This window comes from Amblyraja radiata, chromosome 4 (assembly GCF_010909765.2).
Source record: "Amblyraja radiata isolate CabotCenter1 chromosome 4, sAmbRad1.1.pri, whole genome shotgun sequence".
NCBI lineage: Eukaryota > Metazoa > Chordata > Chondrichthyes > Rajiformes > Rajidae > Amblyraja > Amblyraja radiata.
Window position 1 is genome coordinate 64,147,636 of NC_045959.1, and position 144,179 is coordinate 64,291,814.

Consider the following 144,179-nt stretch of genomic DNA (forward strand, 5'->3'; position numbering starts at 1 on the left):
TTGTGAAGAAACAATCTGGTTTATAATATTCACATTACAGGAAAAAATAGGCCTCAGGAATATATGGAAGGAATATAGGAATATAGAAATGCTATAGAGATCTTGTTAAGCTGGAAAGGTTGCAGAGATGATTTACGAGGATGTTGTCAGGACTTCAGGGCCTGAGTTATTGGGAGAGGTTGGCCAAGCCAGGACTGTATTCCTAGTAGCATTGGAGGATGAGAGGTGACCTTATCAAGTTGTATGAATCGGTAGATGCACAGAGTAGGGGAATCAAGAACCAGAAGGCATAGGTTTACGGTGAGAGAGAAATGATTTAATAGGAATCTGAAGAGCAACTTTTCACACAGAGGTTGATGGGGATATGGAATAAGCTACCAGATGTGGTTGAGGCGGGTACATGGAGAGGAAAGGTTTAGAGGATATGGGCCAAATGCAGGCAGGTGCGACAAAGTGTTGATGGGGCATCTTGATAGGCATGGACAAACTGGGCCGAATGGCCTGTTTCACTGCTGAATTACTCTATGACTAATGTGTTTGGGTTTCATTATCCAGTGCCGATGGAAAGGCATATTGTCAGAAGCTGATCAATTAAAACCATTAGATGAGAACTTCAGCTCTCCCAACAAACAGATCTACTATATTGGAAGTCAGCTGAGTGTCAAGGACTGTTTCGTTATATGTGGCATTTCCTAGCAGCAATGTGGGTAGCTCATTTGAATTGTCTTGGGAGGAAAGGAATCCCTCACAGCCACCCAACCCAAAATTAAGCAGACACATATTTATTTGATCAATCCTTCAATTGCAGGTAGAGAGTGGCCTGTTCAGATCTCATGTTTTTTTTAAGATAATCCTCTGAACATACAATTAATATAATTGATACACATTGATTCAGGTTTGCAGATGATACAAAAGTGGGTGGTATTGCAGATAGTGAAAATGGTTGTCAAAATTTGCAGCAAGGTCGTGATCAGTTGGCCATGTGGGCTGAGGAGGGGTGATGAATATAATACAGAGAAATATGAGGTGTTGCATTTTGGAAAGTCTAACATGGGCAGGACTTACACAGTGAATGGTAGGGCTCTGGGATGTATTGTCGAGCAGAGGAGTGCTGGTACATAATTTTTGGGGTGGTGTCACAGGTCAAAGAGGCTTTGGCGCATTGGCCTTCGTCAGTCAGAATATTGAGTATAGAAGTTAGGAGGTCATGTGGCAGTTATGAAAGACATTGGTGAGGCCGCATTTAGAGTATTGTATTCAGTTCTTGGCACCATGTTATAGTAAAGATGTTAAGTTGGAAAATGTGACCCACAGTCTCTTGCCCCGAGTGGGGGAATCATGAACCAGAGGGCATAGATATAAGGTGAAGGGGGAAAGATTTTATAGGAATCTGAGGGGCAACTTTTTCACACAAAGGATGATGGGTGTATAGAACAAACTGCCAGAGGAGGTAGTTGAGGCAGAGACAATCGCAACGTTTAAGAAACAATTAGACAGGTTCATGGACAGGACAGGTTTAGAGGGATGTGGGCCAAACGCAGGCAAGTGGGATTAGTGTAGATGGGACATGATGGTCGGTGAGGGAAAGTTGGTCCGAAAGGCCTGTTTCCACACTGTATGATTCTATAACTCTATTTAGTGATAAGATACAACAACTTATCAATGTACAGTACATTAGTTCATTTATCATTTTGGAGCCAGCCTGAAGACAAGGTGCATGACCAGCCACTGCTGACATTATTCACCATGAATGATCATCATGCATCATAGAGACCTCCCTGCATCCAGTCAGAGTATGGTGTCCTCATAACGAAACCATCCCTTTGATTCAATCATGGTCCTGGTTGCTATGGTGATAGGAAGGTTGCTGCCTGTCTCGCTGAGTTACTCCAGCATTTTGTGTCTATCTTCGATTCCCCACTCTATATTGGAATGGAATGGAATAAAATACTTTATGACAAAGCACAGTGAAATTATGTGCTGGGTAATAGTCACCACATAAATGGCATTGACAAAGTTACAGAGTTTTCCTCCCCCCCCCCCCCCCCCGGATCCTCCTTTGTTCTCCCACTTGCCCATGCTGACCAAGATTCTCCCAAAAAACAGTCCCAAATGCCCACATTTGGAAATATCCCTCGAAACCTTTCCTATCGATGTACCCGTCCAAATGTCTTTTACATGTTGTTGTAGTACTTGCTTCAATTACCTCCTCCGGCAGCATGTTCCATATACCCACCAGCCTCGATGTGAAAAAGTTGCCCCTCAGGTCCCTGTTAAATTTTTCCCCGCTCATCTTAAACCTATGGTCCTCTGGCTTTTGATTCCCCTACTCTGGGTAAAAGACTGTATGCATCTACCCTATCTATTCCCCTCATGATCTTATCCTCCTCGTTAAAATTACCTCATCCTGCTACACTCCTGGGAATATAGTCCTAGCCTGCCCAACCTTTCCCAGTATCTTAGGCCCTCAAGTCCTGCCAACATCCTCGTATATCTTCTCTGCACTCTTTTCAGCTTAAAAACGCCTTTGACCAAAACAGAACATAATACCCCAAATGTGACCTCACCAACGTCTTGTACAACTGTAAAACAGTAATTTCATTGAAATATTCTTTTCACTTGAAGTGAGGTCCTATCTAAGTGTGACCTAATTGTAACTGTTAAAATTATGCTTGCTCAAAGGAATATAATTCAAAGTTGTAACTTTGTAAAATATCAAAATTGTATCGAACAACTGACAGGAGATATGAAGAGATCTAAAGGCTTGTTTGCTCAGGCCAATGGTTGGAGGTGGTGGTGAGTGCAAGACCTATTGTAGTTTCAAAGAGAAAGGTCCAATTACAGTTGTTTATGGCTATAGGGGTGTTAAAGGTAACATCTCCCAGCCACAAGAATACTGCAGCTGGGAAGTCTCATCAGTAGATTGGGTCTTTTCTGGATAATCAGTGGACTGACACATGGAGTCTTGAGATTGCTTTGATCAGCTTGTAAAACAGAGGGGTGAACAGAAATCAACGACTAATATGTGACAACTGTCATAGCAAGGTTGCTCTTATTTCTCAAATAATGTTGCAGAATAAGGAACTCTGATATTTTGTGATTTATGAAATCACTGCTCGGGACTTTGCATGACTCATGGTAATTCAATAACAGGGTGGCGCAGCAGTAGAGTTGCAAACTTACAGCGCCAGAGACTCGGATTTGATCCTGACTACGGGTTCTGTCTGTGCGGAGTTTGACATTCTCCCCATAAACCGCATGGATTTTCACAGGGTGCTCCGGTACCTCTCGCACTCCAAAGCCATACAGGTTAATTGCCTTTGGTGTGTAGGACAGTGCTAGTGTACGGGGATTGCTGGTCGGCGCGGACTCGGTGGGATGAAGGGCCTGTTTCTGCGCTGTTTCTCTAAACTAAACTAAACCAACCCACTGTAAACATAGGCAGGCAATTACGGCTTAATATGAAGTTTTAAAAACAGCTAACTTATGTAAGCTGAAGTTGCTTGTCTTTACATAAGTACGTATGCATAGTCAAAGAGCTAATTTTTTTAACCCAGCCTCAATATCTGTAAAACTTGGGTGGGACTTCCCTTTTGTTATATGTACACTCTATGGCATGGCAGTTTATGTAAATCTACACAATTTATTTGCCATATGGCAGTCAAAATATACTTGTTCAGCTGGATTCCTTTGTTGAATTTAAATCTGAAGTTATACTCTATGCAGCACTGTACACCATCAAGGCCAACATGCCATTCGCTTTCTTCACTGCCTGCTGTACCTGCAGGCAGTGAAGAAAGTGAATGGCATACTGGCCTTCATAACAGGAGGAGTTGAATATAGGAGCAAAGAGGTCCTTCTGTCGTTGTACAGGGCCCTAGTGAGACCACACCTGGAGTATTGTGTGCAGTTTTGGTCTCCAAATTTGAGGAAGGACATTCTTGCTATTGAGAGAGTGCAGCATTGGTTTACGAGGTTAATTCCCGGGATGGCGGGACTGTCATATGTTGATAGAATGGAGCGGCTGGGCTTGTATACTCTGCAATTTAGAAGGATGAGGGGATATCTTATTGAAACATAAAAGATCAGTAAGGTACACAAAAAAGCTGGAGAAACTCAGCGGGTGCAGCAGCATCTATGGAGCGAAGGAAATAGGCAACGTTTCGGGCCGAAACCCTTCTTCAGACCTAAGATCATTAAGGGTTTGGACACGATAGAGGCAGAAATCATGTTCCTGATGTTGGGAGAGTCCAGAACCAGGAGACGAATAAGAATAAGGGGTAAGCCATTTATAACGGAGACGAGGAAAATCTTTTTCACACAGAGCGTTGAGAATATGTGGAATTCTCTGCCTCAGAAGGCAGTGGAGGCCAATTATCTGGAGGCTTTCAAGAGAGAGTTAGATAGAGCTCTTAAAGATAGCAGAGTCAAGGGATATGGGGAGAAGGCAGGAACTGGGTACTGATTGTGGATGATCAGCCATGATCACAGTGATGGCTGTGCTGGCTCGATGAGCCGAATGGCCTACTCTTGCACCTATTATCTATTGTCTCTCTTCAAGGCAAGGCAAGGCAAGGCAACTTTATTTATATAGCACATTTCATACACGAGGCAGACTCAAAGTGCTTCACATAAAAACATGTCATACAATAAAATGAAATAATAAAATGAAATAAAATAGAAGAATTAAAAGAAAAGAAAAGCAAAATTGAAAATGCATTATAAAAAGTGCAAAAGTTAAAAGTGCAATGTAGTTAAGATTTAGCTGAAAGCTAAAGTAAACATAAAAGTTTTCAGACTTATTTTAAAAGTGGTCAAAGTTGAGGCAAGTCTTAAATCTTCAGGAAGTTTATTCCAGCTATTTGTTGCATAGTAACTAAATCCTGCTTTCCCATGTTTTGTATTTACTCTGGGAATCACTAACAGATTGGTTTCAGAAGATCTTAGCGGTCTAGAAGACTTATATAGTGGAAGCATGTCAGTGATATACTTTGGTCCTAAACCATGTAGTGATTTATAGGTGAGCAGCAGGATTTTGAAATCAATTCTCTGACATACAGGGAGCCAATGTAAGGATTTAAGAATTGGTGTAATGTGTTCAAATATTTTGGTCTTTGTTAGAACTCTAGCAACAGCGTTCTGAACAAGCTGTAGCTGCCTGACAGTTTTTTTCGGAAGACCTGCAAGGAGACCGTTACAATAATCTAGCCTACTAGCATGTACAAGTTTTTCTAAGTCTTGAGCTGACATGAGTCCTCTTAATCTTGCTACGTTTTTGAGGTGATAGTAGGCCGATTTTGTTACTGATTTGATGTGACTGTCGAAATGTAAATCTGAATCCATAATAACCCCAAGATTTCTGGCTTTGTTATAAGTTTTCAGGGACAGAGAGTGAAGGTGTTGGGTTACTTTAAGCCTTTCTTTTTTAGCACCAAAAACAATTATCTCCGTTTTGTCCTCATTTAGTTGGAGGAAATTTTGGCACATCCAGTCTTTGACTTGCTCAATGCACTGGCACAGCAGATCTATGGGGCGATAGTCATTTGGTGATAGCGCTACATAGATTTGAGTGTCATCGGCATAGCAGTGGTGGTCAATATTATTATTCCGCATGATTTACCCTAGTGGGAGCATGTAGATGTTGAATAAAGAGGGCCCTAAGATCGAACCTTGCGGGACTCCACACGTCACGTTGGTTGGTTCTGATACAAAGTCGCCAATGGTAACAAAATAGTTCCTATCTTGTAGATATGACCTGAACCAACTTAAGACTGTGCCTGAAAGCCCCATCCATTTTTCCAACCTGTCCAAAATTATTGAGTGATCAACAGTGTCGAATGCAGCACTGAGGTCTAATAGCATTAATATTGAAACTTTGCCAGAGTCTGTGTTAAGACGGATGTCGTTTACAACTTTAATAAGGGCGGTCTCGGTGCTATGAAGAGGTCGAAATCCTGACTGGAAGTTGTCGTAGCAGCCAGTTGAAGCCAGGAAGTGATTAATTTGCTGGAGGACAACTTTCTCAATGATTTTACTTATGAAAGATAGGTTTGATATTGGTCTATAGTTGTTAATAATAGAGGCATCTAGGCTCCGCTTTTTTAAAAGGGGTGTAATAACTGCAGTTTTCAAGGCTTTTGGGAAATTGCCTGATTGAAGAGAGCTGTTAACTAATGCAGTATGTCTATTGCTAGGCAGTCAAAAACATTCTTAAAGAAGTTGGTAGGTAAAGCATCAAGGCAGCAGGTGGATGGCCTTAGTTGTGTCACCGTTTCCACAAGAGTTTTAGAGTCTATGACATTAAAGCATGTCATCATTGCCACGTTACTTTTGCCTAAACAGGGTGGTGATCCAACATTTTTGTTTGAAGCGGAGATATTGATGGCACTTCTGATGCCTTCAATTTTATCAGTATAAAAGAATGCAAACTCATTGCATTTCTGCGTGGAATGGAATTCAGGTGGTATTTGTGTTGGGGGGTTGGTCAGTCTGTCAACAGTATTGCTGCAGTGTGGTATGATGCATTCCCATCATTTGCACTTTATATCAAGGCAACCCACACTTGGATTGACCTTTGTTGTTGGCTGTGCCAAATTGAGAATGTGGCGAGCTGTTCTTTGTGGGCTAATTAACATTTTGAAAAATGCTGCATATACATTTGTAATGAATTGAGATCAGTACAGATTTTTCTTGATTGGACATTAGATTTTCATGATGTATGGGGAATGGGTTCTGTGTAATAGCATGAGGACATGTGATACTGCCACGCCATGTCCTTGTGCTATGTGGGCTATTGATTCCTTAATAGACAAAAATATATTGTGCTCAGATCAGAGTGTACAAAATCATTAGAGGAATAGATTGGGTTGGTGCGCAGAGTCTCTTGGCCTGAGCAGGGGAATGGAGAACCAGAGGACATAGGTTCAATGTGAGGGGTGAAAGATTTAATAGGAATCTGAGGGGTAACTTTTTCACTAAAGGATGGTAGGTGTATGGAACGAGCTGTCAGAGGAGGTAGTTGAGGCAGGGGCTATCACAACGTTTAGGAAGCAATTAGGTACATGGATAGGACAAGTTTAGAGGGATATGGGCCAAATGCAGGCAGGTGGGACTAGTGTAGATGGGACATGTTGGCCGGTGTGGGCAAGTTGGGCTGAAGGGCCTGTTTCCACGCTGTATGACTCTATGGCTATGATTTTTTGAATGGTCCCTTGAAGGTATCCTTTGATTCCCTAATGCAACATTTGTTAAACTACTGCAGATGCAGACACTTAATCTGTGACTGGAAATTGTTTTTTCTATGGCTGTGAGGATAGAAAAAGTACATATGCTGGTGTTGACATTTGTCTGAGAAACAGGGTGATTGCGGTGACTTTTGCACATTGACCTTTCTTCTAGTTCAAGCCTAATGGAGCCATTAATCTCTACAGATGTTTGCACTGTTCCTTTTAGGCAACTTCCTGCATGTTTACTTCAGACACCAAACATTGTTCCTACTATATATCTGTATCTTCCATCCAGTTGGCAAGTAAAAATTAGGAAGGGCATTATTAAACAGAAGACACATTATTTTTTTGTTGTGTATCTACACAGAGACAAACAGTTTTTATAGTGACATTCTGCAAATTTCTCCCTGAACATACTTCCAATACATATGTGAAGTGGAATTTGTCACAAATTTCTAGCTGCACATCCATGTGCTATGTGAAATTTCAAGCAAGGAGCCTATACTTCACAGTTTCATTAGCTAGCATTTCTAAGAACACACATCAGTATTTCTCTCTAAGATACTGGATTCTAATTGGGAAATTAAGTGAAAGAGTGATTTATTAAATGAAAGAACTTACAAAGCAATATACATCCATTCTCTGCACAAAGGCAAGCAGGCAACTACTTTTGAAACAGGTATTGTTGCAATTAATAGAGAGCTGGACACCTGTTACAACCCTGAAGCGGGCACACATTGAACATTATGAGCCAGATAGATTGGGAATTCCAGTATGTAATCGCCATTAATGGAAGCACTCCTGAAACATGCTTTCACTAATATTGAAATTATTAGATTTAATGTTTTCTTACAGATGCCATAAACATTGTTGTGTTCAGCATAAGTATGTATATAGTCTCCATTGAAACCGATGCTAGTCATCCATAATCACCAGAAACATAATGTGATAAGTTCATAAGTTTGTAAGTGATACGAGCAGAATTAGGCCACTTGGTCCATCAAGTCTACTCCGCTTAAACCTAACCCCATTCAAACAAAAATTATTTTGGGGCACTAAGTCCTGCCTTCTCCTCATAACCCGACACCCGTACAAATCAAGGATCTATCTATCTCTGCCTTAAAAGTCAAGAGAGTTTTATTGTCATGTTTCCCAGTACAATGAAATTCTTGCTTGCTGCAGCACAAAATATAGACTATAGACACACTGAAATATCCATTAACTTGGAATCTTGAATTCCACAGATTCACCACCTGACCATCTGACTAAAGAAATTCGGCCTCATTTCCTTCCAAAAGGAACATCCTTTAATTTTGAGGCTATGACTCTCCCATTAGTGGAAACATCCTCTCTATATCCACTCTATCCAGGCTTTGTGACCAACAGCATATTTACTTTCTTATGCCTTTGTGAAAATTTGGCATGTCCACAAGGATTCTCTCAAACCCCTACAGATGCACTACAGAAAGTATTCTAATGAAATACTGTACATCTCAGCCAATTAATCTACTCCTGATTGTCTGAATCTGCAGAGTGAGGTGAACACAGCCCAGTCCATCATTGACTCCTCCTTTCCTCCCATCCAGTCCACTTTCATGATTTGTTGCATTAGAAAGGTTGGATTTATTGCCAAAGATGCTTGGAACGCTGGCCATTCTCCTTTCTCTCTTCAACCTTCTGAGAGAAGATACAGGAGCTTGGACACTTATCCATCCAGACCAAAGTACAACTTCTTTCCCACTGCTATCCAATTCCTGAACCAATTGCCTCTTTCGTACTCCCTTCCCAGAGATACTGCCACAAACTCTTACTCTTCACTCTACTTCATTTGCTTATTCTGATATTATATTTTAATATTCTTTTGCACCACTTGGTGTTGCATTATAATCTAATGCCAGGCTGTTTACTGCATTTATTGTTGTTTATTATTCACTATATGCATATTGTTTAGTCATGAGCTTCATGTGAATAAGGGATTTCATTGCACTCTGGTGTAAATGACAATAACTAAATCTGCAATCTGGATTCCCAGTCCTTTGGACCTTCTGGCTAGTGGTTTATGCTGGCTTCTCATAATGAGAGGAGCAAAGTTCAGCTACTATATACAATCTAGCACACACTGAGATCTACTTTCAATTTCCAAAGTTAAAAGCAATAGATCGCACACAAAAAATATTTTGGGGCACTAAGTCCTTATTTCAACCGCCACATGAGCACAGATAAAGCCCTCAAATGAGACTAGACTTTAGAGATACAGTGTGGAAACAGGCCATTTGGCCGACAGAATCTGCGCCAGCCAGGATCACCCCGCACGTTAGCACTATCCGCAAAATTAGGGACAATTTACAATTTTACTGAAGCCAATTAACCTACACACCTGTACGTGTTTGGAGTGTGGGAGGAAACAGGAGCTCCCAGAGATAACCCATTTGGTTGCAGGAAGAACGTTCAAACTCCATATAGACAGCACCCGTAGTCAGGATTGAACCCTGGTGCCTGGTGCTGTAAGGCAGCAGCTCTTCCGCTGCACCACTGTGCAGCTTCAAAAGACCCTGGAAGAAGTTTGGATGCATTACAAGCACACTCTAATCAACTCAAAAATTATATTAATGAATGCTATGAGCATTGATATTAATGAAAATGACATTTTGCAGCATACCACTTCACAAGACCTTAGCCCTTAAGAGCTCTCTCTGTCACATGTCGAGAGCCCCAACAGACATTGCCATGCCAAGGATGAGAAGGAGACTACAAGGGAGAAGGGTAGAGAGTAGAGATTCACTCGATAGGACATTGAGCTTAAAATAAGTGCAATACAATACAGATAGGATCTACTGCATCTTAGAAAGCCAGCACATCTGCTGGGCCATTATTTACAGAGCTTGTAAAGGGTGGTAAGGGTTGACTAATGTCCTGCTGTAGTGGGACTGCCCCAAAACAGAACAAAGTGGGAGGAACCTTCATGAATTGGTCTGATACATCATACAGTCATACATATAAAAGTATTCCCTACCCTCTACCCATCAGTGACGTTCCACCCAACCACCCCCCCCCCCCGATCAAGCATTCAGAGGTCATCTTCTCACTGAGCACTATATGATTCCACTCTGAATAATGTGCAAAGGAGTCTTGAGTCTCAGACCCCAGGAACTGCAGAATCCCCATGAACACTGCCAGCCTTTTCCCATCCCGATCATTACCTTTGCTCTAGTTTAGTTTAGTTTAGTTTAGTTTAGTTTAGTTTATTGTCACATGTATCGAGGTGCAGTGAAAAAGCTTATGTTGCATGCTAACCAAACATGATAAAGAGAATAATGTTTAGTGCAAGATCAAAGAAAGTCTGAGGGTCTCCAATGAGGTAGATTCTAGATCTACTTAGAGTAGGTCATTTGGCTGTTCTTGCCGACTGTGATATTGCATCACCATAAACTCCTAACTGCTGCAGATTACATGAAACTATCCTCTGGTTTTCTTTGCAGAGCATTGCAGGAATCAGACTGTGATACAAGAGTGGAGAGCCACATGCTGTGCAGGGACAGTTTGATATTGTTCTGCAGTGGAGGGATTTCACGCACCAGCAATTTGTTCTTCTTGCACAGCAATGAAACGGCACCAGTAAGCAGATTTCTGCACACAGAGGACACAGATAGGCCACCCATGTGGTGCAGCAGATTGTCTACTGCATGAGCAGAGGGATGCCACTTGCCAGCAGATGGCTCTTGTACAATAGCAAAGTAAATGTATTTGGATTATCCTTCACATCCAGGAGTTAGACATGGAACCTCGACTCTCAAGCACTTTAATCACAAGCAGAGTATTGCTTTACTCGCTGTGTCTGTTTCTGTGAGAACTGGCCAGTAGTGAAGTAGGTCATCCATTTGTGTTATTAACTCAACTCTTCTGCCTCTATTAACACAGCCTAACCTGTTAAAAATTTCCTGCAGCCCTGCATTTCACAGCTTTTACATTTCCTTTGTGTTCTCTACCTAACTCCCCTCATTAACCTGTAAACCAAATGGCAAACGTATTACACATGTCCCTCAGGGGCACTGCTCCCCTAGCCACCCTTCCCTCCTCTGAAACAAAATAATAACAATTTTTCTCACATTTCCAGTTTTGGCGATGACTTGAAAGATGGACTTGAAAGATTAACTTTTTCTCTTTCCATGGGTGCTGACTGAGAAGCTGAACAATGACAGTATTTTCTGTTCATATTTCACATTCCCTGCATCTGCAGTTCTTGTCTTTTCATGTCCACCAGTCTGGATGGTCGTACAATAGCATCATCCCATTGTTGCACTATGGTCTATTGAGCCTTTGGGAAGTGGCTTGGTGTGTAGGTTCGACATATCAATACTACCCATCCTCAAAACAGACACAAAATGCTGGAGTAACTCAATGGGTTAGGCGGGATCTCCATTGAAATGGAATTTGTGATGTTTCGGGACTGGTTCTTCAGAGACGGAGGAAGGATTCTGACTCAAAATGTCACCTTTCTCCAGATATGCTGCCTGACCCGCAGAGTTCCTCCAGCATTTTATGTCTATATTCAGTATGAACCTGCATCTGCGTTTCCTTTCAACACATTTTGTCTACCCACCCTCAACTGAGCACCAAGTTACCTGCCTCCATGGCCCCCAGTCCGAACTGTTACCCCTGCCCCATTGCCAGCAATCACTGACTGACCCTTTAATTATCCTTGAGCAGTCGTCTGAAGCTGGTCGTTGAGGGCAAGAGCTTTTCATGGGCTACTTATAACATTGATGTCAACTCTAAGTGATGGACAACGGCCACACAGGGAACACTGTGACAGGGTTCTAACACTTTTAGACTTAAGTATTAGAAGGTGAAACCCAAGAAGCTCTGGTGTTTAATTTCAAGACAAAATATTTTATAATAATAACCAGTGCCGTTTACCCAGGGTAGTGGATTCAAGAACCAGAGAACACAGATTTTGAGGGTGGGTTAGGCGGAGTAGACTTGATGGACCAAGGTGAGAGGGAAAAGATTTATTAGGAAACTAAGGGCCAACTTTTGCACTCAGAGGCTAGTCATCAAGGCAATGAGCTACCAGAGGAGGTAGGTGAGGCAGATATTACAACAGCATTTAAAAGAAACTAGAACAGGTACATGGATAGGAAAGATTTAGAGGGATAAGGCCCAAAGGAGGGCACATGGGACTAGCTTAGATAGGACATCTTGGTTGGCATGGATGTTGAGCCCGAAGAGCCTGTTCCATTTATGTGGCTCTATGACTCTAAAACAGCGAGTAGCAAAGGTACAGCAGTTATCAAGGGTGACTTTAATGTACATATAGATTGGGCCAACCAAATTGGTAGCAGCGCTGATGAGGAGGATTTCCTGGAATGTATACAGGATAGTTTTTTAAACCAATATGTAGAGGAACCGACTACAGGGCAGGCCATCCTAGACTGGGTATTGTGTAATGAGGAAGGATTAATTAGTGATCTTGTTGTGCATGGCCCCTTGGGCGAGAGTAACCATAATATGGTGGATTCCTGCATTAGGATGGAGAGTGACATGGTTAATTCAGAGACTAGGGTCTTGAACTAAGGAGATGTTGAAGGTATCAGATGGGAATTGGCTAGGATAAACTGGCAAATTATACTTAAAGGGTTGACGGTGGGGATACAGATTCTTAGCTCTGTTGTGTTAATTAAAGGGGTTAATTAAGAGAGGGGAAAAAAGAGCACGAAAGATAGCTTGCAGGGAATATAAACTGACTGTGAAAGCTTCTTTAGATATGTTAAAAGGAAAAGATTAGTGAGGACAAATGTCCCTTACAATCAGAGACAGCTGAATTTATAATGGGAAACAAGGAAATGTCAGTTAAACGAGTACTTTAGTTCTGTCTTCACTAAGGAAGACACAAACAATCTCCCAGAAATACTAGGGGTCCAAGGATCTAGTGGGAGGGGGGAGCTGAAGGAAATCCATATTAGTCAGGAAAGGGTGTTAGGTAAACTGTTGGGACTGAAGGCAGTTAAATTCCCCAGAGCCTGATGGTCTGCATCCCAGGGTACTCAAGGAGGTGGCCCTAGAAATCGTGGATCCATTGGTGATCATTTTCCAATGTTCTCTCGACTCTGGATCATTTCCTGTGGACTGGAGTGTAGCCAATGTAACTTCACTTTTTAAGAAAAGAGGGAGAGAGAAAAAGGGGAATTATAGACCAGTTAGCCTTACATCGGTAGTGGGGAAAATGCTGGGGTCGATTATTAAAGATGTGACAAGTAAAATGGATGAAAGAGAGCCGGTGGATATAGTGTATCTGGACTTTCAGAAAGCCTTTGATAAGGTCCCACGCAGGAGATTAGTGGGCAAAATTAGAGCACATGGTATTGGGGTTGGGTATTGACATGGATAGAGGATTGGTTGGCAGACAGGAAACACAGAGTAGGAATAAGCGGTCCCCTGTCAGAATGGCAGGCGGTGGCGAGTCGAGAGCCGCAAGGCTTGGTGCTGGGGCCGCAACTATTTCCAATATATATTAATGATTTCGATGATGGGATTAAAAATAACACTAGCAAATTTGCAGATGACACAAAGCTGAGTTACGGTATGAACTGTGAAGAGGATGCTAGGAGGTTGCAGGGTGACTTAGACAGATTGAGTGAGTGGGCAGATGCATGGCAGATGCAGCATAATGTAGATAAATGAGAGGTTATCCACTTTGGCGGCAAGAACAAGGAGACAGATTATCATCTCAATGGTGTCAGATTAGGAGAAAGGGAAGTGCAATGAGACCTTGGTGTCCTTGTACACTAGTCACTGAAAGTAAACATGCAGGCCCAACAAGCAGTAAAGAAAGCTAATGGCATGTCGGCCTTCATAACAAGAGGATTTGAGTATAGGAGTAAAGAGATCCTTCTGCAGTTTGTACAGGGCCATGGTGAGACCAGATCTGGAGTATTGTGTTCAGTTTTGGTTTCCTAATTTGAGGAATGCAGCGTAGGTTCACGAGGTTAATCCCCAGGATGAAGGGACCGTCATATGAGGAAAGATTGGAAAGACTGGTCTTGTATTCACTGGAATTTAGAAGGTTGAGAGGGGATCTTATAGAAATGTATACAATTATAAAAGGACTTTACAAGCTAGATGCAGGAAAAAAAATCCCAATGTTGGGAGAGCCACAAGTCTAAGAATAAAGGGAGGCCATTTAAAACTGAGGTGAGAAAAAACGTTCTCACCCAAAGATTTGTGAATTTGTGGAATTCTCTGCCACAGAAGGCAGTAGAGGCCAATTCATTGGATGAATGTAAAAGAGAGTTAGATAGAGCTCTAGGGGCTAGCCGAATCAAGGGATATGGGGAGAATGCAGGCACGGGTTACTGATTGTGGATGATCAGCCATGATTACAATGAATGGCGGTGCAAGCTCGAAGGGCCAAATGGCCTTCTCCTGCACCTATTTTCTATGTTTCTATGTTAGAGCAGTGCATTGGGAAAGCAGTGACAGGATCGGTCAAAGTCAGCATGTATTTATGAAGGGGAAATCATGTTTGATTAATCTTGTGGAATTTTTTAAGGATGTAACAAGTTGAATGGATAAGGGAGAAATGGTGGATGTGGTGTATCTGGACTTTCAAAAAGCCTTTGACAAGGTCCCACTCAAGTGATTAGTGTGCAAAATTAGAGCGTATGGTATTGGGAGTAGGGTATTGACATGGATAGAGAACTGGTTGGCAGACAGGAAGCAAAGAATAGGAATTAACGGGTCCTTTTCAGAATGGCAGGCAGTGACTAGTGGGGTGCCACAAGGCACAGTGCTGGAACCCCAGTTATTTACAATATATATTAATGATTTAGATGATGGAATTAAAGGTGACATCTCCAAATTTGCCGATGACACAAAGCTGGGTGGCAGTGTGAGCCGCAATGATGATGCTATGAGGCTGCAGGGTGACTTGGATAGGTTGGGTGAGTGAGTAGGTGCATGGCATATGCAGTATAATGTGGATTAATGTGAGGCTATCCACTTTGGAGGCAAGAACAGGAAGGCAGATTATTATCTGAATGGTGTCAGATTAGGAAAAGGGGAGATGCAATGAGACCTGGGTGTGCTTGTACATCAGTCACTGAAAGTAAGCATGTAGGTACAGCAGGCAGTGAAGAAAGCTAATGGCATGTTGGCCTTCATTGCAAGAGGATTTGAGTTTAGGAGCAAGGAGGTTCTACCACAGTTGTACATGGCCCTGGTGAGACCGCACCTGAAGTATTGTGAGCAATTTAGAAGGATGAGAGGGTTTCTTATAGAAATATATAAAATTCTTACAGGATTGGCAGACTAGATGCAGGAAACATATTCCCGATGTTGGGGGAGTCCAGAACCAGGAGTCACAGTTTAAGAATAAGGGGTAGGCCATTTAGGACTGAGATGAGGAAAAACATCTTCACCCAGAGAGTTGTGAATCTGTGGAATTCCCTGCCACAGAAGGCAGTGGAGGCCAAGTCACTGGATGATTTCAAGAGAGAGTTAGATGTAGCTCTTGGGGCTAAAGGAATCAAGGGATATGGGGAAATAGCAGGAACGGGATACTGATTTTAGATGATCAGCAATGATCATATTGAATGGCGGTGCTGGCTCGAAGGGCTGAATGGCCTACTCCTGCACCTATTTTTATGTTTCTTTGTTTCTACGATAAATGTAAAGTTTTGTGAATACACCAGAGCAGTTGAGATGCACTGTTCTAATGCATCGACAGCACTTAGTATTGGCAGGGATGGTTAAAAATATCGCAGTATCAGCTGGCAAGGATTGCTAGCCACATCAACTATGCTTTCTAATGTGTAAGAAGGAAATGCAGATGCTGGTTTAACCCGAAGATAGACACTGTAGATTGGTTATTTCCTACTAACCAATTGTAGTGCTTGTTAGTAGTTGCTCCGCCTAATATGCGATTTATATTACCAAGAGCTTGCTTACCTAATGCAGTCTGAGCAGCTGTTAGGTACTGTAACATCCTGCAGACCAATGCTGTAAGTGAACTTTAATAAACAAGTCCTTTTATAATTTTATATGTTTCTATAAGATCCCCCTCATCCTTCTAAACTCCAGTGAATACAAGTCTAGTCTTTTCAATCTTTCCTCATATGACAGTCCCGCCATCCCAGGGATCAATCTCGTGAACCTACGCTGCACTGCCTCAATCACAAGGATGTCCTTCCTCAAATTAGGAGACCAAAACTGTACACAATACTCCAGATGTGGTCTCACCAGAGCCCTATACAACTGCAGAAAACCTCTTTACTCCTATACTGAAATCCTCTTGTTATGAAGGCCAACATTCCATTCGCTTTCTTCTCCACCTGCTGTACCTGCACTCCAACTTTCAGTGACCGGTGTACAAGGACGCCCAGGTCTCACTGCACCTCCCCCTTACCTAACCTAACCCCATTGAGATAATAATCTGCCCCCTTGTTTTTGCCGCCAAAGTGGATAACCTCACATTTATCTATATTATACTGCATCTGCCATGCATCTGCCCACTCACTCAACCTGTCCAGGTCACCCTGCAACCTCCTAACATCCTCTTCACAGTTCACACTGCCACCCAGCTTTGTGTCATCCGCAAACCTGCTAGTGTTGCTCCTAATTCCCTCTTCCAAATCATTAATATATATGGTAAACAGTTGCGGTCCCAACACCGAGCCTTGCGGCACTCCACTCGCCACTGCCTGCCATTCTGAAGACCCGTTCACTCCGACTCTTTGCTTCCGGTCTGCCAAACAATTTTCTATCCATGTCAACACATCAGGGGCTGGATTGTTTTTAGTGTTATTACGTGTGAAATGTTTTAAATTTCATGTGCGATGCTCCGGTATTCCCTGTGAAACGTCTTTTCATTTTGCACTGTACAACTGTTGCTTGCAAGATGACAATAAAGGTTGATTGATTGATTGATTGATTGATTGATACCATGTGCTCTAATTTTAGTCACCAGTCTCCCGTGCGGGACCTTATCAAAGGCTTTCTGAAAGTCTAGATACACTACATCCACTGGCACCCCTTCATCCATTTTACTTGTCACATCCTCAAAAAATTCCAGAAGATTAGTCAAGCATGATTTCCCTTTCATAAATCCATGTTGACTTGGACTAATCATTTTACTGCTATCCAAATGCCCCATTATTATCTCTTTAATAATTGACTCCAGCATCTTTCCCACCACCGAAGTCAGGCTAACTGGTCTGTAATTCACCGTTTTCTCTCTCGCTCCTTTCTTGAAAAGTGGGATAACATTAGCTATCCTCCAATCCACAGGAACTGATCCTGAATCTATTGAACATTGGAAAATGATCACCAATACATCCACTATTTCTAGAGCCACCTCCCTGAGGACTCTGGGATGCAGACCATCAGGCCCAGGGGATTTATCATCCTTCAGTCCCATTAGCCTACCCAATACTATTTCTCGCCTAATGAAAATGTCTTTCATTTCCTCTACCCCCTTAGATCCTCTGTCCTCCAGTGCATCCAGGAGATTGTTTGTGTCTTCCTTAGTGAAGACAGATCTGAAGTACCTATTCAACTCTTCTGTCATTTCCTTGGTGCCCATAATAATTTCACCCGTGTCTGATTTCAAGGGACCCACATTTGACTTTGCTACTCTTTTTCCCTTAACATATCGAAAGAAGCTTTTACTGTCCTTCTTTATATTCCTGGCCAGCTTCCCTTCGTACTTCATCTTTTAAGTGTTGTATTTTGATGTGTGTATGACTCCACTCACTACAGACACCAAAAGCTGGAGTAACTCAGCGGGACAGGCAGCACCTCTGGAGAGAAGGAATGGGTGACGTTTCGGGTCAGGACCCTTCTTCAGACTTCTTCTGAAGAAGAGGGTCTCGATCCGAAACATCACCCATTCCTTCTCTCCAGAGATGTTGGCTGTCCCGCTGAGTTACTCCAGCTTTCTAATGTACTGTGTGCCATGGAAGAAAGACCCTGGCAATTCTAGATTTTAATGGTGCCTTCCTGCAGAAGATTGGAGCAGTATAGCTACTGCTGTTTATATTTGAGATTAGTGGACTCGTACTGTTTTTGCAATGTTAGTGCCCAAACCAACGTTCCTCGTGTCTTTTCTTCCCAGTTCCTCCAGGACTCTTTTTGGTTTGCTGTCATAGATATCACACTGAAGATAGAAACAAAAATCTGGAGTAACTCAGCGGGATAGGCAGCATCTCTGGAGAGAACGTATGGGTGATTATATGGGTCGAGACCCTTCTTCAGACCCGACCCGAAATATCACCCATTCCTTCTCTCCAGAGATGCTGCCTGTCCCGCTGAGTTATTCCAGCTTTTTGTGCCTATCTTTGGTTTAAACTAACATCTGCAGTTACTTCTTACACAGAGATAGCACACTAGTTATTTAGTTCTTTTTCTTGCGTATGGCGTGCACAGCCTAAAGTTATAGGGCAACTAGTTCTATTTGATCTTATTTGATTGTGCATGCCGGGTTGATTGCATTCGTCGAAACAGGGCGGACCACTTGAAGGTTGCAATCTTCCACCCCAGTTATTTAGTTTAGCTTAGTTTAGAGATACAGCACAGAAACAAGCCCTTCGGCCAACCGAGTCCGCATTGACCAGTGATCCCTGCACACTCCCACTATCCTACACACTAGGTTCAATTTACCAAAGCTAATTAACCCACAAACCTGTACGTCTTTGGAGTGTAGGAGGAAACCCGAGCACCCGGAGATAACCCATGCGATCACAGGGAGATCGTACAAACTCTCGACATACAGCACCCGTAGTCAGGATGGAGACAATGAAAATGAACTTTGAAGGATCTCCAACATGATTCTGGTACCTGCGTTTCTTTCATTGTGGCCTATACACTCACGACTGTATGTCCAAATTCGGCCCCAATTCCAACTACACGTTTACAGATGACACTACTCTGGTGGGCTGAATCATGAATAGTAATAATACGGAGTACAGGAAAGAGATAAAGCACTTAGTGCCATGGCGTCAGAACAATAACTTCTTCCTCAATGTCCGCAAGGTGAAGAAGCTAGTTACTGACTTTAGGAAGCATGGTGGTATCCATGCCCCAATCAACATCAATGATGTGGAAGTGGAAATGGTCAAGAGCCTCAAGTTCCCGCTGAGTAATTCCAGCATTTTGTGTCTATCTTTGGTGTAAACCGGCATCTACAGTTCCTTCCTGCACAAGAAGGTAGTCCTTAACTTCCAGGACCTATTCCTCTAGGCAGTAACAGCTGTTCCAGGCCCTCGCGATCTCTAAGGATGAAAGAGTTATCTCGCTCTTAGGGTGAAAGTCTCCCGTGTGCTGGCAATAAACCTTGCATTGACCACAAGGAACAATGTCTGATGATCTGACACTACCTGGATGTCGAGTGAATGGAAACCTTTTCTTTAAGGATGAACTCCAGGTTAGAGAGTGGAGCTAATATGGACAAGTGAGTGCAGTTAGTGGCCAGTCAGCCACATTCTAGAAAACCAATAATGCTGGAAAATCCCACAGATTCTGATGACAATTATCTATTACCAAAAGTCTCATCTTGACCACTTCCTATCTACGTTGTAAATAAATTTTAGGATAAACGCTATCCTATATCGCTATGATTTTTTGGGCCATCTTACTCACCGTCCTCCTCACCTCCAACCGCCCCAAGTTTTTTTTTCCGATCGGAGAAATAATAAAAAGGTTATGAATGTTAAAAAAATCGAAAGATCAGCAGATTGGTCTTCTCGCCTGTCAATCAACATGATGAAGGTAACGCCCCTTCTGGGGGGGCAGGAGAATAGAACCCCGGAGGCCGGACGTGAGTCAGTCACACCGGTAGACCGTGAGTGAGAGTTGAGTCCAGAACTGTGAGTCTACGCCGTGAGTGAACTGAATGAAAGGGTTGGTCTGCACTGTGCTGCTTGAAATGAATGTCGCGCTCATTCTGGAAGTCCCGCTCCCTGTGGAAGTCCCGCTCAGGGGAGAGTCCGCGCTCAACCGCGTGAGTAGATTCAAGAGAGTTCTACTATCATATATATGTTGTGTGTGAGTGTGTGAGAGTATGTGATGGATGGTGTGTGTGTGTGTGAGAGATGGTGTGTGTGTGAGATGGAGAGTGTTTGTGAGATGGAAGATGTGCGTGTAAGATGGAGTGTGTGTGTGTGTGTGTGTGTGTGTGTGTGTGTGTGTGCACGTGAGTGTGTGTGAGTGTGTGAGATGGGGTGTGTGTGCCTGTGTGTGTGTGAGAGATGGGATGTGTGTGTCTGTGTGTGTGTGAGATGGAGGGTGTGTGTGATGGAGGGTGTGTGTGTGTGTGTGTGAGGGTGTGTGTGTGTGAGGCCACCAGCCGTGAGTGAGTCAACTGCTAGCCCACCAGCTGTGAGTGAGTCAACTGCCAGCCCACTAGCCATGAGTGGGTTGGCTGCCAGTCCACAAGCCAAGAGTGAGTCGACTGCCTGCCCACGAGCCGTGAGTTAATGAGCTGCCAGCCCACCAGGCCTGAGCTGCCAGCCCACCAGGCCTGAGCTGCCAGCCCACCAGGCCTGAGCTGCCAGCTCACCAGGCCTGACTGAGCTGCCAGCCCACCAGGCCTGACTGAGCTGCTAGCCCACCAGGCCTGAGTGACTGAGCTGCCAGCCCACAAGGCCTGAGCTGCCGACCCACCAGGCCTGCATGACTGAGCTGCCAGCCTACAGTGACTGAGCTGCCAGCCCACCAGGCCTGAGTGACTGAGCACCCAGCCCACCAGCCCTGAGTGACTGAGCTGCCAGCCCACCATGCCTGAGCTGCCAGCCCACCAGGCCTGACTGACTGAGCTGCCAGCCCACCAAGCCTGAGCCGCCAGCGCACCAGGCCTGAGTGACTGAGTTGCCAGCCCACCAGGCCTGAGCTACCAGCCCACCAGGGCCGAGTGACTGAGCTGCCAGCCCACCTGGCCCGAGTGACTGATCTGCCAGCCCACCAGGCCCAAGTGACTGAGCTGCCAGCCCACGAATTCATTCGGCCCATAATGTTCATACCAGCCCTCTGGAAACGTCCCTTCGGCCCACAACACCCATACTAGCGCTCCAGAAAGCCCCCCCCCCCCCCCTCCCCCACTGTCCACCAATTTTGGAATTGGTGGGGAGGTGGAATATTGTGTTGGGGGACCATGCCTCCCATGTGAGAATGGGACACAACAGGTCCCACTTAGTCTAGTTACTCATTAAAATCAAGAGAGATGAAGACATTTCTATGTGAGCAAATGCCTGCATAACCTCTCTGATGTTGCATTGAGGACTAAATTCCATCTGTGATAATTTCTAAGTATTTGTGTCTTTCGCCCAGCTGCTTTATTAATTTTTGTAAAGGTGATCCAAGGAATGTACTGACAAGCGTTTGTTTAGTTTAGTTTAGTTTAGTTTAGAGATACAGCACGGATACAGGTCCTTCGGCCCACCAAGTCCGCACCGACCAACGATCCCCGCACATTAACACTATCCTACACACACTAGGATCAATTTACAATTATACCAAACCAATTAATCTATAAACCTGTACGTCTTTGAAGTGCTGTAGGAAACCGTAGCATCCGGAGAAAGCCCACGCGGTCACGGGAAGAACATAGAAACTCTGTACAGACAAGCACCCATAGTGAGGATTGAACCTGAGTCCATGGCACTGTAAGGCAGCAACTCTACCGCTGCGCCACCGTGCCACCTTAAGTTGAGATTGTTGCATTCAGTTGCATTGAGATTTCCAGAAGCCATTAGATAAATTGAGGCATCAAAAGTTATTATGGAATATAAAAAAGATCATGCTGTAGCAAATAACAATGGCGTGGATAGAAGACTGGATAGCTAACCTGAAAGGCAAAAAAAGGCCTAACAAGTGCAGTTCCACAGGGATTCTTGCTGAGATCTCAATCATTTATAATGTATATAAACAACTTGGATGAAGATGTGTTGTAATACTTCCTGAAGTCATAAGGAAAAGTAGAAAAGTAACTTGCGATGAGGACACACAGATGCTAAAAAGAGATACAGATGAGTAAGCAGGTGATGATCTGGCAAATGGAGTATAATGTGGGAAAATTGTTTATTTTGGCATGAAAGTAAAAATGAAGCACTTAATTTAAGATTGCAGATCTCTGAGGTGCAGAGGGATCTAGGCCATGAGTGGGTGATTCACAAAATAGTATTCAGGCAAAACAAAAAATAAAGCTTGCAAAATGTTACCGTTTGTTGCTAAAGGAAATGAATACAAAAATAAAGAAGTTATGCTTGAGTTCTATAGGGCGTTGGTGAGACCACATCTAGAGTACTGCACGTAATATTGGTCTCTTTATTTAGAGAAGGTTGCTAATACATTGGAAGAAGTTCAGAGGTCTACATGATTTATACCTGGAATAGATGGATTGTCTTAGAAAAGGAGAGACAGACTGGGCTTGTATCCACTGGTGATTAGAAGACTAAAAGGGTACTTGATTGAAATATGTGAGATCATGGGGGACCTTGGATGTTTAGGTTCGTTTAGAGGTACAGCGTGGAACCAGGCCCTTCGGCCCACTGTGTCTAGGCCAACCACTTGTACGCTAGTTCTATGTTATCCTACATTAGCATCCTACACACTGAGGGCAATTTACAGAAGCCAATTAACCTACAAACCTACATGTCTTTGGAATGTGGGAGGAATCCGGAGCACCTGGAGTAAACCCATGTGGTCACAGGGAGCACGTGCAAACTCCACTCAGACAGCATCCACAGTCACCTGCAGCTCTGCTGCTGTGCCACTATGCAGATCTGGAGAGAATAGTTCCCAGTGAGGAAGTATCTAGAATTAGGGGGTCACTTTTCAAAATACAAGATTGCCCATCAAAGAAATTAGGCACATTTTAATTTTGGACACTGCAAACAGTGGTGGAATCAATTTTAAGAGAGTAGTAGGTTGTTCGAATCATAGAGTCAAAACCATACAGCACAGAAACAGGCCCATTCTGCCCACCTTATCCATGTCGACCATCAATTACCATTTTTTCTTGTCCAATTTACCAACACTTGGTGGCTAGCCTTCTCTGCTTTGGTAATCCCTGTGTTTATACAGATACTTCTTAATATTGATCAGAAAGGGGGTGAAAGGTTATTATGGTTCAATGGGAATGTGAAGTGTTTATAATCATATCAACTCCAATCTTATTAAATTTCAGAGCAGGCTTGAGAGGCCAATTGGCCTACTCGTGTACCTGGATTACATGTGTGTATGAAGATGGATTACTTACAGCATGAAGCCTGGAGTGAATCAATTTGTTTTGGTGTTTGTGTTTGACTGTTCCTCGAGCAATACAGACCTTTGTGCTCATGCTGCCTGCCATGTAACCATCTGAGCACCTAACATGGGATCTTGTAGCAAAGCACTTCTCTATGTTTATGTCTCCTCAATAGTAGCTAACAAATAATGATCAAAGACTTCTGAGAGACAGAATTGAATGACATGTTTTTGAACTGCCAAGACTAAGATGTGCTTATTTACAGTTTGTAAGGAAACAACATCAAAGCCAATTCATTAGGATATGAAATGCCTACCACTTCAGCCTGTTCCTCAATAAAGTGAATACATCATAATTTCAGTCTACCATTAAAAAAAATCACAATGCTTTTTTTTGTGAAAACTTGCCTGACAAATTTCTGCACATGTGAGTGTCTATCAGATACTGACTCCATTATAGTAGAGGACAGTGATACCTCATTCTCTTAACATAATCTTAATAGATACCCATTTGTCCAAAAGGATGCAGGGAAAATGCCGAAGGGATGGAATCCTACTGGATATGATAGCCCCAGGGAGAAATATATATATATTTTAAAGTACAACACGTCCTTAGGATGATTTTGAAATTGAGTTTCTTTCCACATAGTCGGCAGAGTGTTTGCAACAAAATAGCTTAAGGTAAGAGCATAACCTTTGTATGAAAGTGGCAAGCTGCAACCACATAGAGTCATCGAGTGATAGTGTGGAAACATGCCCTTTGGCCCAATTTCTCCACACCGGCCAACATGTCCTAGCTACACGAGTCCCACCTGCCTGCGCTTGGTCCATATCCCTCCAAATCTGTCCTATCCATGTACCTGTCTAACTGTTTCTTAAATGTTGGGATAGTCCCAGCCTCAACCACCTCCTCTGGCAACTTGTTCCATACAGCTTGTGTGAAAAAGCTACCCCTCAGATCCCTATTAGATCCCCGTCACCTTGAACCTATGTCCTCTGGACTTCGATTCCCCTACTCTGGGCAAGAGACTCTGCATCTACCTGATCTATTCCTCTCATGATTTTATACACCTCTATAAGATCACCCCTCATCCTCCTGCAAACCAATGAATAGAGACTCAGCCTACTCAACCTCTCCCTATAGCTCAAACTCTCTAGTCCTGGCAACATCCTCTTAAATCTTCCCTGAACTCTTACAAGCTTGACAATATATTTCCTATAACATGGTGCCCCGAACTGAACACAATATTGTAAATCCGGTCTCACCAACGTCTTATACAACTGCAACATGACCTCCAAACTTCTATACTATATAGTCTTAATACTCTGGAGGGTGTGGAGCCAATTGTTGTTGAAAAAAACCTCAGTAAACCAATTTTAAGGTTTGGCAGTATTATTTGTATTGATCCCTTCCAGCAACTCCAGCAGTGACCATTTTCTAATTAAGCCAGTCATAGACTGCAGGGAAGAAGTGTACTCTTTTAAAGGGAAGCAGCCACATTTTAAATGTACAAACTTCTTTTAGGATTTCATCAGTCACGGTATTGAATATAGAAGTTGGGATGTTATGCTACAGATGTTCAAGACATTGGTGAGGCCGAATTTGGAGTATGGTGTTCAGTTTTTGTCACCCTATTTTGGAAGGATGTTGTTAAGTTGGAAAGAGGCAGAGAAGATTTACGAGGATGCTCACAGGACTTGAGTGCCTGAGCTAGAAGGAGAGGTTGGCCAGGCTAGGATTTTATTCCTTAGAGCGCAGGAGGCTGAGGGGTGATCTAATAGAAGTGTAGAGGAAAATCGTGAGAGGAATAGATAGGGTGAATGCACAGTCTTTTGCCCAGGCTCAAAGACTTGAGGACATAGGTTTGAAGGTGAGATGGGAAAGATTTAATATGAATGTGAAGGGTAACCTTTTCGCACAGAGGGTAGTGGGTGTATGGAACGTGCTGCCAGTGAGGTAGTTGAGGCAGGTACTGTAACAACATTCAAAAGATGTTTGTACAGGTACATGCATAGAAGAGGTTGAGAGGGATATGGGTCAAATGCGGGCAGTTGGGACTAGTGTAGATGGGGCATGTTAGTCGGTGTGGGCAAGTTGGGCTGAAGGGTCTGTTTCTGTGCTGTATGGCTTTGTGACTATGCTGAGAGAGTTTAGTCAAACAAGAAATCGGATTTATTTTGCAAAGTTCAACAGGACCTATCAAGGGCAGGATTACCTTCTAGGTTAATGCGATATTTAGCAAATGACTGCAACCAAAGACAACACCCAGAAACTTAAATAAATATTGGACCGACAGTAAAACCTCCCATTATGCAAAAAAAAACATGCAATTTCTATTAGCTTATACATTTTATTTTATTATTTAACGGTGTACAAACATTCCCCAAGATAATTTAGGCCTTTATTTCATTCTGCTGTTGAGTCTCAATGGACTTGGTGGGGACAAGAGAGAAGATGCTTTGGTGATGAAGAGAGGACTTAGTTTTCAGGATGCTCAGTAAGTCAAGAATTAATTTCCATGCTAGATTTTCCCCAACTTCAAATCTCAGAGTACAGGCATTTCTGCACCATGAAATTGACACGTTAGAATTATTTTTTTAGCTTCATAACAATATTTCCATTGGATATAGACACTATGCCGAATTTCCTCTTTCATTACTAATTAGGACCTGTAAATAAATGTACATATTCGTAGTTATGTCTCTACCAAGAGGTCACATAAAGGTGATTATTCTACAACTCCTAACGAGAATGATTCATGGGTTAGTATTAGATATATGACTGGATCTTTTTCCCTTGAATGGTAGCAGCAAGAAGACAAAATGGAAACTGATGCTACTTTATCTTTGCTACTTTTAGAATACACCTCCCATCTTTTCCTATGGGTGAGGTAGAAGAACAGATAATCTCTCATTGATACTCACTAGTACCAAGGTAAACCCTGGAGAAATGAAACATCGCTCAACGAATAACCGTCAGAGACCAGCTTCATTTCCTTTCCTGAAGATGAATTTGAATTCCCATCTTCCAGGGTGAAAAAGCTGCCACAAGCAACATGCACACATCTCTGATCGCTTTAAACTTGCTGTCGACCAGATTTTATTCTGGGCTTGTGTGAATGCACATTGTTGTCTGTGCTCAATCCTCCGCTGACTTCACTGAAATGCTCGAGGAAACAAAGTTATCATCAAAAAGAATCAGCTATACTTCTGCAGTTATTGTTCAGTCAGTATTCAATCCATTATTAACGCAATATTCACTTCTGCTTTCTGATGAAGGTTGCCTTGCCAAAGCTAAACTGATAACTTATATCCATTGATTTTTCTGATTGACATTGGATTATATCTATTCTGCCTGCAATGTTGGGTTAAAATTAAATAATAGACACTGAATTGAAATTGACAGTTTAAGGTCACATTTATTCATTTCATAACAGCATTTATATTTATTGGTAGATCTGACAGCAAGGGGTAGTTTCAGCTTGGGTGAACATCCCATGGGAAATAGAGCCTTGCGCCATTCAAGCTTGCCTGAAGTCAAGTCAACCAGCTGTATTTTGTGAGGTTAGCCTAATTTTAATAATTATGCCAAGCTTCCATTCATTGTGTCACATCTGTTTGCAAACTTGCCATTCAATGGGCAGGATTCTGCATACTGCAACAATTTAAATGGGACAGAGATGAGAAAATGCAAAGGAACTAAACGGTAGATAGACACAAAATGCTAGGGTAACTCAGCGGGTCAGGCAGCATCTCTGGCGAAAAACAATGGGTGACATTTCGAGTTGAGACCCTTCTTCGGGCTGAGATTGAGGGGAGAGGAAACTAGGGTTATGAAAGGGTACAGAGAACAAATGAATGAAAGGTATGCAAAGAACAAATTAAAGGCAGTCAATTAAACGTTAAAAGCATTAGGCCACAGATGAGGTCATTCACCCTACTGACCCTAAAATGACTCTTTATAGTGCAATCACTGAGGGTCTCATCCTCTCCCGAGAGACTTGCAAATTGTTTTTGATCAAATGCCTATCCAATTTCCTTTTGAATGCCTTTGTTTCTGCTATCAATACAGACAGTGAGTTCCTGATCATAAATGTTTCCTTTCTGAAAAGGATTTTCAGAATTCCCCCTGCACCTTTTGATCCGTACTTTAAATGAAGTTTTCCTGGCCCCTAAACCATTCACTGATGGGATTAACTCTGCAGAATCGATCATGATCTTGGATACCTTTATTGAATCTCCTCTCAAGGAGTAAAACCCCATCTAATCCCTCTCAAAGGCCCCAGTCTGATCTTGTAGCTGAAATTCCTCAACACAGGAGCCTTTCCAGTAAATATTTTTTCTGTACCCTTTCTTGGATTTTCACTTAAAGAAAGTGCACACGGAATTGGGCACAACGGCACATTTCTTGCTGAATCTGTGTTTTACAAAAGTTTTTGCAATGCAACTCTGCTGTTGAATTTTAAGGTGAGATAACCTTGCAGAAAAGAGACAATTAATAAATCTCTGTTGCAGAAACTATAATCAGAAATCAATAATAGCTGAGATGTGGCACGGTGGCGCAGCGTTAGAGTTGCTGCCATATAATGTAAGAGACCCGGGTTTGGTCCTGACTGTGGGTGCTGTCTGTACGGAGTGTGTACGTTCTCCCCATTAAGTGCGTGGGTGTTCTCTGAGATCTTTGGTTTCCTCCCACACTCCAAAGATGGACAGATTTGTAGGTTAATTGGGTTGGTATGAATGTGAAAATTGGCCCTAGTGTAAAATAGTGTTAATGTGCAGGGATCGCTGGTCGGTTGGACTTGTGAGCCGAAAGGCCTGTTTCCACACTGTATCTCTAAACTAAACTAAATGTAGACTCCAATATATTCAAGTTGTATTGTGTTAAAATACCATGTTGCATAAAGGCTAACCTGCACTATTGTCCAAGATTTACAGAGGGCATATACTTAAACATAATAATTAGAATAGTTTGATTGTTATTAAGAAAGTACAAATATACACCATATATGGGGAAAATGGGGTAAGTTGGGTTTCTTTGATTTCAGTGGAGATAGGAACATAAGAGACAGGAGCAGGAGTAGACACAAAGGTCTTTAGACTTGACTTTAAACTTTAGACATACAGCATGGAAACAGGCACTTTGGCCCATCAAGTCCGTGCTGACCAGCACCGATCCCATACACTATTACTATCCTACACACTAGGGACAATTTACAATTTTATAAAGTCAATTAACCTACAAACTGTACATCTTTGGAGTGTGGGAGGAAACCGGAGCATCATCATGCGGTGGCAGGAAGAATGTACAAACTCCGTACAGGCAGCACCCACAGTCAGGATTGAACCCAGGTCTCTACCGCTATAAAGCAGCAGTTCCTCCACTATGCCACTGTGGCACCCTTTCGAATTGTGCTTCACAATTCAGTAAAATCATGGGTGATTGTAATTTTTCTTCATCTTCACTTTCTTGCCTTTTCCAGATAACCCTTGATTTCTCCTATACTCCAAAAATATGATTATCTTTGCCTTGCATATATTCAGTGAGTCAGCTCTCATAGATCTCTACGGGCAAAAAAAATCAAAAATTCTCAATCTTCTGAAAAAAGTCTTTAACTATTTATATAAGTAGTTAATGACTAATGAGGGGCAACATCACAGTACCTACCCTTTCAATGCTCTTCTGAATTTCTCAATAAGTTCATTACATAATCTTCTAAACCCCAATGAATGTAGACATAACCTGCTCACTTGAAACTCATAAACCTTTGATAGAATATTCACTGACAAAAAAACATCCAGGACATCTATCTTCATGCGGTCACAGTGGCACAGTGGTAGAGTTGCTGCCTTACAGCAAATGCACCGCCAGGAACCGGGTTCAATCCCGACTATGGGCACTGTCTGTACGGAGTTTGTATGTTCTACCCGTGACCTGCGTGGGTTTTCCTCGAGACCTTCGGTTTCATCCCACACTCCAAAGACGTACAGATTTGTAGGTTAATTGGCTTGGGTGTAGGATAGTGTTAATGTGCGGGTATCGATGGTTGGTGCGGACCCGGTGGGCCGAAGGGCCTGTTTCTGCACTGTATCTCTAAAAAAGTATTTACACTTTAGAGAAACAGTCCCTTGGCCCACCAAATCCGTGCCAACCAGCGATCACCCGTGTACTAACACCATCTTACACACTAGGGACAATTTACAATTGCACTGAAGCCAATCAACCTACAAACTGTACATCTTTGGAGTATGGGAGGAAACCGGAGAACCCGGTGAAAACCCACGTGGTCACAGGGAGAACGTTCAAACTCCGCACAGACAGCACCCGTAGTCAGAATCGATCCTGGGTCTCTGGTGCAGTAAGACAGCAACTCTACTGCTGCGCCACTGTGTCGTCCTGTTGGTAACAGTTATTTATAGAACCAGCTTAATCAATCCAGAAACAGATGATTGACAGCAGTTGGTTTTTCAGACGTATGAATTAAAAGGCTTTGAAGAAGATCTGATTTTGAACCGAGGTCGCTACAATTTTTTTAAAAAAAGCAATAGGTAAGTTAATAATTGCTACCTACATGCAAGGTTCTAACTTTAAGATTAAAAGTATGTTTTTTGTTACCTAGTTTAGTACAGTGACTGACTGGTTTGCATTGGACACTGGTCATGCAGATTAATGAGCTAGTTGGTGATTCATTTGAAGTCTAACCCTACTTTTGTACTCTATGTCTCTACTTGTGAAGGCCAAAATCCCATGCGCATTATTAGCATTCGCTGTACTTTTCCTGAAGCTTTCGCAAGTATATGCACATACTGTATGTATCATAGCTCTCTGCTCCTGCATACTAGTTAGAACTGTACCATATAGACTGATTGTATTGCTACCAAAATATATCTCTTCGCATTTTTCTGCATTACATTTCACCCGTCACTCATCTACTCTTTCTGTCAATCTCTCCATGTCCTCATGCAACCTGTTTCTGTCTTTCTTGTTGTCGTGCATTGCCTCCAAATGCTAGTCATTTAAATCCCACTGTGCATACCCATTTCCAAATGTTTTATATGCATATCTACGACCCCAACGTTGACTGCAATCCTCAAGCCTGAAAAACATTTACCATAATTTGATGTACTAAGGCTAATTTTATACATTTGCCGTGCATAATTCCTAGGTTCATGTTTATTATGGTCATGTGTCTCCCATCTATCCCATCATATCAGAGAATACTATACAAAACTGCAATCGTCAAATTGAAGTAGAATAGGTAGAGCAAAGGGGAAAAGACAGAGTGCATTGTAGTGCACCAGTTCCATAGGCAAAGTCCAAAGTCCTCAATGGGGTAGAGGTGAATTGAACAGAACCCCAGCTTATGGAAGGACTGTTCAGAAGCCTGATAACAGAGAAGAAGAAGCTGTTTTTGAGTCTGGTGGTGCACACTAACAAGCTTCTATTTCTTTGGCCTGATGGGAACAAGGAAAAGAAAGAATGATTGGGGTGGGACAAGTCTTGCACATACACCGGCCACTTCAGTTTAAATGCTCCCCCTGACGCCATCAATCCAAGACATTAACTCATCCTTCCTTAGCAAGTCCTTCTCACTGCTCCCAATGCAACAAGAATCCAAAGTCTTTCATCCTGCACCATGCATTTAGCAGGGCAGTGTTTGTATTTGGTTATAGCGCCCAATCAGTAATAATGGACACTATCCCCCTTGGGTGCGGTCCGTCATAGTGAGGGTTTACTGTATTGGTTCTGATATCTAGCATGTTTTCTGGGTCTTTTACCCCCTGTCCATTTCCCCCACTGCATCCAGAATGTCTAGGCCCTCGCTCTGCAACGTGGAGCTGTAACATGGAGCTTGGCTCTAGAGAGGGTCCAGAGGAGGTTTACAAGAATGATTCCAGGAATGAATGGGTTAACATATGATGAGCATTTGACAGCACTGGGCCTGTACTCGCTAGAGTTTAGAAGAATGACGGGGGACCTCATTGAAATGTACAGAATAGTAAATGGATTGGATGTGGAGAGGATGATTCCACTAGTGGGAGAGTCTAAGACTTAGAGGACATAGGACTAAATGATATTCCTTTAGGAAGGAGATGAGGGGGAATTTCTTTAGTCAGAGGGTGGTGAATCTGTAGAATTCTTGCCACAGAAGGTTGTGGAGGCCAAGTCAATGAATATTTTTAAGGCAGAGATAGATAGATTCTTGATTAGTACGGGGTTCATGGATTATGAGGAGGAGGCAGGAGAATGGGGTTAGGAGGGAGAAATAAATCAGCCATAATTGAATGGCAGAGTGGACTTAATGGGCCAAATGGCCTAATTCAAGTTCAAGTTCAAGTGAGTTTATTGTCATGTGTCCCTGTATAGGACAATGAAATTCTTGCTTTGCTTAAGCACACAGAAAATAGTAGGCATTTACTACAAAACAGATAAATGTGTCCATATACCATGATATAAATATATACACACATGAATAAATAAACTGGTAGTGCAAATAACAGAAAGTGGTTGCTAATAATCAGAGTTTTGTCCGAGCCAGGTTTAATAGCCTGATGGCTGAGGGGAAGTAGCTATTCCTGAAGCTGGTTGTTGCAGTCTTCAGGCTCCTGTACCTTCTACCTGAAGGTAGCAGGGAGATGAGTGTGTGGCCAGGATGGTGTGGGTCTTTGATGATACTGCCAGCCTTTTTGAGGCAGCGACTGCGATAAATCCCCTCGATGGAAGGAAGGTCAGAGCTGATGATGGACTGGGCAGTGTTTACTACTTTTTGTAGTCTTTTCCTCTCCAGGGCGCTCAAATTGCCGAACCAAGCCACGATGCAACCGGTCAGCTTGCTCTCGAATGTGCACCTGTAGAAGTTAGAGAGAGTCTTCCTTGACAATCCGACTCTCCGTAATCTTCTCAGGAAGTAGAGGCGCTGATGAGCTTTTTTGATAATTGCGTTAGTGTTCTCGGACCAGGAAAGATCTTCAGAGATGTGCACGCCCAGGAATTTGAAGTTCTTGACCCTTTCAACCATCGACCCGTTGATATAAATGGGGCTGTGGGTCCCCCTCCTACTCCTTCCAAAGTCCACAATCAGTTCCTTGGTTTTGCTGGTGTTGAGGGCCAGGTTATTGCGCTGGCACCATATGGACAGTTGCTCGATCTCTCTTCTGTACTCTGACTCATCCCCATCAGTGATACGCCCCACAATAGTTGTGTCGTCAGCGAACTTGATGATGGAGTTCGCACTGTGGTTCGCTACGCAGTCATGGGTATAGAGTGAGTACAGCAGGGGGCTGAGCACGCAGCCTTGAGGTGCTCCCGTGCTGATTGTTATTGAGGCTGACACATTTCCACCAATACGAACAGACTGTGGTCTGTGGATGAGGAAGTCGAGGATCCAGTTGCAGAGGGATGCGCAGAGACCCAGTTCTGCGAGTTTGGTAACCAGTTTGGAGGGGATGATTGTGTTAAATGCCAAGCTGTAATCAATGAATAACAGCCTGACATATGAGTTTTTGTTGTCCAAGTGGTCCAGTGCGGAGTGGAGGGCCAGCGAGATCGCATCCACCGTTGATCTGTTGTGGCGGTACGCGAACTGCAGCGGGTCCAGGTTTTTGTCGATGTAGGAGTTGATTTGCTCCATGATCAACCTCTCAAAGCACTTCATCACCACCGGCGTTAGTGCCACTGGTCGATAGTCATTGAGGCATGTCACCTTACTCTTCTTGGGCATCGGTATAATTGATGCCCTTTTAAAGCAGGTGGGGACCTCAGACCTCAGAAGTGAGAGGTTGAAAATGTCCGTAAAAACTCCCGCCAGTTGGTCCGCACAGGTTTTTAGAACACGACCGGGTATACCATCAGGACCAGGTGCTTTTCGGGGGTTCACCCCTCTGTATGATTTCCTGACATTGGCCTCTGTGACTGAGACTGAAATGCCATCGCAGCGAATGGGGGATCGGGAAGGCACATCAGTATTCTCCCTGTCAAAGCGTGCGTAAAACGCATTGAGCTCGTCAGGGAGTGATGTTACACCGGCATTCGAGCTGCCTCCTGGTTTTGCCTTGTAGGAGGTGATTGCATTCAGACCCTGCCACAGCTGCCGAACATCTGTCCCGTCCTCCAGTTTGGAGCAGAAGTCCCTTTTGGCCTTTTTGATGGCCTTACCAAGGTCGTATCTGGTCTTCATGTAGGCCACTGTATCATTGGAGGTGAATGCCCTGTGTCTGGACTTCAGGAGAGTGCGGATCTCAAAGTTCATCCAAGGTTTCTGATTGGGAAACACTCGGAAGGTTTTTGTAAGGATGCAATCCTCCACACATTTCTTTATGAAGTCTGTAACGACTGTGGCATATTCGTTCAAGTCCGTTGCCGAGTCCTTGAACATTGCCCAGTCTACAGACTCCAAACAGTCCTGGAGTTGTTCTTCTGCCCCCCCCCCCCGACCAGCTCTGTGCTGTCCTCACTTCTGGGGGTGCGCTCTTTAATTGCTGCTTGTAGGCAGGAAGAAGCAGCACCGTGGTCTGGTCGGACTTACCGAAGTGAGGGCGAGGGATAGAACGATAGGCATTCTTGATGGTGGTGTAGCAGTGGTCGAGGGTGTTAGGTCCTCTGGTGCAGCAGGAGACATGTTGGTGGAAGTTGGGGAGTGATTTCTTGAGGTTCGCCTTATTGAAGTCCCCAGCAATGGTGGTAAATGCCTCGGGGTAAGACGTCTGGTGTTTGTTGACCACGGCCTGCAGCTCCTCCAGTGCCAGACGGATGTCTGCCTGGGGTGGGATGTAGACCGCGGTCAGGATAACGGAGGTGAATTCTCTCGGGATGTAGAAGGGACGGCACTTCACCGCCAGGTGTTCGAGGTGTGGAGAGCAGGAGTTGGACAGGACTGCCACGTGGGAATACCACGCAGAGTTGACCATGAGGCCGACGCCCCCTCCTCTCCCTTTCCCAGATGCCAAGGTACGGTCCATGCGGTGGATGGAGAACCCTTCAGGCTGGACCACTGAGTCTGGGGAGCTGGGGGTGAGCCATGTCTCTGTGAAACAGAACACAGAGCATTCCCTCAGCTCCCTTTGATAAAGCAATCTTGCCCTTAAGTCCTCCACTTTGTTTTCAAGGGACTGTACATTAGCCAGTAGGATAGTTGGGAGAGGGGGCCGAAGTCCCCTGCGCTTCATTCTGACCTGAAGTCCTGCCCGACGGCCACGTTTCCGGACACAATGGAGGCTTCCCCTTTGTTTCCAGGTACTGTACTGTACTTAATTCTGCTCCTATCACTTAATACCTTATGAACATCCTTCAATTTGGCCTCACTGAGAGTCACTTTAATGACTGAAGAAACACCTGTCTAGCCAGCAATCCACCTCTGCCACAGGAATTTCCTGTGCATATGATATTTCCACCTTTCATTTCCCTAGTGTAGATCTTTATCACTCAATGCCACGGTCTGGACTTGAAAACCTTCAAGGTCCCATCACCCCCACCAGAAAGAAAAGCATGCATGAGCTTCTGGATAACACAGTCTCCAAAGGATGGAGTAATCAGAAAAGGGGTCCTGGAGCTCAAACATTAACTGTTACTTTTTTGTGGAGGTTGCCTGACCTGCTGAGCTTTTCCGGATTTTTAATTTTCATCAAAGGGTTGGTGACTGCGCTGCAGAGCAGCTCTGTTCAAAGGTCAGAAAGCTGAAACATTAACACAAATTTTCTCTCTGCACCAAAGCTGCCTGAACTGCTGTACATTTTCAACATTTTCTGCTCTTATTTCAACTGTCCAGGGTCTGCAGTGTTTTACCTAGTTTTTACTTTTCTTTGTTTTGTCCGTAGCTCTTGCCATGGATGCACCCTGGTCTGCAGACTATATCCTGCATTCTCTGCCGTTATTTCAGATTTCAATCATCTGCAGTTTTCATTTTGGTTTTTGATTGTGATCAGCATCTCACAGAGAACTCTTCTGCTAAATTGCCCTTTCACTTAAATGACTCTCATAGTGTGATTGTTTTCTAAGAAGTCTATCTTCCTGAAATTTGAAAAAAGACTTAACTCAACGGACACATTTTCACATGTAGGCAATGGGTATCTCAGTTAGCTTTTGTCCAGGGTTGTTCTAACAATTGCTGAGAGTGAGAGCAAGTATCTAGCTTAGAGATTATCGTTCACACTCTGAACATGACCTAGTTAACCCTGGCTAATGGAAACTACTTTCTCCTGTTCTGTGAATGCAACCACTCACACTGTCTTTTGTGAGAAGTGAACACGTTTTATTACATCGTTCCTTTATAACTAGGGAACTATTATTCTTTTGCCTGTGAAGATGAAGTTACTTCTACTTGGAAGTATGCTCCAAGCATGTTTGGCTTTCCTCTTTATTGTAGAGCGAGCTTAACATCAATGATCTCTTGTGTAGGAAAGAACTGCAGATGCTGGCTTGCACCAAAGATAGACACAAAATGCTGGAGTAACTCAACAGATCAGGCAGCATCTCTGGAGAAAAGGAATAAGTGATGTTTCGGGTCAAGACCCTTCTTCAGACTGAGAGCCAGAGGAGAGGGAAACTAGAGGTATGAAAAGGTACAAAGAACCAATGAATGAATGGTATGAAAAGAATACATCAATGCCAGCAACAATGATCATGGAAAGTGGAGCCTACAATGGTCTATTTTTTGCTGTGGAAAAAGTGATAACGAATGGATACAAACAATGAAAATGCAGGACGGCAGTGAAACTAGTCGGACGACTAGGGTGCGGGAGGGATGGGGAGAGGGAATGCAAGGGTCAAGGGCCTGTCCCACAGCGGGGACCTAATTTGCGAGTTTAGAAGAGTTTGCTCTCGACTCAAACTCGCAGCATGGTCGACACGTGGTCCTAGGAGGTCCATGTAACTCTCCTTCATGCTCAAGAGTAGTTCCCTCATACTCGAGGCCTCAGTTTGGTCGAGGAGTATTTTTTAGCATGCTGAAAATTGTCCGCGAGTAAAAATTGATCTGCAAGGAAAAAATCAATATTTTTTTACTCGTAGGTTTAGTCAAAGTAGGCCAGAGTGGGTCGGCATGTTATTCGTAGGTAATTGAAGGAAATCAAAGGTAATCGAAGGTAGTCGAAGGTAATCAAAGGTAGTCAAAGGTATTCATACATAGTGTTAGTATAATCGAAGGTAGTCGAAGGTGGTCGTCTTCATTCTCCACTATTCGGTGTCCAATTCTCCTGAAGCTAGTCTTCAACATAGTCGAAGGAGGTTGAAGGAGATCGAAGGAGGTCTTCTACATAGTCGAAGGAGGTCTTCTACTTATTCGTAGGAGGTTCTCTACATAGTTGAAGGAGGTCGTAGGAGGTGTTCTACTTTGGCGATACAACACGACCATGACACTTTTTTAAACTCTCCTAAACTCTTCTAAACTCGCAAATGAGGTCCCCGCAGTCAGGGCCGGCCTTAGGAGGTGCGGGGCCCAATTGAGAAAAAATTTCATAGAAATATAAATAAATAATTATAAATGAGTCACGTGTCGTGAGTAAAATGACAATTCGGGGGAGAGTTCCTTTCACAGCATGTGGGGAGTCTAGCCAGGGGTAACGTTGCGGGAGCATTGAGAAGGAGGGGGTCGGGTTCATGCCAGTAACACTCACTCACCGCTGCCGCGGCGCTCCGGGCGCAGAGCCACCGCATTGTGGCCGGGGACGGAAGCAGCTCGTGTGGCTACGAGCGGCCTCCATCACTGGACAGCGGAACCGACTGCCATGTCAGCGCCTTCTGCCGGCCCGCTCACATCTGGCAGTGCTCTCCGTCTGAACAGTGAGGGGACCAGCTCAAGAGCAAAGATCATAGAGCGGAGTGGGTCAGCGGGTGATTGATAACATCACAGCGGGCGATGGAGCTTAATCCTGTGTCAGCGCGAACAAGGGATCAATTGAGGATACTCGCCCTGACATATGGAGTAAGCTCCACCGCCCACTGACCCGCTCTTGAGCTGAATGATCCCCGGCCGACCCCCTCCATCTCAACCGTCCTGCCCTCCCCGCTACTTTACCCCTGGACAGACTACCCACACGCTCTGAAAGGAAATCCCCCCCTAGCAGCTTCCCACTTTACAGTCGTTTCCCATCAGCTGCTAGCAATGAGGGATAGACTTGGCTATATCTCAGTACAGCAGCATCGTTCTTGATGTTGCTGTACTGAGGGATAACAAAGCCTATCTTTCTTGGCTAACAACCTAACCTTCGGCCTCCAAGATGCAGGTACATTTTCTAGCAATGTTACAAAATTTTGAGATTTAAAAAATCAAGTCTTCAATTTATCCCATCAGATAAAACATAAAAAGAAGTTTAATTTGACACCCAATTCACTTTCATATCACATACATTCAATGTGATCATGGCTGATCATCCCCAATCAGTACCCCGTTCCTGCCTTCTCCCCATATCCCCTGACTTCGCTATTTTTAAGAGCCCTATCTAGCTCTCTCATGAAAGCTTCCAGAGAACCTGCCTCCACCGCCCTATGAGGCAGAGCATTCCACAGACTCACCACTCTCTGAGAAAAAGTGTTTCCTCGTCTCCGTCCTAAATGGCTTCCTTATCCTTAAACTGTGGTCCCTGGTTCTGGACTCACCCAACATCGGGAACATGTTTCCTGCCTCTAGCGTGTCCAAGCCCTTAACAATCTTATACGTTTCAATGAGATCCCCTCTCATCGTTCTAAACTCCAGAGTGTACAAGCCCAGTTGCTCCATTCTCTCAGCATATGACAGTCCCGCCATCCCAGAATTAACCTTGTAAACCTACGCTGCACTCCCTCAATAGAAAGAATGTCCTTCCTCAAATTAGGGGACCAAAACTGCACACAATACTCCAGGTGCGGTCTCACTAGAACTCTACAACTGCAGAAGGACCTCTTTGCTCCTATATTCGAATCCTCTTGTTATAAAGGCCAACATGCCATTTCTTAGCGCTAATGGCAAGTACTTGGGAAACGTGGTAACTCGTGAAGATTTTTCAACATGTTGAAAAATGTCCACGAGTAAAATATACTCAGGATGTAAAAATTTGATACTTTTTAACACGTAGTCATACCGTAGTAGCTCGTGAGTTTACCGTAGTAGGACCTGGTGTCCTATATCACTATTGTATGTTCATGATGGAAATAAGAATACTCAGTATATTCATTACCTTTGAATTGTAGTTTTATGTAATCCTCCCATAATTTCTGAGTTCCATTTCACAATATCTATCAGACATACAGAATGTTGCAAGGTTCTTGCCCAAACTCAGTTGTATCTTTCTATCGCAATAAATATCACAAAATATGCCATTGTTTCAGCCGCATTATGACAAAATACAGAATGTGGGTTATTTGTTATCAGTCACCCCCATCCCAGAAACAACAGAACTTAAAGAAGAACATTTGTTTAACTAATTTACGAGCATGTACCATACAGAGTCCGTTGATCCATATCCAACAAACTATTGTGATAATTGCATAAAAGGTATTATTGTATAAGAAATTTGGTGTGGAATGATAATCCCTCAGTACTCATTTAGGCAAGTCCCAAGCTATAGATACTTTTCCCCCACCCCCAATCCCCCTCGCCCGATCATCATTTGACCGATCTTTTACTCAGCTGCTGTAATGTTTCCTTCCTATCAAAATCTCTGTGTAACATCTCTGTCCCTATCTTCCAATTCCCACTTTGAAATAAAATACAACTTACGACTTAAAAACCACCTTAATGTTCGTGCATTTAGTACCGGGTATGCTTGAAACTATTTATTGTAATGTACTGTATATTTAAAAAAAACTACATCAACCAGGTGTGAAAATTACACTGAATCGAACGACGATTGAAAATGCGTGGGAATCGACTAATCGCGATCCTGCTGCGAAATATTTAAGTCGAAAATTGTGATTTATTTCAAAGTGGGAATTTGAAGATAGAGACAGATGCTACACAGAGATGTTAAACTCGGGAGAGCTCTTGGGTGAACTCGCACAGTGGGACAGGGCTTGAGGCAGCATCTATGGAGTGAAGGAAATAGCCAACGTTTCGGGCTGGGTCTGAAGAAGGGTTTCGACCCGAAACGTTGCATATTTCCCTGCGCAATGACAGGGGGGGATCCCAGTGTGAGAGTGAGTCACCACCTGCGTACAGCGTTCCCACATTCCTCTTCTCCACCAAGCAAGGCACACTAGTCTCTCCCCTCCGCCCTCTTCCCCCTTCCTTCCCTCATCATCCCCCCCCCTCTAAAGAAGGAGGGAGAGGGAGGTAGTGAGAGGTAGGGTGAGGGAGATCTAAAGGGTAACTGGTTTTGGTCTCCAATCATCTCACAAAGGGCAGCCAACAGTGGTGAGGCAGAAGGGAGAACTCTCTCTCTCTCCCCCCCTTTCTCTCTCTCTCTCTCTCTCTATCTCCCCCCATCTCTCTCTCTCTCCCCCCCTCCTCTCTCTCCTCTCCAATTTTTCTCAAATTCTCTCTCCCTCTCCCCCCCCACTCCTCTACCCCCAGCCACGTTTATATGTTCAGTTCACTCCACGAGTGTGTGTGTGAGAGCCGAGCAGTGTTTCGCATTCTGACTGCTCCGTGAGCTGCTCGTATTGACAGTAATCGTGTCCAACTCTTTCCTGAACACGTGTGGTTTGCATCTGAAAATCCCCCCTCTGTCTCTCCACGGCTCCCCCCCCCACACACACACAGACAGAGACACACACGCAGTTAGAGACACACAAACACAGCCACAGAGACACAGAAACACAGACACACAGAGACACAGAGACATACACAGACGCAGAGTCACAGACACATACAGACAGACACACGCACAGACAGACAGAGTTAAATCCCACCCATACCCCGGCCCAGACATTAACCCCGACACCAATGTTAACACAGACTCAAACCTCCAACCCGGTCTGCTGTTGTACAGGCACGAACGAATTAACACAACCCCCAGATCTGTTTATCCACAGATTGTCTCCCTCCCGCAATTATCCGGCCAGTTGTCTTTTGTTTCTGCTTCAGGTCTTTTTACTCTATCCTCCCCCCCCCCCACCCCCGACCAAGAGCGGGCCGGTACGCCGCCGATTTAATACAAATCTGACCCTTTCTCGCCCCCCCTCTCACGCACACACCGCCCGCCTGCCCGCTCCCGGCGTTTAACGTTGAATACTCACGGCTGAGTTCGCTGCGGTGCTGGGGCTTGCTGCGCTGTGGACTCCCACCCCCGTAACGCATTTACTGAGAAATGGGTATCGATATGCATTGATGACCCATTGTTGTTAACTACTGGTTGTTAACTGCTACAGTAGCAGTTAACACATCGTTTATTATTCACAGCGGTTGTTATCCATGTTCGTTTTGTAAAAAAATCCATATGGCAAATGTTTTTGTTTTAAGCATTATTTAACAAAGCGAATTTGTATTTCCATATGAAATACGGAAAATTAACGCGGGGCCCCCCTTGGGCGCGGGCCCAATTTGGAAAAATCGGTCCAATCGGCCTAGGACCGGCCCTGCCCGCAGTGGGACAGGCCCTTTATTTGAAATTAGAAAAATCAGTATTCATATTGCTGGGTTATAAGCTGCCCAAGTTTGATATATACAGTGGCTTGCAAAAGTATTCATACCCCTTGAACTTTTCCACATTTTGTCACGTTACAACCACAAACGTAAATGTATTTTATTGGGATTTTATGTGATAGACCAACACAAAGTGGCGCATAATTGTGAAGTGGAAGGAAAATGATACATGGTTTTCAAATTATTTTACAAATAAAGAACTGAAAAGTGTGGCGTGCAAAAGTATTCAGCCCCCTTTACTCTGATACCCCTAAATAAAATCCAGTGCAACCAATTGCCTTCAGAAGTCATCTAATTAGTAAATAGAGTCCACTTGTGTGTAATCTAATCTCAGTATAAATACAGCTGTTCTGTGAAGGCCTCAGAGGTTTGTTAGAAAACATTAGTGAACAAACAGCATCATGAAGCCCAAGGAACACACCAGACAGGTCAGGGATAAAGTTGTGGAGAAGTTTAAAACAGGGTTAGGTTATAAAAAAATATCCCAAGCTTTGAACATCTCACGGAGCACTGTTCAACCCATCATCCGAAAATGGAAAGAGTATGGCACAACTGCAAACCTACCAAGACATGGCCGTCCACCTAAACTGACAGGCCGGGCAAGGAGAGCATTGATCAGAGAAGCAGCCAAGAGGCCCATGGTAACTCTGGAGGAGCTGCAGAGATCCACAGGTCAGGTGGGAGAATCTTTCCACAGGACAACTATTAGTCGTGCACTCCACAAATCGGGCCTTTATGGAAGAGTGGCAAGAAGAAAGCTATTGTTGAAAAAATGCCATAAGAAGTCCCGTTTGCAATTTGCCACAAGCCATGTGGGGGACACAGCAAACATGTGGAGGAAGGTGCTCTGGTTAGATGAGACCAAAATCGAAGTTTTTGGCCTAAATGCAAAACGCTATGTGTGGCGGAAAACTAACACTGCACATCACCCTGAACACACCATCCCCACTGTGAAACATGGTGGTGGCAGCATCATGCTGTGGGGATGCTTTTCTTCAGCAGGGACAGGGAAGCTGGTCAGAGTTGATGGGAAGATGGATGGAGCCAAATACAGGGCAATCTTGGAAGAAAACCTGTTAGAGTCTGCAAAAGACTTGAGACTGGGGCGGAGGTTCACCTTCCAGCAGGACAACGACCCTAAACATACAGCCAGAGGTATAATGGAATGGTTTAGATCAAAGCATATTCATGTGTTAGAATGGCCCAGTCAAAGTCCAGACCTAAATCCAATTGAGAATCTCTGGCAAGACTTGAAAATTGCTGTTCACAGACGCTCTCCATCCAATCTGACTGAGCTTGAGCTATTTTGCAAAGAAGAATGGGCAAAAATGTCAGTCTCTAGATGTGCAAAGCTGGTAGAGACATACCCCAAAAGACTTGCAGCTGTAATTGCAGCGAAAGGTGGTTCTACAAATTATTGACTCAGGGGGGCTGAATACTTTTGCACACCTCACTTTTCAGTTTTTATTTGTAAAAAAATTTGAAAACCATGTATCATTTTCCTTCCACTTCACAATTATGCACCACTTTGTGTTGGTCTATCACATAAAATCCCAATAAAATACATTTACGTTTGTGGTTGTAACGTGACAAAATGTGGAAAAGTTCAAGGGGTATGAATACTTTTGCAAGCCACTGTAAGATGCTGTTCCTCCAATCTCTTGTGGTTTGTAATCACTGGTCTGAAGAAGGGTCTCGACCCGAAACGTCACCCATTCCTTCTCTCCAGAGATGCTGCCTGTCCTGCTGAGTCACTCCAGCTTTTTGTGTCTATCAGTTTAAACCAGCATCTGCAGTTCCTTCCTACGCACTGGTTCTTTCATGTGTATATATTAGTGACCATTTTCACGTCAGTCAGGCCTTTGCTTACATGGACATTGGCTGGCCCTGCCGTACAATCATTGTTCTAAGATCCTTTTCAATGGCAGCTACAATACAATACAATACAATACAATTCAATTTATTGTCATTTGGACCCCTTGAGGTCCAAACGAAATGTCGTTTCTGCAGCCATACATTACAAAACAAAAAGACCCGAGACACAACACAGTTTACACAAACATCCATCACATCGTTGTGATGGAAGGCAAAAAAAACTTATCTCTCCACTGCACTCTCCCCCCCCGATGTCAGAGTCAGAGTCAAAGTCAAAGCCCCCGGCTGGCGATGGCTAATTGTCCCGTGGCCATTAAAGCCACGCCGGGTGATGCAAGGTCGCGCACCGGGTCTTGGTGTTAGAGCCCCCGGCGTGCGCTCGCAAAGTCCCGCGGCCACTCCAAGCCGCGCGGGGCGATGATGTAAAGCCCCGCTCAGGTGCTCTTCAACCCCGCAACTCGGGCGGGAGAAGTCGCCGTTGCGGAAGCCCCGAAAAGCGGTCTCCCAGCAGGGACCCGCGGGCTCCCGGTGCCGCCGTCCGCCAAACCCGCAGTTGCAGCCTCCGAATCTCCGGGGGTCAGGTGGCAGCAGCGTCCACCACCGCTCCACCCGCTCCGGACTCGGCCAGCCCCGTGACGGTGAGTAGTCGGCAGCTCCGCAGCTGGAACCCCAGGTCGTTCCTGTTGGAGGCCGCTCCACGTTGCAGCCCCAACGACAACGGAGACCCGACAAAGAAAAAGTCGGGTCTCCCGTGCAGGGGAAAGATTTTAAAGTTACCCCCTCCCCCTCACACCCCCACACACATACCCCGACAAAAAAAATAACAAAAACTACATAAAAACGAGACAGAAAATAATAAAACACAGACGGACTGCAGAGGCCGCTGCTGACGACAGTCAGCTTCTGTGCTTCTTTTCACCAATGTTTCACAATGTAGGCTTGGTCTGATTGAATGATTGATTGAAACATAGAAACTAGCCCTTTGGCTCTGAGTCCAAACCAACCATCTATTTTATTTCGGAGTCACGTGAGTGACTACGTGAAGAACCCCGCCAGGACGCATGCGTGTCATTATCGCCTCACGCTATGCAACGAGTCAGCACGGGAGAGGACGTCTCCCTCAAGCGGCAGTTTTTCAAAAGCCGACAACAGCAGGTAAGGGACTGCGTTTTTCGACTTATTTTTAGGTGAAAGATGGACAGAGTAACGAGGAGAAAGGCTGCGAAGAAGCTGGAGGGGGAGAACCGCGGAGTTGCGGCCAGCCAGCAGAAACAGCAGCAGCCGACGGCACGGGAATCTTCTGAATTGGAGTCAGCTGTGCCCGACTTCGCTCCCGCTACGGCGAAATCCACTTTTCGGCCGGGCGGGAAAGGGAAGAGAAAGACCCCACGAATGCCGGACTCAGATGAGTCGGACTTTGAGGAGCCGCGAGCGGCCAGTGCCCGTGAGCACCGGGGCCGGTTCGAGCGGACGGGGCAGTACGAGCAGCTGGGAGCGGCTAGTGCCCGAGAGCACTGGAGCCGGTTTGACCGGCTGCATGACGAGGAGCAGCCGCGAGCGGCCAGTGCCCGTGAGCACGGGGGCCGGTTAGAGCGGTTGCTCCAGGAGATCCTCCAAAGTGGCAGACGCCGAGAGAGGGAGGCTAGCCACAGTGGGCACCCAATAAGCCCCACAGTGGTACCCCTTGCGGGGCTGCATAGTGTCTCCTCCTCGTCAGAGGAGAACACGGAGGATCTGTTCTGGGTAGACTCTGAACGGGTCACAGAACCACATACCCCCAGTAGCCCTGGGGTGAAAGAAGGCATGCTGGATATGGTGAACCAATTCTTCCAGCCAGACCTAACCGGGTAAGACCTGGAGCCCAAAATTGCAGCCAGTGTGGAGAACTGAAGGCACAAGCCCCGTAAGGGATCAGCTGTGCCGACTTTTGGTCCCGCGCCGGCCAGAACACCACGGTCGGGCGGGAGACTATTTAAATGGGGCCGTTGACTTTTGGACAAGTCAATAACGGCAGCAGACGTTCACCCGTAGCGACAATTTTAACCTGGGCCTGCAGGTAAGAGCTGCGGTCTTTTTTTGTGTTTTTACCATGCTGATTGCAGGTGGAGAAATCAACGGGCTGCGACAAAGCTGGTGGGCTAGATGGGATCAGCTGTACCCGATGTCGCCTCCACACCGGCCATATCCACTCCACGGAAGGGCAGTAAGGACAAAGCTGGAGAAGGAGGACCGCGGAGCAGCGGGCAGCCAGCAGCAGCCAGCGGCACTCAGATCACCGATAGTGGGATCAGCTGTGCCCGATGTCGCCTCCGCACCGGCCAGATCCACGCGGCCGGGCGGTAAGGCTAGACACAAAATAAACAAGGTCGTGGACTCAGAGGAGTCCGACTTTGAACAACCGCGGGCGGCCAGCGCCCGAGAGCGCTGGAGCCGGATGGAGCGGTGTATAGAGCTTTGCTCCAACATGACAGACTCCGGGAGATGGAGTCGGGTCACTGTGGGCCCTATGATAAACCCACAGCAGTACCTCTTGAAGGGCTGCACAGTGCTTCTACCTCATCAGAGGGGAGCACTGCGGGTCAGTTCTGGGCTGACCTGGAAGAGGGGTCCGCAGAAGGAAAGACAAGTGTGCAGGGGGTGCAGGAACAAGAGAACCTACTGGAACCCACTACGGCCAAAGACAGTACCCCCACGCACCCACCAGCAGAACTGGTGAAAGCTCGAAGGTCCGGTACCCAAAACATGAGTCTTTTTAGGCCATGGCCCAGGCCGGCCTTCTTTGAAGATGTGGGGACCTCCAACGCCAACCAAACCGAAAATCCAGACCCAGCGCGACAACAGCAGCGAAGAACCTACAAAAAGTAAACCTGCCATTGGTAACTATGGAGGTAGGTGGGTCTGGTTCCCTACAATATACAGGGAGCACGGAGATTGGGTGGAGATTACACTCTTTTCTGAATGCATGGAGCATGATAACAACCGATACTTACATCTAAAGCAGTATCCAGGGATGTACAATAGAGTTTATACACAAGTACAGCCCAGTTCAACATATACTGAACCGAATGTTCGTGCCTTCTGATAAAGGAAAATCAAAAGCGCAAGCTGAACTGAAGCGGCTTTACATAAAAGGTGTAATTGAGAAAACTCAACACGAACCATTAGAATTCTTGTCCAATATATTTATCAAAAACAAAAAAGATGTTGGTTATCACATCATCACAGATCTGACAAAATAGATACCTTTGTTACTGCTTAACAATTAATTTCCAAAGGTTACTTCAATGGCCAGCATCGATTTAAAAGATGCTTACTATTCAATGCCTATACGAGGTGACCACAGATGTTACTTAAAATTCAACTGGACGGGACAACTCTGACAGTATAAAGCACTGCCAAATGGGTTATCATCAGCCCCAGGCTGTTTCACAAAAAATTTGAAACCAGCCCTAGCGTTTCTACGGAAACGTACACACATGGTCATGGCATATTTAGATGACATACTCATTGTGGGCAAAACTTTGGAATTGGCTAAACAAACTGTAACAGCCACAAAAAAGTTATTTGGGAAACTGGGATTCATTTTTCATCCAGTTAAATCTAAACTAACGCCTTCCACTACTATGGACTATCTGGGGTTTCACCATTGACTCAGTTCACATGTCGGTGACTCTGCCTAAGGGAAAGGCTAGAGATTTAATAGAGGCTTGCAATAACCTCACTGACATCAGCAAACCATCCATCAGATTGGTAGCAAAAGTAATTGGCATAATGATGGCTGCCTTTCCAGCCACACAATTTGGACCTCTACATTACCAAAACTTACAGAGAGCAAAATACAAGCACTCTAAATTATGCAGGTCAATTTGACAGATCTGTGAAACTACCAATCAAGCTAAAATGGAACTAAAATGGTGGATAGATAACATCTGGCTTTGTTCCAATCCAATCATTGTCAGTAACCCTTCCATGGTACTACAAACTGATGCCAGTGCACATGGGTGGGGAGCCACCAATACCAATACTACCGTGGTAGCATACATTGACCACAGGGTGGAAACAAATCGACATCATGTGACAATCTGGCTATACAATTTGGCAATGGTGTATCCAGAGACATATTTGCATATCAGCCACTTACCTACCAGGAAGACTAAATTCAGTGGCAGACACCAGGTCACGCAATTTTAATGAAAACACCAAATGGATGTTGAATAAAATAGTATTTGCTGATATCACAGCAAATATGGAACACCAGATATCGATTTATTCGCATCCAGACTTAACCACCAGTTATCAAATTATGTTTCATGGGAACCAGACCCTGGGGCAGCGGCGACAGATGCATTTTTGCTGCATGGGGGGGGGGGGGGGGGGGGGGGGGGGGGGAATTGTTTATTTACGCATTCCCTCCTTTTCCTGCCTCATCAGTCGGGTATTAAGGAAATACAACAAGACTCTGCATCTGGTATTGGTAGTACCCGATTGGCCTACACAACCATGGTTCCCAGTGGTATCAAACATGGTATCAGAGACATGAACATCCCGTCTGTTCTGGAATATCTGGCAGGCCTCCACTATGATGAGGGGCTCAGTTACAGTGCCATCAACTGCGCCAGAAGTGCCCTATCGACTTACCTATGGCAGGGGACAGAGCATTACACTGTTGGGACTCACCCACTGGTACAAAACATATGAGGGGAATTTTTAATACTATCCCCAAGAACCAGATACTCCCAAATATGGGATGTAAGAATAATCCTGAAGATGCTCAGGAATTGGTCTCCAGCAACAGTTCTGTCCCTATACAGACTGACATTAAAACAGTCATGCTAATGGTATTGGTCACAGCACAGAGGATACAGTCACTGCAAAAACTAGACTGGACAACATGACTTCCTCAACAGAAAATATTACGTTTCATATTTATGAGTTAGTAAGCAGAACAGAAAGGGATCAGCAGGCCTCAATATACAATTAGGTCATACCCAACAGATGACCGTCTGTGTATAGTAAGACATCTGTCGTTATACATGGAGTAAACGAATATCCTAAGAGGCAATGAAAAGGCACATTTTGGTCAGCCACAAGCAACCACACCAAGAGTGACGGTCCAGACCATCTCAAGATGGCTGAAACAGGTGCTAACACAGGCTGGGGTGGATACTAATATTTTAAAATCTCTTTCCACCAGGGCTGCAGCTACATCGGCAGCAATACAGTTGGATGTACCAATGGACCAAATCCTCAAGGCAGCAGGATGGTCTGGACGGGAAAACATTCCAATTATTTTATAATAAACCAGTAATGAAACTGGAACGTTTGCAGAAACAATTTTAAGTTCTGTAAATTAATTTAAACCCATAAAAAGGGGTTATAAATTTGTGTTAACAAATTTTATGATGTCAATGTCGAATTCATGTCCAAATTATGTTAACACAATTCCTCCCACAGTCAAGGATGCAAGGATGCATGGACTCGTTTCCACGGCATGAAATCACAGAGCTTTAAAATCTTCACGTAGTCACTCACGTGACTCCGAAATAAAATAGTAAGATTAAACGAGAACTTACCAGTTTGAAGTTTGATCTGTATTTTATGAGGAGTTACGATGAGGGATTACGTGCCCTCCGCTCCCACCCTGATCATATACTTAACTGGTATCTCTTCTCTAATCTTACTATGTTTAGTCATTACAGTTATCTGTGATTTCACACCGCTGCTTTGAAGAATGACACGCATGCGTCCTGGCGGGGTTCTTCACGTAATCCCTCATCGTAACTCCTCATAAAATACAGATCAAACTTCAAACTGGTAAGTTCTCGTTTAATCTTACTATTATCCATTTGTATACTAGTTCTATGTTATCCCTCTTTTGGATCCATTCCACCCAAATAATTGGGATAATTAATGGAGTTGATGGAGGTTAAGGGAAACTTTACACTTACAGCACCCACGATCACAATTGAAGTAAACTACATTATACTAAACTCAGGTATCTGGCCCTGTGAGACAGCAGCCTTTCCAGCTACACCACCGTGCCACCCTATCTGTTTTGCTGAGACTTCAGACTTAATTTGTTTGACCATTTGTTCATGCATATAAAATCAACACCATTCCATATCCTTCTTGATAAGTTGGTTGAGTGACTCATATATCTCACCTAGGTGGGACAGGAACTTGATTAGGAAACATTTGAGTTAACATTTTCATTTTCGTTATCACATTTCTTTACATTTTCTCCCTATCTCTGAAATGTTCTCTAATGTGTATACCCCATGGAGGTACTTCAATTCTTTCAATTCTGGTCTCTTGAGCATTTTGAAAATTAATATCTTCCCCATCAGCAACCATTTAATTAGCTACTATAGTTCTATGCACTGGTTCTTTAGTCATAGAGTGATACAGGGTGGAAACAGGCCCTTCGGCCCAACTTGCCCACACCGTCCAACATGCCCCAGCTATGCAAGTCCCACCTGCCTGCGCTTGGTCCATATCCCTCCAAACCTGTCCTATCCATGTACCCGTCTAATAGTTTCTTAAATGTTGGGATAGTCCCAGCCTCAACTACCTTCTCTGGCAGCTTGTTCCATACACCACTGTGTGAAAAAGGTACCCCTCAGATTCCAATTAAATCTTTTCCCCTTCACGTTAAACCTATGTCCTCTGTCCAAATCATCCACATTGAGAGACATATCAAAGGTTCATTTATGAAGCAGTTTGTTCAGTGAATGTACTGGTGCAGTTTAGTTTAGTTTAGTTTAGTTTTAGTTTCCAAATACAGCCCACAAACAGTTCCTTTGATCAACCGAGTTCGCATCGACCACTAATACTATCCTACACACCAGAGACAATTTACAATTTTTACCAAAGCCAATTGACCTTCAAACCTGTATGTCTTTAGAGTGTGCGAGGAAACCAGTGCTCCTGGAGAAACCCCATGCAGGCCACGTGGAGAATGGTCAAACCCCGTACAGATAGCAGCCATAGTCAGTTTCGAACCTGGGTATCTGGCACTGTAAGGCAGCAACTCTATCACTGTGTCACTGTGCCACCATGCAGTTGAAAGCTGTTACAGGAAAACAAAACAAAAAGATTGAACATTCCACAAAAGTCTTCTGTATTGCAGTTGACCCAATGAAAAGATACAAGCCAAACATTAATTATTGAATTATAAAGCAGAATTAACCATCCTCATGAGAAAAAAATCAAATTCTCATTCACAAGTTAGGAAGTTCATGTGTCGAAATACAAACAAAAGACTACACCTGATGGCAAGGTGTAAGGTAAAGACCAAATTACCACTGCTGAGGCTGATTTTTAATTGATGTATGATTGCATGATTTATTATTTAATTTGAACAAAATGAAATAGTTGTGTATTACTGTGTGCATTTTATCCTTCGTGTTCAAAATAGTTAGAAGCTGTAAATCACAAAGTGCTGGAGGCAGCGTCTGGGGAGGGAATGGGCAAGCGTTGTTTTGGATCACGACCTTTCTTCTGGAAGAAGAGTCCCGACCTGAAACATTGGTTGTCCATTCCCTCCACAGGTGCTGCCTTACCTGCTGAGTTCCTTCTGCACATTGTGTTTTGTTCAAGATCCCAGATCAGCAGTCTCGTACCTTTAAAAGCTGTAAATGTTACGGTATTGATTTTATGAAAAATATCCCATACTTCAGCCCATTATTAATGATCTTGACACAGCTGTCTATTACTCTGGTGATTTCCCGAACTTCAAAGGCTCAGCTTCAATAACCTTTTAAACCTTCTTCCCTACTATAGTGTAGTGCTGGAGTCGGCAACCTTGTTCTGCATAGGGGCCAGGACCCATGTCTGTGAGCCGATGGCGGGCCACATCTATCGCCTTAGTGTTTTTCGCATTCGTTTTCATGTGCTTTTCAATTCGTTTTCTGCAGTTCCCAGGTCCCTCGCATGCCCCAGGACTGGCTGAAGCACCCAGTGTTTCATTATGTTCTGTCTCTATCTGGACTATACATAATGGACGATTAAAGCAGTCTTGCTTACTTGAACTTTATTGTCTTTGTGCAGTCATCATCCGAACTGTGCCGCGCCCCCGGTGTCACCTCTAAGCCAGTCCCCCGTACAACAGTACTTAAATAAACAATCCTATTGTTACATCTTTCTTTTTCTTTTTTCAAGTTAGTCTCTTTCCCTTAGGTATTATGTGCAACACTTGTACCATATGCTCTGCTCATTTACAACAGATCTAACAACATAAGCAATAATAAATCAACAGTTCAAAACATCCGTTTTCCAACAAGTGCATAAACAACACATTTTCATTTCTTTTTTTTTTCATAGTCCATACTCTAATCACTGAGTATAGTCTGTCAGGTAGCGGGGTCTGACAACTTGTCGACCTGACCTGGTGACCGTGGTGACAACTTGTCGACCTGACCTGGTGACCGTGTCTTGGTTCTCTGCTGGGCCATCTGGCGGTATGGCCACCTCAGTCACTGTTGGTGTGGGTGTGTTTTGTGTTGGTGTGAGCGTGGTGAGATTGTGTCTGAGGTGGCGACGATTTTGTCTCAGAACACCTCCTGACTCTAACTCCACCTCATACGATCTCTGGCTCACCTGTTGGACCACTCTCGCTGGTCTCCAGCCCTTGTGTGTGTCACAGGGCTGTACTCTCACACTGTCCTCTCTTTTCAGAGTGTCCATGTCTTTTGCTGTGCGGTTGTAGTACTTTTCCTGTCTCTGTCTGTTGTATTTCAGTCCCTGTTCGTCGTGTGTCACCTCTGGCTTCAGCAGAGTGTCCTTTGTGGGAAGCAGGGTCCTGGTCCTCCTGCTTAGGAGTCTCTGTGCCGGGCTTGTGTTGAGGCCCTGGCTCGGTGTGTTGCGATGATCCAACATTGCCAAGTACGGATCCTGTCTCGCTGCTGCAGCCTTCAGCATCAGGCGCTTGGCTGTCTTTACCGCTGACTCCGCCTTCCCATTACTCTGCGGGTATCCCGGCGACGATGTCCTGTGTTCAAAGCCCCACTTCTGGCTGAAGTGCTGAAACTCTTGTGATGCATACTGGGGTCCGTTATCCGAGATAACAATGTCAGGAATCCCCTGTCGGGCAAAGTGGGCCTTGAGTTCTTTGATCACTGTGTTGCTCTTAGTGTCAGGTAGATAATCGACCTCCCAAAAGTTTGAATAATAATCTACTGTTATCAGATAGTCTTTATTGTGAAAGGAGAAAAGGTCCGTTCGTACCTTGGCCCAGGGTCTGCTGGCCATGTCATGTGGATGTAGTGTCTCTCTTTGTTGCTTTGGGTCCACTGACCTACATATGTCACTATTGGCGATGAAGGTCTTGATCTCCTCGTTCATTCCAAGCCAGTATACACACTCCCTCGCTCGCCTCAGACATCCTTCTACTCCCAGGTGAGAGGAGTGGAGCCTGTGAGTGATGTCCACCCTGAGTGCGTCAGGTATCACGGCTCTGTCTCCTCGGAACACTATGCCGTCCTGGAAACTCAGTTCATCTTGGAAAGTGTGGTAGTGCCTGATGTCACTTGGTAAGTCCTTTTTTCTCTTGGGCCACCCTGACAGTATTCTGTTTGCCACACTCTGTAACTTTGTGTCATCTTTTGTTGCAGCCCTGATGGCACTCAGCCTCTCTGCTGAAATGGGTAGGTAGCCAGGGCCGGCGTTAAGCCGATTTGACCGATTGCTCCAAATTGGGCCCCACGCCTAAGCGGGGCCCCGCACTAATATTCAGTATTTCGTACGGAAATACGAATTCTCTTTGTTAAATAAAGATTTTTTTAAATTCGCCATCCGGATTTTTTTTAAACGAACATGTATAACAACCGCTGCACGGCCATCATACACAAACGATTTGTTAACTAGTGCTGTTAGCACTTCTTAACGGTAAGTACTTAACACCTTGTTATGCAATGTCATGAATCTGCATCTATCCGCATTCCTCAGTAAATGTTATAGTGTTTTGAACAAGTATTAATGACGCCGTGTTCCTTTGAATAAAATTCACGCGGCGTCATTAATACTTGTTTAAAACACAATTACATTTACTGAGGAATGTAGATCGATGACACGTTGAGAATTTCATTTAACTCACCATCATGAGTGAGGGCCCCGGACCGCGAGAAGGGGCTTCTTCCTGGTGTGCAGGTTAGTCATTCACCTACCGACCCACGTTGTGTCCAAAGATCTTATAGCGGATCTTTGGTTGTGTCTCTCTGTCTTTTGCTCACTCCCTCCCTCCCTCTCTCCCTCCCTCTTTCTCTCGCGCTCTCTCTCCCGCTCCCCATATTGTCTCTCTCTAGCTCTCCCACTCCCTCTCTATCACCCTGTCCCCTCAGCATTCCCGGAATCGTTGACGTTTTGCAGTAGACAAAAATGCTGGAGAAACCCTGCGGGTGAAGCATTCGCCTGGCCCGCTGAGTTCCTCCAGCACTCTGTGTTTTTTTGTTTGGCTCTGAAGTTGAAGGTGGCTCAGCGGGACGGGCAGTGGCTCTGGGGAGGGTTGTGTTTCTGGTCGAGACCCTTCTTCAGACAATCACAAGTACTCTCATCGACGCGAGTTCAGTGCTGTCTGAAGAAGGGTCTTCTCTCCAGAGTCGCTGCGCTGCCTGTCCTGCTGAGTTACTCCAGCTTTATGTCTATCTTCAATTTCAGAGAATTACAATTTCTCACGGGGCGCTTATAACGTCTCTAAACCCCTCTGGGACCCCCTGAACACGTCTAAACCCCCTCTAGCCCCCCCTATTTCCCTCTATTCCCCTCTAAACAATTGTAAACACACCTGAACCCATCTGAAGCCCTCTAAACATCTCTAAACCGTTTAAACCCCTCTAAACTAGGAGGCTGCAAGGTGACTTGGATAGGCTGGGTGAGTGGGCAAATGCATGGGAGATGCAGTATAATGTGGATAAATGTGAGGTTATCCACTTTGGTGGCAAAAACAGGAAAGTAGACTATTATCTGAATTGTGGCCGATTAGGAAAAGGGGAGATGCAACGAGATGCAACGAAAAATGCTCACGGCAGACCAAACGTGTTAAACAGAAATTGGTCAGATATTGAGCTTTACACAGTGAGAAATCTTGTGAAATAATCACTGAATTTAATTTTAAATGAATGTACCTGCATGTTATACTGTTTAGTTTGGAGATACCACCAGATAGTCTGGTTGATACAACCAGATCAGTTTGGAGATACAACCAGATTAGTTTGGAGATACAACCAGATTAGTTTGGAGATACAACCAGATAGTCCACTGAGTTCGCACCGACCAGCGATTTTTGTTACAGATTTGACAAATTTATTTGGCGGCCAATCAAACGCTGTCTCTAGGGGGGTTGCATCCAATCACCAACCAGCTTACCTTAAAATTCCCGAAACTACACGAAATATAAACATACATAAATTTTTACTTTTCTAGAGTAGGGGCCCCGCCATCAGTTTTCTAATTGGGCCCCGCAATTCCTAGCACCGGCCCTGTAGGTAGCTGATCATGTTCACAGTCTCTATATCTGTCTCACTCTTTCACTTAGTGCTCTCTGGTAAGTATGCTCTACTCAGCGTGTCTGCAAGTAGCATGTCCCTGCCTGGAACATAGGTCACACTGATATCATACTGCTGCAGCCTGAGTAGCATTCCCTGCAGTCTCTTAGGTGCACTAAGTAATGGCTTTCTGTGTATATTTTCTAGAGGCTTGAGGTCGCTTTGTACTGTGAACTCTCTACCATAAGTATACTGATGGAACTTTTCCATCCCAAACACTATGGCTAAGCATTCTTTCTCTATTTGGGCATAGCCCCTTTCAGTTGGTGTGAGTGCCCTACTACCAAATGCTACCGGTTTACCTTTCTGTGTCAGGGCGGCCCCCAGTCCCGTGTCAGATGCATCACACTGAAGTGTCAACTCCTTTTCCTTGTTGTAGTACTGTAGAACTGGTGCTTTAGCGATTTTGTCTTTCAGTCTTTGAAACGCCCCTTCTTGGATGTCCGTCCATTCCCACATGTTCTCCTTGCGCCTGAGTTGTCACAGAATATCAGAGTCATCTGAAAGGTGGTCATAGAACTTAGAAAGATAGTTGACCATCCCAACTAATCTCTGTACCCCTTTCACGTCCGTTGGCCTTGGCATCTCTCTGATTGCCCGTACTTTCTCCGGGTCAACCCTCAGTCCCTCGGCCATGAGCAGATGACCTATGTAGGGTACCTCTTTTAGTCTGAGCTTGAATTTGTCCGCGTTCAGCTTGATGTTGCGCTCTCTGCACCTGGTTAGAAAGCGTCTGACTTTCTCGTCGTGGTCCTTTCCTGCCTCCTCTTGTGTTGCTCCTTCCCCCGTGATTAACACATCATCTGCTATGACGCAGACTCCTGGGAGGCCCTCCAGGGCCTGCATGAGCTTTCTTTGGAACACTTCAGGTGCTGGGCTTATTCCCATCGGCATCCTTAGCCAACGGAAGCGACCAAATGGGGTGGCGAATGTGGTAAGGAAGCTCGACTCTTCCCCTAGTTTGACGTGCCAGAAGCCTTGCTTCACGTCGCAGACTGTGAATACTTTTGCCTTTGACATCTCCGGCAGGATGTCATCTATAGTTGGGAGTGGATAGTGACTTCTTTTTAGTGCCCGATTCAGGGGTTTTGGGTTTATACAGATCCTCAGCTTCCCATTAGGTTTTCTCACTGCGACCATGCTACTGATCCAGTCAGTGCTGCGTTCCACTGGTGTGATTATCCCTCTTCTCTCTAGATCTTTGAGTTCCTCTTGTAGAGGTGTCATCATAGCTACAGGCGCTCTGCGCTTTGGCAGTTTCACTGGCGGTACTCTGTCATCTATCTCTATTCTATATTCACCCTCCATGCAGCCATCTCCGGTGAACACATCCTCAAACTCTTCATTTATTTTGTCCATGGTCACGTGTTTGCCACTTTCTCCCTTTGTCACTGGGCTCGGCTCTTTCTTCACTATGTTGTCTATAGCCAGAATATTCTCGTACTGTACCTTTATCAACTTCATTGCCTCGCTGGCTTTTCTGCCCAGTAAAGGGATTCTGCTATTCTGGTCAACCACTTGAAACTCTAGTCGGTACAGCTTGTTGTTTCTGGGGTTTCTGACCTTAACCTTACATGTACCCAGAGGAGTCAACTTGGTCTTGTTATACATCACTAGCACTTTCTCAGTGTGCTCTAACTGTGTGTCTGGGTTTAGTAGATTGATGGGGATGATATTACAGGTGGCCCCACAGTCTATCTGGAAGTCAACTAACTTTTCCCCTATCTTCATTCCTGCAAAGAGCTGCTGGCCCTGACTGTGGCTGTTTTTAACCTGGTTTACAGTTTCATCCTCTCTATTTGCTTCAGTTATACAGTTGACATCCTCATAAGAGTCACTGTCACTAGTATGCTCTGTAACTGCATGCACTTTCTTAGTTTTACTACTGCTCTCTTGTCTCGATCTGCACTGAGCTGCAAAATTATTTTCCTTTCCACACTTCTTACACTTTTTCCCAAAAGCTGGGCATTTTTTCTTATTCCTCTCGTGTGTTCTACCACAAAACTTGCACAGTATCTCATTGTCTTTTTGTCTCTCTTCTGCCTGTTTCAGTGCATGTACCTCCTCCACTGTCTGTCCTTGCAGTGTTCTGCTATTCTCCCTTGACAGCTCTGTAGCTCTACAAATGTGCAGGCATGTCTCAAGAGTCAGCTTCTCTTCCCTGAGTAATCTCTCCCTCAGTGCTGAGCTATTTGTACCACACACAAGTCGATCTCTAATCAATGAATCTCTAATGTCCCCAAAATTGCAACTACTAGCAAGTATTTTCAAGTCTGTTATATAGCTGTCCACATTTTCATCCAATCCTTGGTTCCTCATGAAGAATCGGTACCTTTCCACAGTCTCGTTTACCTTTGGGTTGCAGTAGTCGTCAAACTGTATGATCATTGAACTCACTGTGGTCCTCGCTGAAGGGCTAGCACTCGACAAAGTTGCCCAAAGTTCTCTGCCTTTTTCTCCGATGAGATAGTTGAATAGCTTGACTTTTGTGGTCTCTTCGGCGTCTGGCATGGTAAGGTCTATGTACAGTGTGAACTCCTCCTTCCAACTTTTCCATTACTTCGCCAAGTTATTGGAGTCCAAAACCAAAGTTCCAGGGGGTTTTAGCCCTTCCATCGCTGTCAGCTAGCTGTTGTTTTTTTTCTTTGCCGATGCTGAAGGTTAACTGCTTATCTTTTGTGCTTTGTTATGTCTTTGGTGTGCTGTTGGCTACGGGCCCACTGAAAACAAGCTACTGGCTTCAATTGTTCAACTGCATTTTTTCTTCTTTGCCGGCTTCTGTAAGGCTAACTAAAGCTAGCTAAACTTTCACTTTTCTAGTTAATTCTGACATATGCTGAATCATCATGTCCCGCCCCCATTGCCTGCTGACCGACGTCTCTCTCGCCCTCGATCAGCAGTCCCACCCACACTGTCTCGCGGAAAGCGGAGATTTTAAAATCCGGATTACAAAAACTTGGGAGGGATGTCCCCCACCTCTCAAAACATGGGGGGGACATGTCCCCTCTGGCCCCCCTGGGTCTTCCGCCCCTGAGCCGAAGGGCCCTTTCCGCTCTGCATCTCTAAACTAAACTAAATTAACCTAAATGAGCAATTGCATTGCAGTTGCAATAGTGAATATGACAATCTGTGAATACCCTGGAAGATAGAGAAATAGCTGGTTTTGTTTAGAGATACCTGCGGAAACAGGTCCTTCGGCCCACCGAGTCCACGCCGACCAGCGATCCATGCATATTAACACTACCCTACACACACACCAGGGACAATTTACATTTTTATACATAGCCAGTTAACCTACAAACCTGTACGTCTTTGGAATGTGGGAGGAAACCAAAGATCTTGGAGAAAACCCATGCGGTCATGGGGAGAACGTACAAACTCCGTACAGAGAGCACCCGGAATCGGGATCGAACCTGGGTCTCTGGCGCTGCAATCGCTGTGACAGCAAATGTACCGCTGCATCACCATGCCGCCCCGATGCATTCCGTTGCATTCTGCAAGAATCAATCTCTTTTTAACAGGTGGAAGAGGGGGGGAAACAATGAGTGGAGAAACAGGGAACAAAAAATACACAAAATGCCAATGTACGGAAAGAGATGTGTTGCAAGAAGCATATGTAGATTGAGCCCAAACTGGGAGACCTGGAAACAGAGAAGCTGTGAGTATTATTTATGCATTTCCCACAACCTGTAACAAAATGATATTAATCACAGCAGAGAATAAGTCAGGAATAGGGGGTGTCCATTATTTGTATTGACAGAGATAAAAATGCAAGAAATAATAAAAATGGCTCAGGAGCAAATTTGCTCTGTTATTTACAAGAAAATAAGTTAGGACTTTATTAGATGATTTATTATCTAATTAGAAATTTGTTTTCTAAGTTAAAATTATTTTAAATTTAATTTTCTATAATAGTTCAGCAAAATATGTTAACAATGCATTTAAGAGTACTTGGAGAAATACAATTTCCTTTTATGAGATCAACCTTGCTTTCTCTGTACAGCCAAAATGTTTACACTGAAGGGAGAACAGTTTTATTTTCTAAATACCCTGCTTTCCTCTCCATTCACATATACAATAAAGGATGTGCCAGCTCTGAAGAGGATCTAGAGGAGGTTTACAAGAATGATCCCAGGAATGAGTAGGTTAACCTATGATGAGCGTTTGTCGGCACTGGGCCTGTACTTGCTGGAGTTTAGAAGAATGAGGGGCGCCCTCATTGAAACGTACAGAATAGTGAAAGGCTTGGATAGAGTGGATGTGGAGAGGATGTTTCCACCAGTGGGAGAGTCTAGGACTAGAGGTCATAGCCTCAGAATTAAAGGACGTTCTTTTAGGAAGGAGATGAGGAGAAATTTATTTAGTCAGAGGGTGGCGAATCAGTGGAATTCTTTGCCACAGAAGGCTGTAGAGGCCTTGCCAGTGGATATTTTGAAGGCAGTAATAGGTACATTTTTAGTACAGAGGATCTGGCAGGAGAATGGGATTAGGAGGGAGAAATAGATCAGCCATGATTGAATGGCAGAGTAGACTTGATGGGCCGAATGGTCTAATTCTACTCCTATCACTTATGATCTTATGACCTTATGACAATTACGTTTATTATTTTAAAGGCTGCTCCCTCAATTGGTTTCGCAAAAGTAGGCTTCATGGTTCAAGCCTGATTGTGCAGGCTCTCTCGAAGATATAATTCAGCCTCACAAACATTTTTGAGGGCCTTCCGTGCAAAGTAGGACCACAGTCTGCTGAAATGACAAATCTGTCCATGAATATCCCCAAAATGATGTGCACCATGTCAATGCCTTCGCTGTTCATTCACGTGCTTCTGTTTGCATAGGAGTTTACGTTAGTTTAGACATACACTGACCTTCAGCCCACCGAGTCCGCACCGACCAGTGATCACACACCTGGGGAGATCCTGGAAGATCTTGCATAACTTGCACTGTCACTTTTTTCTTTCTGAGTGATATTTCAGTGAATTTGAAACTGCATAAAAAATGATGGCTTCATGCAATCCAGTTATATATGTTAGATATAGCTCTTAGGGCTAACAGAATCCTGGAATATAGGAGAGAAAGTAAGAACAGGGAACTGATTCTGGGCGATCAGCCATGGTCATATTGAATGGTGGTGCTGGCTCATAGGGCCAAATGGCCTACTCCTGCATCTATTTTCTAAGTTTTCTATTTTTTCTAAATGACTATGGGGAGCTGGCTGTGTACTGTACCATCCCCAGCCAGTAGGTAGGGCATCATTGTGCTTAGAAATAAAGAATTAAAAGCCTTGGGGGAATTGATAATACTCACAGCTCATTGTCCTGTTGATAACACAGCAAATCCTCCTAAACCTTTCTTCAAAGCAAATGAGATAACAGGTGTTATTGAACCATACGTTATTCTCTGATTACTGTGAGGATGTACATTCCATGTTCTGCAAATGTTTCCCTTTATTATTCTTGGTTGCTGCACTATTTACATAGTATCATATAAAGGGATGAAGGTATGAATTCCTTTGGGAATTTCTGTAGCAATGCATGATTTAAATGAGAAAGGCAAGTTCTCAAGTCAAAAACAAATGCAGATGCTAAACCGCCGGAGGTATCTTGTCAGCAGCTTCCATTGTGCTGGAACTTGAATTTGTAAACTCCTTGCATGTCACTATGCCAAAGCAAACCTGTCTTCACTGCTTGTCTTTCCCAATGCAACAGGAACATATAGACACTCGAACAGTACAGCACAAGCACAGGCCATTTGGCCCACAATGCCTGTGCTGTACACAACGTTAAACTAATCTGTAGGAAGGAACTGCAGATGCTGATTTAAACCAAAAATAGACACAAAATGCTGGAGTAACTCAGCGGGACAGGCAGCATCACTGGAGAGAAGGAAAGGGTAACATTTCAGGGTCTGAAGAAGGGTCTCGACCCAAAACACCACCCATTCCTTCTCTCCAGAGATACTGCCTGTCCTGCTGAGTCACTCCAGCATTTTGTGTTAAACTAATATCCTCTGCCGACACAAATACTGGGTCTTTATTCCTTGGAGCGCAGGAAGATGATCTTATAGAGGTGTATAAAATCATGAAAGGAATAGATCAGGTAGAATCAAGGACACATGACAAGATGTTAAGAAGTCCCTTGTGCCAATAGGTGGGGAGCATTTCACGACATTCGTTGATTGTTGAGAGTGGTAGACGCTCAACATCGGTGGGGGGGCGGGAGGGGGGGTACGTATATCTTGGCCTGGGTAACCTTCAGGACAGTTGGGCACAGGACACATCATCAGTAGTGTACCCTTGCATCACTGGGTGTTTCGGCCGTTTAACACTATACACCCTCCACAAGGGCGGCCCGCTGCAGGATGATCAGCCCTCAGCGCGTGTCCCGTGTCAAACCGTCCCAAAGATTCACCCTGACGTACTTAGGGCCCAGCATGGGTCTTTCCGCTTGAGCCAAATCCACCAGCTGCTTCTTTCAGCCGCCTCTGAGCGTGATCTTATGATATACACTCTTGCCCAGAGTGGGTGAATTGAGGACCAGAGGACATAGGGAAAAGATTTAATAGGAATCTGAGGGGTAACCTTTTCACACAAAGGGTGGTGGGTGTATGGAACAAGCTGCCAGAGGAGGTAGTTGATGCTGGGACTATCCCAACGTTTAAGAAACTGTTAGATAGGTATATGGATGGGACAGGTTTGTAGGGATATGGACCAAGCGCAGGTAGGTGGGACTCATGTAGCTGGGACATGTTGGCCGGTGTGGACAAGTTGGACCGAAGGTATCTGTTTCCTCACTGTATCACTCTATGACTCTAATGCAGATGGTGACTTTTCCTTTTCCAAGGTGTTCAATAAAGTATGTCTCTGTAGCTTCATGCAACGTGGAGACAGCTCTCAGATCCCTATTTGAGTCTTGAGCCCTCATCTGATGAACGATCGTCAATCTGAAACGCTAGCTGTTTCAATTCGCACAAATGCTGCCTGACCTGCTGAGTATTTCCGACATATTCTGTTTTTATTTAGAACAACTTTTTACTCTCTTAGAGATACTACAGAAGAGGAAGTTGTAGTTTTTATTGCTGACCTGCAATGTGTGTGGTTTCATAGATTCGTAGTTCATTGCGTGCGCTGGAAATCGATAAATCTACACCCATTGCAGGTTAATTATAAAAACTACAACTTCCTCTTCCGCAGCTTCTTTAACAATTGTTCCAAAGGGTGGCAAGGTGGCGCAGCAGTAGAGTTGCTGCCTTACAGCGAATGGGTTTGATCCCGACTACAGGAGCTGTCTGTATGGAGTTTGTACATTCTCCCCATGACCTGCGTGGGTTTTCTCCGAGATCTTCAGTTTCCTCCCACACTCCAAAGACGTAGTTTTGTAAGTTAATTGGTTTGGTAAATGTAAAAACTGTCCCTAGTGGGTGTAGGATAGTGTTACTATGTGGGGATTGCTGGTCGGCGCAGACCCTGTGGGCCGAAGGGCCTGTTTCCGCACCGTATCTGTAAACTAAACTAAAGAAAATGTTGGGCCCTCATTACAAGTTCTCTGGTGAATCCCATCACCACAAAGGTGCGGTCTTGGCAACTCATCCGTCCGAAGGTCCTGGGAACTTCTCCTTGTTGGAGATCTGGATTTGGATTGCAGAGGGGACATGTGGGGTAAGTGAGATGATTGTAAGGAGATGCAGCAGATTGCATTGACGCCTCACACTCCAGTGGCCCAGGTTCTCTCCGGATCTATGGTGCTGTCTATGTACCGTTTGACCATTCTCCTTGTGGCAGAATGAGTTTTCCACAGATCTGAAAGAGATGTAAATAAGTGATAGGAGAATCAGGAGGAGGGGGTGTGCAGTGTGAGAGAATATAAGTTGCATGACACCAGTTTTATATGTCAATAAGGGGGAGGGAGGGAATGGGTTACATGGAATTTCTTCATGCTGCCCAAAATAGTCTTAAGAAAATATAAAGCGTATGGGCTCCACATGTGAAACATGAAAAAAATCATTATTATTTTTTTTAAATCCATAATTTCCCAAGTCATGGCCTTCATGTTCATCTCCTATCGACCAGTGAACTGCCCTCTAAGGTTTTGGTTCCTCAGAAGCATTAAGTTCAGTACTACAAAACATAATAGTAAGATTAAACGAGAACTTACCAGTTTGAAGTTTGATCTTGATTTTATGAGGAGTTACGATGAGCGATTACGTGAAGAAGGGCCGTCCGTCTGCGTGCGCGTCAATCTTCAAAGCAGCGGTGTTAAATCACAGATAAAAAAGAAGACCTGAGAATAGTAAGATTGTGAAAAACTTGAACTTCCATATGACCTTGATAATATGAGGGTGGGAGCGGTGGGCACGTAATCGCTCATCGTAACTCCTCATAAAATCAAGATCAAACTTCAAACTGGTAAGTACTCGTTTAATCTTACTATTTTACTTCGGAGTCACGTGAGTGACTACGTGAAGATTTCAAAGCTCTGTGATTTTACGCCGGTTACGAATCCAGGCGTCACACACTGAATGGATTGACCATGGATGCGTGTAATCATTAAAGCATTCAGACATTACGTAGTTAAGTAAAGAAACTGATGCTTTAAATGAAAGAAAAGGTTTTTTTTTAAAGTTACCCCTCCCAACCTTGGGGGGGAAACTAAGGGACAGAACTTAAAATGGTACGTGCAAACACCCCCAGTCCGGTTATAGGTTTGTTATAAAATCGGTGGACCGTTATTTCATTCGTCCATCCTGCAGCCACTAGGATGTCGTCAAGGGGCACGTCCATAGCTCTTGCTGCCGACGTAGATGCAGCCCTGGTGGAGTGAGATTTAACCATATAAATGTTTACTCCTGCTACCGCCATTACTTCTTTTGACCATCTGGAGATGGTTTGAGTTGACACCTTTTGGTGTGGTTTTTTATTTTTATGGCTGATGAGGACCAATTGTTCTGTGCCTCTGAGATTCTCCGTAACTCTCAGATAGTGGTGTTAGTATGTTACCACCCACACAACCGTTGGTCCTCTGGATATGCCAAGAACTGGATCTCCATCCCTGGCATTCCTGGCCTGATCTGTTTATCAGGTTCCTGATTAGGAATGTTATGTTGTTCATATTGGTGGTCATGTAGTCCAGCCGTAGCTTTTGCAGTGTCTGGACTCTTTGTCAGCATACCACCTTCAGGGTTAGTTATAGGCGGTCCCCACTGTCAAAGTAGGGCTTGTACCACGCTCACATCCCATGTGTCAGTGTACCTTGGCCTTGGAGGTCTTAAATTGTAAATTCCCTTCATGAATTTTGTTGTAAAGGGGTGCGTTCCTATCGAACTGTGCCCTGCTTCCGGCATCAGATTGGAGGAGAGTGCGCCTCTGGCACTATAGATGCACTATAACTTAGTTTATAGTTATAGTACAGTTGATAGGAACTCCAAGACATCCGTTATCCGAACTGTGTTGTATTTGTTCGGACAGTCCTATGCCTTGAAATGGCCTCCTCAGAATCTGCAGACCAACAAGTTATACGTTCATGTAGTGGATGATTGCTCCCTGTAACTGGGTTCACTAGGAGGTCCCTGCTCTTGGGTACAGCCATTACTGGCTGGACTATAATACCCAACATTTTTGGGAACCAGGCTTGAGTAGGCCAATCTGGCACTACCAATATGCCTGTGGCTTAGTGTTGCTTGATTTTGTCAAGCATCGGTTTGTGAGACAAATTGGCGTAAAGCATACATAAACTTTCCTCCCCAATTGAGGGAGAAAGCATCCACTGCCTTGCTCCTGGATCCAGCTCGCAGGACACATATCTGGGTAACTAATGGTTAGTCTAGATGCAAACGGATCAACATCTGGTATGCCAAATCGTGTAGTTATTTTGTTAAATACTGTCTGATTCAACATCCATTTTGTGTTGTTATTAAACATTCATGATCCAGCATCTGTCACCGTGTTATATCTACCACGTAGATTTCCCAAATATTCCTCTCGATACACCAGTGCCAAATGAGGTTCGACAATCTGTCGTAAGATACAGGTTTTACACCATCCTTGTTAATGGATATATGCCACCGCAGTGGTGTTATCAATCTGAATTTGAACAAGCACCAGTTGCATATCGCTACAGAGAACCTTGAGTCCATATGTGCCCCCAACAATTCTGGGTAATTGATTCCATGTGTTGGGGAATTACAGACTCTTGCTCATTCCATCTGCCCCCACAGCTTTAGACTGTGTTGGTGTCTCCCCATCCTTTGCCGCTTGCATAGGTCTGAAGAACCCTCGATGGCTTTCGAGCAAAATTTCCCTGAGCTGTCTCCCATTCGTTATCCACCATAGTTATTCAACAATGGCCTCTGCTGGCACTTCATAGTTTGCCAATTTGGCCTGTATGTAATCTGAGTGTTCATTCCTTTGCTTGCTGTAAGTTCTGGTAATGCAAAGGCCCGTACTGCTGGGAAAGCAGCTACTATTTGCCAATTACACTCGCTGTTTGCCTGATAGATGGCTGGAATTTGACTATCAGGTCATTGCAGGTTTAATTAATATTGTCGTTTGCCCCTAGGCAAAGTCACCAACATATTTACTGTTTTTGATAGTAAATTCTAGGTAATCAATTACCCTAGTAGGTGTCAATTTTGATTTAACTGGATGGATGAGGTAACCAATTCTTTCAAACAGAGTTTTGGTTTGCTTGACTGATGCTTCTGCCAATTCTTGGTGACTCCAAAATGAAAATGTCCCCCAAATATGCCATTACTATGTGGTTTTGAGACCTTTGTAGGCCCAGAATTGGTTTCCGTAGCTTTGTCAATCCATTTGGCAGATCCATACCATCCAGTTAAACTTCAAATATCTCCTGTTCTTAGTGAATAGACACCGAATAGTATGCATCTTTGAGGTCGATGCATGCCATGTGACCATTTTATAGGAAGCTCCTATACAACAGTAGTTAAACCGTAACAAAATAATTGTTTCTAAAAGTCTCTACTGCACAAATGAGTTACACCTGGATGAAGTGACATCCTCCATCTGTCACATGTCCTGAATGGCAATCCTGCCCAAAAATACTGGGCCTGCCTCGAAGACAATTCCAGTTCGAGTTCCAAGTCTGCTTGGAACCTGTGTATGTTGTGCAGTAAAATTATCACGTTTTTATCTGTTTTTAAACCCCAGTTCTGAAATTTGTTGTTATTGTCATTTTGAACAAGAACACAAGAGTAAATTACCAACATGTAACTGCTCCACAATCCCTTGTTTCAGTAAACCCAGACCCACCTACCTCCATGGCTACCGGTGGTCTTGTGGTAAGCCCAAAGGCCCCTGATGCGGACTCCTTTTCTCTCCTTGATTGGGAGTAGGACTGGTAAGGTGTGTGGATTCCATGTTTCTCCCGACCTCTGCTTGGGTCTGGTCTGAAACCTCATTATACTGAGCCTGCCTTGTAGGACAATTCTGGCCATTATTTTGAGTCTGCCTTGAAAGACGACTGATCATATTTCCGTGCCCAGCTTTCAAGCTACCACCGGATTCAGTGAACCGCTTACCCCCTGTTGGTGTGGGGTGTGTTGTCACCCACTGAGAGTGAGGTTCGTAGGCAGCCCTGAAAACAGGTGCTGCCGCAGGCCCCTGAGGATACCTGTGCTGACATGGCCCTTCCAGTGGACTTAAATGAAATTCTAGCTTTGGTCAGACTGAAAAGGACCATGAATGCTCCTCTCCTTAGGGCAGGCGACATTAGTGCAGCCCTGAAAACAGGTGCTGCTGCCTGCGGGTTCTCCATAATACCCGGGCTGTCAAGAGCTAGATTCCATCCAGGGGTGCACCCAGTGGAACCTGGATGATTGCAGAAGCACTTATTTTCTGTTTGTTTGTATGGAAGCTTTTTATTCTTTTTTGCATTTTGGGTTGACTTAAACAGTGCAATATAAGTAAAACTTACTTACTTACTTCCTTTCTTCTGCTTGTCCCTGGGAATGTCCCCCCCCCCCCCCCTTCTTTGTACTCTGATTCAGAGTGGTTTCTTCCACATGTAGTTCCCCCTCCAATGGGGAAGACATTGGGCTGCCGCATGTGCGAGGCTCCCGGCACCGGCACTTGCTGTAGGCTCCGGGCTTATACTGCTCCTCCTTCTGAGCAGATTATTGTTGGAGCAACTTCTCCATAAATTGCTCCCTGTGGGAGAAGTCGTCCTCAGACGCTCTCCGTTGAGGGAGGGTATCCCTCTTCCCCGGACTCATCTGAGTCAACGGGTTTGTTTAGACTTGCGGGTGGCAATTACGTCCCGCAGGGCAACCATGGAGCTCCTGCTCCCGCGCAAAGTCTCCTGCCGATTCTGCTGTCGGCGCTAATGTCGGGAAGCGAGGCTCCTGCTGGTGCTGCTCCCTTCTTTGGAGCAGATCATCGTTGGAGCAACTTCTCCCTAAGTGGCTCCATGTGGGAGAAGTCGTCCTCAGACGCTCTACATTGAGGGAGGGTATCCCTCTTCCCCGGACTCTTAGTCAACGGGTTTTTAGACTTGCGGGTGGCAATTACGTCCCGCAGGACAACCATGGAGCTTCTGCTCCCGCGCAAAGTCTGCTAATGTCGGGAACAAGACCGTCGCCCGCTATTTGGAAGGCTACGGTCTTCGGCAGCCGACATCCCCGCGGGCCGTCTACTCGACATCTGGGCACTGAAAAAACTTCAAGCCCGAAAGAACGCAGGTAAGTGATTTCAACTTCCCTTACCTGCTCATCCCGACGGCCTGGGAGGCTCAATGCCTGCCAGTCCGTCGTGCGTGTTGCGTTCAGACGTAATGACGCGCATGCAGACGGACGGCCCTTCTTCAAGTAGGTCACTCACGTGACTCCGAAGTAAAATCAATCCCCATCCCTTGGCGTCATTGCCCTTACAGAGCCTCACCAACATTCATAAAGCCTCAGTCCACAATGTTTCTGTACTGAACACTCTTCCTACCTTCTCCTGGCTTTCCCATGGATTTATAGGGAATGTGGAACCTCAGTCTGTTTGAACGTTTTCTGTAATTGCAATGACTTGGTGTTTGTACCATCAATAATGAAAGGCTTTATGAGCATATCAATCTATTTTATTTATATAAGCAGTGTAATCGTTGTAAAATTGATCCGTGAAAATAACACAAAGGTAAGACGTATATTTGACTACACGTTGTAGAATTATTTTGTATTTAGTTAACACCATCTACAGAATTTGCTGATTTTAGCCTTCTATTCTCAGGCTTGGATCTCAGGGTTCTTGGCCAGGTATTAAGGCATCTTTTCAGTTGCCCTTGTTTCCTGCAGGTCAACCCTTTTAAAAAAAAAAACCTTCAGCTGCTCTCTGTTTGATCCAATCTGTTGTTCAATTTCTCCATCTGTGTAAACCAAATCTACGCATATTTAATAATGGCAACATTATCAAAGGTGCATCTCCACCACTGTGGCTCTCTCCAACTATCCGAGGTAGAGCTATTGGGTCAACGGAAAAATCACCATGTTACTGTTAAAACTGATCATCATTCTTTTCAATGAACTCCACCACATGCACCTGAATCACTCAGTGTGTATTTGCAATTGTGATTTAATACAAACCCTTCCTCTACTCACTCATCATGCATGTCCAAAAGCATGCATGTCCAAAATAAAAACTATTGCTGTCACAAGATAAGTGAATTGTGCAGAGAAGATTTATGAGAATGTCACCAGGACTCGTGGACCTGAGATACATGGAGAGGATTGGCAGGCTAGGACTTTATTCCTTGAAGTGTAGGAGGCTGATGGGTGCTATTGTAGAGTTGTATATAATCACAACGGTAATTCACAGGGTGCATGCACAGAGTCTCTTTCCCAGGGTAAGGGCTTGTCCCGCTTGGCATCATTTGCACGTCATTTACGCAACATCCTAAAAATTGGTTGGGCCGTCGTGGCACGCGCGTGGTGAGGCGTGGTGGCGTGTGCAGTGACGCGCAGTAACACGCAGTGCTTCCCTATCGCCCCAGGATTTTGGAATGTTCAAAATCCTCCCGAGCCACCTGTGTGACATATCCCTTGCGCTCGATGACATACTGATGGCGTATGCTGACGTACTGATGGCGTACGTGCAGCGCGTGGTGACATATGGTTATGCACGGTGACGCATGAACATTGCCTATGCTAATTGATTATGCATCATCGTGTGTCAACGTCCGTAACCATGCATCGCTGCGTACGCCATCGGCGCGCCATTTTCGCGTAATTTGAGCGTCGGACCATGTGATCACCCGGGTATAAAGTGCGCCGAGTTTTGAAAATCTTTCACTGGGAAAATCCTTGCCAAGGAGATCGGACTAAAATAACAGTACAGTACAAACGACACCGCAATGGCTCCCAAAAGAAGCAGGGCCCTCAAGAGCAAAGTGCGTAACTGTCGTACTGCTAGATGATTTTCGCGCAACAGTCACTGCCGGCCTGTCGCGTAAATGACGCGCAAATGATGCCCAAGTGGGACAGGCCCTGTAAGGGGACCAAGAACTAAAAGGCCTAGATTTAAGGTGAAAGGGGATAAGATCAAATATGAACTGGAGGGGCAACTTTTTTGTGCAGAGGATAGTGGGTGTGTAAAATACATGGCCAGAAGTAGTAGTTAAAGCAGGTACAATAACAACTTTTAAAAGACATTTGGACAGGTACATGGATAGGGAAGGTTTAGAGGGATATGGATCAGGTGTTAGCAAGTGGAACTAGCTTGGAAGGGGCATCTTGGTTGGCATGCTTGAGTTGGGACGAAGGACCTGTGTCCATTCTGTATGACTTCATGAGTCTATGACTCAATATTCACAGATGTAGGAAGAGACTGGATCTAGAAAAAAAAGGATAGTCAAGGAGGGAATAAATAAGTTTGGTAAGACAAAATCAGTTGAAAGTTCTATCAGTTGCCTATCAGTTGACAAATCAGTTGACAGTCCTGCTTAAGAAACCAGATAATAAAGATGTTTTCGTAAAGGTAATCTGTTCCATTCTACATTTACAGTTTTAATTTCTGTCCTGATTTGCTTTGGCTTATTGCTTCTCTTCATCTCGCTAACGAGTAAATCTATCAAACATTTAAAGCACTAATTACAGAATCTGGTGCTCTTCATCTTTTGAAGAGGATAGGTGGACACCTACATGACTTTCTGAGGTCAATATAGCCTGAGCACACCTTCATCATATCACATAGAGGGACGCAGTGCGAGAAAAATATGTTTGAAGACTGTTCTGTAGAATAGGCTTTCAGATACACAGTTGTCACATTAATATTTCTTAGACAGTGTTTGATGTGAGAACATGATAAGTCACTGGACTGGATCATGCTTGTCTGGTCCCCATGCTACGAAGCACCATCTGCACAGAGTACGTGAAAGTTTCATGTTGCGAATCTGAATGGATCAAGTGAATACAAAGTAATGCAAGCTCACCTCAGAACCTTGTATATGTGACCTTGATATTTTAATAAGTACATTCCATTTATCAGTCTAATAATAGCGCACACTTTGGAGAATGGATCCCTCTTGCATCTAAATATTGAAGATTGAAGATCTGGTTCTGTTCACGCAGTGTTGATGTCCTGTTTTATCCCAAGCTGAAGTGAAGCAAATATCTTGTCAATTACTGAGATAAATATTTGACGTCTCCAACACTATCTTCTTCTAAAAATAAAAAATACCGCATGAGCTGGAAATTTGAGACAGAACTTTATCTTCTTCTTCCCTTGTCTGATCTTCATCCTCAGCATTGTCATCTTCCGCCTTGACCTCTTCACCATTCCAATCAATCCCAAGTAATTTTTGAATTTGAAGTGATCAAAATCTCTTCTGCCAACATTCTCCTCCCAACGCATCCTATTATTACCACTTTCTTTTCTACTCCATTGGATCCTATTCTCCCAAAGTGTTTATTTTATGTCTGTGTATTCAAAATCCTTATGCTCCCTCCCTATCTCTACAACTACCTCCAATGCTAGGTGCCAGGCCAAAGCTTCAGCTGTCCCATTTCTGGCTTCCATTCTTTCCCTTCATCCATTTAATTTTCCATGATAGTGGCATAATTACAGAATCTGGTGCTCATCATCTTTTGAAGAGGATAGGTGGACACCTACATGACTTTCTGAGGTCAATATTAGAGTAGATTGGATTGATTGGATTGGATAAGAGATTTGACTCCAGCTTTTTATCCTCAGTAAAAAAGCTTTTTGGTTTAGTTTAGTTTTGAGATACGGTATGAAAACAGGTTCTAAGGTCCACCGAGTCTACACTGAACACCGATCAGCTGTTCACACTACTCTATGTTATCCCACTAACTCATCCACTCCTTGCACACTAGGGACAATTTAGAGGGGCCAAGTAACCCACACACCTGCACGTCTTTGGGATTGATTTTTTCTTTCCTTCAAATGTAAACACTTTCCGTCATCCACTCAATCAAAAGCTCTCATAATTACACATCTTGGGTTAGGTCATTACCCCTCTCCTTTCAAGGGAGACCAAGGCTCTTCATCCTTTCTGAAATCCCTCCATAATTTCCATATCATTCTCACAAAATGGCACCCACAACTGTACCCAACCAACATAAGTGAGATCTAACAGACACTTAGCACAAAGATAGCTTTATGCATCTACCTTGCAATTATATCTTGGTAAAAACAAACGTAATAGCATCCTTGGTACACAAAATTGCTGGGGAAACTCAGCGGGTGCAGCAGCATCTATGGAGCGAAGGAAATAGGCGACGTTTCGGGCCGAAACCCTTCTTCAGACAGCATCCTTGCCGCTTTCTGGGTTTATTAATCACAGTTGGTGCTTTTAATAATTTGTACACTTGTGCTCTTGACCCGTAACATCACCTGTCCATGTTCTCCAGAGATGGTGCTTGACCCAATGAATTACTCCAGCGCTTTGCGTCATTTTTTTGTAAACCAGCATCTGCAGTTCCTTGTTCCAACATTTCACTGTTCCACTGCAAAATCTCCTCAAGGTTGCAGATGTTTCTCATCCGAGTCTGAAGTAGAGTCCTGACCCCCGAAATGTCACCAATCCACATTCTCCAGATATAATAACTGACCAGCTGAGTTATGCCAGCACTTTGTGTCTTTTTTGTGCTCTTGAATCCCTTTGCTCACTTAAATCAAGTAACTCATTGATACAAATACATCGATAGATGCTCCTGAACACATCATCAGTGATGTAACCTGGGGTCATTGGGTGTTTCGGGTCTTTCAACATCAGACACCCTCCCCCAGGCGACCCAGCCATGGTTGATCAGACCATGACTTGTGTTCAGGTGGCATTCGCTCCTCCCCATGGACCTCCTCTCCTGATCCAGAGCCATCTTGATGCCTTCTCCGCTGCCTCTGTGGTGTTCTTCATGGCCCTTCTCCTTGCCACTCCGTTGATGCCCAGTGCATTCAAGGCTTTGTAGAGCGATTGCCCTGCAAAACCTCTGCAGCCAACCTCGATGGGCATACACCTTGCCTTCCAGCCCTGCTTACGGCAGTCTATGACCAGCTCTTCATTCTTGGAAGATTATTTGCTGAGTAAAACGTAACTACATAACTTTTTTAAGAATATGCAACTTCTTACATTTATTTATTAGAAATGTACTTGCCAAAGACCTGCCCATACTACAATATTATTAATGCATGCATTTAATTTGTCAGCAATCCTCCTTAGTCCCAATCAAATCTGATGCCATGCACAAATACAGAGATTGTGCATTTGATTCCACATAACTACTTTATATTCCTATTCTCTGCTTTTGGTCTGGTATCCAGCTGGCTATCCATTCTGCTTCTTCCACCTGCCAATGAGACAAAAATTGACTGCAATGCCGACCATGATGAGGAAAATGCTAGACTGCTGGAAGATTTAGATGGTCGGCTAGGCAGGGAAAGGTAAATAACATTTAGTGCAGAATAGTACAAATTAATGCTTTGGAGAGGTGTAACAAGAAAATTAAATGTACAATATATGGCAAGATAGAAAGTAATATAGAACAAAAATGCGCCAAATATGTGGAGTCGCGGATGTCTCCCACTTAGTGGGGTTAAGAGAGAGAGATTGATCAACCATGATTGAATGGCGGAGTGGACTTGATGGGCAGAGTGGCCTAATTCTGCTCCTATTGCATATGACCTTATAACCTTGGAATGTATTTAACAGTGCAGGACAGGTCAATAAGATGGTTAAAAATGGCATATGGGATGCTTTTCTTATTTGTCACGGCATAGAATGTAGGAACAGTACATGACATTAATATGGCTGCAGCTTGAACACTGCCACATGACAAGAGAACAAAACTGAAGACTTAACAAGGATATTGCCAGTACTGGACACATTTAGCTGCAAGGAAAGATTAGATAAGCTAGAATTGTTTTCTTTGTAACAACGACAGTTGAAGCTTAATGAGGTGTGCAAAATTTTGAACAGTCAAGATAGAATAAATAGGAAATATTTATTTCCCTTAGAAGATGGGTCGATAACAAACAGGCATGGAACTGAAGTAATTGATAGAAGGATTAGCAGAAAGATATGGAAAATATTAAGAGGTTGTTAATATCTCTGAAAGGGTAGCAAAGGCAGAATGCTTAATTAAAAAATATTTGGACATGACATTGAAAAGCCATGACCTGCAGGGCTTGAAAGCATGCACCGTCAGACAGCTTCTCCTCCATTATCAGGCTTCTGAATGGTCCTTCCATAAGCTAGGGTACTGTTCGAATCATCTCCACCCCATTGAGGACACGGGACTTTGTCTAAGAAACTGATATGCTGTAATTAGCTGCAATGCTCCATATCTTTCCTTTGCTCTATCTATTGTACTTGAGTTTGAACTGATTGCATCAATACTATCTGTTCGGATAGCACGCAAAACAAAGCTTTTTACTGTACTTCTGTAAAAGTGAAAATAATAAACCTAAATTTATAGATGGGGTGCAGGAAGATGTGTTGAAGTTAGATAGTTTTTTGTCAAGTGACAACCTCCTACTGCATCATAAAACATCTATGATTCTATGATGCTGAATTTACTTATAAATCTATTATGTGATGCTATATCAAAGATACTGTGTTTTAGATCTTGCATCTACTACATTAACCTTGTCCATTACATTTTAAAATCCATAGAAAAAATCTATGGGATTGATTAAGTGTAACTTTTCCTATGGAACTCTGCATTATATTTTTATACTACATTTAATTCCAAGATTTTTTGTTCTATTTTTGTAGAAAATCCATTACCTTTCATCTCACCAACATCAAAGTTCAATGGTTTATAAGCTTCCAGATACATTCTATCTTTCTTCTTAAATACAAGCATTAGGGATCCATTTGACCTGAAGCACTGAAATATTTTCTAATACCTTGTCAATACATGTGTAATAATGTCTTCACTATTTATTCCCTGCTTACAACCAATCTGTTCCAGTACAATAGCGACACTGGAATCTGCCCAACAACATGGAAAAATGCCCTGGTATGTTCTATTCACAGAATGGTGGCCGATTAGGAAAAGGGGAGATGCAACGAGACCTGGGTGTCATGGTACACCAGTCATTGAAAGTAGGAATGCAGGTGCAGCAGGCAGTGAAGAAAGCAAATGGTATGTTTGCATTCATAGCAAAAGGATTTGAGTATAAGAGCAGGGAGGTTCTACTGCAGTTGTACAGGGTCTTGGTGAGACCACACCTGGAGTATTGCGTACAGTTTTGGTCTCCTAATCTGAGGAAAGACATTCTTGCCATAGAGGGAGTACATAGAAGGTTCACCAGACTGATGCGGCTTTTTCACGGGGTGACTTGACGCAAGATGTAACCAGAGTGAAGTGGTCGTGGTCTAGCACGATATCACACGATATAACGGGGGTAGATAAAGAGTTCCCACGGTACTCGCCATTTCTGTTATTTGTGCGAGTGACGTCCGTCTCCCGAGTTTTCCCGTTAAATCTTGAATGAACATTGTGAAGTGTTGTTAAATCATCACGTGGCACAAATGATGTCACTTTTTTTTCACACACTATAAATATCCTCCCTTGGTTGAATTGGCTCATTTGGAGACATGTTTTACTGTGTATGTGGGAGACACAGATGGACTGAGCACAGTACCTCGGTCTTACTGTGTGTGGGAGAGGGGGAGAAAGAGACGTACACTCACAGAGGCAGAGTCTCTCAGCCTGTGTAAGAGGGAGGGAGGGAGAGAGAGAGAGAGAGGCACACACAAGGTGGATGTGAAATCTCACCTGCCTGTTTCAGTGACAGACACCCGCCGCCAGTAAATGAAGACACCCCCATCTGTCTCCCCCTCCTCTCCCTCGACTCCCCCACCTTTCCCTCCCAACTCCAGTCCCGTCCCGACCCCCTGGGAAATGAATAGAGCAACAATCAACTGCTGCCTGTGCGCTGATATGACAATAAAGGCTACTTTACTTTACTGAGTTAAAGAGTTCCCATGGTAGACTGTAAAACTGCGACCCTGGTTCTGGACTCCCCCAACATCGGGAACATTCTTCCTGCATCTAGCCTGTCCAATCCCGTAGATACTGATTAGACCGGTATCTATTTATTTACTTTATTAATGATTTCAATTAAATATTGGGAACATCAGGCCGCAAACGTTATTTCTTGAATGTTAGTGCTGGACTTTGACTCGACCTTCCTAGTTAGCCGGCGCCTGAGACTGAGCCAAGCAATGTCCAGACCTGACTTCAACACAAAGTGATGGAGGAACTCAAAGGGTCAGGCTCGTCCAACGCTCTGTGTTTTGCTCGTGATTCCTGCATCTGCAGTTCCTCGTGTCTACAGACCAGAGTTGCCACTTGACTCCGAGATGACCATCACAGAGCATATGGAAGATAGACACGAAATGCTGGAGTAACACTGCGGGACGGGCAGCATCTCTGGAGAGAAGGAATGTGTGACGTTTCAGTTCGAGACCCTTCTTCAGAGTCTCGTCCCGAAACGTCACCCATTCCTTTTATCCAGATGCTGCCCGTCCAGTATTTTATGTCTGTCTCCAGTATTACTGTGTCTATCATCGGCGCAAACCAACATCTACAGTTCTGTCCGACACATTAGAGGATACCGTCTCGCCATCACTCGGATTACCCGCTTCATTTCCATAACGTTGCCACCTCTCTTTACTTTGCTTACTGAAGCCTGATCCTTGTCACACCCAGTGCTCTATCGCCCAGCCTCTCATCTTTCAATTGGGTTCGGCCAGGTAGGAACTGCAGATGCTGGATTAAAACGAAGATAGACACAACATGTAGCTCAGCGGGACAGGCAGCATATCAGAAGGGTCTCGACCCGAAATGTCACCCATTCCTTCTCCCCAGAGATGCTGCCTGTTGCGCTGAGTTCCTCCATTTTGTGTCTACCTTGGGTTTATCCAGGATCTCCCCGTTGATGTCCTAACTCGCTTTGGTTTGTTATTATTGTCTCATATCGAGAACCAGCAGATACAGGTTTAGGTTCGGGGGGAATGATTTAATGAGAGCCTAAGGAGTAACTATTTTACGCAAAGGGTGGTGGGTGTATGGAATGAGCTATCCGTTAAGGTAGTTGAGGCAGGTATTGTCGCAATGTTTAAGACGCATTAGACTGAAGCATGGATAGGATAGGTTTAGATGGTTATGGGCCAAACGCGGGCAAGTGGGACTAGTGTAGATGGGACATATTGGTCGGTGTGGGCAAGTTGGGTCGAAGGGCCTGTTTCTACGCTGTATGATTCTATGCAGGGAATAAACTTTTGTTTGCGTGCTATACAATCATATCAGATAATGCTATACATGAATATAACCAAGCCACGTACAGTCTGAAGAAGGGCCTCGACCCGAAACGTCACCCGTTCCTTCTCTTTAGAGATGCTGCATGTCCCGTTGAGTTACTCCAGCATTTTGAACCGTCGAGTTACTCCAGCATTCTCTTTAAACCGGCATCTGCTGTTCCTTCCGACACATGCACAAGAACACCAGGTAGAGCGAAGAGGAAAATACCAGAGTTCAGAATATATGTTTTCAGGACAGTTCCAGGGGGAAAAAGTCCAATGTCCGCATTGAGGTAGGTTGGTAGGTCGGGTCAGTGCCCAAACGAATGGAAGGAAGAACCGTTCTGAAGCCGGATAAGAATAGGTGGTCGGCGCGGACTTGGTGGGCCGAAGGGCCTGTTTCCGCGCTATATCTCTAAAATCTGAAGTCAGGTAATGTCTAAAGGAACTGCAGATGCTGGTTAATACGCACAAAAGGACACAAAATGTTGGTGTAACTCAGCAGGTAAGTCAGATCTGGGAAGAAAAACATAAAAAGCTGGAGTAAGTCAGCGGGTCAGGCAGCATCTCTGGAGAAAAAGAATAGGTGGCGATTCGAATCGGAACCCTTCTTCAGACATCCTAATCGGAATTGAGTCTGAAGATGTGTCTCGTCCCGAAACATCAGCTATTTTTCTCCAGAGATGCTGCTTGACTCGCTGAGTTACTCCAGCTTTTTGTGTCTGTCTTCGGTTTAAACCAGCATGTGCAGTTCACTCCTTACACGGGTCTCTGGAGAACATTGATTGGTAGCGTTCCGGACCCTGCTTCGGAAAGGCATCGATCGCTAGTCGGCGAGGACTCCGAGCTGTATCTCTCAAAGAAGTACATGTGAAAAATTTCTCACGGACCATAAAAATGCGGGACCTTTCAGTAAAGTCCCTTTTAAAGTCCCTTTTAAAGATTATAGTTATTTTCTTGAATCTCATTAACATAACTCATGAATAAGTTGATGTCCATATGCGGATGCAAATCTTTATTTTTTAAATTCAATCCCACAGAAGACAATTTTTACTCACCTTCTGTCCCCTCTGTCCAGCTTCTGGGTTCACCGTTTGCAGGAGTTCCCACGGTAACCGCAAGAGTTATTACGGATATCGCACGGATATCGCACTGGCCACTACGTTCATATAATGTTGCAATGCTCAACCACAAGTGTACAAATCTCTCTTGGAGAAATTCAAACTTGCTTGAATTTTCTCCCGAGTCACCAAGTTACACGATTACCTGCCGTTAGCGCCACGGTGGTCCACGGTGGTCCACGAATGCCGTACTGTTATCGCACGAGGTTCCCACGATGTTAAACTCTGGTTAACTCTTGCGTCAAGTCGACCCGTGAAAAAGCCGCATGATTCCTGGGATGGCAGGACTTTCATATGAAGAAAGACTGGATAGACTCGGCTTGTACACGTTGGAATTCAGAAGACTGAGGGGGGATCTTATAGAAACATACAAAATTCTTAAGGTGTTGGACAGGCTAGATGCAGGAAGATTATTCCCGATGTTGGGGAAGTCCAGAACTAGGGGTCACAGTTTAAGGATAAGAGGGAAGACTTTTAGGACCGAGATGAGGAAATCATTTTTTACACAGAGAGTGGTGAATCTGTGGAATTCTCTGCCACAGAAGGTAGTTGAGGCCAGTTCATTGGCTATATTTAAGAAGGAGTTAGATGTGGCTAAAGGGATCAGGGGGTATGGAGAGAAGGCAGGGATGGGATACTGAGTTGGATGATCAGCCATGATCATATCAAATGGCGGTGCTCGAAGGGCCGAATGGCCTACTCCTGCACCTATTTTCTATGTTTCTATGTTTCTATGAAAGCAGAGCAAATCCAACCTGGCCTCCTCCGCTGTCAGAGTGAATTGGAGAAACGACATTTAAATTTTGCTTTTGGTCAGCAGTATGAATGTTAATTTCTCTCATTTCAAATAACTCTTGCTTTCGCTCCCCTCCTCTCCCCTCCTCTCCCCTCCTCTCCCCTCCTCTCCCCTCCTTGCCCCTCCTCTCCCCCCCTCTCCCCTCCTCTTCCCGCTCTCCACCCCTCCCCCCCCTTCCCTCCGCCCCGGCCGTCGTACAGGTTCCACCGTTCGGCTCCAACCTTCCTGAGATTATCTATTGCCAGCCCTGATTTGTTCTGCCTATTTCTCACCCAGTTTATTTCCCCCTTTCTACTTTCAGCCAGAAGAAGGGTTTCCGACCCAAAAGGTCACCTATTCTTATGCTCCAGAGAAAATGCCTCAAGAGAAACTGAATCGATCTTCAGTATAAACCCGCATCTGCAGTTCCATCCTACACTAATGCCCAGTTTGGGTTTCACTAGGGGAGCTCAGCTCCTCGCCTCATCGGAGCATTGTACCAAAGAGATGAAGTTGAGATATCAGTTAAGAGCGAGCAATAGTGCAGTGAACATTGTAAGTAAATTTGCTGATGACACCAAAATTGGAGGTATAGTGGACAGTGAGGAAGGATATCTAAGTTCTAGCAGGATCTAGTTCAGTTGCCAAAGAATGACAAAAGGACTGAACTCTGAATGTACTAGATAGCGCACCTTTATGTTTCAAACCAGGGCAGGACTTACACAGTAAATGGTAGAGCCTGGAGGGTGCGGAGGAAAGGAGAGACCTGGGAGTAGAGGTGCATGGTTCGCTGAAAGTGACAGGTCAGGTAAACAGCATGGTGAAGAAGGTGTTTGGCACATTTACCTTCTTTGGGTTGTGGATTAAGTACAAAAGTTGGAACATCATGAGTCAGGTGTACAAGCCTCAACAACTTCTTCTTTGACTCCTCCCATTTCCTCCAAATCCCAGGCGTAGCTATGGGCACTCGCATGTGCCCCAGCTATGCCTGCCTCTTTGTACGGTACGTAGAACAATCCCTGTTCCAGGTGTACAGTGGCCCTATGCCTGAACTCTACCTCCACTACATTGATGACTGCATTGGTGCTACCTCCTGTGCCCATGCAGAACTCACTGACTTCATCCATTTCACCACTAATTTCCATCCGGCACTCAAATTCACCTGGACCATTTCCGACATCTTCCTACCATTTCTAGATCTCACCATCTCCATCACAGGCAACAGACTACTGACCGACATCTACTACAAACCCACTGACTCCCTTAGTTATCTTGACTACACTTCTTCCCACCCTGTTTCCTGTAAAGACTCTATGCTCTACTCCCAATTCCTCCGTGAACGCCACATCTGCGCCCAGGATGAGGTGTTACATACTAGGTCCTCATTCTTTAGGGAACGGGGATCCCCTCTTCCATTATAAATGAGGCTCTCACCAGGGTCTCCTCTATATCCCGCAGCTCCACTTTTACTCTTCTTCCCCCATTCCTAACAAGGACAGAGTTCCCCTTGTCCTCACCTTCCACCCCATCAGCTGTCGCATATAAGATATTTTCCCTCCTCCAACGGTATTCCACTACTTTCCACATCTTTCCATTTCATCCCCTTTCTGCTTTCTGCAGAGACCATTCCCTCCATAATTCCCTGGTCAATTGTTCCCTTACCATCCAAACCACCCCCTCCCTGGGTACTTTCCCCTGCAACCGTAGGAAATGCCACATTTGTCCCTTTACTTCCTCCCTCGACTCCATCCAAGGACCAAATCAGTCTTCCCAGGTGAGGCAGAGGTTCACCTGCACCAACTACTCCAACCTCAACTACTGCATCCACTGTTCCAGGTGTCAACTTCTCTACATCAGCGAGACCAAGCTCAGGCTCGACGATCGCTTCACTGAACACTTCCGCTCAGTCCGTCTTAACCAACCTGATTGCCGGTTGCTCAGCACTTCAACTCCCCCTGCCATTCCCACTCTGACCTTTCTGTCCTGGGCCTCTTCCATTGCCAGAGTGAGGCCCAGCGCAAATTGGAGGAACAGCACCTCATATTTTGCTTGGTTAGTTTACACCCCAGTGGTATGAACATTGACTTCTCTAATTTTAGATAGCCCTTGCTTTCTCCCTGCTTCCCCTCCCCATTCCCAGCTCTCCTACAAGTCCTACTCTCCACCTACTTCCTTTCTTCCCCCCCCCCCCCCCACATCAGCCTGAAGAAGGGTCTCGACCCGAAACGTCGCCAAATCCTTCTCTCCATAGATGCTGCCTCACCCACTGGGTTTCTGCAACATTTTATGTCTACCATCGATTTTTCCAGCATCTGCAGTTCTTTCTTAAACATTAATGAGACCACACTTGGAGTACTGTGTCACCCATTATATAGGAAGGATATCATTAATTTGAAATGGGTATGAATGAGATTCACCCGAATTTCACCCGACCTGGATTTGCAGACTTGAGTTACAAAGAGAGGCTGGGCAGGCTTTTTTCTTCAGAGCACAGGAGACTGAAGGATGAACTTATTAAAGTGTATAAGATCATAAGGGTCATAGATAAAATATCCCAAAGTGGAGGATTCTAAAACTAAAGGACATAGGACAAGTTGAGAGGGGAGAGATTGAAGAGGCACCATGGGGGCAACATTTTCAGTCAGGAGGTAGTTCGTATCTGGAACAAAGATATATAAGCTGATATAATTACAACTTTCAAAAGACATAACGGGCAGCCATATAGATAGGAAGGGTTGAGAGTGATATGGGCCAAATACAGGAAAATGGGACTAGCCCAGAATGCAAACTTAATTGGCATGGACAAGTTGGGCCAAAGAGCCTGTTTGCATCCTAAATAGCTCTATCACTCTATGACTGCTCTTGATGTCGTGCATCTATAGCTCTATCACTCTATGAATCTCAGTCACGTGCAACTATAAAGATCCCTGGTAAAACTGATATCAACTGAAGGGAAAATATTCCAATGTTTCGCGTCATATTTTGCACAATGGAAGAGTTTCCTGGGCTATCATTATAGATCCAGCCATTCTCAGTTGTTCCATCAATAACTTCTTTCCATCATAAAGTCTGACAAACTAAATCAAAACACAATGTGCTGAAGTAACACAACGGGTCAGGCAGCCTTTGCGGAGGGAGTGGATAGATGACATTTTGGGTTGGGATCCTGCTTCAGCCTTTTCTCTGGAAGATCCCAGCATCTTCAGTTCCTTTTGTCTATCAGAAAATGAAATGTTTGCTATTAATCGTGCAATGTCCAATTACATTTGCAATGCCTTGGCATTCGAACCAATGCACACCCGAATATAGGAAAACCCAGATAACATTTAGGCATCAGCTGATACATGGTAGAAAACATCTGCGTTTTCACTGAAACCCCCCTCCCATTGACAAGAAACGCAACTAGATCAGCCACGTAAACACTGTGGTTACAAGAGCTAGTCATATTCTGTGTATCCCACACCAAGTGACCTTGACACCACAAAGCCTTACCCTCACCTAATTGATACAAGACAAGTAGTATGATGGATTGCTCTTCATATACTTGGATGAGTATAGGTCCACCAGTACCTAAAGTGTCTTGACACCATCCTGACAAAGTAGGTAATTTGATTAGTAGGAAAGAACTACAGATGCTGGTTTATGCAAACACAGTCTGAAGAAGGGTCTTGACCCGAAACATCACCCATTCCATCTCCACAGAGGTGCTGCCTGTCCCGCTGAGTTACTCCAGCATTTTGTGTCTATCTTCGGTTTAAACCAGCACCTGCAGTTTCTTCCTACACATAATATCTTACTATTTTGTTTTACTTTCTCTGATCTTAACCTTCCATATCTCTTGTTATGCATAGGACACAGAGCACAGAAAAGAACAGGCCATTTGGCCCACAAACTCTGTGCCAAACATGATGCCAATATAATCTCATCTCATCTGCCTGCCCCTCCATTCTCTGAACATCTATTGCCCATTGAAGTGCCTCTTAAACGGCATTATACTAACTGCCTCAACCACAACTCCCGGCAGTACATACATGGCATCCACCACCCTCTGTGTAAAAAAATTTGCCCTGCATATCTCCTTTAACGTTTTGTCTTTTTCACCTTAAGGTTATGGCCTCTGGCCTTTGACATTTCTACTCTGGGAAAAAGGTTCTGACTGTCCACCCTATCTATGCTTCTTGTAATTTTATATACTTCTATCATGTCTCCCCTCTGCCTCCTACCCTCCAGAGAAAACAATTCAAGTTTGTCCAATATTCTCCTGACTCTCAGTCTGAAGAAGTCTCAACCCGAAACGTCATCTATTTATTTTCTCCAGAGATGCTGTCTATCGCGCTGAATGATTCCATCCTTTTTTTTCAACCTTATAGCTAATATTCTCTAATCTAGGCAGTATTCTGGTAAACTTCTTCAAAACCACCAGATCTATCGGGATGACCAGATGTGTATGAATTGTGGCCTAAACAAAATCCTCTAAAGCTACATCATCTCACCTATTTATGTGGTATCCTTCATTACTCTTCTCTGCCTTTACTGATTTGTTATTTACCTTTCCCATAACCGATTTTTGTTCTATTATTACTTCATTTATCCATGTGTTTGTTTAATTTGTTTTTGTTTGTAGGCAGAATATAATTTGTCTGCACTCTGTGTACATTGTATTAATGTTTCCCATCGGTGTTCTACATTAATGTTGGCTAATATTATTTGCCAAAGTTTGTGTTATTTCTTAAATTATATTCTGAATCACTCCACTTTGTTTTTTTCTCCAGTCTCTTGCCTTAGGCTTTGGCATGCTAATCTCATCTGAATTATTATTTTAAAACTCCATCAAAGTCTATGTTGCCTTGAGGTGCCTCTGCTTTTACTTCACTTATCTGCTCTGGTTCATTACTCTGCCTTTAGAGCAGCAATGCTGACTGGTTATTCTTCTTATTTGAAGTACACTGAGGCTAATGATAGAATCACCTTGGCTAAGATGACCTAACTCAGCATATCCCGACCTGGCGCTTTGCTCTCAAGCTAGAACAGCAATCTCTCTGGGTTTAAGGTTAACTTGCCTGCCACAGGTCCATTCCAAGTGAGCACAGCATGTTTCTTCCAATTTGCAGCTCACCCCTACTTTAGCAAGGCCACACAAGCATTTTAGTGTGGAACCAGGCCCTTTGGCCCAACGATTCTGTGCCAGCCAGCAACTCCTGTAATCAAGCACTATCCTACGCACTTGGGCCAATTTATAATTTTTACCAAAGCCAATTAACCTACAAACCTGTATGGAGTGTGGGAGGACATAATGTTCAAAAGAGTCTGCCCTTTTCAATCCCTTCTGTAAATGATGAGAGCGCAGACAGTCAGAACCTTTTTTCTAAGATTGAAATATTAAATACTAGAGGGCATACCTTTTAGGTGGGGAGAGATGCAAATTTTAAAGGAGATGTGCAGGGGAAGTATTTTTCAGAAAGTGGTGAGTCTTGGAACACATTGCCAGGGGGTGATGGTGGAAGCAGAGATGATAGTCGCATTTATGAGACTTTACATTAGACAATAGACAAAAGACAATAGACAATAGGTGCAAGAGTAGGTCATTCGGCCCTTCGGGCCAGCACGGGCATTCATTGTGATCATGGCTGATCCTCCACAATCAGTACCCCATATCCCTTGACTGCAGTATCTTTAAGAGCTCTATCTAACTCTCTCTTGAAAGCATCCCAAGAATTGGCCTCCACTGCCTTCTGAGGCAGAGAATTCCACAGATTCACAACTCTCTGGGTGAAAACGTTTTTCCTCATCTCCATTCTAAATGGCCAACCCCTAATTCTTAAACTGTGGCCCCTGGTTCTGGACTCCCCCAACATCGGGAACATGTTTCCTGCCTCTAGCATTTCCAATCCTTTAATAATCGTAAACTGTTTGTTTCATTAAGATCCCCACTCATTCTTCTAAATTCCAGAATATACAAGCCCAGCCGCTCCATTCTTTCAACATATGACAGTCCCGCCATCCAGAGAATTACCTCGTGAACCTATGCTGCACTCCCTCACTAGCAAGAATGTCCTTCCACAAATTTGGAGACCAAAACTGCACACAATACTCCAGGTGCTGTCTCACTAGGGCCCTGTACAACTGCAGAAATACTTCTTTAGCTCCATGGATATGCAGGGAAAGTAAGGATTTGGATTATGTGCAGCAGATAAGGGTTGGACTAGGCATAATTTTCAGCACAGATATTGTGGGCCGAAGGGGCTGTTCCTGTTCTATGTTTAACTAGAGGGGAACATTGACAAAGATTTCCTCATATTCTAAAATAGACACAAAAAGCTGGAATAACTCAACGGGTCAGGCAGCATCTCTGGAGAAAAGGATTAGCCTCAGAATTAAAGGATTTTATTTTAGGAAGGAGATGAGGAAAAATTTCTTTAGGCAGACGGTGGTGAATCTGTGGAATTTTACTTCGGAGTCACGTGAGTGACTACGTGAAGAACCCCGCCAGGACGCATGCGTGTCATATCGCTACACGCATTGCAATGAGTCACAGCAGGGGAAACGACATTCCCCTTAGCGGCAGAATTTAAAAGCCGGGAACAGCAGGTAAGGAGCCTCTGCGTTCTTTCCACTTACTTTATCACTGGTGGAGGCATGGACAGATCCAAGAGAAACAAGAAGGCTGCGAAAAAGCTGGCGGGGGAGAACCGCGGAGTTGCGGGCAGCCAGCAGCGGCCAACGGCACACCAATCTCCCGTAATGGGAACAGCTGTGCCCGACTTCGATCCCGCACCGGCCAAAGGCACACCAATCTCCCGTAATGGGAACAGCTGTGCCCGACTTCGCTCCCGCACCGGCCAAATCAACACCACGGCCGGGCGGTAAAGCGAAGCAAAAAACTGACAGAGTCGTTGACTCCGATGAGTCCGACTTTGAACAGCCGCGAGTGGCCAGTGCCCGTGAGCATTGGGGCCGGTTGGAGCGGCTTCAGGAGCAGCCGCGAGCGGCCAGTGCCCGAGAGCATTGGAGCCGGTTGGAGTGGCTTGAGGAACAGGAGCAGCCGCGAGCGGCCAGTGCCCGAGAGCATTGGAGCCGGTTGGAGCGGCTTATGGAACAGGAGCAGCCGCGAGTGGCCAGTGCCCGAGAGCATAGGAGCCAGTTGGAGCGGCTGTTGGAGCAAATACTCCAAAGTGGCAGGCTCCGGGAGATGGAGACTAGTCACAGTGGGCAGCTAGTAAGTCCTACAGCAGTACCTCTTGTAGGGCTGCACAGTGTTTCTCCCTCATCAGAGGGAGTACGGGGGTCAATTCTGGGCTGACCCTGAAGAGGGGTGCAGAACATATCCCTAGTGTGCATGGGGTGCAAGAAAACCTATTGGATATGGTGTCCCAGTTCATTCAACCCGACCAAACTGACCAAAACCTGGAACCTAAAATAGCTGCAAGTATTGACTACATGTCATTCAATCAGCTACAAGGACAGGCATTACTGGACACCACAGCAAGACACTTACCACCAGGGAACTGCAAATCACTGAATGTTCCCAGTGTCAACCAGTGTATTTGGAAACATGTCGGAGCATCAATCAGAGCCAGGGACTTGAAACTACAAAAAGTTCTGAAAGTCCTAACAGCGGGAATTACGGCTTTCGCCCGCATAATCAACGAAAAAGACATGACACAAGATCACCAGGATGCACTGGCTTTATTTTGCAACTCCCAATACGAGTTAAATAGTTTTAGGAAGAGTGCCATCCAATCGGCTTTAGACCCCAAATTTACAGGCCTGTGCAAACCTGGAACCTCCAAACCACCAATATTACTATTTGGAGGTGACTTATCCAAACAGGTAAAATAACTTAACGAAGAGGCTAAAACCCTGGGGCTCATTAAAGCAACGTCTAAAAACTACTTCGGCCAGAAACAGCACCCCTACGCACCCACCAGCCGGACAAGACAAACTGGTGAAAGCTCGAAGACCAGGTACGCTCAACATCGGTCTTTTTTAGGCCATGGCCCAGACCGGCCTTCCTGGAAAATGCGCAAACCCTCAACACCGACCCAACTACAGACCCAGACACCGGCGCCTCAACGTCCACGGAGGATACCGAAAAAGTAATAAACCTACCACTGGTAACAATGGAGGTAGGTGGGTCTGGTTCCTTACGAATTGAAGAGAGCATGGAGGTTGGTGGTAGATTACACTTCTATCTGGATGCATGGAATAAGTTAACTACCAACACTTATATTTTAAGCAGTATCCAGGGTTATACCATAGAATTTATACAAAAACATAACCCTCCAGTTCAGCATGTACCAAACCGAATGTTCGTGCTTACAGGCAAAGAAAAATCAAAAGCACACGCTGAACTACAGCGGCTTTATAAAAAAGGAGTAATTGAGAAAACCCAACACGAATCACAGGAATTCGTGTCCAATATCATTATCAAAAACAAGAAAGATGGTGGTTGCCGCATCATCATAGATTTGACTAATTTGAATACTTTCGTACAATATATTCATTTCAAGATGGAAACCTTTGTTACTACTAAGCAATTGATTTCCAAAGGTTACTACATGGCAAGCATCGATTTAAAAGATGCTTACTATACAGTACCCATCAGAGGTGACCACAGATGTTATTTAAAATTCAACTGGATAGGTCAGCTCTGGCAGTACAGGGCATTGCCTAATGGACATTATGGCAAAATAGTGGCTGCGTTTCCAGCCACACAATTCGGATCTTTACATTATCTAAATTTACAGAGGGCTAAAATACGAGCACTCAAAATTAATGGTGGTCATTTTGACAGACCCATGAAGCTACCAACAGAGGCCATAATGGAACTAAAATGGTGGAAAGATAACATTAGGCATTGTTCTAATCCAATCATTATCAGCAGACCCTGGGGCAGCGGCAACAGATGCATTTTCGCTGCATTGGGGGAAATTGTTTATTTATGCATTCCCTCCTTTCTGCCTCATCAGTCGGGTATTAAGGAAAATACAGCAAGACTGCGTCTGGTATTTTGATAGTACCCGATTGGCCTACTCAACCATGGTTCCCGGTGATACTCGACATGGTATTAGAACCATGCATCACCATCCATCATAGACCTAATTTACTGGTTCATCCCGTAACAAGGGAAAGTCACCCATGTCATAATTATATAAACCTATTAATTTGTAGAGTTTGAAAGCACCTCTACTACACCTGGGACTGACGGACCGAACAGTGGATATTATTTCAGCGGCCCACAGACAGTCCACCAAAAAACAGTACTTGGTGTACATCAAGAAATGGGAAAAGTACTGTCACAACAATAACATCACCCACAGATCTATGAACATCCCGTCTGTTCTGGAATTCCTGGCAAGCCTCCATTACGATGAGGGGCTCAGTTATAGTGCCATCAACTGCGCCAGAAGTGCTCTGTCAACATACCTGTGGCAAGGAACAGAGCGGCATTCTGTTGGGACACACCCCCTGGTAACTAAACTCATGAGGGGCATTTTTAATGTTAATCCCCCAAGAACCAGGTACTCCCAAATATGGGATGTGAGCATTGTACTGACCATGTTAAGAAACTGGTCTCCAGCTACAGCTCTGTCCCTACAGAAACGGACTATGAAAACAGCCATGCTGATGGCCTTGGTCACGGCACAAAGGGTCCAGTCGCTACAGAAACTAAGGCTGGACAACATGACTACTTCATCTGGAAATTTAACTTTTCACATCAATGAATTAGTCAAACAGAACAGACAGGGGTCAGCAGGCCTAAAAATAGAATTCAGGGCCTACCCGACAGATGATCGTCTCTGTATTGTAACACACTTGCTATTATATATGGAGTATACTAAGATCATCAGAGGCAAAGAAATGGCACTTTTAATCAGCTACAAACAGCCACACAAAAAAGTGACAGTCCAGACCATCTCGAGATGGCTAAAACAGGTCCTAATAAAGGCTGGAGTAGACACTAACATTTTAAAATCTCACTCCACCAGGGCTGCAGCTACATCGGCAGCTATGAAGTTGGATGTTCCTATGGACCAAATCCTCAAGACAGCAGGATGGTCAACGGAGAAAACTTTCCAACGATTTTATAACAAACCAGTAATTGAACCTGGAACATTTGCAGAAACAATTTTAAGTTCTGTAATATAATTTTACCCCATAAATAGGGGCTATAATTTGGTGTTAATAAATTTATCGTTGTTTTCAATATCGTATTGATGTCTAATAATGTTAACACTATTCTCCCCATAACCAAGGCAGATGTGATGCATGGACCCGTTTCCACGGCATGGAATCACAGAGCTTTAAAATCTTCACGTAGTCACTCACGTGACTCCGAAGTAAAATAGTAAGATTAAACGAAAACTTACCAGTTCAAAGTTTGATCATTATTTGATGAGGAGTACGTTGAGGGAATACGTGCCCTCCGCTCCCACCCTTGATCATATACTCAACTGGTATCTTCTTCTCTAATCTTACTATGTTTAGTCATTACAGTTATCTGTGATTTCACACCGCTGCTTTGAAGAATGACACGCATGTGCCCTGGCGGGGTTCTTCACGTATTCCCTCAACGTACTCCTCATAAAATAATGATCAAACTTCGAACTGGTAAGTTCTCGTTTAATCTTACTATTCTTTGCCACAGAAGGCTGTGGAGGCCAAGTCAGTGGATTTTTATAAGGCAAAGATAGATAGATTTTTGATTGGTACAGGTGTCAGAGGTTATGGGGAGAAGTCAGGAGAATGGGGTTAGGAGGGAGAGGTAGATCAGATATGATTGAATGGCGTAGACCTAATTTTACTCCTCTTCCTTATGACTTTATGACTTACGAGACCCTTCTTCAGACTGAAGAAGGTCTTAAGAAGGGTCATGACCTGAAACATCACCTATTCCTTTTCTCCAGAGAGATGTTGCTTGACCCGCTGAGTTATTCCAGCTTTTTGTGTCTATCTTCCATTTTAAACCGGCATCTGCTGTTCCTTCGTACACACTCCCTCATATTTTACTTGGACACAAGTCCCTGCCTCAGGAACGGCTACGACAAGTCGAGTCAGAGACAAACAAGAAGGCCTGGATCACCAGGAAGCAGGAAGCATCTCGACATTGGGGCGAGATGCAATCACTCGCAAGCCAACGTGTAACTAATGGTGCAAGTATACAACTCTCACCGTAAAGTAAACAGCTGCCATCCAACGAGAGCCGTCGGTGGGAAGTCATCGTTCAAATGGGGAACAGCCTGGAGCAGCATCAGATGGCTCACATCCACTTAGCGAACATCCTAAATGTGGCACTTTAGGCCGGACATCTGTGCCAGTGAATGACACAGCACAGTCAGTCACACCCGGCTGGTAACGGGGACAATCACGGCAGATAGAGATAGGAAGGATTTATTCACATGCAGTCATTTCAACACAAAGCTTCACAGAAAATGTCACTTGAGTGCAGGAGAATCTGTCGATGATCGGTCTTTATGTTAAACACCCCAGTGATCCTCACATTTTGCACCTTACGTGTGCGTTTACAGCCCAGACGCTGTGTCACGTGGCCCCAAATTTAATGCACCAAAGTTGCCGAGGTACTTACAGTATCTCAGCTTTTCCGCTGCTTATGTTTTCAATTTTAGCACAGGTAATAAATGTAGGAAGAAAGAGTCTGATGACATCAGGAAGCTGTAATAAAATCAGCAGCTGTTCCTGAAAGGATTTATTAGTTACCAATCTATAATGGTGGTAGGAGTTATGTTACTTGACGGTATAGTCCATCTATCTGAATACTGACAGTATGTGGTAGAAAATGATGACGGCAGTCTCTAGGTAGTCGTGAATCAATTGATTCCTGGCTGTCTAATGAAGGTGTCAGCAGGTGCCTTCATGACAGAGTGGCATTTGTGTGATCAATGAAACCTGCTGCGGTATACTAATAAATATATGACTTTGTGAAAACCAATATTTTTCACCTTCTAGACCAAACTGAAACTGAAATGCCAAAGAAAATCAGGTTACCATCACTGGCCCTTGTGACATATAATTAGATTTCATTCACGACTGGATAGACAAACAAAAGCAATTTCTTGTAAGTCCTAAGAAAATAGACTTGGCTATTAAAATTTCCTTCCAAACTTGTTAGAAATCTGCCTACCCATTTGTCTGCTTTATGTCTGATGTTGAGATGTGACAATTTCAGCCTCCCTTGTACCTTCCTGGAGCTAATGTAGATAGTATTAAAATATTCACACGTTGTTAATTCGCACTGCTTGTGGAAGATTGTGATGTAGAGCTGAGTTTCAGGAAGATTGTGATGTAGAGCTGAGTTTCAGGAAGATTGGAAATGTTGATCTAAATAAATTGGATACTTTTTCACCACGTTGGATACTTGGATACTTTTGGATACTTTTTCCTGCAATATTTCTTCAATCAAATGGTTTCATTAGAGCAATGCAAATGGGCATGATCCATCTGTCTGATGGCATGCCTTTGCTAACGGTCCTATGCTACTGTTTTCAACATAATATGTTGCATTTGAATTTAATGCAGGAAACAATTAAACATTATGGTTGACCATCAAATAATTTTGACACAATAATATTACTGGACTGAAGAATTATTCCAGAACTTTTACTAAGTTCAGGATAGAAAGTTACACAGTAGTATATCCACCCACTTATAAAAGTCCAATGAGAAGTTATTATCAAATAAAATTAAATACTTGTTGTTATATTTTCTGTGGAAGAAACTTGAGAGTTTTGCAGTTATACCGTAATAATTACAATAAATTCTGATGCAATTGGGAATAGCAATGCAGAATGTATGGAATGTCCTGCTTCTAACAATGAAAAGATTTGGAAGCAAATATGTAAGATGCCAAACCTGTTAAGGTTAAGGCGCCCAGCTTTCCTTACACTGAATAAATGTCTCATACCATAAATCTTTCTCTATGCCTGCTCTCCTATCTTACAGAGGTGAATAATTAACGCAAGTTTGTGTTGCGGCAATATAATCATTTACACCACAAATTACATGTGAAACCTTTATCACATCAACAGTTGAAAACAGCTTTACACAAATTTCCTCACAGACCCTTGCATCTTACAATTTTTCATCTTCAGGTGTAATCCAATGCTGAAGGGTGCGACATTACTTTTGTCACCTGAATTACACCCGAATCTCATGTAAAATGTGCAACACAGATAAATCCAAGGATAACGTAACAGGTGTAGAACAGATTGAGCATGTATATACCTTCATAGATATGTGTATCATTTGGTCTGAGTTTTGATTGCTGTTATTTGGGTATTGTTGTCAAACTGTTGCATCTCCTTTGTGTTCACCAGCCTTACTAAGTAGAAATACAAAGAAAAAGCCTATAGTTTACACCAAAGGTTGACAAAATGCAGGAGTTACTCTGCGGGCCAGGCAACATTTCTGGAGAAAAGGAACAGATGATGTTTCAGGTTGGGACTCTTCATCAGACTGTTGAAGTGTTTCGATCCGAAACATCACCTATTCCATTTCTTCAGAAAAAAACGATAAATGCTACACTGGCAACCAGCTGGGGATTATGCTGCTGAAGTATATGACTGAATGAATGAATGATACTTTAGTCACATGTGACACAGTGATATTCTTTGTTTTGCATACCTAAGGTATGCAAAGAGTCACCATGTAAAGGGTGCCGACAAAGTTACGAGTATCTAATTTTAAATTTAACATAAACCATTTTGAACACATTCCATTTGTGGTCTCCCTTGTGGTTTGCAACAAAGGGCCAGTGAAAAAAATAACAATTCCTGAGCTGCAGCAGTAATGATGGAAGGTGTTGGACATAGCCTGGAAGCTGGTGAATGGAAACGTATGAGTGTTCACAGCCATTTGGTTCTTACATGGGATGGGAAGAGATGGTTGTGAGAGCAAACAATTTTGTCATGGTCCAGGGAAAAATAGAGAACAAACCTGACCATACAGGCAAAGAGAAGGCAATATTACCAGATGTTTGAAGTGGTGGTAAGTGTGTTTTCATCGCGCCAGAGATGAGATAGCCTGTAAGCATGTAGCAATATACTGATAGAATGTTTTAATCCAGCCACCTTCAGAGATATTTGGTAGCTACATTATCAGTGTGCAACCAAGGATAAAAGAGGTAGATGCAAATATTTTGACAGGTGGAAGGCAGAGCCTGAAAGCAGGACTTGAAAACATTTTAAAAATGGGTACAAAGGGTCTGTTTGCCAAGAGAGCTATCAAGCAATAGAATTCATGCAACGAGTTTGAGATCCTGCAGTTTGATGGAGCCTGCAGAATACCCATGAGTATGAAAGGGTGTTGAGAACTACATTGGACAGTTTCACACAGAAAATCAACCAGATTTGCAAGCAGGGAGAAAGACCACATGGGAATTGGTAATAGCTGCATGATCTAAATTATGCAGATGTTATGAGTGTCTTCAATGGGAAAACAGTAGGTCACCTGATTGCCAAAGAAGGATCAGCTGTTGTCAAGCTTTTTCTGTTCCATTACTTCGGAAGACAAGTGATTTTGTCTGAGAGAAGGAGCAGAAGGTGAAGTCAAGCAGCTCTGCTGACCAGGATACAAGGAGAAATTAGAGTACCATTGCAGAGCCTGAGGAGAGACGACTGTATCTGAAGAGTTCTCAAGACCACCTATCAACTTCAGTAGCAATTGATGTCCACAATTATAGGAAAATGGAGATTGGACCCTTCTATCTCCACTAACAACATAGCAGGTGAGAGAAAAGAAAGAATGCAAGGTTTTATAAGGGAGAAGAAACTCAGAAGTTGGATCATTGCATACAAAGTCCACGTGTCCAATAGAATACCAGTAGATCCATGGAAATGCATGAGAGTGCATAGAAAGATGACACTTCTCAATATAAAGCTGTAGTGCGATTTGGGAAAAATAATGAAGAATATATCTTCTGGAAAAGTACAAAAGCCACAAGGATGTACTGTATATCCATTCCTCCTCCACCTTATCTGCAACTTGATGCCAATTTGTTTTCTTCTTTTTCCAGATCTGTTAGTAGGTCTTCAGCCTGGAACTAGAACTCTATTTCTTTTTCCACCGATGTTGCCTGCCATGCTGAGTGTTTTCAGCATTTTCTGTTTTAATTCTGTGTATAATGTGGTACTGTTTACTTACCTTGCTAATCAGCAATATGAAAAAGATCGAGTACTACAATTAAAGTGCCTGTTTAACAATATTTAGTGAATGAAAACACTTACTGAGTGCATCAAAAACCCAAACTATTTTCAATGTATTAAAACATCCATCAATATCATTTGTTGAGGCAGAAGGTTTGGGAATTTGGGAATACATGGTAAAAATGAAGGAAATAAAACTATAGGGGGGACATGGCCCTATAGGGACTCAAATTGGGAAAGCTAGCAGTCAGTGTGTGAAGCAGGGGGCAGAGAATGGTAGCACTCTGACCCAAAATGTAGGGGAGAGAGAAGAAAAAGAAAATAATCAGAGAATAAGAGAGGGTGGGTTTCTTAAATGTGTATATTTTAATGCGAGGAGCATTGTAAGAAAAGTGGATGAACTTAGAGCCTGGATTGACACCTGGAAGTATGATGTTGTGGCGATCAGTGAAACATGGTTGCAGGAGGGCTGTGATTGGAAACTAAATATTCCAGGATTTCATTGCTTCAGGTGTGGTAGAATTGGAGGGGCAAGAGGTGGAGGTGTTGCATTGCTTATCAGGGAAGATATTACAGCAGTGCTTTGGCAGGATAGATTAGAGGGCTCGTCTAGGGAGGCTATTTGGGTGGAACTGAGAAATGGGAAAGGGGTAGCAACACTTATAGGGGTGTATTATAGACCGCCAAATGGGGAGCGAGAATTGGAAGAGCAAATATGTAAGGAGATTGCAGATATTAGTAGTAAGCACAAGGTAGTGATTGTGGGAGATTTCAATTTTCCACACATAGACTGGGAAACACATTCTGTAAATGGGCTGGATGGGTTGGAGTTTGTAAAATGTGTGCAGGATAGTTTTTTGCAACAATACATAGAAGTACCTACTAGAGAAGGGGCGGTACTGGACCTCCTGTTAGGAAATGAGATGGGTCAGGTGGCAGAGGTATGCGTTGGGGAACAGTTCGGGTCCAGTGATCACAATACCATTAGTTTCAATATAATTATGGAGAGGGACAAAACTGGACCTAGGGTTGAGATTTTTGATTGGAGAAAGGCTTACTTTGAGGAGATGCGAAAGGATTTAAAAGGAGTAAATTGGGACAGTTTGTTTTATGGGAAAGATGTGGAAGAGAAATGGAGTACATTTAAAGGTGAAATTTTAAGAGTACAGAATCTTTATGTCCCTGTTCGGTTGAAAGGAAATCGTACAAATTGTAAAGACCCATGGTTTTCAAGGGAAATTGGACACTTGGTTCGGAAAAAGAGGGAGATCTACAATAGTTATAGGCAGCATGGAGTAAATGAGGTGCTTGAGGAGTATAAAGAATGTAAAAAGAATCTTAAGAAAGAAATTAGAAAAGCTAAAAGAAGATATGAGGTTGCTTTGGCAAGTAAGGTAAAAGTAAATCCGAAGGGTTTCTACCGCTATATTAATAGCAAAAGGATAACGAGGGATAAAATTGGTCCATTAGAGAGTCAGAGTGGCCAACTATCTGCAGAGCCAAAAGAGATGGGGGAGATATTGAACAGTTTCTTTTCTTCGGTATTCACCAAGGAGAAGGATATTGAATTATGTGAGGTAAGGGAAACAAGTAGAGTAGCTATGGAAACTATGAGGATCAAAGAAGAGGAAGTACTGACACTTTTGAGAAATATAAAAGTGGATAAGTCTCCAGGTCCGGACAGGATATTCCCTAGGACATTGAGGGAAGTTAGTGTAGAAATAGCAGGGGCTATGGCAAAAATATTTCAAATGTCATTAGAAACGGGAATAGTGCCGGAGGATTGGCGTACTGCGCATGTTGTTCCATTGTTTAAAAAGGGGTCTAAGAGTAAACCTAGCAATTATAGACCTGTTAGTTTGACGTCAGTGGTGGGCAAATTAATGGAAAGAATACTTAGAGATAATATATATAAGCATCTGGATAAACAGGGTCTGATTAGGAACAGTCAACATGGATTTGTGCCTGGAAAGTCATGTTTAACTAATCTTCTTGAATTTTTTGAAGATGTTACTCGGGAAATTGATGAGGGTAAAGCAGTGGATGTTGTGTATATGGACTTCAGTAAGGCCTTTGACAAGGTTCCTCATGGAAGGTTGGTTAAGAAGGTTCAATGGTTGGGTATTAATGGTGGAGTAGCAAGATGGATTCAACAGTGGCTGAATGGGAGATGCCAGAGAGTAATGGTGGATGGTTGTTTGTCAGGTTGGAGGCCAGTGACGAGTGGGGTGCCACAGGGATCTGTGTTGGGTCCACTGTTGTTTGTCATGTACATCAATGATCTGGACGATGGTGTGGTAAATTGGATTAGTAAGTATGCAGATGATACTAAGATAGGTGGGGTTGCGGGTAATGAAGTAGAGTTTCAAAGTCTACAGAGAGATTTATGCCAGTTGGAAGAGTGGGCTGAAAGATGGCAGATGGAGTTTAATGCTGATAAGTGTGAGGTGCTACATCTTGGCAGGACAAATCAAAATAGGACGTACATGGTAAATGGTAGGGAATTGAAGAATGTAGGTGAACAGAGGGATCTGGGAATAACTGTGCACAGTTCCATGAAAGTGGAATCTCATGTAGATAGGGTGGTAAAGAAAGCTTTTGGTGTGCTGGCCTTTATAAATCAGAGCATTGAGTATAGAAGTTGGGATGTAATGTTAAAATTGTACAAGGCATTGGTGAGGCCAATTCTGGAGTATGGTGTACAATTTTGGTCGCCTAATTATAGGAAGGATGTCAACAAAATAGAGAGAGTACAGAGGAGATTTACTAGAATGTTGCCTGGGTTTCAGCAACTAAGTTACAGAGAAAGGTTGAATAAGTTAGGGCTTTATTCTTTGGAGCGCAGAAGGTTAAGGGGGGACTTGATAGAGGTTTTTAAAATGATGAGAGGGATAGACAGAGTTGACGTGGAAAAGCTTTTCCCACTGAGAGTAGGGAAGATTCAAACATGGGGACATGACTTGAGAATTAAGGGACTGAAGTTTAGGGGTAACATGAGGGGGAACTTCTTTACTCAGAGAGTGGTAGCTGTGTGGAATGAGCTTCCAGTGAAGGTGGTGGAGGCAGGTTCGTTTTTATCATTTAAAAATAAATTGGATAGTTATATGGATGGGAAAGGAATGGAGGGTTATGGTCTGAGCGCAGGTATATGGGACTAGGGGAGATTATGTGTTCGGCACGGACTAGAGGGGTCGAGATGGCCTGTTTCCGTGCTGTAATTGTTATATGGTTATATGGTTATGGCCAACCAGTACTCTCCCCTGTTCTTGGAAACTGATGAAGATGACTGCAACGCTAGCTTATTTTCATGAAAATTAAATAAAAATGCTGCAAAGACACAGTAGATCAGGCAGCATCTGTGGAGAGATTAACAGAGTTGAATATTTCAGCCACAGAAATTTCAACTGAAATCAGTTTACTTGGAAGGCTATCACCTGGAATGTGAAGTCAATTTTCCCTTCCACAGCTGTACTCTGAGATGCTTAGTATTCCTGGCCATTGCTGCTGGAGTTTAGATTTCCAGCATCGGCAGTATTTTGCTTGTGACTTTTCTTTTTCTGCTGCTGCAGAGGGAGTTCAATGGCAGTTTGATATTTTATTTCTTCATTTAGTTTTAGTTTAGAGATACAGCGCAGAAGCTGGCCCTTCGGCCCACCGAGTCCACACCGACCAGTGATCCCCACACATTGATACTATCCTACACACTGGGGGCAATTTACACGTACACTAAGCCAATTAACCAAGTGTTGGTCAAGTTCAGAAATATTTCTAAATCACGATCTGACCACCCCTGTTTCTCATATCAGGATGTTGGAGGAGTTGGAACCATAACACTCAATCATATAAAAACAACTGAACAGCATAAGCAAGCTGACCAGCGATAGAGTCCAGTTGTAAACATGGTTGTATTCTCTTACTGCCTTGCATAGACGGACTGATCTCTTGCTCAAATGCATTACTGGCTGGGACTCAAAATCAATCGTTATGATAGCAATATTAAATTTATTGCAACAAATTCAATTTGGGATATTTGTCATGGGACATTTCAACATTGGTTCATAATGCAGAATGCATTAAAAATAGGATCCTGACCCGATAAGGGAATGTCTTGAACTCCCAAATGTAGAATCGATATACTTGGTGAGGAAACGTTGCAGCTGGTACAACTGTCATTTTACAGCTAGACAATACATCGGTGAGACCACACTTGGAGTAGTGTTTGCAGTCCTGGTTTGCCTCACTATCAGTAAGATATGATTAAATTGGAGAGGGTGCAGAAAAAATTCACAAAAACGTTGCCGGGACAAGTAGGCTTGACTTATGAGGATCGACTGAAACTGTTTTTCCTCGAGCAAGGAATGCTCAGAGGTGATCTTGTTGAGGTTTGCTAAATCATGAGGGGCGGATGAGAGTCACGGTCTTTTCCCCAGGATAGAAAAATCTAAAATGTGAGGGCGTAGGTTTAACATGAGAGGCGTAAGATTTAAAGGTGACCTGAGGAGCGAAGTGTTCACACAGACGGTGGTGGATATGGCGAGCAAACTGACGAGAGGAAGTGGCAGAGGTGGGTATAATTATGCTTAAATTATATTTGGACAGTTACCAGGATAGGAAATGTTTAGAGGGATATGGGCTAAAAGCAGGCAGAACGGACTAGCATAGATACGCAGCACGGGGTCAGCATGGACGAGTTGGGCCAAAGGATCTGTTCCCATGTTGTATGACTAAGTGATACATCAGTGATACATAAGGGAAAAGAGTGAGAATGTTGTGAGAGGGTGACAAAACCAAATACAGAATGGGTAACAAAATGGATGAATCCTCTGGTCACTTGGCAAGATAGATTCTGCTTCCAGTGCCTTTAATTCTCCATCCCACTCCCACTCTGAGATATAGAGTCATAGAGTGATACGGTGTGGAAACAGGGCCTTCGGCCCATCTTGCCCACACCGGCCAACATGTCACAGCTACATTAGTCCCACTTGTCTGCGCTTAGTCCATATCCCTCCAATCCTGCCCTATCCATGTACCTGTCCAACTGCTTCTTAAATGTTGGGATAGTCCCAGCCTCAACTATCTCCTCTGGCAGCTTGTTCCATACACCTACCACCCTTTGTGTGAAAATGTTATCCCTCAGATTCCTATTAAATCTTTTCCCCTTCACCTTAAACCTATGTCCTCTAGTCCTCGATTCACCCACTCTGGGCAAGAGTTCTGAGTTCTGAGACTTTGGCTTTTCACACAATTCCAACAAGTTTAAAGTTAACTCAATGAACAACATCTGATTTCTCATCGAGTCTTGCTAAAGCTCTTGGGACTCAGTAATAAATGTGACATTTCGGATTACTGATGTTCTCTTTGTATCAGAACTTGGTAGATTTGCTGTAAGGACATCAATCTATAATACTGATTGAGATTTGTTTTCCCTCTCCCCAGATGCTGCCTAATTCATTGGCCTCTTCTAGAATTCCTTTTAATTTCAAATGCCCAGCAATTATTGTGTTCTACATTTCTACATGTGATAGTTACAATTTTGTTTCTTTCTCTCCTTATCCCCCCCTTTACATGCTCCTTCTCCAGACAGATCAGTCACCACTGACGAGCTATGTGATCCATTTTCTCCTGGTCAGCCTACCTTGGTTCTCTTCACCACCCCGTTTCTCGTCAAGTTAAAAAGTACCTATTTTCTCATTTATCCAAGTTCTGATGAAAGGCCAACATCTAGTGTTCATCTCCACAGACGCTACCTGTTCCATTAAGTGTGTTCCATTAATGCATCCATAAGGACTCATCACACCCCTGCCACGGTCTGTTTCAACTACTTCCCTCCGGCTGACGTTACAAGGCCTTCTACGCCCGAACCTCTAGACTCAGGAACAGTTTTATCCCAAGAGCTATAGCGGCTCTGAACCGGCCCTAATGAGTGCCCCCCCACCCACTCCCTTTGGACAGTCTCCCTCAGATGGTCACGTCAATCAATTCAGCTTGCTTATTTATGTATTGTATTTATTTACCTTTCTTGTACATCAGTGGAGCTGCACACTAAATCTCGTTGCACTGACGTGCAATGACAATAAAAGATATATTATTATTATTATTATTATTATTATTATTAAGTATTTCCATCAATTTCTGGTTTTACTAGTATCCTGCTTAATACTGCCCTATAACTAGCATCTGTCACTGTGCTCTCGATCTTCAATCTGAGCATTCACAGGTGTGTACTTTATTGTGACTTAGAAAAGACATGCACTCTGGCTGCGTGCTCCTGTGCTGAGAAGTTGGCACAAAGCCCTGTATCCCTGAAACTGTGCCAGGAATCTTGATGTTGGCTTGAATTTCCACTCTCCCTGAGTTCTCCCGTTATATTTAATTGGCCCACGGTTTGGTGTGGAGGGGATGTCTGTGAGAGTTATTGTTATTGTTGAGCGGGCTAGGGGAGTTGTGAGAGTGCTGGAGGAGTGCTAAAAAAAAAAATGTTGGCACCAGAAACGTGACAACTCTTGTGTACTGAACAACTTTAGTGAGGTCTGCTGTATGATATTACCGGGTTGTATGCAAAACGAAGCATTTCACTGCACCTAGGTACATGTAACGTGTCGGTGGGGGCGCTGCGAGTCGGCTGCCCTGCCAGCAGCGTTTTTGTTATTTCGACTTTTTGGTTTTTTTTTGGTGTGTCTAAATGTTAGTTTAGGTGTCTCTTGGTGTGTCTTGTGTGGGGGGTGGTGAGGGAGGGGGGGAAAGGGGGGAACCGCTTTCGATCGCCTCCTCGACGGAGAGGCGACTTTTTCCATGTCGCCTCCATCACGGCCTAACAGCTTGGATTGGAGCGGCCTTTCCCAGAGTTGGGCCCGGAGCTTCAGCAGTGGGCGCAGCATGGACTTTTCCATTGAGGAGCGGGTGACCCTTGCCGGGGGTTGCCAGAGAGGAGTGCTCCGATTGCTGGCTTGGTGACTTTGGCATCATGGGGCTGTGGTCTGCGGAGCTTCTAACCGCGGGCGTGGTATGGATTTACCATCCGGAGTCTGGGAACCCTTGCCGGAGATCGCCGGAGAAGAGCTCCGACCGCCAGCCTGCGGCCTATAACATCCTGAATCCGCGGTCTCTGGTAGGAAAGTGCCGATTCGGGCATTCCAAGCCGCGGAGTGTGTTTGACCATCCTGACGTCGGAGGTTTGATCACCCCGACGAGAGGGCCTGTACATCGGGCCGTCCATAGCGGCGACTACGGAGGGTTTATGGCCCCGACTAAGGACGAACAAAGGAGGAGAATTGACTGAACTTTGTTGCCTTCCACCACAGTGAAGAATGCTGTGGTGGATGTTTGTGTTCAATTCTATGTGAATTATGTGTTCTTTTTAAGTGTATCGCTGCTGGCAAATTCGTTTCACTGCACCTTCGGATGCATGTGATGAATAAAATTGACTTTGACTTTTGACAATAAAGTATAATTGAATCATTGAAGAGTCATTGAATCATTAGATGAACCTGTCTAAAAGCCTCTTAAATGGCACAATTGTAACTTCCTCCACCACCACCACCCATGGCAATGCATTCCAGGCTCTCGTGATTCTCTGTGTAAAAAACTTGCCCAACACATCTCCATTATACTTCCCCCCCCCCTATAGTTACAATATGCCCTATAATGTTGGACATTTCCCCCCTGGAAAAAAAAGATCTGATGGTGGAAAAATGTTCTGAGTGTGAAAGACGGTTCTAACTGTGGAAAAAGTTTCTGACTGTATTGACTACTGCGGAGTAAGGGCTGGGTTGGAGAGCGCTCTGCATCCAAACAAGGAAAGGGGCACACAACAGCTTCCATCGCAACCAGTCGGGGATGAGGCCTGTACTCACTGGAGATTAGAAGAATGAGGGAGGGGACCTCATTGAAACATACAGGTTAGTTAAAGACTTGGATAGAGTGGATGTGGAGAGGATGTTTCCATTAGTGGGAGAGTCTAGAACTAGAGGACACAGCCTCAGAATTAAAGGACATTCTTTTAGGAAGGACATGATAAAAACATTTCGTCAGAGGGTGGTGAATCTGTGGATTTCTTTTCCACAGAAGGCTGTAGAGGCCAAGTCAGTGGATATTTTTAAGGCAGAGATAGATAGATTCTTGATTAGTACAGGTGTCAGAGGTTATGGGAAAAAGGCAGGAGAATGGAGGAAGGAGGGAGAGATAGATCAGCCATGATTGAATGGCAGAGTAGATTTGATGGGCCGAATGACCTAATTAATCCTATCACTTATGACCTCATAAGGAGAGGGACCGCAGAATCCCGATAGTCTCTATATACATAGAAACATAGAAAATAGGAGTAAGCCATTCAATATGATCATGGCTGATCATCTAAAATCAGTACCCCGTTCCTGCTTTTTCCCCATATCCCTTGATTCCTTTAGCCCTAAGAGCTAAATCTAATGCTGCAGGAGCGTCATTCTGAAGATGACTTATTGCCTCTGTGGAAGCCAGGGAATCTCAAATTCTCGGCACAGCCCGGGGAGGTTCAACAATGGGTTCAGGTGTGTTTCCTCGCAGTCAGATTCCTGACACAGAATTATGCAGGGGCAAGGCGTTCATGTCAGGTTCCGTGCACAGAAGCAAGCGGTAGCAGAGAGGGTGCCAGGTTGGTGCCAGGTTCCCGGCATTAGCCGCACATATCAATGGCAAGTGCAATGGTTTGTGGCAGGTTACCGAATACATCTCTCCAAACACAGTATATAGTGGCCCCTGTTAGCAGTGATTCCATTCGCAATCTCATCCTGGGAAGACATCCTAAGCACTAAGTAAGGTAGCTGTGTAATAAAAATGTTGTCATTTTTTATTCCTTAGCTGTATCCAAATAACTTTGCCTCGGACAAATTTTGATTGGTGCCACCTAAAATATTTACAACATAATTCATTGAAATTGCAACGCTGTGCACTACCAAATAAAAATTAAAAGGGAAAGTGAAAACAAATAACATATGGTAATGTTTTTAATGAAATTCTCTATTATGTAACATAATAACTCGAAGGGAACATTTCAGCAAACACAGATTCCCAGCTGCATCTGATAAATGTCACTGCCTTTTTTTTAATTCAAGAAAATGCTATCAAAAATTGTACAAAGTCCATCACTACCTTTCAAAATTAGCTCAAAGGATTTGTTTAAACTACTTATTTCCATACAGTTAATTTAATATCTGAATTGTGATCTATTTTTACAACTATTGTAGAATCTGTTATAGTCAATGCAATATTTATTTGATTAAGGTCAATCTTAACAGGTTAAATGCTGGTGTATTTAATCGTTAAGAAAGACTGCACATTATTATGTGAGATAATTGTTTGGTGTGTGCATTGAACATTAAACATAGGGAAATGTCTATGCAGTAAGTCTATGCTGTGAGCCCAGGGGTCACAGTTTAAGAATAAGGGGTAGGCCATTTAGGACTGAGATGAGGAAAAACGTTTTCACCCAGAGAGTTGTGAATCTGTGGAATTCTCTGCCACAGAATGCAGTGTAGGCCAATTCACTGGATGTTTTCAATAGGAAATTAGATTTTGCTCTTAAGGCTAAAGGAATCAAGGGTTCTGGGGAGAAAACAGGAACAGGGTACTGATTTTTGATGATTAGCCATGATCATATTGAATGGTAGTGCTGGCTCGAAGAGCCAAATGGCCTACCCCTGCACTTATTTTCGATGTATTATTTTTTTCTATTATCCAGGCTTGTTTGGAGCACTGGTCAGAAAATAACGAATCAGGTTAAGGGGCAGAAATCTGGTCATGCCTCAGGACTCCTACCCACATACTCCATTTTCTAAACTAATTTCCAATAGATACTGGGTACTCAAGATTTATAGTTACTAGACGAAGGGGGACCCGTTGGGTCCCTTCCCCTCAACGCGCGGTTGTGGTGGTGGTGGGGGTGGGGGGAGGGGGTGGTTGCATGGCCTGCACACACACACTAACCACCACCCTCCCCAAACACAAACACACACACACTAACTCCCCACCACACACACACATTAACCACCCCCCTTGATATTTTATTAATATTATTAATTGGTTCCTTTTACCCCATCCCCGCCCTATCCACTCATGCATAGCCCCCAACTCGCAGGCGCATCTGGAGAGGGAGGGGGTTTGAGAGAGAGGGCAGAGAGAGAGTGAGCAGAGACAGAGAGAGAGAGGGGCAGAGACAGAGAGATGGGCAGAGACAGCGAGAGAGGTAGAGACAGAGGGAGAGAGGGGGGAGAGAGGAGGGAGGGAGAGGAAGGAGAGAGAGGAGAGAGAGGAGGGAGAGAGAGGAGGGGGAGAGGGGAGAGAGAGGGTGGAGAGAGAGAGGGGAGAGAGATGGGGGAAAGAGAGGGGGGGGAGAGAGGGGGGGAGGGGGAGGGAGGGGGGGAGAGGGGGGGGGGGAGAGAGGGGGGGAGAGAGGGGGGGGGAGGGAGGGGGAGAGAGCGGGGGGGGGAGAGAGGGGAGGAGGGGGGAGGGGGAGGAGGAAGGAAGAGGGGGGATTGGGAGGGGGAAGGGGGGATAGAGGGGTGAAGGGGAATGAGGAGGAGTGGAGAGAGGGGGGTGAAAGAGCGAGGGAGGAGGGGGTGGAGAGGGGGAGTGGGGGGAGAGAGGGGCAGAGGGGGGAGGGGAGAGAGAGGAGGGGGAGAGAGGAGGCAGGGAGAGGGGGGAGAGAGAGTGGGAAAGAGAGAGAGGGAGAGAGAGGGGGGCAGAGAGGGGAGTAGAGAGAGGGGGTGAGAGAGGGGGGGAGAGAGAGGGAGAGAGAGGGGAGGGGGGGAGAGAGAGGAGGGGGGAGAGAGAGAGGAGGGGGGAGAGAGAGGAGAGGGGGGAGAGAGAGGAGAGGGGGGAGAGAGGGGGGAGAGAGGGGGGGAAAGAGGAGGGGGAGAGAGAGGGGAGAGGAGCGGGGAGAGGAGCGGGGAAGAGAGGATGAGGAGAAAGAGGAGGAGGGGAGAGTGGGAGAGCGCTGGGAGAGGAGGAGGGGGGGGAGGGACGGGGGAGATAGGGGGGTAGAGGAGGAGGGGGTGAGGTGGAGGGGGGCAGAGGGGGGTGTAGGGGGGAGATAGAGAGGGGGGGAGAGGAGGAGGGGGTGAGGTGGAGGGGGGCAGAGGGGGGTGTAGGGGGGAGATAGAGAGGGGGGGAGAGGAGGAGGGGAGCGGAGCGGGCAGCGAGCGGAACGAGCGGCAGCGAGTGGGGGGGAAGCTGCGGGCCACCCCAGGCTGGACATGCGAGCGGCGCGTCCAAACGACGTCACTCACAGCGCATGAACACAGTGAAAAACCGGGGTGGGGGGGTGACGTCCATCACTAGGGTGTTGTTTTTTTGAGCAGATGTGATCACACACACACACACACACACCACACACACACACACACACACACACACACACACACACACACACACACACACACACACACACACACACACACACACACACACACACACACACACACACACACACACACACACACACACACACACACAAGATCAGACTTTTAATAGTTACTCGACTAGTTACTAGTGAGAGGGGGGGAGTGGGGAGCGGAGAGAGGCCAGGGAGGGAAGAGGAGGGGGAGAGAGGGGGAGGAAGGGGAGGGGGAGAGAGGGGGGGGGGAGAGAGGGGGGGGGGAGAGAGGGGGGGGGAGAGGGGGGGGAGAGAGGGGGGGGAAGAGGAGGGGGAGAGAGGGGGGGGGGGGGGGGGGGGGAGAGAGGGAGAGAGGGGGGGGGAGAGAGAGAGGGGGGGAGAGAGAGAGGGAGAGGGAGGGGAGAGGGGGGGGGGGGAGAGTGGGGGGGGGAGAGAGGGGGGGGGAGGGGAGGAGGGAGAGGGGGGGAGGAAGAGGTGGGGGGGGGAAGAGGTGGGGGAGGGAAGAGGTGGGGGGAGAGGGGGGGGGAGAGGGGCAGAGGTGGAGGAGGAGAGGAGGGGGAGAGGAGTGGGTGAGAGGAAGGGATGGAAATGAGGAGGAGGGGGTGGAGAGGAGATGGAGAAGGGGAGAGGAGGAGGAGGAGGAGGGAGGAAGAGGAGGAGGAGGGGGGAGGGGAGTGGAGGAGGAGGGGGGAAGAGGAGGAGGATGGGGGAGGGGAGAGGAGGAGAAGGGAGAGGAGGAGGATGGGAGAGGAGGAGGAGTGGGAGAGTAGGGGGGAGAGGAGGAGGAGGGGGAGAGGAGGGGGGTAGTGGAGGGGTGGAGACGAGGAGGAGGGGAGAGGTGCAGGGGATAGGAGGGGGGGAGAGGAGGAGAGGAGCAGGGGGGGAGGAGGAGGCGGGGAAAGGTAGAGGGGGAGAGGAGGAGGTGGTGAGAGGAGGAGGGGGGAGAGGAGGGGAGAGATGAGGAGAGAGATGAGGAGGGGAGATGCGGAGGGGGAGAGGATGAGGGGGAAGAGGAGGAGGAGGGAGGGGAGGAGAGGGGAGAGGCGGAGGGGGTAGAGGAGGAGGGAGCAGAGGAGGAGGGAGGAGAGGAGGAGGGGAGCAGGCAGCGGGGAGTGGTGTAGGCATCAACCAATGGACTGCGTGTCCAGCGGCTTCAATCCAGAGGGGGGGGGAGGGGTGGGTGAGAGGAGGGGATGGAAAGGAGGAGGAGGGGGTGGAGAGGAGATGGAGGAGGGGAGAGGAGGAAGAGGGGGAAGAGGAGGAGGAGGGAGGGGAGGAGGGGGAGAGGAGAAGGGGAGAGGAGGAGGGGGAGAGGAGGAGGAGGGGAGAGGAGAAGGGGAGAGGAGGAGGGGGAGAGGAGGATGGGGTAGAGAAGGAGGGAGGAGAGGAGGAGGGGAGCGGGCAGCAGGGAGCGGTGTAGGCGTCAACCAATGGACTGCGTGTCCAGCGGCTTCAATCCAGAGGGGGGGGAGGGGTCATCACGGGGAGGGCTGGTTCGCGAACGCAATATTCCATTGCTCCAGGCTGCAGGCTCCAGGGACAGGGAGAGGGCAGAGATAGGGAGAGGGGAGCTTGCTGCCTTTTGGAGCTGGAGTTTCCGATTTAAGGTGTCTTTTTGAGACAGGGAGAGGGCGGCGGGTGGACGTGGACCGAGGGAGGCCGCGGGCGGGCATACGGTCATGGTCCCGAGGACCCCGAGCGAGGGGGGCATGGCCGCTGCGAGCAGGCGGCCGGTACACATCACTCGCAGCGTGTGAACGGAGCATGCAGCCATTGTGACGTCATCACATCATCAGCCAAAGCCTTTCAGTTTTATTTTCTAAGTTCTTAACTTTTGTTTAACATTTTGATTAATAACTCAAGAAATAATGCATTTTCAGGCAAATGAGGCAATTTCAGAGTCCACGGGATAAATCTCTACAGGAATATGTAAAAATGTTACCATTAGGCTGTCATTTTTTCGAGCAGATGTGATTTTACACACACACACTTTCAAGATCAGAGTTTTAATAGTTACTAGATAAGATATTATGTTACAGTGTGTCTAAGTAATGCTTATGTAAGATTCAAACTTTCTTAGATGGTTTATAATATATTGAAAACACCAAATAGATTCAATGGCTAATAAATTGAACAGGGCAATAAATAAATAATCCCACAGTAGAATATTCACATCTTTGTGTGGGGAAACAATTAACATAAATCCTGCCTTTCCAAGCAACAAAGTCTGATTTTTACCAAGTATCCAATATATAAATAAAAGATGGATATGAATGCAGATAGAATGGGATTTACTTAAACTGTGAGCCGTGCCTGTGGTGAAGTGTGAAGTGTAAATGGAGTCAATGGAAAGAAGGTTAGTATATGTGATGGACTGGGCTGCATCCATACTAGCCATACAATATTGGTGGCCAGTGGGGGTGGGGGGGGGGTTCTGGAGCGCTAGTATGGGTGTTGTGGGCTGAAGGGACTGGTTTCCAGAGGGCTAGTATGGACATTGTGGGCCGAATGGATTCTTGGGCTGTCAGCTCAGTCACTCAGGCCAGGTGGGCTGGCAGCTCAGACACTCAGGGCTGGTGGGCTGGAATTTCACTCATGGCTATTCCTTGAAATACCATTTCAAGCAGAGTGCAGGCCACCAAATTCAAATGCAATTTCATACCATTTGAAGCAGAGTGCAGGCCACCAAATTCAAATGCAATTTCATACCATTTCAAGCAGAGTGCAGGTCACCAAATTCAAATGCAATTTCATACCATTTGTGTTTTATACCCCTGGCCCCTGGAAGCGGCCTTACCTTTATCGTGGTGATTGACAGATGAGAGGACCAATCAGCTGATCTCAAGATTTTTAAAACACTCATAACTTTTTTTTTTCATCGATCGGAAAAATCCTCAGGGCTGCCTCAGCGGAGGAGGACTGTGAGTAAGATGGCCAAAAATCATAGCGATATATGTTAGCATGAGACAGCCCCTGAATTCCTTCTTCTATTGGGACGATGAGTGCATCATCATCAACGTACAGGGTTTCCCTTATAAGCACAGTTATCACCTTCATCTTGACTTTGAACCTTGCTAGATTGAAGAGCTCCCATCACTTCTGATGCGAAGATACTTTCCTTCCATGTGGGCAAGGCAAAGGACAGAAGGGAAGATAGAAGATGCCAAACAGAGTGGGAAATAGAACACAGCCTAGGTTCACTCCACTCCTCATGTGGGAAGTGTCCGATGTAGTGTCATTAAATTGCATTGTACCATGTGTATCCTCATGGAAGGACTGCCTGAGGTTTAGAAGGTGTGGTGGACATCCAATCTTCTCCAGTATCGATAGACTGCAAACTGCATTGAAAGCTTTTGTTATACTTGTTTGAGTCTTTCATGGGTCAAGTTCATAAGTTATAGGAGCAGAATTAGGCCATTCTCCATCCAATCATGACTAATCTATCATTTCTTCTCAACCCCATTCTCCTGCCTTCTTCTCATAACCTCTGACACCTGAACTAATCAAGAATCAGCTGATCTCCACCTTAAAAATATCAATTGACGGCCTCCACAGCCTTCTGTGGCAATGAATTCCACAGATTCACCACCCTCTGACTAAAGAAATTCCTCCCCATCTCCTTTCTAAAGGTAAATCCTTTTATTCTGAGGCTGTGGCCTCTGGTCCTACATTCTCCCACTATTGAAAACATCCTCTTCACGTCCACTCTATCCAGGTCTTTCAAAGTTAGGAGGAGACAAACTCTGATGTTCAGCATTACCTAAGCACTACACAGAATCCTGCACCACCCACTTTTATAGTGATAAACAGCATCTATGCAAATGCTTATTTGCAAGAAAGAAGATTTAATGAAGCGGAAAGAAAAATGAGGAAAAATATGTAGAAGAATTGCAAGCGTTACAACTTCCATGCAGGAATCAGCTCAAGGTCTCTAGTGCTTGCTGAGCCTACAAATTCAAAGCTGCTTGGGCCCACCCACCAATGTAGTTGAAAGCTCAGCATCCATAGTAAATAAAGCCATTTATAAGTGCCCCTGGCCGTTTGTGCAGTTAGGTGTCCATAAAGGAACACGCATCTATAGAGGAATTCAGCATCTTGAGCAATGTATGGTCATTTAACTACATTTATTTATGTTTAGAGACACAGCGCCGAAACTGTCCCTTTGGCCCACCGAGTCCGCAACGACCAGAAATCCCTGCACACTAACACTATTCTACACACTAGGGACAATTTACAACTTTACCAAAGCCATTTAACCTACAAACCTGTACATCTTGGGAGTGCGGGAGGAAACCGGAGAACCAGGGGAAAACCCACGTGGTCACGGGGAGAACGTGCAAACTCCGTACTGACAGCACCTGTAGTCAGAATTGAGCCCGGGTCTCTGGCGCTGTAAGGCAGCAATTCTACCGCTGTGCCACAGTGTTAGTCTTTTCTGCATACCACCTTGCCAAGATTTTAAGTTTTGTCTCTGACATGATTTAAGTGTGGAATGGAGACTATTCCTCAGCTGTATCTCAATGTTAGATTGATCATATTAGGGAGAACAATGAAACACCGGAGCTCGATAAGGCCATTCCACCACTCAATTAAAGGATGGCTGATCTGGATCTAAACTCCACTTAAGCTCAACACTCCAACCTTTACACACTTGATCGCTTCCACATCAGTAACGTCCAGAAATATGCAATTTATCGAGTTACAGTTTTTGGGTTTCTTCTTGGTACCAGTTTCTGATTTCTCCTACTTTTTGTATGAAGTATTCTCCCCCGACATCATTCCCCAGTGGCCTCCAGGTTTATCATTATGCCTTCTTGCACTGACTACCCCGGAGAGGAAAGTGTTTCTTTCCATTCAACATCTCAATTCCTATAGAGACACAAAATGCTGGTGTGTCTCAGCGGGATAGGCAGCATCTCTGGAGAGAAGGCATGGCTGATGTTTTGGGTCGAGACCCTTCTTCAGACTGTCTGAAATTCATCAGTCTGAAGAAGGGTGTCGACCCAAAATGTCATTCATTCCTTCTCTCCAGATATGCTGCCTGTCCCGCTGAGTTACTCCAGAATTTTGTGTCTATCTTTGGTTTAAACCAGCATCTGTAGTTCCTTCCTACACATTGCAATCCCTATATTGGTCATTAGCCTTCTGTATACACAGCAACCTGTTCTTATAATTTGTCTTTTCCCCATAGTAACATGTTGGGGAACATGCACAGAGCTGCTGCCTTGCAGCGCCAGAGCCTCGGGTTTGATCATGACCTTTTGCGCTGTCTAGTGGAGTTTGCATGTTCACCCTGTGACCGTGTGGGTTTCCTCCGGGACCTCCGGTCTCCTCCCATATCCCAAAGATATGCGTGTTTGTAAGATAATTGGCATTGAACTCATTAGTTAGTAGGGAGTGGGATAATGTAGAACTCGTGTGAATGGGATTGATGGTCAGTGTGAACTTGGTGGGGCGAAGGACCCGTTTCCATGTTGTATCTCCAAAAGAAACAGCTGATGCTGGAATTTTGAGCAAAGCATTAAATGCTGGAGTAACTCAGCAGGTCAGGTAACATCTGAGTAAGGAATGCAGTATAATGTGGATAAATGTGAGGTTATTCATTGTGGTGGCAAAAACAGGAAAGTAGACTGTTATCTGAATGGTGGCCGATTAGTAAAAGGGGAGATGCAACGAGACCTGGGTGTCATGGTGCACCAGTCATTCAAAGTAGGCATGCAGGTGCAGCAGGCAGTGAAGAAAGCGAATGGTATGTTAGCATTCATAGCAAAAGGATTTGAGTATAGGAGCAGGGAGGTTCTACTGGAGTTGTACAGGGTCTTGGTGAGACCACACCTGGAGTATTGCGTACAGTTTTAGTCTCCAAATCTGAGGAAATACATTCTTGCCATAGAGGGAGTACAGAGAAGGTTCACCAGACTGATTCCTGGGATGTCAGGACTTTCATATGAAGAAAGACTGGATAGACTTGGCTTGTACTCACTAGAATTTAGAAGATTGAGGGGGCATCTTATAGAAACTTACAAAATTCTTAAGGTGTTGGACAGGCTAGATGCAGGAAGATTGTTCCCGATGTTGGGGAAGTCCAGAACCAGGGGTCACAGTTTAAGGATAAGAGGGAAGTATTTTAGGACCGAGATGAGAAAATCATTTTTTACACAGAGAGTGGTGAATCTGTGGAATTCTCTGCCACAGAAGGTAGTTGAGGCCAGTTCATTGGCTATATTTAAGAGGGAGTTAGATGTTGTAGATGACATGTGCATGTGCCTTTAACATAGTGACCTCACCACTACTAACCACTCCCCATATCAGAAGTATAATTGCAACCTCCCCACCCATTGATCTCCCTTTGTCTGATACCAGTTCTTCCCAGGGGGAGACCAGCATTTTTTCACTCTTGGATGCACATGCCCTGATAACGGACCCTTCGGTTAGAGTTACTGTCAATGGCTCGACCTTCTCCGCGAAACTCGACACGGGGGCCGTGACAAATGTAATGTCAACAAGCCTTTTCAAAAAGATAAGAGCCGATGAAATAGTGACTGTTGACAACTCCCGTCTGCATGCCTACGGGGGAGGCGTGCTCGTTCCTGTGGGAAAGGCAACCCTGCACTGCAAGGTCCTGCAGGCCTCTCGGCCCCTCACTTTCTACCTGCTGAACTCTGACACATTACCTTGCTGGGTGCCCAGGCGTGCCAAGACCTCGGCTTGGTCTCCTTTCACCGTGATATCCACCAGGTGCGGACCCTCATGGACCCCCTGCACGAATACCCCGACCGTTTCGACGACAAGCTGGGCAAGCTGCCCAGCTGCTACAAGATTGCTGTCGACCCCAATGTTGAACCTGTGATCCGCCCGCCGCACCGCATCTCCTTCGCCATGAAGGACAAGGTGGAATCGACGCTGCTCGACATGGTCACCATGGGCATCCTGAAAGAGGTGAGCGATCCCACCCGGTGGGTCTCCACCATGGTTGTTGCCGCGAAAAAGGACAAAAGTGAAATTCGAATTTGCATCAACCCCAAGGACCTGAACCTGGCCATCAAACGCCCGCACTACCCAATGCGAACAGTGGAGGACGTCGCTGCACAGGTCGGTCCGGCCACTGTCTTTTCGGTCCTCGATGCCAAGAGCTCTTTCTGGCAGATATCGCTGGATGAGCGATCTTCCTACCTGACTACCTTCAGCACGCCTTTCGGAAGGTTCCGATTCCTCCGCATGCCATTCGGGATTAACTCTGCCAGCGAGGTATTCCAGCGAACCATGGAGCAGCTGTTTGCCGGTCTGCCGTGTGCTATCATCGTTGACGACATCCTGGTCTACGGTAAGGACGTGGCTGAGCACGACCTCCACCTCCGTCAAGTCCTGGACCGGGCCCGTGATATCAACCTCAAGCTCAACCCTAAGAAGTGCCGTTTCCTCGTCCCAGAGGTCACTTATGTGGGCCACGTTTTTACTGCCTCGGGGCTGAAGCCTGACCCGCAAAAAACGGCTGCTGTCTCCGGGATGTCCTCACCCACCGACGTGCCCAGCCTGCAGCGTTTCCTGGGCATGGTCAATTACCTGGGGAAGTTCATCCCCGACCTCAGCGAGCTGAGTGCGCCCCTGAGGCAGCTAGTCAAGAAGGACACTGCCTGGGCCTGGTTCCCGCATCACCAACAAGCTTTTGACGTCCTGAAGTCTAGACTAGTCAGTATTCCCACTCTCAAATTCTTCGATCTGCAGCGTCCCATCGTTCTCACCTGCGACGCTTCCAAATTCGGTCTTGGTGCCGCCTGCCTGCAGCTCCACGATAGCCTGCAGCTGCCCGTTTCCTATGCCTCCTGCACCATGACCCCGGCCGAGCAGCGCTACGCTCAGATTGAGAAGGAACTGCTTGCCGTGGTATTTGCTTGCTCCAAGTTCAAGGACTACATTCTGGGCAACAACTTCACGGTCGAGACCGACCACCAGCCGTTGGTCACCATCCTAAACAAGCCAATCCACACTGCCTCTTCCCGGCTGCAGCGCATGATGCTGCAGCTCCAGCGCTTCACTTTTAAAATTGTGTACCACAAGGGCAAGGACATGTTCGTGGCCGACACGCTGTCCCGCGCGCCACTATCGTCCACTGATCGCCACCCCTACGAGTCATCTGACCTGATGGTGCTTAACGTTAACATTGTGCCTTCACAGCAGATGCAGTCCCTGGTCAAGCACACTGCCATGGATCCTGCCCTGCAGCAGCTTGCCGATGTCATCCGGCAGGGCTGGCCAGACCGACATTCATCCTTGCCGGCCGGTGCCGAGCCCTACTTCCTGGTCCGTGACGAGCTCGTACTGCACGACGGCGTGGTGGTGAAAGGACACAAGGTGGTTGTGCCCGCTGCGCTGCGGAACCACTATTTTCAATCCGCCCACCGCGGTCATCCTGGGGCCGAGGCCACTCTGTCCCACGCCCAGAGTCAGTTCTACTGGCCCGGCATGGCCCAAGACTTCCGGTAGAGGGTCTCCGTCTGCGCTACCTGCAATAGCTTCGCTCCCCATCAGCAACGCCAGCCGCTTCTGCAACAGCCTGCCCCTGAACTGCCCTGGATGGCTGTCGCCACTGACATTTTCGAGTGGTGTGGCAAGCACTTCCTGGTCCTCGTTGACTCTTATTCCAGCTGGTTCGAGGTCGACCAGCTACACTCCCTCTCCTCTTCGGCCGTCATCGGGAAGCTGCGCCGCCACTTCGCCACTTTCGGCTCCACGGCGAGCCTCCAATCTGACAACGGCAGCCAGTTCACCAGTGCCGAGTTTCGGGGTTTCGCTGCCAGCTGGAACTTCCGACACTACACCAGCAGTCCAGAGTACCCGCAGAGCAACGGCCTGGCGGAGCGCGCTGTCCGCAGTGCTAAGGACTTGCTGGAGCATTGCAGACTGTCCGAATCCGACTTTTACCTGGCCCTCCTCAATCTTCGTAACATCTCCCGTGACCCTGCCTTGGGCTCGCCAGCACAGCGGCTGATGGCTCGCACTACGAGACCTCCACTCCCTGTGACCCAGCGGTCCCTCGTGCCCTCTGCCCTCCAGCAAGCTGCTGTCCAGGAGCGCATTGCCCTCAAGCACGAAGTGCAAAAGCGCTCCCACGACCAGTCCTGCCGTCCCCTACCGCGTCTGTTCCCCGGCCAAGTCGTCCGGATGCAGTCCCCCTCCGGTCACTCCAAGCTTGCCACCGTCGTCGGTGATGCGGGCTCGTCGCGGTCCTACCTGGTCGACCACGACGGTACCATCTATCGCCGGTCCCGCCAACATCTGCGGCTTGTCAACGAGCCCCCACCACCGCCTGCCGACCCTTTCTCCCCTCCGTTGTCCGCCACACTGCCTGCCGCCCCACGCATGCCTCGGTCCCTGCCATCTCAGCTTTTCCAGCCCCGCTCTCCGCCAGCCAGCCCTCGCTCGCCTGCCCGTCCACCCGCTGCTGCGCCTGCATCCCCTCCTCTGGCTCCATCTGCTCTTTCTCCTCCGGGTTCCCCGGTTCCGTCACCCGCTCCCGCTCCGGCCCCTGCTCTTCCTGCAGAGGGGGGAGATGGCGAGCTGCGTACCCGGTCCGGCCGGCTGGTTAAGCCGCCTGTCCGCTATGGTGAATTTGCTTAGCTGTTTGCTCCTCTGTTTGTTTAACTGTTTGCCTACCTGCTCGTAGCGCATGAGACGTGGTCGCCCCGTCACTATTGTATTGCTTTGTTTCCAAGGGGAAGGATGTAGATGACATGTGCATGTGCCTTTAACATAGTGACCTCACCACTACTAACCACTCCCCATATCACAAGTATAATTGCAACCTCCCCACCCATTGATCTCTCTCTAGCTCCTGTGACAGACCACGTACAGCTAGGGCAGCAACGTTTGTGTATTACCAATAAATAGTAGTAAAGACACAGTGTGTTTAGAACTCCTCTTTACAGATGTGGGCCTTGTGGCTAAAGGGATCAGGGGGTATGGAGAGAAGGCAGGCACAGGATACTGAGTTGGATGATCAGCCACGATCATATTGAATGGAGGTGCAGGCTCGAAGGGCTGAATGGCCTACTCCTGCACCTAATTTCTATGTTTCTATGTTTCTATGTTTCTATGTTTCTATGGACAGGGAGAATTTAGGTTGGGAGCCTTTTTCAGACTGTGAAAGGGAGAAACCTGAAAAAGAGGGGTGGAGATGGGACAAATCCTGACAAATAATAGGGTCTCGACCCTAATGCCATCTATTCCTTTTCTCCAGAAATGCTGTCTGACCCACTGAGTTGCTCCAGCTTTTTGTGTCGTTCTTGAGTGATAAGTGAATATAGGTGAAAGGGATTTTGTTTGTTGATGGATGGCAGAAGTAAGAGGTGAGAAAGTGATGGAAGGGTGTCATATAAGGAGAGGAGAGGTTAAAACATAAAGTGGTGAAGGAACTTAACAGATCAAGCAGGCAACATTTTGGTCAAACTGTGCTGCAGAAATATATGTAGTATTCAATTTGGGGTCTAACCCAATGTCCATACTAGAGTTATACAACATGGGAACAGGCCTGTCAGGATAACACATCTGTGCTGACCAAGATGCCAAGTTATATCTACCTGCAGTTGGCCCATATCTCTCCATATCATTTCTATCCAGGTACCTGTTCAAATGCCAATTAAGCATTGTAATTGTACCCACGTCCAGAACTTCCCCGGCAGCTCATTTAATACACCCGCCACCCTCTCTATGAAGACGTTGTGTGTAAAATCAGGAGAGGAATAGATCGGCTAGATGCACAGAGTCTCCTGCCCAGAGTAGGGGAATCGAGGACCAGAAAACATAGGTTTAAGGTGAAGGGGAAAGATTGAATAGGAATCTGAGGGGTAACTTTTTCACACAAAGGGTAGTGGTTGCATGGAACGAGCTGACGGAGGAGGTAGTCGAGGCAGGGATGAACATGTCCTGATTGGGTTGTTCCTGGGTCTGACCAAGCTGGCCATCTGCGAGTCACGGCGCCAGTTGGAAGAGGGTTCTGCCCGAGCCAGCTGCCTGCCCCTTTTCAGGAGTTACGTCCGTGCCCGGGTGGTGTTAGAGAGGGAGTACGCACTGTTCACGGACGCCCTGATCGATTTCCGGGACCGCTGGGCACCGCGAGGGGTTGGATGCATCCTTGACAAGGAATGTAAGATAGATGTATAATAATGTATCGTTTGTCGTGTATTATGGTGGTGGGTACTGTTTAGTTTTTTACTGTACTCTATATATTATTTTATTATTTGAATAAATATTTTTGTTTAAATAAAAGCTGGTTACCATTCACCAGCCGCCTGCCACTTTTGCAGGGTGGAAGTGTCTGTGTACCACATGTATATGGAGTGTGTGAGGTTGCACCCCCTGTTCCATTATCTAAAGGGACTGCTCCTTGTCTTCTGGTTGCATTTCTCGCCCACTATCTTCATCTTCGAACACCCTGTGCGTAGGGGAGTGGATAGGGCCGAAGATGGCCTGGTTGAGTTGCTCCTGGGCCTGTCCAAGCTGGCCATCCGCGAGTCACGGCGCCATGCGGAAGAGGGCTCTGCCCGAGCCAGCTGCTTGCCCCTTTTCTGGGGTTACATCCGTGCTAGAGAGGGACTACGCGCTGTCCACAGGCGCCCTGGGGGATTTCCGGGACCGCTGGACACCGCGGGGGATTGAATGCCTCCTTGACAAGGAGTGTAAGATAATTGTATAATAGTTTATCGTTTGTCATGTATTATGGTGGTGGGTTCTGTTTTGTTTTATTGTATTGTAAATATTATTTTAATATTTGAATAAATATGTTTAGATTTTAAAAAAAGATGGTTACCAAGCACACGGAACTCGGCCTCTGCACATCCCTCTGCAATTGGATCCTCGACTTCTTCATCCACAGACCACAGTCTGTTTGAATTGGCAGAAATACTTCTTCCGCATTAACAATCAGTACGGGAGCATCTCAAGGCTGCGTGCTCAGCCCCCTGCTCTACTCACTCTATACTCATGACTGCGGAGCCGGACACAGTGCGAACTCTATCTTCAAGTCCGCTGACGACACCACCATTGTTGGACGAATTACAGATGGTGATGAGTCAGAGTATAGAAGCGAGATCGACCGATTGACCAAATGGCGCCAGCACAACAACCTGACTCTCAATATCAGTAAAACCAAGGAACTGATTGTGGACGTTGGAAAAGGAAAGATGATGACCCACAATCCTGTTTATATCAACGGGATGGTGGAGAGAGTCAAAAACTTCAAATTCCTGGGCGTGTATATTTCCAACCTTTCCTGGACCCAGCACACTAATGCAATTATAAATAAAGCACATCAACGCCTCTACTTCCTGAGAAGATTACGGAGATTCTCTTGAACTTCTACAGGTGTACAGTAGGGAGCACATTGACTGGTAGTGGCAACTTGCACGCCTGGGAGCGGAAAATATTGCAAAAAGTTGTGAACACTGCCCAGTCCATCATCAGCTCTGACCTCCCCACCATCAAAGGGATTAATTGGAGTCGCTACTCAAAAAGGCAGCCAGCATCATCAGAGACCCACACCATCCTGGCCACACACTAATTTCAGCCCTGTCATCGGGAAGAAGGTACAGGAGCCTGAAAACTCTAACATCCAGGTTCAGGAACAGCTTCTTCCCCACAGCTTCTTCTTCTTGCGTATGGCGTGCACAGCCTAAAGTTGTAGGACAACTTGTTCTATTTGATCTTATTTGATTGTGCATGCCAGGTTGACTGCATTCGTCGAAACAGGGCGGACCATGTGAAGGTTGCAATCTCCCACCCCTTCCCTACAGCCATCAGGCTATTAAACACTCAAATAAGCCCTGAACTCCAATAGACTATTATTATTATTATTATTATTATTGCACTACTATTGTTTGTTTTTTGAGTATGTGTGTATATATATATATATGTGTGTGTGTGTGTGTGTGTGTGTGTGTGTGTGTGTGTGTGTGTGTGTGTGTGTGTGTGTGTGTGTGTGTGTGTGTGTGTGTGTGTGTGTGTGTGTGTATTTATATATGTGTGTGTGTACTTGTGGGTATGTGTGCATACAGTATACACATTGAACGTATTTTTCCCTCTGGTTTATCACATTGTTTACAGTGTACTATGCTAACCTATTCTGTTGTGCTGCAGCAAGTAAGAATTTCATTGTTCTGTCAAGGACACGTGACAATAACACACTCTTGCATCTTGACTCTAAATTCATAAGTAATAGGAACAGAATTAGGTCTTTCAGCCCATCAAGTCTACTCTGCCATTCAATCATGGCCGATCTATCATTCCTTCTCAACCCCACTCTGCTAACTTCTCCCCATAATCCCTGACACCCCTACTAATCAAGAATCTATCAGGAATCAAGAATCTTAATGGAGTTCTTCCTATGGCTGGGTGACCAGGAAGGAATGTACACAGTATTCCAAGTATGGTCTGACCAATAACTTGCACAGTTGCCACATAACATCCCTATTCCTGTATCCAATAAAGGCAATCATACCAAATGCCGCTTTCACCACCCTGTCTACCGATGTCACCATTTTCAGGGAAGTATGTACCTGCACTCCTGGATCTCTCTCCACCATCTTCTCCAATAGCTTCACCATAAACTGTGCAAGTCATGCCCCACTCTAAACTAACTCCTACGGTTTTTATGTCCTGACTTCTTTGAAAAGCAAACATTTCAGTTGACCTTTCAAATTACATTTTGTACCTGTCTGCAAGCTTTTAATGATTTCTTCACTCCAGAAGCTTGTCTGTAGTTCATAGCTGCTTGTCATTTAGAAAATACCTTGAGCTATCTATCTCAGATCCAAAGTGGATGACCTCACGCTTATATCCAGTAAAGCTCGCTGCATTCCAATCGACTTTGAGATGGCCTTAACACAGCTTCAAGTGCCTCATTGTTGCCCAGCAACCGACTTCCTTGTAGATCTCTCCCCATGTCGAGGGAATGCCAAGCAGACTGCAATTGCCAGAACCATGAATAATGGAGCTGGTGCAATAGTCAAGTACTTTTGCAATAAGTCTGCTTAAATATTAAAATCGATATCCCATAAAGACTGTAAAAAAAATCCTGTCTGAAAAAAACAAAATGCAAATGTATTGCAAATTTTGCTAGTGTTACGAAACAAAAAAAAACCTTGAAATATGCATGCTCACAAGGAATAGTTATTATACATTCTTCGTCTCCATAAGCTCAGTTGCATCCAGTCAACAGTGGATTCCTGGTAATAGACAATGGACAATAGGTGCAGGAGTAGGCCATTCGGCCCTTCGAGCCAGCACCGCCATTCAATGTGATCATGGCTGATCATCCACAATCAGTACCCCGTTCCTGCCTTCTCCCCATATCCCCTGACTCCGCTATCTTTAAGAGCCCTATCTAGCTCTCTATTGAAAGTATCTAGAGAACCGGCCTCCACCGCCCTCTGAGGCAGAGAATTCCACAGACTCACAACTCTGTGTGTGAAAATGGCTCCGTTCTAAATGGCTTACCTCTTATTCTTAAACTGTGGCCCCTGGTTCTGGACTCCCCCAACATCAGAAACATGGTTCCTGCCTCCAGCATGTCCAAACCCTTAATAATCTTACATGTTTCAATAAGATAGCCTCTCATCCTTCTAAATTCCAGTGTGTACAAGCCCAGCTGCTCCATTCTCTCAGCATATGACAGTCCCGCCATCCCGAGATTTAACCTTATAAACCAATGCTGCACTCCCTCAATAGCAAGAATGTCCTTCCTCAAATTAGGGGGCCAAAACCAAATTAGGGAACCAACACAATACTCCAGGTGTGGTCTCACTAGGGCCCTGTACAACTGCAGAAGGACCTCTTTGCTCCTATACTCAACTCCTTTTGTTAAGAAGGCCAACATGCCATTCGCTTTCTTCACTGCCTGCTGTACCTGCATGCTTACTGTAATTGAACAAGGATCCCAGATCATGTTGCACTTCCCCCTTTACCAACTTGACACCGTTTAGATAATAATCTGCCTTCCTGTTTTTGCTACCAAAGTGGATAACCTCACATTTATCCACATTAAACTGCATCTGCCATGCATCTGCCCACTCACCCAACCTGTCCAAGTCACCCTGCATTCTCATAGCATCCTCCTCACAGTTCACACTGCCACCCAGCTTTGTGTTATCTGCAAATTTGCTAATGTTACTTTGAATTCCTTCATCCGAATCATTGATGTAAATAGCTGCGGTCCCAGCACTGAGCCTTGCGGTACCCCACTAGTCACTGCCTGCCATTCTGAAAGGGACCCGTTAATCCCTACTCTGTTTTTCCTGTCCGCTAACCAATTTTCTATCCATGTCAGCACTCTTCCCCCAATACCATGTACCCTAATGTTGCCCACTAATCTCCTATGTGGGACCTTATCAAATGCTTTTTGAAAGTCCAGGTACACTACATCTACTGGCTCTCTCTTGTCCATTTTCCTAGTTACATCTTCAAAAAATTCCAGAAGACTAGTCAAGCATGATTTCCCCTTCGTAAATCCATGCTGACTCGGACCGATCCTGTTACTGCTATCCAAATATGCCGCTATTTCATCTTTTATGATTGACTCTAGTTTCTTCCCCACCACCGATGTCAGACTAAATGGTCTATCATTCCAAGTTTTCTCTCTCCTGCCTTTCTTAAAAAGTGGGATGACATTAGCTACCCTCCAATCCACAGGAACTGATCTTGAATCTATAGATCATTGGAAAACGATCACCAATGCATCCACATTTTCTAGAGCCACTTTCTTAATACCACCCTGGGATGCAGACCATCAGGCCCTGGGGATTTATCAACCTTCAGTCCCATCAGTCTGCCCAACACCATTTCCTGCCCAATGTGGAATTCCTTCTCTTCCGCCGTCACCCCAGATCCTCTGGCCACTACTATATCAGGAAGATTGTTTGTGTCCTCCTTACTGAAGACTGATCCAAAATACCTGTTCAACTCATCAGCAATTTTCTTGTTCCCCATAATAAATTCACCTTTTTAAGTCTTCAAGGGTCCAACTTTGGTCTTAACTAATGTTTTCCTCTTCACATACCTAAAGAAGCTTTTACTATCCTCCTTTATATTCTTGGCTAGCTTACCTTCGTACTTCATCTTTTCTCCCCGTATTGTCTTTTTAGTTATATAACCATATAACCATATAACAATTACAGCACGGAAATAGGCCATCTCGGCCCTTCTAGTCCGTGCCGAACACCTTACTCTCACCTAGTCCCATCTGCCTGCACTCAGACCATAACCCTCCATTCCTTTCCCGTTATCCTATTTTGTTCTGTAAACATTACCCAATCATCTTGCTTCCCACTCATCTATGTTGTACTTCTACTCTTTTATTTTTATACTGTCCCTGACTTGCCTTGTCAGCCACGGTCGCCCCTTACTCCCCTTGGAATATTTCTTCCTCTTTGGAATGAACTGATCCTGCACCTTCTGTATTATTCCCAGAAATACCTGCCATTGTTGTTCCACTCTGATCCCTGCTAGGGTATCTTTCCAGTCAACTTTGGCCAGCTCCTCCCTCATGGCTCCATAGTCCCCTTTGTTCAACTGAAACACTGGCACCTCTGATTTACTCTTCTCGCTCTCAAATTGTAGATTAAAACTTAACATATTAACACACTACCTCCTAATGGCTCCTTATCCTCAAGTTCCCTTATCAAATCCGGTTCATTAAACAACACTAAATCCAGAATTGCCTTCTACCTGGTAGGTTCCAACACAAGCTGCTCTAAGAATCCATCACAGAGGCATTCCATAAATTCCCTTTCTTGGGGTCCAGTGCCAACCTGATTTTCCCAGTCTACGTAAATGTTGAAATCTCCCATAACTACCATAGCATTACCTTTATGACAAGCCAATTTTAACTCTTGATTCAACTTGCACCCTATATCCAGGCTACTGTTTGGGGGCCTGTAGATAAGGCCCATTAGGGTCTTTTTACCCTTACAATTCCTTCGTTCTATTCATACTGAGTCCACGTCTCTTGTTTTAATGTCACTCCTTTAAGGGACTGAATTTCATTCTTCACCAACAGAGCTACCCCACCCCCTCTGCCCACCTGTCTGTCTTTTCGATAGGAGGTATACCCTTGAATATTCAGTTCCCAGCCCTGGCCCTCTTGCAGCCATGTCTCTGTAATTCCCACAGCATCATACTTGCCAATTTTTAACTGAGCCTCAAGTTCGTCCACTTTATTTCTTATACTTCGCGCATTCATATACAACACTTTGACTTTGGTATTCACCTTCCCTCTCACACCGCTCACAATTGGTCCTGATTTTACTCTCTTATCCCTTCTCGAACTTTCCTTCCCATTAATTCGGTAGTCTTTTGTAACTTTCCCTGTACTCACTTCCCCTTTAACTCCACCTTTATACTCCCAATTTGTCAATCCCTCCCCCGCACTATTTAGTTTAAACCCACACGTGTACCCCTAGCAAACCTGCCTGCCAGAATGTCGGTCCCCCTCCAGTTAAGGTGTAACCCGTCCCTTTTCTATAGGTCACCCCTACCCCAGAAGAGATCCCAGTGGTCTATAAATCAAAATCCTTGCTCCCTGCACCATCCTCTTAGCCACACATTCAGATCCCCTATCTCCCTGTTCCTGTCCTCACTAGCACGTGGTACTGGAAGCAATTCAGAGATAACCACCCTAGAAGTCCCGCTTTTCAGTCTTCTTCCTAACTCTCGAAACTCGCGTTGCAGACCCTCCTTCCTCTTCTTCCCGATGTCGTTTGTGCCTACGTGCACACCTACTGCCGACTGTTTACCTACCCTCTCGAGGATGTTCTGAATTCAGTTCATGACATCTTGAATCCTGGCACCAGGGAGGCAACAGACCCTCCTTGAGTCTCTCCTGCCGCCACAGAATCTCCAGTCCGCACCTTGGACAATGCAATCACCCACCTCTATGGCTCTGCCTGTCGTCGGTCTCACCGGTCGAGTCTCATCTCTAGGATTGGAGCCACCGACGTGTCCGCCGCTCGGACTGGAAGCGTCGTTCCCCCGACAGCTCCCAAGAGGACGTACCTGTTTTCATTAGGCACAGCCGCCTGGGTCTCCTGCACTCCACGGTTACTCCCCTTTCTCTCAGTCACACACCTTAGTTCTTCCTGTATCCTTGGCGTGACAACCTTACTGTGGGTCCTGTCCAGGAAACTCTAGTTATCCCGGATGGCCTTGAGGTCATCAAGCTGCTTCTCCAGTGCCTGAAAACGGGCCTTCAGGAGCTGAACCTGGATACACTTGCCACAGTTGTAGCAGCCAAAGGCTCCATCCGTGTCCCTGGCCTCCCACATTTTGCAAGCATCACACTGACTCATCTTACCAGTCATGTGTTCACCGCGTCCCGTCCTCTCCAGCATTTTGCGTAGTCTCCTCTCCTCAGCCTCCTCGCCAAAGAGTCGCACTATTCTCACAAGGCACTTCCCTTGACACGGCGCTCCCCGGCAGCAAACCTTGCTTATATTGGCTGACAAAATGCCCAATTTGTCACTTAACCAATTAACCAATTTGTGAATTGAATTCCTCAGCCAATCACTGAACTCCCTCCTGACACTTCCGAACTTGAAGGAATGTGATCAACTGGACTCTGAATGACAGTCAGTAATGTCAATGATAATGATGGAAAATACAATCATGCAATAATTTTAAGATTAAAAGGAAATGTTTTAATAGGAATCTGAGGGGTAATTTTTTCACACAAAGGGTGGTGGATGTATGGAACAAGCTGCCGGAGGAGGTCGTTGAGGCAGGGACTATCCCAACATTTAAGAAACGGTTAGACAGGAAAATGGGTAGGACAGATTTGAAGGCATATGGACCAAATATGGGCAGGTGGAACTAGTGTAGCTGGGACATGTTGGCTGGTGTGGGTAAATTGGGCCGAAGTGTCTGTTTCCACACTGACTCTATGACTTTAATTCTTTAATGAATAGAAAACTGTACGAAGCAGCAGAGTGGTGCAGCTAATAGACCTGCTGCTTCATGACTGCAGTGAGGCAAACCCAATTCTGAAGAAGGCTCCCGACTCGCAACATAACACTTTCCTTCTCTCCAGAGATGCTACCTATCTCGCTGAGTTGCTCCAGCATTTTGTGTCTATCCTTGTCCCAGTTATAATGGGGGATGATGTGCGTGTGATGTTTGTGAGTTCTCCCTGTCACCGCAGAGATTTCCTCCCATATGCAAAAAAACATGAAGGATGGTAATTGTCCAAACGCAGATGGGTGGGAGAATTGATAGGAATATAAGGGGAATACATTACTGGGAAAATTAATAGAAAGATTAAACGAGAACTTACCGTTTGAAGTTTGATCTTTATTTTATGAGAAGTTGAAGTGAGGGATTATGTGAAGAGCCCGCCAGCCCGCATGCGCGTCAATCTTCAAAGCAGCTGTATGAAACCACAGAATAGTTGCTGACCTAAACTATAGGAAGATTAACGAGAATAGAACTACCGAATGATCTTTGTGAGAAGTAGGGTTGGGAGTAGAGGGCACGTAATCCCTCACTTTAACTTCTCATAAATTAAAGATCAAACTTTAAAACGGTAAGTTCTCGTTTAGCCTTTCTATTTTATTTCGAAGTCACATGAGTGACTACGTGAAGACTTCAAAGCTCTGTGATTTTATGCAGTGACCCAATCTGTGGTAGGAAAAACATGAGTTATTAATATCATGATGCTAACTTGCGTACATGGCCATTGTTCTTAACTGGACCATAGTCCCAATAGACTGTTGAGGTAGACAATAACTCATGCAACACTGTGCAAAATTCTATCTGCAAATACCCAGACATATTCAACCAAATTTTATAATTTATTAACCTGCATTATGTAAACCTCATGCTGTATGATGAAAGAGAAAATCCATTCTATTGGCTGCTAATGAGCCATCAGCAATATCTTGAGACTATTGAATAACAAAATAACTATCTTTTATTTTATAGGTACTAGCAAACTGAGTGCACTTGTATACCTTATGTCATCCCTGATCTTTGCTCTGGTGGGTATGCTGTCAACTTCAAATGTACACAATCCTGCTCATTTGTTTATGAGATCATTCCCATAACAAGCTACCCTGATGTCAGTTATGACGTAGAGACCAAGCTAGAGATTGAGTAAAGGCTGTGTTCTTTGTGCTAAGATCAGTTGCTGAAAGCATAATCATCTTAAAATACTGATCCCATTAGGAAAAATAGAATTATAATAATAATAATAATAATTTACTGATATACATCACAGACTACAATGAGTGTAGGCTATTAGTGGTCAAATAAAAGACACCCTGCATAACGTTAGTGAACAGCGGATGAATAACCAATCATTTATTGTCCCACTTATGGTACTATAGAGAATTACAAAGCAGCACAAGCAATGTCAATTGTGCTATCACATAAAAGCTTCTCTAGGCTCAAACTGGAAGCCACACAAACCTCTGTTACTTACGTTTAAAATTAACTCACATATGTTGTTCACAAGCTTCTCATACAATCATGCAGAGCTAGCTGCCCGAGAAGACAGGCTGCCCCAGCCGTCACTCATGATCTTTATCTTTATAAATAAGAGTTGCTTCAGCCGCCTTACCATGTCGTGAATGAATAGGCAAATTGGCACTGTTAAATTTCATGTTGCCTCGTTTGTAATATTGCAAAAGATATCTACTGATAACCCATAAGTTTTATCAGCTGCAATTTTTGCATATTACCTAAAACTCGATGACACAATGCCCTTTAATCTGAGTAGGGCAGCATAGGCTTTCGCCACTAGCTGTGTTATCAAAACAGCAGAATCTGTGCCTCATGTGAATAGATATGGCAGAATATGCAACTACAAGATCGATTCTCTGAATCAGTTAAGTTGCAGAAACCCAATCATTCATCTTAAACTGGGTAAGTAAACCCATAATCCGTTTAGCCAAATGCTAACCTGATTCTGCCTGCACCATATTTCTGTAATCTTGAGAAATATCAGAAATATACCCTTCTAGTCCTTGGCCAGACCACTCATCCTCGGATGACCTGTCACTGATTGTACTCGGAACCCCTGTTCCTCTATTGATCCTATGGACGGATTTTTTTTTGGCTTTTCTATCTGCGGAAGATGCATTATCTAGTTATTCGTAAATTTCGCTGATACCATATAATCAGAACCTAATGACTAAAGCTGAAACCACAGTCTCCCTTTGATGTGGGAATATGAGTTCCCTGTCAACTCTTGGCTAAGAGTCACCACGAATACTCAGCGTTTTCCCTCAGAGTGGAAATTAGTATAATGCAAGGCTGAATCAGGAATTACCTTGCAGTCCTTTGACTGAAACCACATGTCTAAGTCACCAGAGTGCACAACACAAATCTTCGACCCGCCACTCAATCGGGAATACTGGTATTGAGAGCCTCTGGATTATTATCAATACATTGTTGATTCACAAAATGAACCTGCAGGTCAGATAAAAAATATATTATATGCCAGACCAGCTTCCTGCTGGTAACTACCTATCCCAGAAAGGATGGTAATGATGATTCCAATGAACCAGCACTAACTGAGGAGAAATAAACCATATGTTGAGGAAGACTGATAACCTCAATCACAGATGATGATGCAGTGCTTCCCTGGTCACTATGACCCCTATGGCCAGCCAGTTCCATGATGGTCTACCCTGACCAGGGTAACCGAACTGTTCCTACTTGGAACCTACAGAGGTTATTATGCAAAGCACCCTGCCAATGTCTCTACATCAACCTGATCTATCCCAGAGACAGTGAAAACCACTAGGATCCCATGCTGCCAGTAAACTCAAACCTGGGTCGACAGACTGCTCCATTTCGGAGTTTACAGAGGTTAATATCGAGACATTACTTACCAGCGTCTCTGACCCCGGGTTGATTTGCTCGTTGGTGCTTCAGCGAGGTTCCATTTGCAGATCTTGTCTGTCATGTTTGTCATATCTGTTAGATAGCTGCTGGCACTGGCCAACTCCTCTTGTAGTGGCTTGTCCGTCCCCGAGGGAACAGCAAATTTAGAGGCAAGAGCAGGCAGCTCTTCCTTATGCGATTCTCGCACATCATGCATTAAAGCATGGGATTCAGGCACATAGTCATATTCGGGGTCATGTTCGGAGTCAGATCCATACTGATCTCTGACACTCTCTTAGAGTGGGAGAAATATTGCACCCAGAACCAGGCGTTGCCACATGCGTATGCCTCGGACTGCCTGTGCATGCTTCCATAACACAGAGCATATTTTGTGACACCATCTCCGATAGTCTTTCGAGTGGGAGGAATATTCCTACCCTAAAACCAGGGTAGCTACAGGCATATGACTTGAACTGCCTGTGCATGCTTCCGTAATACGGAGCATAATATTTGGCACCATCTCCATCACTTCATTCATCCGAGTGGGAGGACTTATGCAACCCTGAGCCAGGAGCTGTCTCAGGCATGTGTGCATATACTTTAGCACCAGCTCCATCACTCCGTTCATCCGAGTGGGAGGAATATTGCAACCCTGAGCCAGGAGCTGCTTCAGGCATATGTGCATATACTTTCGCACCATCTCCACCACTCCTTTCATCCGAGTGGGAGGAATATTGCAACCCTGAGCCAGGAGCTGCTGCCTGACATGCCTTCATAACATGGAGCATTTCTTGTGCCACCATCTGATACATCAGATGTTCTAATTGAGACAAATGCCCAATCATATCTGCCATAGATGTCCCAAATCATCCGACAAGACTTGTTCCACAGACTTGGCTTTGACTTTGCCCCGACTCAGGGTTGTCAGGCTGCTCCCTTCAGCAGCCGAACCGGGACTAGCTGTGCAGATCGGTGCTCTGTTGGCATCATCATTATACTTACAGTGGCTTGCAAAAGTATTCATACCCCTTGAACTTTTCCACATTTTGTCACGTTACAACCACAAATGTAAATGTATTTTATTGGGATTTTATGTGATAGACCAACACAAAGTGGTGCATAATTGTGAAGTGGAAGGAAAATGCTACATGGTTTTCAAATTTTTTTACAAATAAAAAACTGAAAAGTGTGGCGTGCAAAAATATTCAGCCCCCCTGAGTCAATACTTAGTAGAACCACCTTTCGCTGCAATTCCAGCTGCAAGTCTTTTGGGGTATGTCTCTACCAGCTTTGCACATCTAGAGACTGACATTTTTGCCCATTCTTCTTTGCAAAATAGTTCAAGCTCAGTCAGATTGAATGGAGAGCGACTGTGAACAGCAATTTTCAAGTCTTGCCAGAGATTCTCAATTGGATTTAGGTCTGGACTTTGACTGGGCCATTCTAACACATGAATATGCTTTGATCTAAACCATTCCATTGTAGCACTGGCTGTATGTTTAGGGGCGTTGTCCTGCTGGAAGGTGAACCTCCGCCCCAGTCTCAAGTCTTTTGCAGACACTAACAGGTTTTCTTCCAAGATTGCCCTGTATTTGGCTCCATTCATCTTCCCATCAACTCTGACCAGCTTCCCTGTCCCTGCTGAAGAAAAGCATCCCCACAGCATGATGCTGCCACCACCATGTTTCACAGTGGGGATGGTGTGTTCAGGGTGATATGCAGTGTTAGTTTCCCGCCACTCATAGCGTTTTGCATTTAGGCCAAAAACTTCAATTTTGGTCTCATCTGACCAAAGCACCTTCCTCCACATGTTTGCTGTGTCCCCCACATGGCTTGTGGCAAACTGCAAACGGGACTTCTTATGGCTTTTTTTCAACAATGGCTTTCTTCTTGCCACTCTTCCATAAAGGCCCGATTTGTGGAGTGCACGACTAATAGTTGTCCTGTGGACAGATTCTCCCACCTGAGCTGTGGATCTCTGCAGCTCCTCCAGAGTTACCATGGGCCTCTTGGCTGCTTCTCTCATCAATGCTCTCCTTGCCCGGCCTGTCAGTTTAGGTGGACAGCCATGTCTTGGTAGGTTTGCAGTTGTGCCATACTCTTTCCATTTTCGGATGATTGATTGAACAGTGCTCCGTGAGATGTTCAAAGCTTGGGATATTTTTTTATAACCTAACCCTGCTTTAAACTTCTCCACAACTTTATCCCTGACCTGTCTGGTGTGTTCCTTGGGCTTCATGATGCTGTTTGTTCACTAATGTTCTCAAACAAACCTCTGAGGCCTTCACAGAACAGCTGTATTTATACTGAGATTAGATTACACACAAGTGGACTCTATTTACTAATTAGGTGACTTCTGAAGGCAATTGGTTGCACTGGATTTTATTTAGGGGTATCAGAGTAAAGGGGGCTGAATACCTTTGCACGCCACTGTACCAGACAGGTTGCGCCATTTTGTGTTGGTCTATCACATAAAATCCCAATAAAATACATTTACGTTTGTGGTTGTAACGTGACAAAATGTGGAAAAGTTCAAGGGGTATGAATACTTTTGCAAGCCACTGTACCAGACAGGTTGCACCTGCTAGTGACTCCGAGTCCTTACTCCCTTCTGGAGCCCCAACGGAGTATTACAGGGAAGGTCTGGAATGCCTCTGGCCCCATATGACTCGGATGAGCATGCGTTATAATCGGAGTCCACTAGGCAGAGTGGGAGAAATACTGCAACCCTGCCAGGTGTTGTCATAGGCAATTACGTTCATATGATTAAAAGAAGCATATCCCCATTAAATCAGAGATTCGACTGGTTTATTGATATGCACATAGTTGGAGTCTCTTATAAAAGAATCTCCAACAGTCCCCTCTGGTGAGCGGAAATTATCATGACGCTACCAGGTGTAGCACCCACAGGTGTCTGATAGGCACAGCTCAAAAAGGCTTCCTAAGCCAGGAGCTCTGCAATGGAAGAGCAATTTCACTACACCATCGGTGTATGTGATAAAAAATGTCCTTTGTAATTATCATTTTAATATAAACTTTATTGGCATGATAAGATATATCGTTATATTGCCAAAGAATTAAACATGACTTTTGAATGCTATCGGCTACAATAGTCACAAAAGTGACCGAGTGACAACCGCTATTGATGCCAACTCCATTTATATCTGCCCAAAAATAAAACATACACTGTATGCTGCTGCAGCATAGCTGTCGGTGCTACGGCAGCAGAGCTTACCTGAGCGGTAGCTCCTGGTCGAGGCTATTTTTAACCCACCGGCTGCTAAAACCTCCTGCCGCAATATATGAAATCCGGCTCCTCACGGAGCCCCACGGCTGCCTGCAAATCTGGCTGCCTGCTCCCGTTCGGAGCTCTGAAGCCGGCAGCCGTCATCCCAGCTCCTATGGAGCCCAACAACGGCCTGCAATTTCGGCCGCCTGCTCCCGTGCGGAGCTCGTCCGGCATCCGCCGCAATCCCAGCTCCTATGGAACCCCACGGCGGTCTCCAATTTCGGCCACCTGCTCGCTTGCGGAGCTCGAATGGCGGAAGCGACAAAATCATCCTCTAGATCCTTATGGAGCTTCCACGGCGGCCCAAACCCCGGCCGCCTCTATAGCTACTTCGGGCCCGCTATCGGAGCGGTTCACTGGAAATAAAATTGACTTACCTGCCAGAGCAGTTCGAACTGCTCCGACACGCGCGTCATGCGTTAGATGTATTGACGCACATGCGGGCTGGCGGGCTCTTCACGTAGTCACTCACGTAACTTCGAAATAAAATTGGGTATTTAGGATTACTACTTTGAGAACTGGAAAGGACATGGGCTAAATAAAGTAATGGAGTCATACAGCATGGAAACAGGCCATTTGGCCCAACTAGCCTACATTGGCCAACATGTCCCAGCTACGCTAGTGCCACTTGCCCACATTTGGCCCATGTCTCTCCAAACCTGTCCTGTCCATGTAAATGCTCTCCTTCTATGTCATAAGGAAAAGTGGCAATATAGAAATGGAAATAGGCAGGAGATCTGATGTGGATTGTGCTAATGTGGTGGTAGAATGTGTCCTGGGTCTCCTCCATTACCACAGTAAGGCCCAGCACAAATTGGAAGAACAGAACCTCATATTTCGCTTGGGCAGTTTTACACCCCAGCGGTATGAACATTGACTTCTCCAATTTCAGATAGTCCTCACTTTCTCCCAACTTCCCCTCCCCCTTCCCAGCTCTTCCACAAGCCTACTGTCTCCGCCTCTTCCTTTCTTTTTCCCACCCCCCCGACATCAGTCTGAAGAAGGGTCTTGACCCAAAACGTCACCTATTCCTTCTCTCCATAGATGCTGCCTCATCCGCTGAGTTACTCCAGCATTTTGTGTCTATCTTCGTGTTAATGTGGTGACAGGAAACCGCAGACAAAGCCCAACAGCAATTTCATTGATTATGTTATTGTAACAGAAATTTGGATCTACTGTTAATGGATTCTATTTGTGACCTAACTAAGTCTTCCTGAGTTCCAATCTGTAATTTGTCGTTTTGTTTATCAAGTCTCTGCAAAATCTCATTACTGTTAATTGAGTCTCTGAGTAACCTCGTCATCTGAGAATATAAGAAATGTACCAAAGTCACGCTCGACAGATCAGCCTTGGCTGAACTCCTGGTGCACAAGCACCAGTTTAATAAATCGGCCGTTACTTCGGACACCAACTTTGCATGTCCTTTCCATTTTTGGTCCTGCAGTAATAATGAGATGTCAGGTTGCATTCTTCACTATTCAATCAGTACATTTCTTAAGTACACCTGAGTACAAACTAATGTATGCAACATCTTCCTGCACCTCGTGCAGAAATAGTAGCAGCTGCAGGGGTAGGAAAGGATCTTGGGCTCTCTCTTGTCTCTGGTATGAGGTGTATACATCTGTCTACTGTGATAACATTTGCAATACTGCAAATAAACTAGAATTTCAACCCAACTTGGATCACCTTGAGTTGAAATTTCAGTTGATCACGACTGCCTCCTTAACAGTTGCAGTAAGTCACATCCATGTTAATATCGCCAGATGTTAGTTTACAGTCATCTTCTTAAAAGTATCCAAATTGCAATTGTTGGATCTATTCCCCAATTATGCATGACATGGAAGGGAAAACTGAACTAAAATGTTCTCTATCAGCTCTATCAACAGAATAAATGTTCCAAAAATAATGCATAACACCACGATCCAGTACAAAAGATTTCAGCTGAAGATGGCATGGGATGTGGCCATAGTAACCAGTGCAATTAACAGCATTTGAAAAATGATTTGTCTCGCAATTGAAAATTGTTTCGGGTGACTGCAGAAACAGACCTTGCCTTTGTTGTTCGAATCTAATAATATATATCTTGAGAACAGTATGTAAATGAACCAGTGTTACTGAGGACACTAAGTTTTATGAGTCTTAGGAGATTGTTGTATTTGTGTAAAAAGAATGCCACAATTTCTCTTTAAAACATTATTATATTTTTTGCGAGGCTGCATTTTAATAATAAACAGCACAATGTGTTACCCAACTGAACTACAAACGAGCTGAGAATTAATTTTCACAGACGGCTGAGATGGAAAACAAGTTCTGGAATCAGAATGCCTGATTAATTACTTTGTATTTGCCTTGGTTCAAGTCACATTCAAAATCTGTCTTGCAATCCTAACATGATATCAGTGAACATTCAGTTCTATCTCTGGTTATTAGCCTTAGGAGAATAGTTATTTTGTCAGCGGTCAACTGTGGCTGAAACAAGGCAGCCAGCATCTCTTAAATGGAATATGCTTTATGGTCGAATCACCTATAACATTCTAGCCTAACTGGCACCCAAAAGACCGAAACAAATGTTACATAGCCCAATTTTACAGCAACACTATCATTGCAATAGAGTTGCTGTGAATATTTTAATGAGATAAGAGTTAATGTATTCATTCTGTACTTCCAGCTAGGGATGAAACGTTGTCATGAAGAGAGATCAATGTGCAATGGTTTTGCCTAAATATTGGTGAATTAATATTCGATTATATCACTGACATTTTTGCACGCACCGTAGAGTTCGATCATTACATAAAACTGATTGTGCTAACCTTATTCTGCACATGATACATACCTTAGTGGGAGAGTCTAGGACCAGAGGCCACAATCTCAGAATAGGACGTACCTTAAGAAAGGAGACGAGGAGGAATTTCTTTAGTCAGAAGATGGGGAACCTGTTGAATTCATTACTACAGACAGTTGTGGAGGAAGGGTGTCAGGGGTTATGGTGAGAAGGGAGGGGAATGGGGTTGAGAGGGAAAGATAGATCAGCCATGATTGAATGGCGGAGTAGATTTGCTAGGACGAATGGCCTAATTCTGCTCCTAGAATTTATGAACACAAACTTATCCTGTGCATGACACACACTAAGACTGCCAGTTGGGCTATTCCATGTTTGTAATATGTATACATCTGGAGCAAGCTGGGTAAATAGCAGTGATGTCCACCATTGAACAAGAAATTTTACATTTTGTTGCTATTTTGGTACTGGTATAAGCTACCCACAAAAGGGAGACCCCAACGGAAGTAAGCCACCATGTTCAAGATATGGAGCTGTACTCGTATGATATATGGGAACATTATTGCATTCAGAAATGCAGCATGGAAACAAGCCCTTCAGCCTATCAAGTCCATGCTGACCCATTCACACTAGTTCTATGTTATCCCATTTCCGTATTCACGCCCTCCACATGAGGGGGTAATTTACTAGCCAATTAACCTACAAACCTGCATGTTTTTGGGATGTATCAGGTAACCGGAGCACCCAGAGGAAACCCATGTGGTCCAGTTGAACTGTAATGACAGAACGTATTAAGGTGACATTATTAAAATGTACATAAAGTGGAAAGGGAACATTCACAGTCTTCATGCTGCCTGTCCCGCTGAGTTGCTCCAGCAATTTGTGCCTACCTTCCATTCACAGTCTTTATCCCGGGATAGAGGATTCTAAAACAGAATGTCATAGGTTTAAGGTAAGAGAGGAAAGATTTAAGAGGGACCTCAGGGGCAAGTTTATCACCCAGAGGGTAGGCCATATCTGGAATCAGCTGCAGAGGAATCTACAGAAGTGGAGACAATTATGACTTTTACACTGTTAAAGACATTTGGACAGGAAGGGTTTTGAGGATCAAGAGCTAAACTCAGGCAAATGAAACTAACACAGAAAGCCAAGGTGGGCGGAAGGGCCTATTTCTGTGCTATATAGCTCTATCATTCTATATTTGTTTGTTTTCATTGGTTGCCATATCTGCTGTCATGATCTCAAAGTCATCTTCACAGATTATGTGCATGGTCCTGTCGCCATCCCTTCATATAACTCAGCGGGTCAGACAGCACCTCTCGACAAAATAAATAGGTGACGTTTCAGGTCAAGAACCTTCTTCAGACTGAGAGCCATTGTGGGCTCACCTTTCCTTGATCATTATTACTTTTTGCATATCTTTTATTCATTTGTTCTATATCCCTCTATATCATCGTCTATATCTTCCGTTCCCCATTCTCCTTTATGCGACATGGTGGCGCAGCAGTAGAGTTGTTGCTTTACAGCTTGCAGCGCCAGAGACCTGGGTTCAATCCCGACTACGGTAGTTGCCTGTATGGAGTTTGTATGTTCTCCCCATGACCGCGTGGGTTTTGTCTGAGATGTTCGAATTCCTCCCACACTCCAAAGATGTATGTAGGTTAATTGGCTTGGCATAAGCATAAATTGTCCCTAGTGTGAGTAGGATAGTGTTAATGTGCAGGGATCACTGGTCGGTGCGGACTCGGTGGGCTGAAGGGCCCGTTTCCATGCTGTATCTATAAACGAAGCTAAAGACTCTCAGTCCTGACCCGACACATCACCTGTTCCTTTTCTCCGAGATGCTGCCTGGCCCGCTGAGTTACTCCAGCATTTTGTGTCTATCTGAAGTTGAGCACTGCTGCTTTGAGTGGTCCAAGGGTTACTTAAAATATCTCCAGTTTGTTCATGGAAAAACACTGTAAACTCTAGAGAAACAATGTAAACAGCTGTTCTGGCTTTAAATAATTTCTGGCAAAGGTACGCTGACCATTTTCAGGAGATTGGATGAATGCCTGTGAAAATATTACTCTATAGGCATGTGCAATATCAAGCTTGAGCTGGGCATTGAGCAACATAACCCCGAAGGATGGATGCTAAGGCTAAAGGTCATCTATTTATCTCGCACACAGTGTGAAGTTCTCTGGCACCAAGCATACTTAGAAAATAGCCTTTTTGCTGCATTTTGAGAGGAAGAAAGAACATTTCCAAAGGTGTCTCTCTGCTTGGAGAAAGAGGAGGAAAATAATCCCTGAATTGTACTGCATTACCAATTTTGTGTAAATGGTGAAACGACTCAGCGGGCCAATTTATATTAGTAATTTAATATTCCAGGTGCATAAGTCATACAATTGTTTTGGGACAAGTCCAGAGGAATGTACCAAAAGTTACTGAAAACTATTATATAATTTTTGCACTTCTACAACCAATTTAGGAATACTTCCAGAACTGGCTGTTCTTTTTGAGTCTGGGAAAGTAATGGTTGCATTCAATTGAATTGAATTGAATACTTTATTGTCACATGTGACAAGTCACAGTGAAATTCTTTGCTTGCATACCCAAGGTATGCAAATAGTGGCCACGTAAAGGGCGCTTTCAAAGTTACAAATGTAACCCACGCCAGGTCCACCTTTGTTCTCCCCTCCCCCCTGCTCACAGCAGTTCCCCTACGCCGGGTGCTTCACGTAACTGTTAGTTTCCACTAGACGGGCCCATCAGGGGCACGGCCCTCTCAATCATCAAAAGCATGTACATTACTTGCTGCCTGAAGAAAGATGTATCTGTGTTCAGGGATCTGAGCCATCATCTGGGCCATGCCTGCTTCTTGCTGTAAGAGGTAAAGAAGCCTGAAGTTCCACACCACCCGGTTCAGAGACAGCTACTTTTTGGCCACAATCATGTTCTTGAACTGTCCAGCACTAATCCTGAACTAATCCTACCTCGGCAACGGCAAGGGCGGAAATCCCGGGGGGGGACAGGGTTGAGTGGTAGGGGACCCATTTTATGTAATCCGGATTTTAAAACTCGGTGAAATCTCCGCTTTCCGCGAGACAGTGGGGGTGGGACTGTTGATCGATGGCACCGATTGAACGAGAGAGACGTCAGTCAGCAGGCAGTGGGGGCGGGACATGATGATTCAGCGCGATCATTGGAGGAGGGAAGTGTGCTAAAATACTCTCGGCAGCCCTGGACACAGCCCTGTGCCTCATCCGCAGCCAGGATCGATCCCAGCTCTCCAATCATTGCCGAACCGCCACTAAACCATCCCCGTCCCCACCCGAATGCCTCCCCCCCACGCCCGGGGATGGCCAGAGATGTCGTGAGTCAGACGGGAGCTGTGCCCGGCCCCAGGCCCATGGCCAGGACCACAGCAGCGCTAAACCCAGCTCAACTCTGCCTGTCCCGCCAGGTTATCCCACAGCCCTGCCTGGGCTTGCGGGTAACATGGCCCAGGTTTACAGCCAGCGCGGAGAAGCAGTGCTGGTGTCCCGTCAGTCCAGGCAGGGCTGTAGGTTAACCCGGCGAGACAGGCAGAGTTGAGCTGTATTTAGCGCTGGATTGAGACTCCGAAGCCTCGCGTGTGCGTGTGTTTGTGTGTGTGTGTGTGTGTGTGTGTGTGTGTGTGTGTGTGTGTGTGTGTGTGTGTGAGTGTGTGTGTGTGTGTGTGTGTGTGCGTGCGTGCGTGCATGTGTGTGTGTGTGTGCGCATGCCAAGAAATTGTGCCCCCCCCTGTCCCCCGGTCCCCTCCATATTTTGATAGCGATTTCCGTGCCTGGGCAATGGAACACTACAAACCACTTCAACAGTGCCATGAACTGGTTTTCTAAATGTGTATTTTTGCACTACAGTTCTTTCTGTGCATTATTTTATAGACAATAGACAATAGGTGCAAGAATAGGCCATTCAGCCCGGCCATTCACTGTGATCATTGCTGATCATCCACATTCAGTACCCCGTTCCTGCCTTCTCACCATATCCGCTGACTCTGCTACCTTTAAGAACTCCATCTAACTCTTTCTTGAAAGCATCCAGAGAATAGGCCTCCATTGCTTTATGAGGCAGAGAATTCCACAGATTCACAACTCTCTGGATGAAGACATTTTTCTCATCTCCGTTCCAAATGGCCTTCCCCTTATTCTTAAACTGTGGCCCTTGGTTCTGTACTCACCCAACAACGGGAACATGTTTCCTGCCTCTAGCGTATCCAATCCCTTAGTAATCTTATACTGTATGTTTCAATAAGATATCCTCTCATCCTAAATTCCAGAGTGTACAAGCCCAGCCGATCCATTCTATATACATATAAAGCGGCCTTTTCACGGGGCGACTTGACGCAAGAATTAACCAGAGTTTAACATCGTGGGAACCTCGTGTGATAACAGTACGGCATTCGTGGACCACCGTGGACCACCGTAGCGCTAACGGCAGGTAATCGTGTATCTTGGTCACTCGGGAGAAAATTCAAGAAAGTTTGAATTTCTCCAAGAGTGACTTGTACACTTGTGGTTGAGTATTGCAACATTGTATGAACATAGTGGCCAGTGCGATATCCGTAATAACTCTTGCGGGTACCGTGGGAACTCCTGCGAACGGTGAACCCGGAAGCTGGACAGAGGGGACAGAAGGTGAGTAAAAATTGTCTTCTGTGGGATTGAATTTAAAAAATAAATAAAAATAAAGATTTGCATCCGCATATGGACATCAACTTATTCATGAGTTATGTTAATGAGATTCAAGAAAATAACTATAATCTTTAAAAGGGACTTTAAAAGGGACTTTACTGAAAGGTTACGCATTTTTATGGTCCGTGAGAAATTTTTCACATGTACTTCTTTGAGAGATACAGGTCGGAGTCCTCGCCGACTAGCGATCGATGCCTTTCCGAAGCAGGATCCGGAACGCTACCAATCAATGTTGTACAGAGACCCGTGTAAGGAGTGAACTGCACATGCTGGTTTAAACCGAAGACAGACACAAAAAGCTGGAGTAACTCAGCGAGTCAAGCAGCATCTCTGGAGAAATATAGCTGATGTTTCGGGACGAGACACATCTTCAGACTCAATTCCGATTAGGCTGTCTGAAGAAGGGTTCCGATTCGAATCGCCACCTATTCTTTTTCTCCATAGATGCTGCCTGACCCGCTGACTTACTCCAGCTTTTTATGTTTTTCTTCGCAGATCTGACTTACCTGCTGAGTTACACCAACATTTTGTGTCCTTCTGTGCGTATTAACCAGCGTCTGCAGTTCCTTTAGACATTACCTAACTTCAGATTTTAGAGATATAGCGCGTGGGAACTCCTGCGAACGGTAAACCCGGAAGCTGGACAGAGGGGACAGAAGGTGAGTAAAAAAGGTGGTCTCAATATCGACAAGGGAACATGTGTCCTTCGAGGACGTCCCACCTAATTGTCATTGTTGGATAATCTTTTTAACAGGAACACTTGCAGAGATGGCTCCCAGAAAATCTCAAAGAAAGGGGGTAAAGCGTGTCAGAGATGTTTTTGCCATGCAGGAGAATGAGGAGGAGACGCAGCAAGAGAGACAGGTGGAGAGGCAACAGGAGATGCCACAGATAACACTGCCTGTGGGCTCCTTGGAGCAGGGAGAGGGTGAGCAAGGTGCAATTCAGATTGCCTCCCCAGTAGCCGTTGTAGGAATAGCCTCTACAGATGCTTATGTAAAGGGAAGATGGCAGAAGGTAAGGCCATATAACTTCACCAGGGAACAAGAGGGGGAACTTGTAGAATGGTACCAATTTAACGAGATTCTCTACGATAAATCCAGAGAGGATTATAGAAACAGGGAGAGAAAAAGGAACCTGCTGGAGACGAAGGCTGCCGAGTTTCCCGAGTGCTCATGTGAGTTTATATAACGATATATAAGTTAATCAAGAGGAGAACCATTTAATGTTATCCAAGATTTAAAAACATACATTGCTATTGATGTAAAAGTGCTGTGTTTGCAGTTAACTTAAACTTCTCTTATAAGTCTGTCTGTGCACTGCAGCTGCAAAGTAAAAAAGTCGCAGACAGCGCGTCAATGAAAAAAACCACCATCCTGTACTCGAAATTACTTAGTATAGGCATGTCTCCAAATTAGCCAATTCAACCAAGGGAGGATATTTATAGTGTGTGAAAAAAAAAGTTACATCATTTGTGTCACGTGTAGCTCACGATGTTCATTCAAGATTTAACGCGAAAGCTCGGGAGACGGACAAGTCACTCGCACAAATAACAGAAATGCCGAGTACCGTGGGAACTCTTTATCTACCCCCCGTTATATCGTGCGAGACTCGTGCTGGACCATGACCACTTCACTCTGGTGACATCTTGCGTCAACTCGCCCCGTGAAAAAGCCCCATAACAATCCCGCCATCCCGGGAATTAACCTTGTGTATAATTAATGTGTTATGTGTGGGCATTTTATGCTATGTGTGGGTATTTTATGGGTTTTTTATGTTTTTGTGTGCTTGTCTGAGAATGTGTGCCGGTGGTGCTGCTGCAAGCATGAATTTCATTGTATCTGTACATTACTGTACTTGATAATAAACCCAACCACTTGTATATAGAGTTCTGGCAACTATGAGCAATATTTAGCATGTTTTTCAATCTCCGTTGCACATTTGCATCATTAGTTTTATTTTAAAATGCAGTGTCAGCATTGTCCACACTACCATTTACCACCATGGGGCGCTGCACGCTGGCAGACTCGCCAACAGTCTGTCTGTCTTTTTGTCTTTTTTTAAATTTTAAGTGTTTTAAAAGTTTTTGTTAATGTTCTCTGGTTCGTTTTATGTGGGGGGGGGGGAGGGGGGTTGGGGGTAACTTTTTTTCAATCTCTTACCTTGCCAGAGATGCGATTGTTTTCCGGATCGTATCTCACATAACATAGAAACATAGAAAATAGGTGCAGGAGGAGGCCATTCGGCCCTTCGAGCCAGCACCGCCATTCATTGTGATCATGGCTGATCGTCCCATATCAATAACCTATGCCTGCCTTCTCCCCATATACCTTGACTCCACTAGCCCATAGAGCTCTATCTAACTCTCTCTTAAATCAATCCAGTGACTTGGCCTCCACTGCCCTCTGTGGCAGGAAATTCCATAAATTCACAACTCTCTGGGTGAAATTTTCTTTTCTCACCTCAGTCTTAAATGACCTCCCCTTTATTCTAAGACTGTGGCCCCTGATTCTGGACTCGCCCCACATTGGGAACATTTTCCCTGCATCTAGCTTGTCCAGTCCTTTTATAATTTTGTATGTTTCTATAAGAAACCCCCTCATCCTTCTAAACTCCAGTGAATACAAGCCTAGTCTTTTCAATCTTTCCTCATATGACAGTCCCGCCATCCCAGGGATCAATCTCGTGAACCTACGCTGCACTGCCTCAATCCCAAGGATGTCCTTCCTCAAATTAGGAGACCAAAACTGTACACAATACTCCAGATGTGGTCTCACCAGATCCCTATACAACTGCAGAAGAACCTCTTTACTCCTATACTGAAATCCTCGTGTTATGAAGGCCAACATTCCATTAGCTTTCTTCACTGCCAGCTGTACCTGTAAGCCAACTTTCAAAAGGACGCACAGGTCTCGCTGCGCCTCCCCCTAACCTAACCTAACCTAACCCCATTGGGATAATAATCTGCCCCCATGTTTTTACTGCCAAAGTGGATAACCTCACATTTATCTATATTATACTGCATCTGCCACGGATCTGCCCACTCACTCAACCTATCCAGGTCACCCTGCAACCTCCTAACATCCTCTTCACAGTTCACACTGCCACCCACCTTTGTGTCATCTGCAAACTTGCTAGTGTTGCTCTTAATTCCCTCTTCCAAATCATTAATAAATATGGTAACCAGTTGCGGCCCAACACCGAGCCTTGCGGCACTCCACTCGCCACTGCCTGCTATTCTGAAAAGGACCCGTTCACTCCTACTCTTTGCTTCTGGTCTGCCAATCAATTTTCTATCCATGTCTACCCCCAATACCATGTGCTCTAATTTTAGTCACCAGTCTCCCGTGCGGGACCTTATCAAAGGCTTTCTGAAAGTCTAGATACACTACATCCACTGGCACCCCTTCATCCATTTTACTTGTCACATCCTCAAAAAATTCCAGAAGATTAGTCAAGCATGATTTCCCTTTCATAAATCCGTTGACGGACTAATCCTTTTACTGCTATCCAAATGCCCCATTATTACCTCTTTAATAATTGACTCCAGCATCTTTCCCACCATCGAAGTCAGGCTGTAATTCCCCGTTTTGTCTCTCGCTCCTTTCTTGAAAAGTGGGATAACATTAGGTATCCTCCAATCCACAGGAACTGATCCTGAATCTATTGAACATTGGAAAATGATCACCAATGCGTCCACTATTTCTAGAGCCACCTCCCTGAGGACCCTGGGATGCAGACCATCAGGCCCAGGGGATTTATCATCCTTCAGTCCCATTAGCCTACCCAATACTATTTCTCACCTAATGAAAATTTCTTTCAGTTCCTCTACCCCCTTAGATCCTCTGTCCTCCAGTGCATCTGGGAGATTGTTTGTGTCTTCCTTAGTGAAGACAGATCCGAAGTACCTATTCAATTAACCATATAACCATATAACCATATAACAATTACAGCACGGAAACAGGCCATCTCGACCCCTCTAGTCCGTGCCGAACACATAATCTCCCCTAGTCCCATATACCTGCGCTCAGACCATAACCCTCCATTCCTTTCCCATCCATATAACTATCCAATTTATTTTTAAATGATAAAAACGAACCTGCCTCCACCACCTTCACTGGAAGCTCATTCCACACAGCTACCACTCTCTGAGTAAAGAAGTTCCCCCTCATGTTACCCCTAAACTTCAGTCCCTTAATTCTCAAGTCATGTCCCCTTGTTTGAATCTTCCCTACTCTCAGTGGGAAAAGCTTTTCCACGTCAACTCTGTCTATCCCTCTCATCATTTTAAAAACCTCTATCAAGTCCCCCCTTAACCTTCTGCGCTCCAAAGAATAAAGCCCTAACTTGTTCAACCTTTCTCTGTAACTTAGTTGCTGAAACCCAGGCAACATTCTTCTGCCATTTCCTTGTTGCCCATAATAATTTCACCCGTGTCTGCCTTCAAGGGACCCACATTTGACTTTGCTACTCTTTTTCCCTTAACGTATCTAAAGAAGCTTTTACTGTCCTTCTTTATATTCCTGGCCAGCTTCCCTTCGTACTTCATCTTTTCAGCCCGTATTGCCCGTTTTGTTTCCTTCTGTTGTCCTATGAAAGTTTCCCAATCCTCTGGCTTCCGGCTACCCTTTGCTGTGTTATACATCTTTTCTTTTAGTTTTATTCTATCCCTAACTTCTCTTGTCAGCCACGGTTGCCTCCTACTCCCCTTCGAATCTTTCTTCCTTTATGGAATGAAATGATCCTGCGTCTTCCGGATTATGCCCGGAAATTCCTGCCATTGCTGTTCCACCATCATTCCTGCTAGGATCCCTTTCCAGTCTACCTTGGCCAGCTCCCCTCTCTTGCCTTCCTAGTCCCCTTTGTTCAACTGCATCACTGACACTTCCGATTTAACCTTCTCCTTCTCAAATTGCAGGGTTAAAACTAATTATATTAATAATAATAATAATAATAATAAATACTTTATTGATCCCCTCAGGGAAATTCAGATGTCCAGAAGCCCCCAACCAACAAACCCACAGATTCAAAACGAACGCAGACAGAAAATACATAGAATACAATGTGGACACTACCTGAGAGCAATAAATACTTAAAAAGACCAATAATTAACAATTAAAAATTAAAAATTGCAAAATGCATCCCCCTACAGCCTAGCGGTCTGAATTATAAAATCTAATGGCTGCAGGGGTGAAGGATCTCCTGAACCGCTCCGTTCTACAGGGCAGGGAGAGGAGCCGGTTGTTGTTCCGAATGCTCTTTTGACTCTCCAGAATTACATGGAGGTGATGCCCGGGGTTTTTCAGGATGACCTGCACCTTGTGCCTCATACGCCTCTCAAGCACATCCATCCCAGAGTCTACTCTCCCCTCCAGCACTGAGCTAGCTCGTTTAACCAGTTTGACCAGCTTCTTGTTGTGTTTTGCACTAATGTTGTTTTACCAGCAGACAACAGCGTAGAAAATAACACTTGCAACCACAGTGTTGTAAAACATGTGCAGCATATCATTACACACATTGAAGGATTTGAGCCTTCTGAGGAAAAAGAGTCTGCTCTGGCCTTTTTTGTAGAGGGAGTCAGAGTTGACAGACCAGTCCAGTTTGTTATCGAGGTGCACTCCAAGATATTTATATGTCTGCACCACCTCAATGTCAGCCCCTGCAGCGTTGACTGACTGAAGGGGGAGCTTGGACCTGCCAAAGTTAACCACCATCTCTTTAGTCTTAGTTGTGTTCAGGATGAGACAGTTCTCTTCACTCCAGGCACAAAAGGCACTGGTCAAGTTCCTGTATTCCTCCTCCTGCCCGTTCCTTACACATTCCTTACACATTCCACAATCGCTGTATCATCTAAATATTTCTGTACGTGGCATGTGTCAGACTTAAAGTTAAAGTCTGCTGTATACAGGGTGAAGAGGAACGGGGCCAGAACCATTCCCCGTGGGGCTCCAACATTGCACACCACTGTGCCAGAGACACAGTCCCCCAGCTTGACAAACTGTGGTCGACCCGTCAGGTAGTCGTATATCCAGGAGATAAATGTGGAATCCACCCCCATCTTCTTAAGCTTGTAGTAGTGATCATATTATGATCACTACCTCCAAGCGGTTCCTTTACCTCGAGTTTTCTTATCATATCTGGTTCATTGGACAACACTAAATCCAGAATTGCCTTTCTCTGGTCGGCTCCATTACAAGCTGCTCTAAGAATCCATCTCAGAGGCACCCTACAAACTCTCTTTCTTGGGGTCCTGAACCAACCTGATTTTCCCAGTCTACCTGCACATTTAAATCCCCCATCACCATTGTGGCATTACCTTTGTTACAGTTTTAACTCCTGCTGCAACTTACACCCTACATCCGGGCTACTATTTGGGGGTCTGTAGATAACACCAATTAGTTATTGCCTTTACAATTCCTCAACTCAATCCACAGTGACTCTACCTCGTCAGTCCCTATGTCTTCCCTCGCAAGGGACTGAATTCCATCCCTCACCAGCAGAGCTAGCCCCCCTCCTCTGCCCACCTGCCTGTCCTTTCTATAGGATGTATAACCCTGAATATTAAGTTCCCAGGCCCGATCCTCCTGCAGCCACGTCTCAGTAATCCCCACAATGTCATATCTACCAACCTCTAACTGAGCCTCAAGCTCATCTACTTTACTTCTTATACTTCGCGCATACTTATATACATATACTTCTCCTGTCGCTCTGCGGCCTAACATCATGGAGCTGGCGGCCTTGCTCGGGACTGACTTTGAGCCCCACCGTGAGGATGTGGACTTACCATCGGAGCCAATCCCTTGCCTGGGATCGACGCTCCAACCGCTGCCTATGGATTTCACCATCGAGGAGCTCGCAGTCTCGGGTAGAGATCGATGTCGGGAAGCTCCAAATGACACAGAAGGT